This window comes from Liolophura sinensis, chromosome 6 (assembly GCF_032854445.1).
Source record: "Liolophura sinensis isolate JHLJ2023 chromosome 6, CUHK_Ljap_v2, whole genome shotgun sequence".
NCBI classification, from domain to species: domain Eukaryota; kingdom Metazoa; phylum Mollusca; class Polyplacophora; order Chitonida; family Chitonidae; genus Liolophura; species Liolophura sinensis.
Window position 1 is genome coordinate 59,311,395 of NC_088300.1, and position 134,506 is coordinate 59,445,900.

Consider the following 134,506-nt stretch of genomic DNA (forward strand, 5'->3'; position numbering starts at 1 on the left):
AAACTGAAAATGCGATCAGTGGCAAACGCATACTAACTTTAGAATGTATGCTCATCTATGAAGCCCTACAAGAGTTATAAACAATAAAAATCCCAAATGGCAGTGATTTTTTTTCTAAGACGGCCGAAATTTTAGGTTATTCCTTTGTTACATGAATAATAGTCCAGCAGATTACTGGAACAACATTTCACTTACTGATACAAGTAGCAAATGTGACTATTTAAGTCCTCCTTACTTGAAAAAAACGCACTGGCCACATACAAATCCAAAATGGCTGCCATTTTTCCGAGATGGCCGCCATTCAAGGTCATTCGTTTGTTCATAGGTACTACATGTATACTAGTCCAGCAGAGTAATAACCAATAGTTCATCTGGTGATACAAGCAGTAAATGTGGCTATGTAAGAAAACCTTAGATGAAAAAAATCCCGTTAGCCACATAAATATACTCCTTAGTTGAAAAACACATTGGCCACATAAAAATCCAAAATGGCTGCCATTTTTCCAAGATGGCCGTCATTTAAGGCCACTCTCTGCTGCCTTATGTGAGTGAAGTGCCCGCATGTGCGCGGTCTGGAGTGAAATAAAAAGCACATGGAATTGCATATAAGTCTGGCAGGCTGAATATACATACAGGTTATCCGTCAATCTAAGAACTTTTCCATATCGCAAATCTGGTACGCAAACAGAAGCATCAACCTTACCACTCCTATATCGCATCGATATAAACTTGTATGCATGCTGAAGACGTATTCGTTAAAAAGCACAGAAATACAGTGAGGACCTGAGCGTGTAAGTCCTTGGATACGTATGGTAGTTGAAGTTTCCAAGGAGGAGATGGCGGAATTCATTCCTTCACAGTAAACACCCCATACTGAGAACTGCAAAATATCCTGAGCACGAACACTGAAAGGTTGTGACTTATTGTGAGGATTATAGAAAGAGTCATAAGAAAATGGTGAAAACACCAGCTGAATTATGTGGAGAGTTTTTTAATTTCATCCCAAACTTTGCTCCATAAGCATAATGGGACACATTAAGGAAATCGAAACCCCTGTGATGTTATCAGCTTTGATCAGTAAGACGCGAGTAATCTGGGGATATTTCGGAAAACTAGGGATACGTCACGCGATCCCTGGCTTTAACCATATGCATGGGGTACAACTGACGCAACATCGTGTCTCAATTTGCTTCAACATGGCGCATCCCATGGCCTTATAAGAATTTCAGATTACTAGTATAAGTTGGCTTATTGAGTAACATGCAAGCACATCAGAAAAAAAGTATGTGGCCGCTCAAATCTGTTTCCACGTACCTACTTCCTGAAAAACTCAGGTGATATTATCTGTTATCTTTTCTGTTATAAAGTCACAAGAAATCGAGAGCTGGGATACTATCACCGAGCCGCAATCCATAAATCGCTGTTTGGGGAGCTAGCAGGGATGTGCCTCAGTGATCACAAAAATAAATCCAGAAGACAGTGTTGTAACATAACAACGACTAAGTACAATTTGTTAGTGGTAGGAACATCCAACACAACTGATTAAATGACATGAGATAGCCCTCCCTAATGTCAACCAGAAAACACTCTGGATTTGCAGTGTAGGAGTACACAAACCTACTAATAAGTGACAGTAAGTTTCTATCTGCCTTATCAAGGTAAGGTAAGGTAAGGTAAGGTAAGGCATTTTATACTAAATCAAACTTCTCATTAGAAACTGTTCACTCACTCACTTGACAAGTACCTGACACGATCTGACTTGCTAGACAGACAGGTGAATGGAAGTTAAGGGAATAGTTATCAAAACGCCTGCCGGTGTAAGCTGTGGGATTATTGAACAAGAAGTCTACTAGTCAACGCCCTGCCTGGTGCATGGCCTGGCTCATCGGCAGACTAATCAGTGGGCTGACACCCAATTACCAGATTACTGGAAGGGACATGGTAAATACAGTGTCCACATTAATTTCACCTTGGTGACAAAAGTACCCACAAACACCTCATAACATTTGGCGAGATCCACCTCTGACTGTACCAGCCGTCGATTATAATGGACGTTACAAAAAAAAAAAAAACCCAATAAGCCGGACAACTGAAAATGTGAGTCTATAGTAACTAAGAAATTAGAATGGATTAATGCAAAGAGAAACAGAAAACTGTTTTCAACGACGCCTGTCTCTGAGAAGAAGAAGAAGAAAAAGAAAGGAAGTCAACAGAAAAATTTCACAACCTATACAAACAGCATTAATAACATTATTTAAATATAAACACATCACATATACTAATTTTTTTTTCATCCATTTATATATATAAATAGTCTCATTCTAGTTTATTTCTTCGTCTGCTATGTGAACTAATGGATGTGGCCATTCTTGTCACAACGTATTACAGGGGGAAATAAAAGTGCAAGCCTCCCCGGCGGGGAATCGAACCCCGGTCTCCCGCGTGACAGGCGGGGATACTCACCACTATACTACCGAGGACTGACTGTCAACGTCAGGAAGAACATGAACCAAATAACTCGCATGTATAAAGTTTAGTATGTTTAAAGCATCCTCACTAACATTGTCTCATATATGAGATATAACATTCGAAGGTTATCGTGTACGCATGGCCAGAGGCATCGCTTGCAATATGCAGCTATATATATATATATATATATATATATATATATATATATATTGCAAAACTAACATGTTGATGTAATTTATCTACGGAGGAAAATATTTCTACTATACCTAAAAGTTTCAGGTTACTTATACATATATGTACAACTGTATGTTTTGTACGTATGTGGAAATATTTTGTAATATATATATACAAAGGAATTGGATATGTACACAGTTCGTTTGCACACAGGCTTATATATTATAAGAATGTACAAATATGGCTAGATTCATTCCAGAGACCTCCTTCCTTTTACATAACTGCAGCGAACAGAAAGCCCTTCACGCATAATGCAGTCCATGTAAGCACCGAGAGCAAGAATTATAGCTCACTTAAATAGGTTTTGTATAAAACAGTTTCCCGTATTAAACTGGCGATTACAACCACTGAATATTTCACTTTAAAAAAGAAAGGCTTTAAACTGTCATGACAAAGATGGAAATTAGAGTCTAAGATCCAACCTTAGATCAGCATTTAGGCCGTGCTAAATTTAATTGTGTCTATAACCATGAGTATAGGGCATAATTAATTACCGTGTACATAATTTAGCAAGTTCTGACCGGGGACTCCGGATCCCTCCGCTCATATAAACTGACAACCATCGTGTAATAAACAAAGAACCTAGGCTACATGATTAATTGTGTCCATGGAGTCAGTTCTCTCTTATTCCCGCATGCAAACTTTGTAGGCTATATAGGCCTTTATCAGGTGTAAACCCTTTAATATGCTTAAAAGCTGTATCAACTTTAATGGATGTGACTTCTTTATGGCAGTAATATACATTTGTTATTTAGTCACCTGTCTACATCCCGTTTCTGCAGTGTTGACCTGTGAATGGAAGATCAACCGGTCTCTGTTTATACAGGTGAAGTAACCAAACGAAAAAATGTCAAGCTCACTAAAAATCCATACATTCCTGTCAATAGTGTTATATACTGGAATGCCACGTGGTGCGAAACACGTACAAGGCTATTCAAATGCAACAGTCGCCTGGGAAATTATGAATCAATGATTGGTATATACAGATCACCGTGCCCGTGGATATGTTGGCCTCCAAACATTATGATGTTTTTATAGACTATGTTAAAAAGAGTCCCGTTCTGGGTTTAAGGTAGAGATCGAGACTGTGTGGAATTAAGCACCATAATTTGCACAAAGTGGAAGGCTATATACCGGATAGTCCTATTATAGCTTCCTATCGTATAACCCAGCAGATTACCGAAGCAATCGTTCATTTGGTCATCCAAGCATCAAATTTGGAACGAATCTGGAACTTCTTAAGCACTCCTTTGTTAAAAACAACACGGTAGCCACCTAAAAATCCAATATGGCGATCATTTTTATCAAGATGACAGCCCTAGTATGTTATTCCTATTAAACTGAAAATGCGACCAGTGGCAAGCGCATGCTAACATTAGAATGTATGCTCATCTATGAAGCCCTACAAGAGTTATAAACAATAAAAAAAATCCCAAATGGCAGTGAACCATTTATATATATATATATATATATCTATATATATATAGAAAAAGAAAGGAAGTCAACAGAAAAATTTCACAACCTATACAAACAGCATTAATAACATTATTTAAATATAAACACATCACATATACTAATTTTTTTTTCATCCATTTATATATATAAATAGTCTCATTCTAGTTTTTTTCCTAGTCTGCTATGTGAACTAATGGATGTGGCCATTCTTGTCACAACGTATTAAAAGGGGAAATAAAAGTGTAAGCCTCCCCGGCGGGGAATCGAACCCCGGTCTCCCGCGTGACAGGCGGGGATACTCACCACTATACTACCGAGGACTGGCTATCAACGTTAGGAAGAACACGAACCAAATAACTGATAGCGATTTCCTTGACATCAAGCTATCATTTCCCTGTTGCCTCCGGGCATTTTCATTTGATAGCATAATATAGACGTTCATGAAATAAATGGAAAGTTTTGCCTTCGAATTTGTTACTCCCAATATAGGAGTGACTCGTACCTTTCTCGGATGTTAAAAAAACCCTCGTACGTTGCTACAAACCACACGTGAAATATTCAACAAAAAGCATACATATGTAAATTACGACAAAAGTAAAGTTCACAGAGAGCATAATAGAACGGCAGGTTGCTGGGTCAACAAGGCTTCAACACATCATAAGTTAAACCAGCGACGTGCCCGTGGTATAGCTCGATCCACGGATTGATGCGGACACCTGATTTAACAATGTACTGACGTTAGTACATCGTTAGCCTGGCTCAACCACACGAGTACTGTTGCAGATGCGGCTGGTGATATGGAAGTATGGCGTTGCAAAACCACTGAGTTTACTTTTCTCTATGCAATAATAATATAAAACTTGATCAAATTCGGTCTGAAAAAAAACAAAAAGCAAAAACAAATGTACCTGTTTTCATCACAGGCTAAGATTGCTCCTCTGATGACATGATCACCCCAGTAGAATATTTTAGAGGCGGCATTTCTTTTTAATCCTTTGAGGTTCTACTAGCCCAGAGACTGGTTGACCCGTATCATTATAATGGATCGGGCGGTGCGGCTTAGTTGCCATCGGCAAGGCATCTCAGTGAAGCAGCACAAGGTAAAAGAGCGGTGCAAATCCGTCTTGCAACAAGGAGGCACATTACATGCACTCTAAAGATTCCTCTGTCATATGACTGAAAAATTGTTAAGTACGATGTTAAACCCCAAGCACTCACTCACTCGATGCTTCACACCATAAGCTGTTTTCAGAGGTGAAGTGCAAAGGTTTTCATCTGAAGGTGATAGTCCAGCTATACTGTGATGATTGTATTATATTTTTATTTTGTATGCCTGAATTGCAATTTTTCCCTTTAGGCAAGAAATAAAGTGCATAAATATCATGGACAGTATCATCAGCTCAAAAGGCACAGGCTTTTCCCCCTAGGAATTTGGATACGTTGTAAAATTTACCCTGGTTCAGACATCTGATAATCAGTGTCAGGAAAAACTTTTACATAATTTTCAACATGAAGGGCAGCCATGCCATTCTAAAAACAAAGCCAGAGAAGCATTGGACATTTTCCATACAAGGTTATGCAGAATTGTTAAGCCGTTTGTTTCCAGGAAGGAAACTTCCACAGTATAATCCAACAACAGAAGTCTGATGAAAACAGTGAAAGTTACAGGTATTGCAGTTCATTTTTTTGTGTGATGTCATTATGATGGTTCATTTCCAACCTTGGACCAGGAATCTCACTGTTCATGAGACCTTTCGTTGTTGACAGCAAGCAGTAAACTACACTTGATGGGCACGCCGGATGCAATCTGAAATAGTATGATCATTAGTCGACTATCACAGCGCAAAAGGGTTCAGGTGTCCCATAGGCTTCAGAAGCTTTTGGATGTTTTACAGTGTTTTTATTCTTCACATAGATCCATTGCAGTTTTATGTGCGTAATAGTCTACAGTGCACGTGTGTGCATGCATGGGCCTTCATTTTGTTGATGAAAAGTGAAACTGCGTCTGAAGCCACTACTTGTATGGCCGTTTGAGCATTTCAGTCTTTGTTGTTTTCTACTTGTCTTTCACCAGTTTGATGTGCATATCTGTAAGTCACATTGCTACTTTGGTTTCCTCTACTTGCCACAAGTCTAACTGGCAAAGGGTCAGTGGTTTACCCCAGTTTCCTTCCCCTATAAAACTGACTTCCATCATATAGGTGAACAAGAATTCAGGTGAACCCAACATATGCCCCAACCAATGCACTTGTTTGAAATGTATAAAAGAATACCAGCAGCATTGTGGTGAGTATAACCCCTGAGGGGAATCTTCATCGCAAGTAGACAAATGCGTTTACCTCAAATCCAAAGTTTATGCAGAAAACAGTTGGACAAGAAATGATTTCTATTTATGTAGTATATACAAGGAAAATGGCTATCTGTGACAATCGGTGAAAACAGACAAATGTGAGTTGTGACACATTGTCATCTGTGTATCTATGCATCCGCCAAAAATTAAAACACTGTGTGGAAAACAGAGGTGTGTGGGGGAGGGGGGGGGGGGGGAATGGCTATCTAGTTACCATGACAACTGCGAAAATGTGTCGCCACACTATCATCATCAGTGTGTCTATGTATCCACCAAAATTAAAACTCTATGTGGAAGACTGTTGGAGGCAAATTGGAAATGAACAAATGTCTGTCGCAACACACCGTCATGTGTGTATGTTTGTATCCACCAAAACTTAAAACCCTACACAGGAAACAGCTGAAGTTGCAGCTTGGACATGAAATCACATCTATAGTATATATAAGGAAAATGGCTATCTGGTTACCATGTCAAGCGGAAAAAATGCACAAGTGTGAGTTGCGACACATCGTCATCTGTGTATCTATGTATCCACCAAAAATTAAAAGTCTATGCAGAAACCTGTTGGAGTTATAGCCCAGACACGAATACGGACAGACGGACAAAATCACTGTGATATAATACATGTATATGTTCCAACTAATGGCAAGGGTGTATAAAAATCCAGCAATATAGCACTAAAGAACAATCAAATAATTGATAATGAGTTGGGACAAGACAAGACAGTTCTGCTACTGGGCATCAGCCATGCAGGTCCCAACTGTTAGCCATACTGCTGGATAATACAAACATAGGCTGATATGGTAGCACTAATGTGACAATGTGCTGCTGCCATACCCAGGTATTTGTCACATGACTCAGACATCTTGACCAATGGTTGGCTAGAAAAAGTGTGAGTATTTTTCACTCCATTGATCATGGATGGGGGTGACAACCTATACGCTGGTTGTGAAAGGAAGTTGTGCCCAATTCACTCTTTAAGCATTTGATTGGCGTAGTACTGTGAAACATATCGTCAGTCTTTGTTTTACAGGCGATTGACAGGCTGAAGAGCCAAGAAAAGCCAAAGACTACCGCTGAGGATGTCATAAACATTGCTGATACAGAATCCATAGATCCCAAACATCACGCACTTGTTCTTGTGACATTGTTACTTCTCATTCATTGTGACATCCCCATCAAGGCACACAAAATACGTGAGGACTGTCATGACGCCATGATGTCACAAAGATTCATAATTCAGCGAGTTGATGAGAGCGTTTGTAACAAGTAACTGGCACTAGATAATGCTTGAGTGACTTCTGCTAATCACAAAAGAGGTTGTGCTTGCTGTCCAGTGATAAAGTGACAAGTGATCATTACAGAGCTCCGCCTCTCGAAAACTAATGATTATGTGACCACGTTATGAATGTTACATGTACAATATACAGTGAGCATATACAATGAGCTCAGTAGATATGTGATAACTCATATACCTCTCCATCAACAAAAAAAGAAAAAACACAAACATAAAGCAAGCATTTTGGAAGTAATGCACTTTTGCAATACACATCTCCACACAGTTTGATCTGTTCGAATAATGTATTCTAATATGGTATAGCTTATACAACATATACAATTAATACTCCTTATTATGACACTGATTAACATTATCCTCTTTGTTTGAGATAATCAGTACTCTAACTCATGCACATTCACTCTGACATATCACCATGGCCTAGGCAGTGAAACACCCCATTGGGTATCTTCCCCTCATCCATGACGGCACAATAAAGTCACCAGCAGTAGTACATGTAAATGCGTACAACATCATGCCGCACTCTGACCTTGTCTGGGTTTGATGCAATACGCTAAATCAAGGGAATACTCAAAACGAGAAGACCACTCTTACACTTAATAGGAATCTCTGCACATGGCAAATTGTGAGTGTTTGAGGCAGAAATACAATATGTTCAAGGAGTGATACATAAATCATGTCACTGACCATTTTCTGTCAGCGACTGTTGTCTAAGTTCTGTGTTTATTTATTAACACGTGTATTTTTTGCTTATATGATGGTGTATTTCCACCAGTGTTGACACAAGTGTTCATGCGCATGCAAGCGTTTGACTTTGCCAATGTGAACACACAAAAGAATCAAACATGCAGCCTAACGTAACTGGGTCAATAAATAGGACAGACAGTTCAAACCTTGAGATTTTTGATCTTTAATCATCTGCACAGAGAATACACCTAACTTACACAATGACAGTAATGTTTGTTAAAAGAACATAGGCTGTCCTCAGTTTTCTCAATGTATAACCTGGAAAACTCACGATTACACCACTCACACTTTTACCATAATGATATTTTATCAGACTGAAAAATTTGTTTTCCTATGTTCCTATGTATGAAATTAAAAATTAGAAAGGCAACAAAAAAGCAATGGAAAATGAGAAGTCTCAAGGCTTACATATTTTTCAGGAGAATCTTGGTACACACAGTAGTGTCCAATAACTGTGGCATGTACATTTACTATTACCCCTGTATAAAACATAAAAGAAAAGTTGGAATACAGAAATGGAATAGTAAACTATTTAAATGACGGCAGTGTTTATGGATTAGTGGATAGAGTAAGAGAATCGCCAGTGCTGGTGTTTTCCTTGTTTTCGTCTGTACTCTCTTCTGCCTCTGTGGTAGGACACAGATTCTCTTCCAGTTTGCTGTCGCCAAGGTGACTGGACTCTGATTCGAGCTGACTCTCATCCCCTTCTTCTTCCTCCTCCTCCATGTCCATCAGAAAGAGACGCACGCGACGACGTGACGAAAACAGCTGAAAACAGCAAAACATCACCACAGCTGGACATGAAGTCAAACCACAGTTTGCAAGATTAGCAGTATCAATAACCTAATTTAACTATCAGTATGGTTTTGATAACACATCAAATGGTCTTTCTATGCAAATGATTAATATGAAAGTCTTGTAACCTTCTAAAAAGAAATCTCAAACATCTATCCAACAATTGTAGGAACTGGTCAGGCACTGTATCATTGTATCTTGCTCTTCATGGAAACATGTTTTGAAATTTTGCACATGTTTCTCCTGCTGTACTTGGGATGGTCTTTCAGCAACCTGCGGATGGTCGTGAGTTTCCCTCGGGCTTTGCCCAGTTTCCTCCTATCATAATGTTGGCCGCCATTGTATAAGTGAAATATTCTTGTGCATCGTGTAAAACACCAATCAAAGAAATCAAGTTAGTTACAAAATGGCTCAGTGGTGCAAAGCTTTGATTTCATTTGATTTCATTGGTGTTTTACGCTGCTCTCAAGAATATTTCACTTATATGACAGCACTCCGAAACCAGAGAGAGCTGGAGCGAAACTCTTAAATATCTGCAGGTTGCTGAAAGACCTTCCCACGTGCATCCAGAGAGGAAGCCAGCAAGAGCTGGGAGACACAAGAGCTTGAAATATAATGTCACATGTTTGAATTCAACTTTTTCTGGCTTTCCGCAGCACAACATATTTTATGGGTGAATTTACCGGACATTTGAATGATGACTTGTAGGTATTTAGGTAGATCATCAGACAGTGCATGAATTTCCACAGGGCCGCAAACAAAACAGCTCTGCCACAGTAACACCTTGTAAATTATTGATACGATGATCTCAACAGCCATGTTTTTACAGATCTGTTGAAGACAATACTGGACAACTGACCACACAAGCGACTTTCCGTGTTCCGCTGACTGCAAAGGACACGGCCTTCATATTTTCAAGAACCTTCCAGCTCAGTGGTTCAATCAACGGTCCCAAGTCCACAGTCTGCCTGCAAAACACAACATACAGTCTTGTTATGATGCCCCTCATCTCTCTCTACATTTGTCCACTTTCATATATTTATTTATTTGATTGGAGTTTTACTCTGTACTCAAGAATATTTCACTTATGTGATGGTGGTCTGTATTATGGTGTGAGAAAGTCCAGACGAAATCTACAACCATCCACAGGTTGCTGGGTGACCTTCCCATGTACAACCAGAATTCTCTTCTTTCAAGATCAGATTTATGCTCAGCTTATACTTTGTACTGTGGAAAAATGTCTGGATCTTAAAATTCTTGTTGACATCTGGGGTTCAAAAGAATGCATGCTGCAAATACACAACAAAACGTTTGTATGAAAGAACAGATTGATACTTTAAAGGGAGAGTACTCTGAAAAGGTCAATTGACATTATATATAGCTTGAGTTATCTCCCTTATTCCACTTTCCCCACTACCACTTCATGCAAACACGTAATATCTATAATTTAAAAAGCTGAGTGATATGACTGAAATATTTCTTGAGTGGTGTTTAGCCATAATCATTCATATGGGTACAAAAAGTTACTCACAGCTCTGGCAAAGAAGTAACGCTGACATCTGGTTGGGAGATTGGCCGAAACATATCATCTTGTAAGACGGACAAGGAGAGTTGAGCTAATACAGGCAAACTTTCCTCCGTGTCCTCTAGCAACAACAGAGAAAGCGTCTTCCCATCATACAATGCCAGGTCCAAAATCTTGTGTCTGCTACATTGTCTCCTGCAACAAAAAACACACAGATGCTACCATCAGTATCAGTATTTCTTATATTGATTTAGATAACAAGAGAAAGTGTGGAAGAAATCCATGTACAACAGTAAGGTGGCACTCCTTTGTGTGTTTAAGGCTTATGTACCTGCTATCGCACATTATTAACAGTGGTCAGTGAGCCATTCAATACTTAGGTGCTTGCCTTTAACCCAAAAACTGTCCATATTGTACTCTTTCCATGTTAGAGTATCTTTTAACATTGTGACAATTGTGCCGCAGGTATTTCATATTGCATCCTACCATTGGTAATGTGACGTCATTCTTATGGAGTCTTTTCTCTCTGTACAAATTCTTGCGCCATTCATAAAAACATTACTACAAGTTTTACTATCTTAAATTTTTGTGTCAAATTTGCATTTTTGGCAAACAAAATTTTTCTCCCTAAGTAATTTTATTGATGTTCAATGTATAATATATTGATAATACAGGCTGGTGTGGACACATTTTAGAGTGGCAAAAGTATGAATGAGCTTGATGACTTTCCTTTTCCTAGACAAGTGTTTCCTTGGTGTTTGTAATGTGCTATTTTTTAAAGTGCCACTCTCGTCAGGATACAAATTGCGTAGAAATATTACAATGATATGAAAGAAATCCTATGTAATAAGCCTAACACTATGTTTCAATAGGATTTTGATGAATAACACTTTTTAACCCATATAACTGAAGATTCCTTGCAAAACAAAATCTTCGGCTGTGTCCGTAAAATTTTCCTGATGTTTCATGATAATATTCTCTGTATGACGTCAAATCAGGCAGATGTGACGTTGAGTAAGGCATTTATGCTGGGATGACATCAAGAGCGTTTGAAAGGGCAAGGTCATTTGTGGATGTACTTCAGCGATTGATGACGTCATGTGTTCGTGGGTGACGTCACACCAGGCAAAGTGGAAGGGACAGAAATATTTTCTTTCTGTATACTCTGGTGAAACGTACAATATCGGTTTTAAATCGCTGCAATATTTTCACAATTTAGGAAAGCAATTCAGACTATCCCAGTCTCTATCAGTTCATCTTGATTTAAGACACAAATGTTTTGACACCAAAGCAGCTCTTTAAGCATTTACTTGAACAGTTAGAACAAAACCTGAGGTGAACTGTCAAGAGGCCGCATTTCACAGGTTTATGTCAAATTATCTGCCAACTGTCACTCTGGCGTCAGTGCATGGTCTGGCTGTGGCCCTAAAGATCATTGGTTCAAATCCCAACATCTGTCATAGTTTTTAAGTCATTGTTTTTACATGGCTCTTGTACACCACCTTGAATCTCTCTATCATTCACCTACAACCAAACCACAACAACTTTTTCCTAGACTTGTCCCTTGTCTCCACCCTTGCAAATTATAGTAAAAAGCCATTTTGTTATCAGAGTTACCTCCCATGTCATATGTTTGTACAGATAATCCATCTCTAAAAGATAAGGATGGAAATATAAAACTACACAGTAGTCGACTAAGTGATTCAATTATGACACAGTCCAAATCCATATAATGTCCGGCTATACCCTGACTGAACACACTGTCAGAAGGAACGCTACTCTGTTTAGTCAAAAGAACATGTATATAGAATTCCCAAACACAAAAGCAGCTCAGGCCAAACAACAAATCAAAGCTCCTGATTCTGCAAGCCACTTCCCTGCTTAAAAAAAATTTTCTTATGCATCAATGTAAAGAATTACGTTCTAGTTGACTAGGCAACTTTAATGCAATTGATAAGATAACTGGTGAACTGTTCCACCTTTATACATATGGTGTGATTATTTAAGAGACAGCATGTCCATATTACTTGGGTCTAGTAAACACCATGTAACACCTGCCTGACCTACTTGAGTTCAGGCGTTAAGGACTTCTCTGGCTGGACGCTATCTATACAGCCGTTTTTACGTATTCATACACCTACCATTATGCTTCTCAAAAAGTAGGCCTACAAATTTCATGGTATTCAGCCTAATTTATACGGACAGTTAGCATTTACTCAATGTATTTAGGCCTTCACAATTCATTTCTTTTCAGGTAGGCTGCATGATAGCTTACTTCCAGAACCGGTCCCACTTTTGTACTCTAACGCCCTCGTGTGGCAGACGGGCGAGTCTTCGTCTTTGGGGAGATGCCGGGATATAAATCAAAGAGGCAATTTTCTATAGATATACTACTGAACATCCAAGGTCAAATTCTTTGCCTTTCATCTTGTATCTGGAAAAATCTTATTACTTTTGGGCTGTTTTGTCAGGCATGTTCTGCCATTTGGTGACAGGTATTATGTTTGCCCTGTATACCTTGGGACATTCCAGCGCTGCGGTTATGCTCGCACGGGCCAGTGTGTGGAGACGACGTGCCAGCCGCTTTGTTCACAACACCTCACACGTGCTGATAAAAACTGACAGCTCCTCCACTGATCACTGACAGATAAACTATTTACAGATCTGTTCCCTAAAAAACACACCATTAGGAAGTATCATAACCATAAAGCTTTCTTCCAACTTTAAAAGTTACCAATACATAAGGTAACGTTTCCAAAAAGAGAAGCCTTACAGTTTCCAGGCAATTTATTTGGGGGGTTGGGGGTTGGGGAGTTGTGGGTTGGGGGGTTGGATCTGCTTTTCAATCTTGTTTCTCCCAACTCACAATCAATTTAGCACTACCATTTTTATAGCATATATTTTGTAAAGCAAAAAGGTACCTGCTGAAAGTCAAGCATGGCTGGGTACATACAGGACATAATTTGATATTTTTTTCAAAAAGATCGTAAACAATGTCTGCGTTAGCGGTTCAGCTTCTTTGCTGTCTGGCCAAGAAATGGATATATACGTGTGCCGGTCGTTCGATGACACGAGAGCAAAGGACGACCGTTGTTAACCTACTGCCTTGGCTAAGATAAGTAAGCAGCAGGTGCAAACTCGTTCAGGTACTAACCACAAAGACTGGATGTATTGTGAGCTCTGATAGGATGGCCTCCAGGCCAGAATAACCAGCTAGCTCTTTTTCTTTACCTACATATATGTAGGTTAACCATACAAAACTATATGTTATCTCAAATCACCAGGTGAACTTCACAGAGATTCTTTTGCAGTACCTGCAGTCACAAAAACTCTATATCCATCTGCATGAATCATTCTTTCTGAATTACCAGAGGAAAAAAAACCTTTAAGCTACCCTGCAATAGTTCATCACAAAAAGTATTCTAGCACTGGCTTTCTCTTATTGATGCATCATGTTTCTACTGTGTGCAATGCTTTTTTCATATATTATGTAAGAAAAACCTTTAAACTCAAAGTGAAAAATAATATATGTTCATCTTCAAAGAATGCATGATAAAGTTTGACATTAATGTTACGGGCTAAAATGCTGCAGATAATTTGAGTAGAAAAATGCTTTATGTGGAACACCACTTTACCCTGTCACTGTTATCAGCTACAGACTCACAACTTATCTTTTTACCTCAATTGCTTCTATCTGACCAGATAAATGTAGATAAGAGAGGGCCAACACAAGTTCATATGTCGGCAAAGTCACACAGCAAAATATAGGAATTTATTTACAGACATCTGTTTTGTATCCAAAAGTAAAAAGAAGAGAAATTAATCTTTTAATGAGTTCTGTGAAAATTTTAAGATATACTTTTTTTGAAATTTTGATAATTGCTTAGGAATCAGATCATACAATTCCATATCAACAGAAAAGTTTTGAAGTTGTGACTTCTAAAACAACATTCATTTGATGATTGCAAGTGAGGTCTTTAAGACTGTGGTTGCTAACAATGACATGAGATGACTGTTGTTGCCAAAGATGACATAATTGTGCAGTTGACATACTGTGTTATCACAAAAGCAAAACTGTGTCACTAGCCAAATGATAACATGATGCCTAGCTGTGTTGTTGCCAATGATGACATGAGACCAAACAGTGCCAATGATGACATGACACCACACTATTTTGTTGCCAATGATGACATGAGACCACACTACTTTGTTGCCAATGATGACATGAGACCAAACTGTGGTGTTGACAAAGATGGTATGAGACCACATTGTGTGGTTGCCAAAGATGGCATTGGATCAAACTGTGTTGTCACCAAAGATGACATAAGACCACACTATTTTGTTGCCAATGATGACACAAGACTAAACTAAGTGGTTGACAAAGATGGCATGAGACCAAACTGTGTCGTTGACAAATATGGTATGAGACCAAACTGTGTGGTTGCCAAAGATGACACTGAAACAAACTGTGTGGTTGACAAAGATGACGAGACCATTCCATTTTGTTGCCAATGATGACACGAGACCAAACTGTGTTGTTGACAAAGATGACACAAGACCAAACCGTGATGTTGCCAAAGATGGCATGAGACCAAACTGCATTGTTGCCAAAGATGACCTTAGATTAATCTGTGCTGTTGCCAAAGATGACACTGAATCAAACTGTGTGGTTGACAAAGATGGCATGATACCAAACTGTGTTGTTACCAAAGATGACATGAGACAAAACTAAGTGGCTGACAAAGATGGCATGAGACAAAACTGTGTTGTAACCAATGATAACATTTGATGAAACTGTGTTGTTGCCAAAGATGGAATGAGACCAAACTGTTTTGTTGACAACGATGGAATGAGACCAAACTGTGTTGCTGCCAAAGATGGCAGGAGATCAAATTATGTTGTTGCTAAAGATGACACAAGACCACACTGTGTTGTTGACAATGATGGAATGAGACCAAAATATGTTGTTGTCAAAGATACCAGGAGATCAAATTGTGTTGTTGACAAAGATGACACGAGACCAAACTGTGTTGTTGACAAAGATGGAATGAGACCAAACTATGTTGTTGTCAAAGATACCAGGAGATCAAATTGTGTTGTTGACAAAGATGACACGAGACCAAACTGTGTTGTTGACGATGATGGAATGAGACCAAACTATGTTGTTGTCAAAGATACCAGGAGATCAAATTGTGTTGTTGACAAAGATGACACGAGACCAAACTGTGTTGTTGACGATGTTGGAATGAGACCAAACTATGTTGTTGTCAAAGATACCAGGAGATCAAATTGTGTTGTTGAAAAAGATGACACGAGACCACACTGTGTTGTTGTCAAAGATGACACAAGACCACATTGTATTGCTGCCATAGATTACAGAAGGTCAAATCGTGTTGTTGCCTAAGATGGCATGAGACCCAACTGCAATATTGCCAAAAAGGACCTTAGATTAAACTGTGCTGTTGCTAAAGATGACATGAGACTAAACTGAGTGGTTGACAAAGATGGCATGAAACCAAACCATGCTGCCAAGGATGACCTTAGATTAAACTGTGCTGATGACAAAGATGACATAAGGTCAAACTGTGTTGCCACAAATTTATCTCATTTTATTTATTTGATTATTGTTTTATGCCATACTCAAGACTATTTAACATATGGGACTTGCTAAAGATGGCATAAGATCAAAATGTGTTGTTGCCAAAAATGGCACGAGACCAAAACTCTGTTGCAATCAAAGATGACAAAATGGCTATCAGCTGACAAAACTTACGAGCCATATAACCTTATGGCTGCCAAAGCTGACCAACCAGCTATCTTTGGGGTTGCCAAAAGTTACCAGCCAGATAACTTGCAGTTACCCAATCTGACCAGCCAGATTACATTGCAGTTGCCAAAATTATCAAGCCATCTAACCTTGTGGTTGCCAAAGCTGACCAGCCAGCTATCTTTGTGGTTGTCAAAACTGGTCAGGCATCAAACCTTGTGGTTTCCAGAACTGACCATCCAGCTTTCTTTGTGGTTGCAAATGCTCATAGCATAGCCAGTCTGGGCTGGTCAAAGCAGACATAACAATCAAGCTTGTGTTTGTAACAATGAAGGTTATTAAACATCCAGGTCAATAGAAATTAATAAGACTGATCTACTGGAGAAAATATTGTATTTATAACCTACGTTGTGGTGATAACCTATCACCTTCAACAGAGTAAATATTTAACCTAGGGAACAAGTTATACATACACCAGGACCCATTTTACTGGTTCCTGTCTATATAAGTTTGCATGGATATAATGTGACAACAATTGGTGCTATCACCACAACATCAGTGTTAAATATACTATTTTTCCAGTAGACAAGCCTTACAGTTTTCTATTTTACAAACTTGTGTTTATTAAAGATGGCACTTGAGGATGTTAGGCTTGTTTCTGTAAGATTTGTGTGTGAATCGCCAATAGTGAGCTAGGGATTTCCAAGTTTGTTGGTCAGAGATTCCTATTATGTGAATGATTCAATGTTACGTTAATTTAATAATTCAATAATGTATCTTTAGTGGATTATTGTTAAAGTTATCTTTAGTGGATTATTTTCAATATCTTTCAAACTCGTCCATGTGCCACAAAGCGATGATGTCACAAGAAAAAACAATGTCACCATGTCATACTACTGAAAATCAAAATTCTCATACTGCTGCAAAATGACAATGAAAAATCGACGTTGATGAAGACTAAACCCTACATTATGTAAAGCGTGAATTTACTGAAGTCTTAAGACAGCACCAACATTAAATTTATTATTTTGTAGAAGCAGATACATCATCATAGTCCCCATTTATGTGCCGGAAAACTGCTGAATTCGCAACATTTCAACCATTGCCTACTACCGATACTCGAACTGAGTAGAAGACAAAATGTTACATGTACAAACTTTACACTTTGTTGCACTGAGACCCAATTTCCACTTTAGAGTATAGGTGTTTGAGTACTTAATCTCCATGGCAATTTTGAATTTACTGAACTTCCTAAGCCATATTTCTCAAAAATTTTCAGGGAAAAGACGTCTTGATTGTAGTGTAATAAGGCGATGAGATCGATGAGAAGTTATGAAAAATGGATTGTTTTACAAAAGTGGGCCCTGACTGTCATTAATTTGAAAAGGTGGGTGTTCGTGATAGGGATGAATGCTGAATATTCATATTATGGGGGCAGGGGCAGGGGGAAGGGAGGGGGATTAACGCTCCGCACACTTTAACAGCCCGCGCATAAAGCAGGGTTTTTTTTAACCTGTAAACATATACTCATTAATCACTGAGTCAGAAAAATGTGAGGACAAACATTGAGGTAGTTGGGCACAAAGCCACTGATTACAAGAGAGGGAACCCCTGATGGCCAGGTATTTGCTGATCCCCACGTGCCGGCCCGGAGCGAGCCACACGCCATTGTGAGGCGGTGGGTGTGACAAGACTGAAGGCAGAGTTGGCAGTCTGCCAGGCGGATGTCAGGAGAAGTCACTTGGTGCTGTACAAATAAAACATATACTCTTAAACTAACCTACACTACTTGTATCAGGTAAACAATCTAGTTTTCATATCGGCTTATCTGGGCCAAGGCTGATCGGCCCACTTCCAGGACTTGATCTTTGATGGACATCAGGGCTTGTGATTGTAAAAGGACAAGAGAGATAAATAGTGATTATAAAAGTGACTGTTATATTAAGATGCACCTGTAGTCTTAACTCTCCTGTACTACATGTATTAAACATAAAATTGTAGTACACAAGAACAAACAATACCTAATTATTTTCAACCACCTCTGACAGCCATGGGGTGCAGAGAAATGATTCGCGCACGTTTACCTGGCATCTTTGTTGACACAAACAACTCATTTTAGTATCTTTTTCCTAATAATTGCATGCAAACATTTCACTAAAAACAACTGCTGTAGATGTCGAAAAGGTTTACAGTAAATGGAGAATTCAGCGAAGGATTGAAGACTTCTGAAAGTACCTCTATGCCTACCTGGTGGAATTTGCACTTTATTTCCACACTCGACACAACATGAATGAATATCTGAGTATATGTACACATTGGTATTGTACTGGTGTTAAGGTCTTTACAAGTTAGCGTAAGGTTTACCATGGCTTTCATGAAAATGTCACATGTCATCTATTTCAGTTTTCCAACTCTAGTATCTCATTATGGCAGGCCAATCTCAATGCAGACATATATAGAGTGCTGCTGCCTGCTGCACTAAAACACTATAAAAACCAAGCAAAGAAGTTCCAAAAACAAGTTTCAAAATCTGAGGCAAAACCAAACCGAGTATTGAACCACTTTACTGCGATTTTGTCACGGTCTTATTGTATTACTAGTAACATTCAACAACCCAGATATTTATTTCACCATGGGGCGAGACTTGTGTTCCATAAATGCCTACGTTAATTAAGTTAAATCTTTGATTGAATTAGTTCATGCTGGCTTCCTCCGGCCATACGTGGGAAGGTCTGCCAACAACCTGCAGATGGTTGTGGGTTTCCCTTGGGTTCTGCCCAGTGACCTCCCACCATAATGCTGGTCGCCGTTACATCAATGAAATATTCTTACACCGTAAAACACCTATCAAATAAATAAATAAATTACGCACTAGTTCCGTAACTTCCAGCTCATAATCACCTTGAATGACATGTAAGGGGAGGTGACTGTTTAAATGTTGCTCACTGACATTAATTACTGTACAATGACATTTGAGTTTCGTGCACGAGCTGGGCAGATAACTGACAACACCTATGGTATACAAACCACTGTCTTTGTCTTCAGTTCTTGAACAATAGATGCCACTGCTGACCTTTTAAAAAGGCCATCAGTGGTAGAACTCTCCAGTCAAATGCACCGACCAACAGGTGTGCCTGTAAAAAGCAGGTGCCCTTTGTAAGCAATCCAGCCAAGAGAAAGTTGGCCAGTCTAGCAGAAGTGGACATCAGTCTAGACTGATTTGTTCAAGTTCTGATGTCTTCAATGCTGTTCAAGTTTCAGCATTCACCTTAATATTATATACTTGGGCAAACAACGGACTCTCACTCAGCTCCTGGTGTGTGATACCTTTCTTGTCAATTTCATTCATTGGTAGTTTTCCTCATATTTAAGATAATTCATACACTGCAGACAACAGTATGTTATATATACGTAAAAATATGTATGCCTAGATAATACCACGTATACAATTAAAAGATATATAGAAGAGTTTAGTGTTTTATTTCCTAATATGCATTTAAAATGGCCTTACAGTTTTCCTAGCCATGAAATGGTCAGTTTAAAACTTAAATAGTCAGCAGTCGTAACGTCAACTGTTACAGCTATCAAAACAATACTGTGGAGGAAAGTGATGATTAGAGGGTGCTAATCTGGTCCCTAGTCCACTGATGAAGCATTTCTGAAAATTTGATAAAAAATATTTATAAAATGAAGAAATATAAAATTTGTCTCAAAAATAAACATTCTATATTTTTTTGTCATATATGTTTGGCACAGCTTTATTTCCCCTGAAATCATAGTCTTCATTTTTGAGTCTCTTTCATCTATCCTTTTAACTATTTGGCAACACAAATTTTTACCATTCTCAAGATACAATCTCCTAGATGCTTTCTCCAGTAATTCTGTAGTCTGTGTTTAGCATTCATTATCAGATAGCAGATCAAATAACAGCCCGGTTTTGAGAATACATTGTTCTTTTTTCAGATTTCACTGCTCAGACTGCAATATGAGCCAGCTTTTCCATAAAAGCATGGACTTATACCATGTTTACACATGAAGAAGTTTGACATCTGGTCAACCATGATATTCCTTGGCCGATTGACTGGATAATTTGTCAAGGAATATTCTGAGTGACATATTAGAGGGCCTCGGCACCCGCCATTTGTTTCTTACACAGTGTGGCAGCTGGCTGGAAGAATAGACTTACTTATTACCTACAGCGGTGATTTACCTACAACATTAGCTATTGTTAAAAGCACCTGCCCCAAAAGCTGAGCTTGGGGCATACTGTTGGGGAGGGGGGGTCAACCCCTGCACCCTGATCTCAATGTCAGCCAAGCTTATTCAATGCTTCAGTAAGACTTCATATCCTGTAACCTTAGGGCAGTTTTACCTAGCAGCTGCAGGGCAGGTCACAGTAACCTTCAACAACAGACACGTGCTCCTCCAAACTGATTAAATAAGCCGCGATAAACTCCAGTCTATTTCAGGAATTAATCATACTTGTACCATGTCAGCTGCCCACTACCGACACTTACACGGCTTTTTCTATCGAACAAAGGTGTAAAACAATGCTCCGTGAGGTAGATAAAAGGGTTCTTTTGCCCTCACCTGGCTGCTTCTCACTGGTCAAATCTATATCATATATATATGCCATTGTAGCCAGAAAAATTTATAAGTTATTCCTCCATGCTGTCTTAGCAAATAACGTCAAAGGAAACTCAGTAACAACAAACTACAAATGTTCTATCAGTTATCCTTCTCTCTGCATCACTTAAACTGGTCTAACAAGCAGCTGAAAACATAGGACTTGCAGGCTGTGAAAAACTATGGAAACATCATTCCCTTGATTAAAAAACGAACATGGGAGGATCAGGTACAGAAAAAATAAAAACAGAAACAGGTTCTAATACACAACTTTAAATTCATTTTTATTGCAGACTGTCACGCCACTGCTAGACAGTTTCAAATCATAGTGTAGTCGGTGCAGTCAGTCAGTGCAAGATTCCAGATCAGATTTTATAAGATTTATATATGACACTGATTCATAAATAACACATGGTTACAAAGCAATAAAGAGCAGCAAGAAGACAGAGGTCAAAGAAACTGTCACGATAAGTTCCTACATGCTTTCATGAAAGTATTTAATTATTTATTTCCATGATTGATATTGAAGCCATGTCTGTGTCTGACTTACCATATGTAAATATAGTTGTCATGCAAAGAAGTATACCAGAATGAAAAAAAAAACATCAGAAAAAGGCTCCCTTTGACAGGGAAGGTGAGTTATATGTTTAAAACTTTTAATACAAACATTTTAATGCTTTTCAGCAGCCTGAACCAAGGTGCAATTAAAAAGGAGGATGTGATTTTTGGGGTATTAGGAAAATGCAGCACTGTTCACAGATGTTACAGATATAATAAATATGAACAAAAATAAGCAGCATTCAAGGCCGAAAAATTAAGACCTGATTGACTTTTAGTCACACCTGAGCTAATAACATTTCCTGTAATTCAATACCAATGCATTTCCTCCCAACATAATCCTGGCCACTGTTGCATAAGAGAAATATTCTTAAAACCCCTGTGAAATAGATGAATAAAGAAATAAATGTCAATGCTACCTTTTCCACCATGTGTATTTATATCAAGACCTCTGTCACATGAGAACTCCTGGAGAACATCAAACTATGAGAACCAAATGCACCAATGTTAGATCTGAGCTGAAATGTTGTCAAAATCAACAAAACGGCCAAAGCACAATAGTTCACGATCAGTTCACAGTAGAATGTTGAAAAGAATGATCAAAAATTCCACTCCAAAAACAATGCCTATACTGCACAAAATGCGACAGTTTTCAATTTTCTTACGAGAAAAAGAATCAAATTCGTGTTCAGAGTGTCTAATGACATACTGCCTGTGCTCAAGATAAAAACTTGTTACAGTATACTTAAGTAGTTGATCCTAATTAAAGTCCAGGTGTCTACTGTAATAGACGTATTGACTACAAAAAAAAAAAACCTCTAGCACCATAGCCCTCTCCCCTAAGGCACGTGGCTTCGCGCTAGAGGACCACATTATTCATCCACGGCACATCCGACAGGTATTTTGGCCTGTCTACCTGGCGTGTGTTTTTTATCCCAACGGTTTGTTTTTAATACAGTAGTGGACATCCCTCTGATTCTCCACCTGTATGCAAATACCACTGATAATATCACGGCAACACAAAATGATGTGCATCAACTTTAATTAGAGTTGGAATAATAAATAGCTGTTATAAATGTGATCTGTGGTTAAATGTATTTGGGTCAGTAAAGTGGCACGCGTCCGCTCTTGATTACACACCATTAGTTTTTGTATTTATCTTTAATTAAAACAGGATCACAAGTCCACCTATACTCACTGAAGGGATGACCTGATCAAATGCCGAGATAATGCTAAAAAAATGTCACTGTTCCGTTTTATCTCAAATATCTCAAAGCTAAAAAAATTACATCAATGGAATGTAGTAACGTAATTAATTTGCTGTTCCAAAAGGTGCTTACTGGCCTAGTTTATAGAACAAGGGAGACATTTGAAAATAATGAAACAAATCTCTTATATCAAAAGCCATCTGCCATGCTAAACCCTATATTTTAGTGAGCGAGTGCTTGAGGTTTAACGTTGTACTTAACAATTTTTTGGTCATATGATGACAAATGAATCCTTAGAGTGCATGGGATGTGCTTCCTTGTTGCAGGATGGATTCCCACTGCTCTTTTATCTAGTCCCGCTTCACTGAGATTGCTTACCAAAGGCAAGTAAGCCACGTGTTCGAGCCATTATAGTGATACGGGTCAACCAGTCGTTGCATTATCCCCTTCATGCTGAACACCAAGTGAGGAAGTCACAACTTCCTCTTTAAAGGTCTTAGGTGTGACTTGACCCAGGATTGATCCTGGATCTACCACTCCCGAAGCAGATGCTCTACCAATTGTGCTATGTGGGCCGTTCCATATTTTTTAAGGCTGTAAAGTACCAAGGATAAGTATATAATGGATACATGCTTTTTTTTCTATATCCATGCATCTAATGTTTATAAACCATGATAAGAATCAGGGTAAGCTAAACTTGAATCTACACCTCGCATACATAATAAAAATTAAGTTAAAAACTATTTGTTCAGTACATTGGTGTTTTATGATGTGCACAAGAGTATTTCACTTTATTATGGCCATGACAATCTACAGGCTGCTGGCAGACCTTCCCACATACGACCTGAGATGAAACCATCTTAAAAAAAAATATAAATGCCTGTATGATTTCAGCTTTTTAAAAGTACACATACCTTCACTTTGTACTTAAGCACAAGTCTCTGACAGTAGTTCTTATATATATACATATAAATATATTCCCGCCACTATTTATCGGATTTAAATACTTCCTTTACTGAATCATTTATAGATAAAGTTGCCCAAGGGATAATTTGATGTTTGCTCAGAAAGAAGACAGAATGAGTTTTCTTAAAACTCAAACACGAAAATTATGCCCAAAAGTGAATCATGGCCCTTACAGACATGAGATGTTCAGTGCGAGGTATAGATGAGGTGTATATGAGGTATATGCCTCATGTACACCTTTAGTGTGGGGTATAGATGAGGTGCACACCGTATCTCTATTATCTGAGGTGTAACGTATCTCAAGTACACCCAAGCCATATACCTATACCTCAGGAAAAAATCAACACTTAGAAGATGTACCTCATATACACCCTGGGAAAACAACCCAATTATGCACTGATTGATGCTTCCTGGGACAGAATTTGGAACATGTTTAGGTACATGAACAGTTTTAAAAGGTACTAAATTTTGATCATGCAGCTAGAAAAGCGTCATGGAAATGTATATCACTGTTGTTGTAAGTCAGTTGAAAGAACAGCATGCACTTATAAACTTGCTTAAATTCATCTATAATTTATACAGCCAATATTTCAGTGTTGTGAGCTTGTTTTCTGTCAAAAAAAAGAAAAAAAGAAAGAAGTGAAAACAGTACACATCCACCTTGCCTATAAACATGTACCAATTGTACACCTCAGATGTACCTCAAGTATGCCTCTAGTACACCTTATAAGGGTAAGGGGGAGTTCAAAATTGGATGTTAGACACCCAAAACAGCATGGATAAAATAGTTCTGCTGTGCAAGATTCTTTCTCAGTGTTCTACATCTGACTTACACAGATGACCAGCTCTTTTCAGGCTTTAAACATCGGTTCACTGCTAACGAATTACTAGTTATCAAATTACAACTTATACATTGCCTTTAAACGGGCTTTTACCAGACAGATACGTCTTAAAGTGTACACCTTTAACTAGTTCATTTACATGGCACAGGATGTCTGACAATTCATTTTAATAAATTCCAAATTTATTGTCATTAAATTATGTGGTGTTCCACAGGCATCAAAACTGACATTCTTTATTTTTTTTCTGTTTCTAAATGATCTTGTTCTGATCATTTTTAATGATTACATCTGGCAATACAATATGCTGATGACACAACTCTTCCACTCTTACTTAGATATACTCCTGATACAGAACAAAAGCTAAGCACTGATCGCAAGGGGACTGAACAATAAACAGTAATTCTATGCTTGAATACAAAGAGCGACTAGCTGTGAGCCTATTTCATCCTTAAATACTGATGGACAAGTAACAGAAAGAATGTGTGATACCAAACTACCATTGGTAGTTGTCAATGAATAATAAATAACAATCTTAAATGACATTGTCACATCCATTGACATTGAGCACCATGCGGCAATGCAACCGCAGCGAACTCGACTGATACAATGATGCCAATCAGAAAAGTGTATTGATAATCTCTATGTATTTCACATGTTTCTGGATGAAAATGTACAGCCACATAACTACTTAATGCACATCATACATGTGCATGAGCGTACAGTATTGTCATTAAACTTTCTGATCATTTTGCTGTTGATAAGTTTGATAAAGCGATTCACTGCTGCTGTACTTATTACACACATTTTAAACCGCCTATAGCTTGGTGTTGATCACTACATGTTGATCTACTATATTACAGGTAGTTTAGCCAAACCACTGTCCCTACTTAAGACATCTGACCGGATTCTTCAGTCTCTCCATAAACAAATGCCTTAGCAACTACGATCTCACAACTTTTTACTCCGCTGAATCCCAAAGAATCTATGTAGCTAGTGACATTAACACAAGCGTCCTGAATGAGAGCAGTTCCACTAACAGTAACCTCCACATACTCAGGATAAGATGTTTGAACAGGTGGAATCTGGTTCATGAAGTATGTAGTAAAGAGCTAGCCCCATCCTGTTAAAATTGTCACCTGCAGGAACTTCCTATCCCAAACATCACAGCTTAATAATGTGCATAAGCAAATAATAATACTGTCAACATTTCTACAATACTTCCTTATTTAGAAATCTCTAATGTTATGTGTGTCCTAAAAACTGTGCTCTCTTCCCACCCCCACCCCCACTCCAAACATACAAACTATAGTTGTGAGACAAACCACAGCTGAGCAGTCAGTCATACACTCCAGCTACAGGTACAAGTGCATGAAGAAACCTGACAATGATGCCTTCGTTTTATGTGAAGTTACAATAAATAGAGTGAAGCAGGAATGAAACGAAAGTAAGGATATCAAATAGACTACCAAAAAAAAAATCTTTCTGTTGTCAATCTCAGTCAAAGAATACTATACTGTTGTTATGTGATAGTGGGCCTTGGGGACATAAACAGTTAATGTAGAGGGCAGGTGCATTTATGGGCTGACCAATGAGCTTGTGGGAGCCAAGTGGCAGAGATTTGACTGCTCAGGTACTGGCTCATGGTCCATGAACAAGTTACTCAGACATGCAGCTATAGTTTCAAATCAATTGGGGCAAAGCACTTCTCCCTGCAGAACACCACAGGGCTTATATAGGCAGATGTTCTTGTTTTGGCAGGAAAAGTTTTACTTATCTATCACCCAGTGTGATTTTTATCTCTAGCTCTTGCATATATCATTCCCACCTTTTCAAATGGCAGGTGAGAATATATCAGGTAAATCTAAAGTCTGTACCACACAGGCCATAAAACAGAGGTATGCCTTCCTGGAGCCATTACAACAGGAGGTAGGAATCTGCCAAAAGCATTCGAGTGGAAAACAAGGGTTAAAAATGCACCACTAAACCATGCCACCTCTGCCTTTTATTTAGAAAGGTTGACACCAACGGTTACACATACAGTCAGTGTCAGTTCATAAAGATCTTGCAGATGGATAAAAGATGTGTCATAGATTTAATATATGCAAAAGTGGTGCAGAATGCAGAATGCTGACTTTTTGACATATTAAGCTTCAAACAAAATGACCGTTTGTGAGATCTGAATCTTCATTCATTTATGATGCAATTCACTTTCATGAATGTACTTGTATTATGTATTCACCTTTAGAAAAGGTGTCATTACATCAGCTTTTAGACAGGAACATAAAGTACATCATTATCGACATGTTTTAAATGTTGACTCAGGCAACAATGATGCATGACAGCTTCAGTCACGCACATCTGGTACTGTGTTTATCAACAGGAAGGTTCCTCTCTGGTCATACATGGGAAGGTCTGCCAGCAAACTGGCAGATGGTTTTGAATTAACATTGGACTCTGTCCAGTTTCTTCCCACCATAACATACTGGCTGCCTTCATTTAAAAGAAACATTTTTGAGCACTGTGTAAAACACCAATCAAATAAATTAATAAATAACAGCATGTCTTCTTTCACTAATATCCAACCTGGAAAATTAGTAGAAGGCATTTACTTGTAAGTAGCAGGATTTTTGCCATTTTTCCACAGGTTTTCAAACTATCCACTGTTCACACACTGTGCACTAATTATGGCATAGTGTATTTAAAAAAGGTGTGCTGGAAACAATAAAAGTTCAAAAAAGATAACAAACATTACAGAGGAACAAATGGAAGGAAATACTGTTATGTATCAAATGGGTAAAAACTCTGACCAGGTGAAGCAGGTGAAATCTGATAGAGGTTCTTGTACTGATGAAAGCACGTGGAAACTTGTTAATCATGAAACTGTTCAATACGATAAAACAAACATAAAAAAGTATCTAGTAAACAACTACAAATAAAAAGGCACACTGAAATAAATGAGAAAATGAAAAAAATGAATGAGGGTTAAGTTGACATTGGATGGAAAAATCCACAAAAAGAAAGAATTAAGAGGGAAATGTAATTAAGTTAGAGTCTGGATTTGTCTAGTTTCTTGTGAGTCAAATGAAGCCAGAGCCTAAGATGCTTTTATCTCAAATTAACCATCCCTTTTTGTGCCGACACTTAAGGACAAAAAAAAACCTGACAAAAAAAAAAAAGAGAGATAAAAGTGGCTTAACAAAGGCTGGCAGATGAGAGAGTGGACTGAATGTGAGGAGTAGATTGATGACACTGCAGTGTTAGAGCGTTTGGCAGAATATCTGAGGCTGCTGATCGGCTCCCAATGGGCACTTTAAGCTGTGAATTAGAGTGAGACCAGCATTCCTCCATCACACAGACCTGCTAGGTTACATTGTCCGCTTGCTTCACCTGGGCAAGACAAATACAAATGGATGGAAGTCCCAGACAATACAGGCTCACAGCTCCTTTTTTACAATCTTAGAGAATAATAGGGGTGGGGGAGTAAGATCTGACAAAACCCCTGGAGAGACAGCACAATCAAACAATACACCACAGGTGAGGGGGGTGTATGCCAATCAGCGAGAACGGAGATTAAGAGTGGGCAAAAAAAGCTTTAGCCCCCTCCCGAATTAAGTGTGCCGGAAATGTGAGGTATTTAGTTCATATCTTCATAAAAGAGGTGCTACTTTTGAAACGTGCCTTTTTATTTAAAAACAAGTTTGTGAAAATGAGGCAGAGAAAAAAACGCTGGAGATTAGAGTTTGAGTGAACCTTGGTTCAGGGTTGGGATACAGGCAGGCTGAGGTGTGGTTAGGCGGGGACAGTCAGAGATGGGTAGATAACACCTGAATACACCTGTCTGACTGAACCTGCTTGGCAATCTAGACTTTTACCTGCTCAATTGGCTCCAGAAGATTACCTGCTTAAGTGCTTCAGTCTATCAAGTAATTAAGGTGTTGCAATAATGGCAGTTAAATGACCACATCAAAGTAGACATGTAACTTGAGAACAGGTAAAGCTGGATCAACAGAAAGGTGCTAACAGGAGTTTTAATGCCTGTGCAAGTCATTGCACCCATCTGCTGTCACCATTAGATAACAATTGTGTCAGATTAGAGGTACTTGTCTGACCCAGTCAATGTCCCCACCACCTGGTATAACTCTCCAAAATCTTCGGCTCAATGACTGAACAACAGAAACTTTCAGAGACGTGTCAAATTTTGACATGTTTAAATGTAATGGCTTCTGAAACCCTTGTCTTTTTACACAAGAAAATGTTACATGGACATTACACCTCTTAATATACATTAACACACTTGTGACAATGTTGCCAACTGTTTCCTAACATGTCTAACAAGATTTGACAAGAGCTGTACATCTTCTAAAAAGTCACACAAAAAATGTATGTTTAGGAGCCAAAATATACATCAACGTTAAGCAGAAGACTATACTTTTTGTGCTACACGACTTGGTACAGTAAGGCAGAGTATATGCCCCAGAAAGATAAGATAAGAAAGTGCAAATTTTCAAATCCCAGCACAGTTCTGTAAATTTGCAAATCAAAAGTATAAAACTTAGTCAAATCACCCATAAAAGTTATATGGCAATAAAAGAGAGTGATTGCTCAGGGTTTAATGTTTAATTCTTCAGTCATTTGATGACAAAGGAATCCTTAGACTGCATGTAATATGCCTCCTTGTTGCAGGATGGACTTCCACTGCTGTTTTATCTAGTGCACTTCACTGAGACGCTTTTACCAAAGGCAAGTAAGCTGCCCTGCCCAGGCCATTATACTGATACAGGTCAACCAGTCGATGCACTACATCGTTCCAACTACCTCTTTTATGGTCTTAGGTGTGACCCGACCCAGGGTTGACCCTCGATCTCCTACTCCTGAAGCAGACGCTCTACCAACTGAGCTATCCAGGTCAGTTTTAAAAGATATGATTACTCAGTAATATCCATCCCAAAATGCACTCTCTATCAAAAACACCAATTTTTCGTTCAAACGAGGCACTGTGTCTTTAATTTACAGTATGATGATCAACATTAAGCAGAAGACTATCTTTACTGAAGCTTTCAAGGGTGTGTATTTCAACTTGTTGTCAAATTTCGTTCTGGTTAACGTGGGTCTTCATATGTTCAAAAATAAACTTTATAATGTGATCAGATTTGTCATGGTTTGACATATTAAAATTTGTACTTCAGTCATAGTCTTTCATGCATCCTTCATAGTACAGTTGAACTAACGAAGTCACTGTGGAGAAGAGATTGCACCTCAAGAAAGAGTTCGAATCTCTGTGGTTCTTTCTTTTTTTCTTTGGCAACAAAGTTTTTGTGCAAGTAAAGGTATACGCTTTCCCCTCTCTACAGTGTCTGATGCAAAAAGAAAGATATTTCAATGTGACTAGAGCAGTCTACCATTTATTTTTTTTGATTTTATAACCTATACATTGCTCCAGTGTACGTTTGGAACAATATATGATTGCCATATAACAGGAACAAAAAAGTAAAACAGAACTGAGAAAGAAGTAGCCTTAAGAGTGTGTCATCAGCGGTCACTCACAGCTATAGTCAGTTTCGCTTCTTGAGGTCAATAAAACTCAAAAACAAGCACACTATGTATCTTTAACAGTCAAGGGCAAAATGTATGATCAAACAGAAAAGTGAATATAAAAAGTTTATACCTTTACTTGCAATGGTTCATGCAATAATGAAATTTATTGAAATTTTTCGTTGTTGAAAAGGTGATATTTTCTCGTAGTAGAGGTATGTACAAATTATGTCCCTAAAACAATATTAATGTGAGTTTTATGCATTGGTTTATAAATTGTTTAATGGAAAGATGCTAGTGGAGTATGTGATCATGCCCAGTATGTTACAGATTGTCATCATGCCCAGCTTGTTACAGATTGTCATCATGCCCAGCTTGTTACAGATTGCATCATGTAAATGTATATCTAAACAAACACAGGTGGGCAGTATATCCTCACATTTAGTGTAAAAGTTAATACAGCATCAACCGTAATCAATAAATCTATGATCAGATAGTGCAGTTTTTTGAAATGATGAAACTAAGACATGCTCTGTTCTGCTGAATTAGAGGAATGTGACTGAAGTCAAATTGCAGTTCACAGGTTCATGGTTCATGAAAATCATAAGAAATGTATTTTGTACTTACATTTAGTTTTATTTTCTGGATTGCTGTTGTGTAGTACAATGTGTGTGCCAAGTAGCTATAACGTTACTAATTATCTTAGATCACTGGGTGGCAATGAATGATCTTACATCACTCAATGGCAATCAATGTCACTGAGTGACAATGGGCATAGTGTGTACAAATAGTGTAGGTAAGAGAGGATTAAGTCTTACCGGGACATTGTTGGTTGATAAATAGCTGCAGAGATTTGGGGTGTGGCTGACAGAACGGGTAATAAAGTAATAAAGTGAATGACCAAGTTCAGTCAATACCCAACATAATACCTACCTGTCCTGAGGTAGAAATTGCAATTAAGGGGGCGGAAATAGCAGCAATAATAATACACCTTAAATTTGACAGTTTATGACACTTCGGTCAGCTAATTGAAATCATCTCCCGTTTTCACATAAATCTGCAAATCCTATATCAGGTAATTTCCTAGCTTTACCACATGATTTCAGGCAGGGTAAACCAGGTAGTTAATCTGATTCTACACAGTGTGTATATCTCTAGTATTCACAATCCCTGACATGTCAGCAGGTTTTCATGAAGGTTAAAGGAGTCATATAATCACGTTTTTTCACCGTTTTGAACTTTCTCTCTCTTATTCACTATGAAGGGATAAAGAATATAGCAATGTGAGGTGTAGTTCAAAATATAGCTTATAACAGCAGCAGGCCTACTGTATGAAGTGTTGCTTTCTAACTTTTGGGAGAAGAGAAATTCTTCAAGCCATGTTAGGTGAAAAAAACGTGAAATGTTAACAGTGCTTTTTTATACTACACATCAGGCAGATAGCACGGACTGGTGAAGATGACCCACACAATGTTGTCTCATGCTCACTAAATCTTCAGTCATATTCAAATATTCCAAACCCCAAGGAAATATTAATTCCAGAGTCCACTATTATGCAGGATAAAACATTTGACTTTTCAATTTTGTCTCATTTATGCTCGTGCCTAGGGCTTACCTGGCTGACTGCCCCAGGTAACTTAACAAGTTATAGGGCAAGTTGAAAAAAATTCTGTGCACGCTTACAAATGTATTCTGCTAACACCTGCCGCTACCCTAGCCACGCGCCCGATTTGTACGTAAACACACACCCCTGACAACAAACCTCTTTGTTCACATCAAGTTTGCATGCCACTCTCCCTCACAATATTATACGCAGGTATTGCGGTTGACTAGACTTGTAAGGCTTCCAAATATACTACTTTGAAAGGAGAAATATAAGGAACAAAAAGCACAAACTGATTCACTGGGATTGGCCAACTTTTTCATCTTCAGAAAAAAAACTGTATGACAGGACGAAAAGTATGAACGTGAAAATCAGCTTTCTTACTGCCCAAAGAGGACTGCATACATGTCACTAAACACACTCTTTCTCTGGATGGAAATATTTCTTGAAGAGCTAATCCATTTCCAAAGATGTTTTAAAAAAAAACATTAAATGATAGAGACCATGGTAATCTGGATTGTCTCCCTAAATTATAACCAATTAGCACAGTATCAGTACCTGTTTCGCATGTTTTGCATGATGGAGAGGAAATACACTTTCCTGTTGTTTGTACTTTTTATAGCTGGGGATGAACTTGTCACACTACGCACATTTGATGGGGATAGTATCTCATGAGTATACAACTATTTCTTTCAGGTACCACTCAAGTCATCAATACAGTGCACCACTTGAACTGATTTTATGTTGGGTTTACCCAAACGGAAAAATTGAATTCCACAATATAAAGTTAGGAAATATAATGCAAAAATACCAGTGAAGCTGGCTATTATTTGCTATTAACAAGGGCTTCATGAGGCAATACTAAATATCTATTTACTTATTCATTTGACTGGTGTTTTACGCTGTACTCACTTATATGACAGTGGCCATTATTATGGTGAGAGGAAACCAGGCAGAGCACGGGGAAAAGCCACGATCTAGTGCTGGCAGATATTCCCACGTACGGCTGAAGAGGAAGCCAGCATGAGCTGAACCTGAACTCACAGCCACCACATTGGTGGGGAACTCCTGGCTCATTGCGCCGCCTCGGCACAGCCAAGAGCTGATTTATTTATTTGACTGGTGTTTTACGCCACACTCAATAATATTCACTTATACGCCGGTGGCCAGAATTATGGTGGGTGGAAATCGGGCACAGCCCGGGGGAAACCCACAACCATCTGCAGGTTGCTAGCAGACCTTCCCAAGTACGGCCGGAGAGGAAACCAAGAGCTGGCGAAAAATTCCAGGTGATTAAAGGTGATTTTAATACTGTATATTTAAATCCTTGTTAACTTTCCAACAATGCACCCACTGTATCTGTCTGACAAGATCAGGTGAGTACTTCTCATCAGATGTCTGCAACCGTAGTTATTATGAGTAATCAAGGTGTTAACAAGGTCATTTAATCAGGCACAGGTGTCAATCCTCTCAGATATATCACAATCAATGAAGACATAATCATGGCCTGGAGGAAAAATACAAACCCTTTACTATATTGTCTCAAAATCAACATGAAGAGCAGGTAAAGGTTACTGCTAAACTAAATCAGATTTTTTTAAGATCACGTTCGATCGAATTATAATCAAACTTCTATTTAAGACTTTTTAATATCAGAAAGAAAAGATATTATTAGGATTCAGTACATCATCTTGTGCCAGAATGGTACACTGGCAAAATGGCCTACCTGTCCCTCTGACATAATTAAGGTACAGTTCCATGAAATTGTTCTTAATCGCCACAATATGGCTGAAATATTGCGAATGTGGTGTTAAGTCATAATCATTCATTCACCGTACTGATACTGATCGTAACTGTGAACCCTGCTGGCACAGCGAGCTAATGTGTTCTTGCTGGAGTTGTCATCAACCAGTGTTTAAACAAAATTTGCATCAGGAAGTGTGTGCAGCACATGAACTTGGCCAGATTGGTTGTAACCACAAGACTCTCTAGTATAAGTGAAATATTTAAAAAAAAAAGCTCAACAAACACAATGAAAAAGAAATAAATTAAATAAAACTTTGATGTATGCTAACACTAGCTTTGGTTCAACTGATGCTAAATTTAATTGGGTAATGCACGCTTCATTCTTCATTGACACTATATAGGAATGATCTGCTTATAAACATTATTGATTTACTTCTTTGACAGGGTTAATTTATTCATTCGATCTAGTATAAGTGAAATATTTAAAAAAAAAAGCTCAACAAACATAATGAAAAAGAAATAAATTAAATAAAACTTTGATGCTAAATTTAATTGGGTAATGCACTCTAAAAATCTTCATTGACACTAAAAAGAAATGATCCTCCTATAAACACTATTGATTTATTTCTTTGACTGGTGTTTTATGCCATATGGAAAAATAACCTACATGTATACACATCATATGTCACCACTTCATGATCATACAAGCTTGTTTTCCCTGAATGTTTCTGAAATCTTGCTCTGGTACAATCAGCTTCTGCAGCTCCTTTAATACTTCAATATCACAGATCAAACAAATAAAGCACAATAGTAGACAGAGATTCTGGCAATGTTCACTTTTAAGGTTTTCATCAGTGAGGTCAAAGTTGATGACCTTGGTGCCCAGAGGGTGACAATAGGATTGGACAAGATAGAGAACCTTTGTGAAGCCTCATTATCCTGGGTACCATCTTCACAACCTTTCCCGAAGGTCTTATTGAAAAGTGGAGGTAACCCTGAGAGATCAGTCAGCGGGAACCCTGGTCACAAGCGCAAGTGCAGACCCAGGGTAATCAGCGCCTGACCCCTAACAGGCTAGAGAGGTCAACGTGGGTCAAACTCAACAGATTGATACCTTGGAGATGTATGGGGATGAGAGGCTACCTATCAAAATGGTTTCATTTTTAATTTAAAAATAACACTTAGAACAAGATTTCCTCTTACACATTATTAGAAGACATTTTACTTTTGTGGCAATATTATAAAGAACGAATTAAGTATCACAGGAAGCAATCTGAGATGTCATATACTGGTTATGCACTTGTTGAGGTCTTCCACACAGGAAAAGGTTCCCAACATACAAATGAAAGATTCCATTTAAAATTAAAAATGTCCAACTTCATAAATTTTCAGAGCTTTATTACCAACTTTGAATGGTAAGGTGCACAGTCAAGGCTGATAGTTTGCAAAAGGATAAATTACTTGGGGTTTTCTACACTAATGGTGAAAATGGATTGCATGTGCGCTGATCATTTTTTTACTAAAAAATCTCCTGAACAGCCCCTGGAAGTTCAAGTAATTGTGTGGCATACCAGAAATATAACATCTTCTACATTTCAAAATACATTTAGTCTGTACAAGAAGGGTTCAATCAGCTGGAACTGTATCAAGTTTGATGGACAGGTGAGCAAGACCACATGTACAACAAGATGAGACGTACAACAAAATGAACAATCAGACCACATGAACTACCAAACCTGATGAACAACCAGAAAAAATGAACAACCAGACCAGATGAACAACCAAACCAAGTATACTATCAGACCACACAAACAACCAGATCCAACAAACAAACAGACCAGATGAACAACCAAACTAAACCTACAACCAATCCAGACAAATGACCAGAACACACCTAGAACCAGACCAAATAAACAACCACACCAGATGAACAACCAAACGAAATATACCATCAGATCATATGAACAACCAGACCACATGAACAACCAGACCACATGTACATCTGTATTTACAAAATAATGATCGCCGTTCCTTCACTAGGTACATGTCCATGACAAATCTTAATGCTTAAAACCAAAGCAATGATGGCTAGCTGGATTTGAACCGAATAATTTCACAAGTCAAGGGTCAATCAGCAACTGAGTTAAAATAACACTCAACCTGGCCAGCAAGTCTACCAGAAATAGTACTGAATACGCATTCAGTAAACAATGTCTATTTGACAAAGATAATGATGCCCCCTTATTCAGGTGGGACATCTCCATATGAGAAATATCAGACAGTACAAGGCAGTGAGTTTTCTTTGGACATGAACAGTTTTAGATAGACGGTATAACCATTACATGCTGACAAACAATATAACTGCTACAAAATGGTGGCATGCTTCTCTAAACTTAAACAAGATGCGTCAGTTTTATTAGTACTAGTCTTATACATACATATGAGGCATTGATAGAGTATGTTTTGTTTTCTGTGCATGACATCTTTTTATTTTGCTTTGACTATTTTGTACTTGATGGCCATATTGCTTAACCCTGATATAACATGCTGCCTCACTGAAAAACCATGCAAAATCACATCAAACAATATGGCCTTCTTCACAGATTCGCCCCAAGTATTGCCAAGTGAAGAAGCTGCAGTGGCGTGCAGTTCATTAACTTTTTTACTCTAAAAGTCCTCACCAAATTCAATCACAGACATAGTGCATGCAGAAATGTAACCTTCTCTTGAGGGTTATTTCATAAGCTCATAAATGAATCTTGAAGTTATGTTTTTCTAGGTTATGGCATTTTTCTCCACTTCACGCCAATACCCATGAACCCAACAGGTTGCAAGACTAACCTCTGTAAGCTACAGTGTTCTTTTATTTGTGTTATGAAACCAAATAAACCTTCAAATCTGCCACACAACTGTATACGTACACAGTCGATCAGCACAGGCACCTCTTGACGCGGTTTGACTGGTGTTTTGACCCTGTAATTGAGAATATTTGACCTGTTACAGATGTGCTAAATATAAGGCTGAGGAATGAATGAATGAATGAATGAATGTATGAATATGGCTTAACACCACATCGGCAATATTTCAGCCATATCATGTGAAACAAGGTCTGGGAAAACGTGCACAAAAGGAAGCAGCACTGAACATGTGCAGAGGCGCTGAACTTGTGCAGTGATGAAATAGATACTGGTATGAAAAACATGAATGTACCATATGCATCTCATTATTTTGTCAGATTTAGCCATTTGGATAAACCCAACTTATTTTTCTCAAAACGAAATGTTAAGAAAAAGAGTGACTGGATTGGTCAAGAGATAGTGGTTTTAACAGAGGCTTAACTTGACATTTTTTTTCCTGATAGTGTTCCAGGCAATACTCATTGTTAGTTAAACACAGACCATGGAGGATTAGATACACAACGAAAATTAAAAGCTTTGTCAAATCTCAAAGCCAATAGATCAGGAGTATCTGAGAGTGCATAGGGCACAAAGGTGATGATTTTCAGCCATCAATATTCCAGCTTGTTTTCAAGATATGCAGAGGCACAAGCATTCATATCCGCTTTCTTAAGATGCTGTCAAGGAAACCTGATACCTATAGCTTTGTGTTTGCAAACAACCCTAGTAGGCGAAGTGTTGGCGACACAAGGGAAATCATGGGTGCAGCCGTGCTTGGACTGTGTGAGGCTGATCGCTTGTGGTCTCGTGGCCACCTTAGGGTGCACGAGTCAGGTATCTCATTAGACAGGTAATCTGTCCATTGAGATGACTCACGTTACAGGTAAGGCTGGTACAGTTGAAGACGGCCAGCACTTTAATGAGGGATCAAGCAAGACAGGTGTAGAATTAAACTGGAGAATTAACAGTGCACTGACGACTGTACGGTTACAGCAGTCTGACGGGAACCAGGCTGGCATAAGGTTACTAACCACACATAGGTGTCTGTCTCTTATGCTAATAGGAGACTCTAACTACACCCCCATTCCAGTAAAGTTCAATAAAGAAACCATGATGGATTCCCATTAGTAAACACACAGATTAAACATGTCTGAAAGTTGCAAGAACTGTCTGGTTATACCAGACAAATTAGTGCTCACTGACATCCGGCAGGTGAAATGAGTAAAAACAAAAGTAATCTTTTCTTCTAGTTGTAAATCCAACAAAACTGAAGATACTGTATTTGAAGTTCTTCTACATTTTATAATATGCATATTTATCACATTTCTAGACCTAGGGCAAATCCTATTGAAACACTTTACCCTTTTCAAAATACTTTATTTTCATACATGATGCACTTGCTTCCATTATTTAAAATTTATTTGTTTGTTTAATATATAAAATGCAACCATATTATTAGTTTTCAATTTTAAATTTAATTCTTTTGCGCAATATTATGAAAGAATTTAAACTATGTAGAGGATTTCCCTCAAGATACCTATCCTCTGAAACAGTAAAACAAAATGCTAATCAGATTTGTGAACCGGTGTTATTCCCTATGCCTGAGAGTTGGTTGACATGGAGGGCCGATCTGGAGTTAAAACCTGGTGGTTGAGTCACAAATTAGCCGGCTAAGTGTGACTGAAATCAGTTTGAACACCTCAGAAATCCTCCTTGTCACCTGAAAGGCCCTGGGGTGAGGGGATGTGGGTTATGTAAAAGTGAGATGACTGTGATAAGTCTGCTTCAATACTGAGTAATGGCCATTGTCAGCCTGTACAAGAGAGCTGGAGTGAGCCCGCTGGATTCCAGAGGCAAGGTTAGACAAGAGGACAAGGGGAGGTGTCAGCCAAGTGGCTGGGCCTTTGTCAGGTGTCATAATCAGCTACCTGACCACTGTATACAACTCTTCACTGCCTCAGGTGTGCCCTTTGTCCTCACCCAGCAGACAGTAAAGATCCTCTGACATAATCCCTTAATCACAATGCCTGCCCACAAGCCATCCCCTAGTACAGGAAGGCCACAAGACCTGCTAAAGAACCCCATTCACTGTTTTCTTAGCAATCCATTAAAAGGTTTCCTGCCCCTTTCAGGGATTGCTCCATGGAGTATACTGGGTAATGGGCAGTTTTCTTGAAGATCCCATTGATAAAGCTTGATAATGCTAATCTAACTACCTGTAATTGTGCTGCAAGCCTGAACTAAAGTGGGCCAAGTTAGACTGATGGCCACAAAGTGTGCCATAATGTAACCAGTACTATAGGACACAAAGGCAGGGAGCTTCTCACCTGCTTGATACATGGGGACCCACTCAGATAAATCTTACCTGCGACTAATCAGCCATCTTCAAAGGAGATCTGATGGGTTAACAGGACAGGTGATATAAAGCCTCCATTTGGTCACCTTGGAACAGGATTATTCCATCACAGTTTGTTATTCGCCTTAATCCTTAATCCTTAACACAACGACAATCTTAGACTGTAGTCTGATTTCTGGTCTAGTCCAATTTTCTGATCTAGTCCAATTTCTGATCTAGTCCAATTTTCTGATTGAGTCCAATTTCTGATCTAGTCCAATTTTCTGATCGAGAACAATTTGTAAATTCAAAGAACTTTTAAGTTTAAATGAAGAATGAAATCGAACAAAAAATTATGTAGTGTAGTATCAGTATATCACCATAGTACAGATATTTGTAAAAACAAGAAACAGTTTTAAAAACTCACAAGGTCCTTTGGATTATATGGTGATTTTTTTGTCATCATTTACAAAAACCTTTTTATTTACATGTACTTGAATTACAGGTGCATAAAGTTCAATATATTTTGATATTATTTGTTCTAAAGATCAGAAATCCATTAGAATGGTTTGAGCCATCAACATACAACTGACTACCAGTACAAAAACAAGATCAAAAGGATTAAGATCCTGTGTGGTCTATTTTAGCTGTTTCTTTCACCTGTTGTAAATCTGGCTGTATTATGTCACCGGCAGTGACAAATTCTTACTTGGGGATGATAAATCACCCACCTTGATGCACACCGCACAAAGCAAATCATGATGGAGCTGAAAACAAGTGGATAAACTGACAACAGGAAATCCTGTCAGAAAGAAACAGTAAATAATGCAAACCCCTGAAACCTTCTGACGCCATATGTTCTCTAGTTGTAACAAATCAACATACCTCTTGCAAAGTGGGTTACTTCATAACAGATGGGTCACACATGTTTTCTTTACACAGCTTGACAATGCTGTTTGTATTTCTTTTTAACCCTTTTTTTAAAATAATCCTTGTGATTTTGTTCCAGCCCTGCATCAAGATTAAGAATTAGTGCAATTTTACCGTCAAATCCAAATCCAGATGGTGATTTCGCCCGTTCTAAGTTCTATAGTTTAGTGAACAAATGTTACAATTTATTTAAAACTTAACTCCTGAGTGCACATAAGGCATTGTCTGGAAATAAAGGATTATGACGTAAAAGACCCAATTATTGCAATGTTTAATCAGATAAATTCACTAAGCACCAGAAAATTGTGTGGCCTATTCAATCAAATCATAGATTACCATTATCCTGTGCATTTTTTAAAATAAATATCTGTTTGTTGGGGGGGGGGGGAAGGGGTGACTCAATCAATCCTAAAAAAAAGGCTTTGCCTTAAAGGCTTTTGATGGAATTTTTTATTTTTATTTTCATATTAATTTCTTTGAAATCCAAAACTCTTTGATCACCCAGAGTAAAAAAAAATCCCTACTGACCTACCATATTTTTTCTGATGAGGTTCAGTTTCTCCAAACAAAACTTTTTGTAAGTATGGCCTTATATAATCGTGCTATTTTATGTTTCACTGAGAAAAAATGTGTAAATCTGCTCTGAACACATATGACCTTCTGTAAGAAATGTTTTTCCTCTGCCTTCCTGACTCACTGAGGGACATTATCACAGGTGCTGGGTGGGGTAGATTATTACTACAGCTCTTTCTAATTGCAATTCCCATTGTTGATTAAAACTTTTTTTTAATCATTTATACAATAAGACAGACATCACCCACGTGTCTTGTAACAGGAGAATATGTAGCTACATCCCATGGAACACAAAATTTCTCCAAGGTTTCTTATTATGATGAATATTATAAAAAGTGAATAACCTCTGCCAAAGCGGGTCATGTAAATCTGGATGTTTTTTAATAACCAGGCATGTCATATCTGCAGGGTAAAATCAAGATGTGGGCTAATATTTATCACCTGCGTTTATGTACAGTGTTCACAAGAATAATCATAGTACACCTCCCAGCATTCAACAGCTGAGCTGAGAAAATGGCGGGACATCCTGCCTACAGCAGTCATCTAGACCCTCTATTGTACTGCCAAAAAGATCCGTTGAATTGTCACATAAATAGCCTGAAGAGTAGAATCGCTAGTACCGGTCGGCACGTGGACTCAATTAATGGCCTAATCAGCCGTAAGGATTTGGGACCTTTGAAGTTCACAAGAAAATTACATCCCTGGTGATTCTGTGGCACCTTGAAAAGCCTGATGTACAATAGAGGGAGGGGGAACTAAAGTTTTCAATGGAAAGCTGAAGGGATGAACAGTAATCTCCTCTTCCCACCTGCAGAGTTATGCAATACTGTAGCGGTATTCCAGACCACAAGCTTCCAGTCACTGGCGACACCACCAACCCAGACCCAAGCTCTAGCATGCCATCACACAGATGCAGTAATGGTGATAGATTCATATTTCTTAAAGGACATGACAAAAAAAGCAAATTTCACCTCTAGATACTGTAATTCTTCAATGTTTTTGAATGTTTGCACGGGGTGTGTGAAAATAATTATGAAAATAATTCATTTAGATTATGTCTGAGAAGACAACAAAACACTGATTAACATTTAAAAATATGAAAGAGGACACTTTACAAGACGATATCCTCATTTGAGCCTTAGTTCCTTCTGTGGATGTTAATGGCCATAAATTATACTTTTTCCATGGTCCAGGACACAAAACTAATGATCCATTGTGACATAAGCTCAGAGTGTAAAAATTCTCCCAAACACTATGACACTGAAAAAGATCAAACCGGTTATACATATTTGTAGTTGTCTGTGATTCCCTTGGTCATAATGTAAATTATTATACCCGAAAATTGAATGTGCTTATATCAATGATTTTTTTTTACTTTATTTTCATCATTCGTGGGTCAAATGACAATTTTTTTTACGTATTATTGTTTGTATTATGGGCTATGACTTGGCCAGGGCCACTGATGAAAATGCTTCACCTCAGACAAAGCTCTTGATAAAACTAAACGGTCAGTAAATTGCTGCTCATGCAATCTCAGAGCGGCTTTCCCATGGAAATGCTATTTCATGTGCATATTCTGCTGGTATAACGTTTTAAACGTTGCCAAAATAGCGGGTAGTGGAAAATGAGCCATCTGTATTCAAAGATAGCTACCACTCATCAGTTAGAATGAGGTGGATTCTGATCCTTGAACCGGGAAGTGAAGGGCAAGAGAACAGTCATAAATGAGTTTACTCCACCATAAATGATTGAAGATTCTAATGAGCCAATAAAATGTCCATCAATCACACAAAACATGGGAAGTGCCAGATTTAACATGACAAGTCAACCAACCACAAAATTCAATCCTACATCACGCTTCAGATATTTTGGTGGCAAAAATGGATTAACCTCCTGTCTGTAAATAATGACACAATGAATTTACACGCCCAGTTTTTCAGGAACTTAATAATGTAAAAAACAGCCATTAACAACCGCTTTAGAAAGTACCATTAAAATCTGTTTAAAATGATCTATCTTCAAATTATAAATTTCTTTCCGTGCCAAGGGGAGACAACTAAAGGAAATACATGCATGTGTTTAAGACTGTAAACATCTACTTCATTTAGTGCACAAAAATGCTAGATGACAGCAATAAAAGTAATGCTAAGCTGCATGCAAATGGTCAGTTAATTGATCACTTCAGTCTAATCATCAAAACTCCAAGAAATTGCCATATAAATTCAACAAAAGTAATAGATATATATCCTGTGATCAGTAAGACTCAGTGCAGTTGATAAGATGTTGTATCAACAAAAATAATGCACTGAAACCCCTAAATACACTGAAGGTAAAAACCAGCTTGATAGGTTACAAACTATATAAGCAGCTTTCTATATGCTTTTATTGTATTATAAGTGGTACGGTATTTATTATGCAAGTGTGATGGCATATCACACTAATTAAACAGCTGATTTTCCTCATAAATGTCTCTGATCGGTGACAGATAAATTTAATTGGAGAAGTGCACGAATGTGTAGACTCTTGCATGGGACGAGCTTCAATACCACTTGTCTTGTCAGAATAATTTAAAAGAAAAAATAGCCCAGCGCAAATTAACAATAGCTGCAACAGCCATCAAAATGTCAATGTGGCCTTGCTCTCATCATTATAAGAATAAGCCCTTGTTTAAGACAGAATGTCAAAAATTTTACCGATTGACCAACAAAGCTTGTTGCATCTCCAGACTGAACAGAAAAAATGGAATACACATTTTTTAATCTTTTTAATACACAAAGCTGAGGGAATACATCTACATTATTTTATACTTGTCCATCTTTTAATCTTTTTACCCTTGAATAAATAACTTTTGATGCCAATGTGATGTTCAACTACAATGTGATTTTCAATTTATAGTACTCAACTCAGAATCTTCGTCTGCTTTCTTTGTCAACAGCAAAAACTACAAGAGTAGTGACACAAAGTAAGAAGAAAAATCTGCCATTTTTTTTTTCAGAATTGTCACTGTACAGAAAGAATCACATTCAGAGAGAGTTCAAACGACTTAGGTACAGATTAGAGCTGTAAGTAATAGGCGGTGGGTTTTGTCAGGTAGGTGTTATCTACTGGTGATCTAAGGTGAGAGGGTGGGTCAGTCCACAGATGGGAGGAACATTCTCTGTGGCTAATGCCAATTAAAGCCTCCAAGACCCCACCATATTACATCAGGCTACCATTAAGCAGATCTAATCAGTGTTTACTTATAGGAAACAACTATCCTGAACAAAGTTCTTTTTGGTATACTGCTCATAATAGCTTAACCTTTACAAGGTTACATAATCCAAAATCAGTGTAAACAGCCATTAACATCCACGGGTACATCTGTGTTATTTGGATAGTACTCTTTCTGTAAATAAACCAAAGTTAACCACATACCAAAACTACAAAAATGCCTGAACACATATGTATCCGTCGTATATGACGACACAAATTTGGCTCGTAAATTTTGTCTTTTTAAAATTTGTCAACTTTACTGATCTACAAATACTAAATCATTCACAAAATAACATGTTCATACACACCTGATTAATTGTTCTACCCGGATATATGACATGATTTTGTTAAATTTTTCCAAAATAATTATTGCAGGCAAGTTTACTTATCATACATAAACTATCCTTTACAGTGTTTCTGCTGTAACTTTAAGTATGTCAAAGGTTTGTCAGGTAAAGGTTTGTGGTTTACTCTGGGCACTCCAGCTTCTTCCACCCATAAACCTGACTGTAGACATATAAGTGAAAAATTCTTAACCATATTCAATCAATCCTTTAAAAGAAACTATCTTTGACCACAACACTCCTGCAGTGGGCAACATACCATAATATAGCATGTGCAATCTGGCCTTAAATCCAATGTGATTCAACTGAAGGTCCTCAAGTATTAAAATGTCAGGTTCTTTTTAACTTTGAGGGGGACACCAGGTGAGATGATACCTGAGGATCAAAAGTCTCTGGGCTGAGCTCTCACACCTACGGGTGAGCTGATCTGTGGGATTAGATTACCTGGTCACTTATCAGGGACCCCATTTGGTGATTGCTATTGAGCAGGAGTTTTCATCTGTAAAAGTCACTTTTATGGAACAAAACAGTGAAGTTTCACCCTGTGGCTGGCCACTGGTTACTTGTTTTACAAATATTACATAAGTTATCTTGCTATTCACTCCAATCACCATACCCCCACCCCCTTCACCCCCAACAGGTAAGTGCCAGGTACGAAGGAGTCACATTACTACCTGACTGGTGCTAATGTCACCTTTCCTGAGGCTTGGTCAAGCCTAATGTCTGTTCTGCTGATCAAGAAGGTTTATCTGCATCAAGTCAAGATTGGAGGTCTATGATACAAAGGATGGCTTCCCATGAGTAGATCTATTGTAGGTATAGCTGTTTTCCCCTACGTTAACAGTATGTTAATTTCTTGCAAGGCAAAAATATAAATCTTTTCCTTTAGACACCTTGCCCGTGAGAAATCTTACCTCTGGTTTCAAGAAAGTCAAATGTATATCTGCTTCAACGGACAATTAGCCCAACCTCAATTGACTGACTTCCAGAGTATTTCACGTGAAAATCTGTGATTTTATTAGGAAAGTTCCTTAATATATTAAGGCAAATTCTGTAAATACTTAAACCGTAAAGTTATTACTGGTCCAACTGACAACTGGACCAATAAACATCAATTTAATAGGCACAAAGTAATACATCCTTCATAAAGCTTTGGCATGCCTCAAATTCCATCATTGCACCCATTAACTATACATTGTGTCTTCTTTAGTTTACTGCAAGTATTTTGTACTAGAAAACCTGGATGCACAAATCAAACTATTTTTTTTAGGTGAGTTATATCTACTTTTCTATTTGTTTGTGAAAATAAAGATATGTTGTTGAGATTGTTCAGATTATCACATGGGGCTAATAACATCAGCAAAATAATCACTTCAGCACAAAAAGCAACTTTGTTTTGGTAAAAGATGTGTTAAATTTAGAAGGGAATACATGAATACTGAATAACAGTGGTATTAATACCGAGAGGAGCTAAGAGAGACCTGTGTTTGTAAGGGCAACTGGACTGTCAACTGAATCCCAAGTTCCAGACAAGTGATTAGTGGCAAGATATTTTTAGAAAGATCAAACATGAGCCTTAACCTAAAATAACTATCTTGAATTCATCAGTGACGAATGACCTTCATTCCTTCTCACCTGACTAGAACTGACAATACCTGATCATGTTCCACTCATTAGGTCTAGACAACTTTCTACAATTTTTTTGACTGTTGTCTTCCAGGTCATGTTGAAAGCTTTTAGTACAATTTGAATACCGAATGCACAAAATTCTACTATCGATATCACTCTGATGCTTCAGGAAAAATTCATTTCTGACCAGACACTAATCTGTACATCATGTTCAGGAATATGTGTTTAAAAAAAACACAAGCTTGCTCATACGAACACAGAAACAATTGTAGAGTACAAGGATAGCAGATGTATAGTCATGGATTACTTCATTAAACAATATATCTTTGTTCATATTACTGTAATTATTACTGTCCTCATTACCGACATTATCACACTACACGGTGGTGTATAATTAAGACAAGCACCTGATTAAGAAAAGTAAGAATTCGCATAATCTCACCAGATTAGCTATAGGTGATAGCATCAGTAAATCTAAAGCCCTGCCACTAGAGGCGATTTTGTCATGTGACACGTAAACTATGACGAGGCAAGAAGCACTTCAGTAAAGCAGCAGATATATGTTAAGTAACATGGTTAAGTAATATGCACTTTCTTGGGGTCAAAAAGTACTACATCTACTGATTTAATTTGAAAACTCAGGACCTCCATTATTTAATGAATCAATGTCATCGAGTGTAATCATTTCAATCATTTGCTTGAATGATGGAGCTTTAAATTTCGTTCCCTAAAATGGATGATAAAAATCTTTGCTTATTTCCAGGAGTTCTACATTGGCAACATTTCCCTCTCCTTGACTTGAACTCTTCCCTCTTGCAACATTACCCAGCTTTATGGAACTTTTACGTCCTCATTACCTTCCATAGTATTAGATCTGTATAACTCAAAGCTATTATCCATTGCAACATTTCTTTCTAGAAAAGTACATGTAAACATAAAATACCTGTTATGTAGATCTACTCCTCACATAAACATGTAATTTTTTTACTTCATTTAATTGTGATAATTATAAAACAAAACTAAACAAAATATTAAATGGAATCCATTTATCTTGCATGTTATCTAAATGCAGAAATCAACTCTAACAGCCCATAAAGAGTCAAAAGCCTAATTGGCTTAATACATTTTCTAACCAACAGTGTCAATTCGCACAGATTACACAAATGATTACTACATCGTAATTTCTTCTAAACCACATCGTCTCTCAGCTCTGACAACCTCCGTTATCTGTGTGTCCCAAAGGCAACAATAAAGGACATTAAAATAATTTACATAAAAGTTGCACTCATTAACCAATTAAACCTTAGAAAACTGCTGGAGGGAAGTGGCATCTTTTATGCAAAAACTTCTTAATTTCCTTAAAGATGTGGTGCATCAAGTTCTAACATTTCAATTTATTCATTCTGCGAAGCATGCACACAATACAGTCAACAAAAACATTGTCTGATAGCATCTTCATGAATCATCCATGAGAAGATTTAGTAACTTCAGTTTTGGGCTCGTACTCCCAAAACGCAGACGTTTGCGCCTTGCATTTAAGAACGTGCAGAATTTGTTAACACATAACAAATTAGAATTGCAAATTACAAGCACATATTGTTGGAAATGTAGGCAAACCTCCTGGGTGGGATAAGAGACAAGGGAATAGATATTTTAGCTGTTAAACGATAGTATGATACAAAACAGAAAAAAACTTTAAAGACTCTTAATTAGGGATGTCACAATGACATAAAATATCATAAATATCTCAACATGCAAATTACTTCACTCTGGTGACCTTTACTAGTTTCTGTACATATCTTGGTGGATTATGCAAGTATTAATCATATTCACTACTGCTTGTAATGTTATAAATTTGTCAAATGCTTATTCTCAGTTAACACAAATTCAGCTCATTAACAATTTATATTAACAGTTTTGCTGCGAAAGAATTTTAAATATTCAAATATTAGAATCTCCTGCCAAGATTGTTTTGATAAGAGTTCTAATATACTGCATATAGGTAACTTCTTCAAATTTAGACATCCTGTTAAAATAATTCATCTCTGCAGACAATGATATCTCCATGTAAGCTTTATCAAAATTTCTGAGATTCCCACCAACTACAAACATGCTATGTAACATTAGGTGATCGGAGACCCACAAATATGCAAGGTATGACAAGCACAAAAAAAAATGCTCTATTCATTTCCTAGGTTTTTAATGTTTTTCAATAGTTTTGCAATGTATACTGATAAAATGTACAAGATACTCATGGCTGCTAACTACCCTGCTGGGGACAGGCACACTTTACTCTTATGCCTGGCAAATCTGAATAATAACCATTAGGCTTTAAATAGTTTCCTACAGGGTCTGAGAAAATGGGACTCTTCCTAAACGGGAGCCCACACAGGGCTTCTTATTCAGATAATGGTACCCTCAGTGACCCGTAACTTTACATGTCAGTGGTTTTAGTGGGATCAGCGTGTGCTAGTTTTTTGTACCGCTCACTACTAACAATTGATCGAATGATGGGCAGCTGATACAAACTCTGCCGCCTCAACACCAGAACAAAAGGCAGACAGTCCTTTTGCTACCAGTCAACCAATTTGTTCTTTTATTCCTCCAAAAAATGGACTCAGGCAGATGTGAGGGATGCCTCAATCAGTATTTTAACCTCTTTGGTTAGAGGTCTTGCTGGCTAGAGCATCAGAGATTCCGTAAACCATGGACCATCCTTCAGCTTCCCATTCACTCATTATCTGGCTTGCCCTTCTGGTGATTCAATGTCAAAGGCTAGAGGCTCAAGGGCACAGGACTATGGACAACAAAAAAACAGTCACTGACCCCTGTACTGTGTCACAATTTTCCATTTCTATGACTTTTTTTCACGGACAGTTTCCCAAAAATGGTCCTGACCTTTACTGACATCAGTACCACCTGTCTAAGACTAACTAGTGTGAGAACTGGGAAGGCGGAAAGTAAATGTTTTTTTGCAAAAGAAAGATATTGCTATTTAATGTACATTGTCAAGGCTTCTCAGAAAAAAAAAAAAAACCAACATTCTCGAGGTTTAAAGATGTAATTCCCTAAATCAACAAGTAAGAAAGTTAACATTTTGTCTGATTTGCACCTTCACAGTATTTTTAGCACTTTCACTACAATGTTGCATATTCAGTCATTTTTAAAAATGAAATTTTCAATCCACAATGATGAAAATGATGAAAATTTGTACAACTACTTATTACAACAAATACTAAATTAAACTTTGTATTCCGAACTGTTATAAATCTTTCCAGGGTGTATAAATCTTAAAAGGCGCAACTGACTTCGTTGTAGCCCTCTATATCTGATATAATTTCTACTGTGTGGTCAGCATTATATATGACAACTCTAAACTTAAAAATGGTATAAATCACCAATATTTCAAGAGACTTCTGTACTGAGTTATATCGTCTATCAGACTCTCTTTTAACCATTAACACACCACTTGACACAAAACAAATCAGGCAATAGACAACTCAAAAATCACATAAACACATAAAACAAATCTTATCAGGAAAATGTCACACAGATATGACACAGGGTGTAAATAAAACCTGTTTTCCGTTTCAACAAACGGAAGTAACCTGTAGGCCTTGATGAGATGACACTTAATAAATAGTTTAATTAACTTTTGTTCACTTCATTAATTTGTTCTTCAAGGGGGGGGGGGGGGGGGCTCAAAAATTTTTCCTCATTAGGTCAATTCTTTAGCTTACAGCTTCTTATACAGCTCAATCTATCAGTCATCCCAAACTAAATCGTTAGACTCGGTTATCTATTCCATGTATAACGTACAACAACATATCTATTTCACAACAATTCTAATGAGCAATAGATCAATCTAAGGACCTAAGCACATAGAAGAAATTCATTTACAAACATGTATATGTAATGTTATTTTTACACACATTCTGCACTATAAATTAGAAGACGCATGGACACTCTGGCCATCTGTAAGCCATCTGCACTTTGGTCTTACAACTTGGTCTTACAGCTGCCAATCAGTATCTAATGCAGAGACCACTGACAATGAAGGTTAGTTTAAACTCAATCTAATAAAAATCTCAGATTTACATCACCAAAACATTTAAGGAAACAATCCTTAATATATCCCCTCATTGTGCCGACTCCCAGAATCATAAGATCACTCATTCTAAAATGTCAGCTTGCCTTTCTTTGAGAACGCGATATACCTTACCTTACAGAAACAACAACGCAATCTGTAATTTGGACACTATTCGCTAACCACACATGTCTACCAGACAAAAAGTTTTTGAAATCCCTTTCTTTTAAAGGCATATTTGCCAGGGGTGTATTTTTTGTATTACCTTTTTTTTTAAAAATAAATACTGAACACCCAATCTTCTATACACTGTACCATCCTTCCACAAAGCATGCTGGTTCAACTGCTGAAAATATCCTAATTTTCAATATGGCAATAAACAAAGGTGAAATAAAAGCAGTGAAATGTATGTTAGTATTATTAATGTATATTACATTACTCATGTTCTGAACAACTGACAAATTAAGTCTTATTAAGTTCTATCAGTTTGATACAATCGGTATCTGTTGACGATATTCTTGCATGATACGGCTTGGAGACATAAAACAGTCACATTTTAACTATAACCCCCAAAAATCATTAAGTCCAAACTGGGAGAATACAAGAGATTTGTATCTTTTTACAGTTTTACTTTCTTTTAAAAAGATATCATAATTGAAAGTTCATAATGACATTCTTAAGCAATAACCAACCCACAATATCTTCACTTGGGAAAACAAGTTTTATTATTTCTTGCTAAAAGGACTGAATAACATGGATGTCCTCTGGCCCATTTGGTCTGGCACAATATATAAAATATTAACTATGAGCAGTGAGCTTAATCTGAATGTCATTAACCCATGAATTACAAGCCATATGGTAAGGCCTCAATCAAGCTGAGAAAGTTTGGCTCACATTATTTGATAAGATGTCTAAATTTTCACAGTTGAAGCGTAGATTCTTTGCAAATTAATTGTCTTGGGTAATATGGAATTTAAATGGCATACCTATGAAATCACCCCACCCCCCTCCCCCACCCTGGTGAGGGAAACATGGTGGGGTGGAGGGCATAGTTAAGCTATAAATCTGTAACTGTAGGGACTATCACTGTTGAGTTTGATAGGGGAACAGCAGGGAAGAAGGGATATATCAAGCATCAGGGTAGCACATCAAAGGTGCAGTGTTTGGTGATAAAACCCCCGGAGACTGAGGTTAAGTCTCCGGGAGGTTTAACCATCTGTGATAAATTAGATTCCTGTTCACAGAAAATCACATGGCTTGTATGCCTTAATGGATTACAGTTTACCAATTAATTGATATCAGTCTGACCCCCTCCCCTCCCCACCCATGGCCTATTATCTATATATATTCCACACACTTCCAGTTTACAAATATTTCTACTCCTTCTTCACGTTCTCCTAATTGCACAGGAATACTGGTAATCAACTTCAGGTGAACTAACTGGGCCTAAAGACTTGAACACAAAGTCTGTAAGTATTAATACATCTATTAAGTAGTACTTTATTATTTCAAAATGAAACTGGATGTACAAATCATCTGTCCAAGACCTAACAGAAAAATCTCCATTTCAGTTCTGATGAAGTAAACACATTCCTGTTGTGATTATTTATTTATTTAGTTGATTGTTGTTTAATGCTACACTCAAGAATTCTTGTGATAATTCTCAAGTAATATTATCAAATTAATAGCACCTAAATTGTGAAGAAAGAAAATAATAAAGTAGAATCCACAGTGACTTAGAAAGTCAAAATAAATATTTGTTTGATCTTTGCATGGTTAGGAAACACTTTAGTGTGATAGTGCTTTATATTCTCCAGCTGCTTTTTTTTTGGTTCACCTGCCAAAGCATACAGCTGCCTAAGTTAGAATTTTATTAGAGAACAACCTGACTACATACAGCATTAGTCTCTTCCCCAAAACAAGCAGCTGCAGTTTTATAGATCTTTATCTTTTCCCTCTGAAAATGTGATCAATTGGACTATAGAAAAATGGACAGGGATCTATTTTTCTTCACAAGGCTGTTGTTTTTCTGTGATCAAGGAAGTCCTCTTACCTGACACACTTTTAACTCCGCCCCTTACAACCAGCCTCAACCTGATAGGTCCAAAGTCAGCTTGATTGGCAAGCACCCTCTGAACCAGATCTGAGTCAACTCAAAATGCAAAGGGGGAGTCAGAATACTTTAGATTTCTCACAACGTATTACATTATGATCCAACAAAAATGATACAAATAAACTCATAGATAAGACTATAATTCCAACTTCTGCGATAAGCTTTAATACATTTTAACAGCTTTAATAAGTTTACACTTTTAGACTTCAATGCTTGTTCCATATTCACCCCCTTGACTCTACAATGGATCAGCCCAAAAGACAGTTATACCCCCATTCAGTGAGCTATTGACAGGCTGCTGAGTGTGCCAATATTAAAGTTTTGTTGGGCAATGTGATTTAGAGCTCAGGCTGACCTGTGTGCACAACACTTACTGTGCAAGTTTTACCTGTGTCAAAAACAGCTAGTGTGTGAAGCTGTTCTGGTGAATAGTTTGGAGGAAAATCAGTCATCCCAAGTTGTTAGGAGATGTAGGTAGTGTAATGATCAGCTAGTAGTATAAGTAAGGTGTGAGACAGTGGCTAGGTAAGGAGTGCAGAGCATGCGACACACTCTGCGCAAGCAGTGAGGCGCGCCCCAGGTAAACCACTGTAACCGGGCCTTCTCTCTCCCTCTTACAGCGGACTGACAGGCAGACAATAGAAAGGGGCAGGACTTGTGCTAGATGTGCCAAGGTTTGGCGGGCTTCACTTCCCATTCAGTACAAGGGAGGCTGCTATTACAGTAGACCCTATCAGAGAGATATCACAGAGTGCCACTGACCGGCAGAGTGGGCAGACTACCTGAGTGACCAGTCACTGGACATTACACAGCACACCTGTACTACCACACCTGAGACTTGGGGAGTTGTACCTGCTGATTACAAGTTAGCCCTGTGTGCTTGGGAGTGAATGGGGGACATGTATGTGGCTTGTACTAGACTGTGGTGATCGTACATGTGCTATCTACCATCAATCCAGCTAGTCTGCGCATTTGACATTGTGTAATTCCTTTGGGGGACACATATATACCCTAAAGATGAAGTTGGAGATACCAATTTGCAGACTGACCACACTGGTGCTGACCATTACCAGTCTGGCACAAGCTATGGTAAGTATCTGGGGATGTTATCAGTATTACTCACCTGTATCTACCTTAATTAACCATGCTGAATCACGTCGTATCTGATCATTACATATTGATCATCAAAACCCATGATCTATATTATTATGTTACATACTGATATCAGCGTGTCAAACTACCACAGTTACTGTATATGTGTATAGTTTGCTGAGTTTCAATAGCTTACCCAATGCTATAATAAATACTTGGGTATATATGCACCTGACTAAGTTTTATGCACTGGTGAATATTTTTCTATAAAACTTCTTAACTCAAGAAATATATTTGTTCTTCTCCATTGGCAACTTCATAGCTTAATGCACCAACATGAAATAGTTGCTGAATATGGGGATAGAAGAAAACAAATCCCCTTTCTTTGGCGCTACAGGGACACTTTCAAATGACCACTTCCAACTGTTTACATAACAAACCTTCCAAAGATAAAGCTGTTGAAAGTATGAACTTACCAAACATATTCCACATTTTTTTTATTTTTACCTGATCTTTTTTTCTTGCTCGGCTGCTTCATCTATACAATTAAAACACATTCAAACGGGCTTCATCATTACATAAACCACAACAAAAATTTCTTGTGAAAACTATGTTTATGCTCTTTTCTTGTTAAATACATACCAGGTTATTTATAGTAGGTGTAACACCTGAGGCTTAATTGGTCCTTCAGGTAATTCTTGATTAACTTCAGCCCAGAAGTAATTACATACAGGTAAGCACTTGAGCACCTGTACTATCAAACACAAGCCAATAGAGAATATCACACTGTTGTGATCATTTAGTCTGTGATGGCTTTCAACATGAACATGCTCAGTCTATTTAAAAAAATTGGCATAATTTGGGTTTTCCTTCTATGATTGGTAGTTTATATATTGCTGTTTTAAATGTATGACTAGCATATTCATGTCCAAATATTCAATATTTATCATGTGGTGTTCCTGTAATCTCATCTGCTATATCTTCTTGGGCACTTGAACTTCTCTTAGACGATTAATTCCAGTTAATCTCATTGTAAGTTAACTCATCACTACCAGCCACGGGACTTACAACAAGAGTGAAGCATGACTTGACATACATTATGTACAGATCCTATATCTTAATGTACGCAGGTTAATAAGTTAATCATACATCATAATTTATAACTCTCCACTTCGAGGATAATAATCAGTCCTGAAGAATGCATGAGCTTAATACCTCTCAAGTCGTGCCTGAGATGCCGTCATAAAATACGTGTATGGAAAATTTCCCGTGGAACATTAAAAAAATGCCTTTCAAGGTGGTAACCCTTATTGAGCATAAAAAAATCTTAAGGTGGATTTCACAGAAGTTAACAAAGTAGCATGTAAAAAGTACCATACATTTATGAAGTCCTTTTCCTTGAGGCATGCAAAAGTCCTGCTGTGAATCAGTTTATAAGTAGGATTCTTATATTTGTAGTACAAGAAGTTGTAAACTGTAAGTATATCTACGCGTAAAATGAAGCGCATGTACCTGTAATGAGGGGTTATTTGTATGGCTGGCTGGCCCTTAAACTTAAAGTGGAGTCTTGTTCAAATGTAGGTAGAGTTAGAACATCTAGCACAAGGTGTATGTTTACCCCAAGCCCCAAAGGTATACAAAATAAACAGGAGTATAGGTGCACACTCCCGCGGGGGCCCTTTAACGGCTGACCCACATAATATAGTCAAATACTATGGCACGAGCCGCCAGAAGCAGAAGACTGAATGTCTTTCAAAGTCTCTCCCATTGCCAGCATGTCCTATTAAAACACTCTCATTAGAGTTATCCTTTGAGAAGCTTGTATAGAGATCGTCTTCTGTCGGCACGCAAGAGCATATTTGTGAAGAATATATCGTTACAGTTTGGAAAGGAGGAAAGCAGGTAATAAAGCAGCCAAAAAAGAGAGAAGTCAGTAGAAGGGTAAACCAGTACAACATTAGGAAGGTAAAAAATGTCCTGTTAAGCGCAAGAGCCAGAAAGGTGCCTGAGGCATGTCCTGTCAAACAGTTATACAGTTCTGATCATCAGACATTATACACATGAACAACAGGCCTTCACAAAGCCACACAAGTTCAGAAATCTAAAACTTTCAGTTATCTGGAACAGACCGTAAACCACTGATTCTCACCGAATCAATGCTTTCTATAAGAAAGCTAATTACAATATTTCAAATTTAGGCCTTGATCATTTTGATAGATAGACCCTACTTTACCAAAGCTATACAGGTGTCTGCTAAATCTGACTAAATACTGATCTTGCCCCAAATGATATCAAAGTGATCAGCATTTACAGGACCCTGTACACAAGTGAACACAATTGGCACACTCAAGGTGAAGATGTGATCACTGGTGCATGTTCAGTTTACCAATGGATGGTCAGTGGTCTGTGACCTGTCCTTTAACTGCCCGCTACTTTCCAGGATTAATCTCCGTTACTAATACTGTCCAGTCCGTGTGCCTCAAGGCTTCACAGTCTGGCGATATTTTATGGAGCAAGGTTGTATTTTTGACACCACAATAAAGAGCCAGACTCATTGTGATAAGATCTTTGTCAGAGAAATGTACTTTCTACAGATTGTCTTGAGTACAACACTGTGATTTTTAATCTTCTTACTGTCAGGGCATACTCAGGTTTTAATACAGTCATAATAACAATGATGATGATAATGACAGAGCCAGCTGAACACTGTTTCAGGTTAGGTCAATGTATCTTCCTAAACGCTGACCTTGTTGCCATAGCTATGTTGATAAGTGCCTGGCTTTATTTAAAGGTAAATAAATTTGATGACTGATAAAATGCAAGACAAACTCCATCCTCCATACTGTGGTATTTCCTTCCTGTCTGAATCATACCATGCTTTGATATAAGTACAGTCTGGAAGGGAGTGTTGGAAGGGAAAGATTTACACATAACCTGTGGCATTAGACTGGGTTGGCTGTTAGTCCGTATCTTGTACACATTACCTTCTAAATGGTACACTTAATCACAGGCCCTGACATAGCTATTCAACTCAAGCAAATCTGCTGACCCCAAACCACAATACTTTCAGAGAGATTACCTTGTGAAGCTCCAATCGAAGAGACGGGTGACCCACACACGAGCCACAGAATTTCCTGTTTAACTTTGTACTTTGCCTACGCCTATCGCAATTCGACAAAGGCAAGCCTATTCGGTCTGTAACAAACTGGATATCAGATAATCTTCCATCTTATACTAGGTACATGTAAACACATTGTGTTTACACAACTGCGAAGTTTTTACTTTAGTATTAAATAACAATTGAACACAAAGCAACGGAAATTCTTTGAGAATGAGCCAAAGTTTGAGTGAAGGATGGACATTACTTCCAGCTCTGACCGGCCTAGATGAAATACGACTATAGTGTTCACTCCCCAAGGCCTATTTAAAACAAGAAGAGGGCTGGGGAACAGTTAGTGCAGAAACTCTTGAAGTTTGGGCAATGCCACTGTTTTCCACTATGTGGTTAAACAATGCTTCTGTGTGGATGGGCATAATGTTTGATTCTTGACATCAGCTTATAGTTCAGGTTTGGTAAACTTCAAAATAAAAGATTTCATTCTTCTAATCATAATCCTTCAACAAGCACAGTCACTGTTTGAAGTCGGCCGCACAGACAGGTAAACATCTGACGCAATAACTGTCTGTATTTGATGCCCCCAGCATATTTGGAACACTTGGAATAGAGCCTTTGGTATCCTAGTGCATGTACTCACTAAGGTTAGATAAGGAAGGTTGCATCCTTGTTCATATAACCCAGATGATAAGGAATCTCCATTATATAAGACCGATAAAAACAAACAGGTCGAACAGGTACAGAGAGTTAGGCAGGAAAATCACAGGCTACGTAAAGTTCACCTGGTGGTTAATTATCAAATCTGCAATCTACACAATTTCATTTGAAGCAAATTTCTTCCCTTGCAACAGTCATCTCCAAGTCATTCCTTCATAGACATGCTCACCTTACTGATTACACAGATGTAAGTTATGATCAAGAAATTGAATTCAGAAATCTCCCCTGCAAGGTTTCAAATATTTTCCCCTTTGATCCATTTCACTGTAAGCAGACCACTTCCATATGTAGCTTGATAAGAGTTGACATTTGTAAATAGGCAGCTCGTCAAAGTTGAGATAAAATTTAAAGCGAGTTATCTTATCTTTATATACACGTGGCAAGTAAACTGATATAAGCTCCTGAACCAATAATGGACTTGTCTGAATTGACCTGACGCGATAGTTATAATCTACTTGACGTCTGGAAAATGAACCATCACAGATAACATTTACTGATCCTGGTTTGTGATGAAAAATTTTGTAACACACAATCAAATTCTCCACGTATTGCATTATTATAGAAAAAATATCGAACCTTTCTTTATTTCTATTCGGGGACAAAGGCAGATTTTCAGAGAGCTTTTTTTATAGGGTGCATGTTTTTCCTTCTTCTGCTTTTTCTGGCCATTGAACATTACCAATTCAGGCATAGCCTTCCCATATGGTGTATGTTCTAGCTCATTAGCTGGGTGACAATCACAGGTAATTATTGTTGTTCTGGATGCAAGCAGTAACAAAGACACCTCTCGGGCCTACTGCCCGACTCTATTACGCTTACGCGTATAATCTGAATATGAAAGGTGCCAGAGGCAGTTATACAGCCTGCTGCCCTAATCAATCTGTACCGATCGGAAACTTCGGTAGTCTGCAAACAAATTGCACACTCTCACATAAGTGCAGGGCTTGCCAGTAATAGTTACAAATGTATATGGATACATGTTTACACATCAGCTGATATATGATTCAATAGGGAATTAAAGAGCCAAAGTTTTACTCTATTCAAATATGACAATATGTATAATTTTTTTCTAAGCGGTCAAACAAGCAGATACAGAAGGTTTTCATTGTTCATGTGTGTATACCTTGTGCATGACTTTCCCAACATATCTTAGTTGACGGGGTATTTCTTTCAAAACGGATTTTAAAAAGCAATTATTTGTCTAGGATTAGCATGTTCATTTCACATGAAGTTTGATATGTTGAACCTTTTCCTTGTCTCACTGGTTATAAAGAGAGATGGGCGACTGAGTGCAAATCTTGTGAAAGCGTTCAGTGATGGGACAGGAGGGAAGAAGCTGTCTGCATTTGTGTAGGGACTAGATGCTGGCGACCAGAACACTGAGACCACCTCGTAACATTTGACACATTGCATTGCTCGAATTACATGCCTTATTTGAGAGAGCTTACTTCTAAAGCCAGCCGCGGATTAAATAAAGGTTGATACATGCAAGGGAAGATGGGAAACTGCGTAAAACTGGACACATAACCGAGAACTGTTGACATTATGGACAGAGGCCGTTGCTTTGACAGCCAGCTATGTCCACGAGTGCCAGGCCGTTTACCTGTGACAACACGGGAGACAATGGCTAGTCAGGGGCCTTTCAAAACCGTCTCTGTCTGTCGTTTGCTCACATTATCAAAGTCACATAGCTGTGAACTGTTGCCAGACAAAACCTTCCCAAGCAGTACAGCAAAGTCAAATCAGCTTCCAAAAAGGAAATTTATTTTTTACGAACGGTTTTTATACCGATATTTCTGAGAATGTTTTGTGGCAGTGTGTGGGAGGTACTTTGGAAGAGTTTTATTGAAGAGCAGCTTGAGAAATTACCATGACAATTTGGTCAAATCTCCGGCCAGTTTTATGTACATACACATCTGTGGCTACTTTGTGCCTTACTCCCAGGCAGGATCTATACAAATGTGGTGGCTTTGTGCTCTGCGCTGAAACAGTACACAAATAAACCACAAAAAGGAACAAACCTAAGCCAACTGACTGCCATAAAACACACATATCCAATTTAAATGGGTTGAAAAAAGTTTGCACAAATCATTTAGAGCTGCAGAACTTCTGGGATTTTAGCCAATTAACTGTAGAGTGTAGGTACACCACAATAAACACAGCACTGCTCTTTGTCTGCGACCAGGAAAAGTCGGGGGCATTGGGGTCGCACTAAACACTAAGGTCAAAGGTACAGAAACATATCTAAGCTTTTGCAAGACATGTCAAATGATGCATGTTTTTAAGCATAAAATAAAGCAGATCTAGAATGTGGCTACGCTGTCTGAAAGAACTTAATTTTGAAGTGGGAGCAACAGCTGGTATTTTTCGCCTCGTAGTTTCACACCAGCCACATCTGTACTTCTCGAGAAAACATGTTTAATTTCCCAGTTCTTCAGCACATTGTCCACACAAACAAGCTGGCATTGTCTGTCACAAACGTTCAACAAATTGTTTACTACAGCTACATGCGATGCATTCTATACCTGCTGGCTGACACTTTGCCCCACGTCTTGAACACAGATTGGGCAGGGTTGGGGGTATGAGCAGTACAACAGTCATTGTCTCTTAGCACTGCAGACAGCAGATGTATCCACATACATGTACACCTGATGCGCAGTACAAATTTCCAGGTAAAACAGGGACTTCCTTATTAGATAGGGAGACAAGTAAATCACCTTCACACTACACCTGTGCATCGTTAACGTACACCTGAGAAAACTAGAGTCTTTACAGTTTTCCCATGGGCCAGTTAAAGTTTGCCATTGACATAATCCAATTTAATTTGCATGCCATTAACTTTTTTACAAAAAGGTTTTGCCCAAAAGTCTACACCCTGAAGTCTTGCATGTACGTCATGTAATAATGTTTGGTGAGAGTTTTTACCAGGGTTTACAGTCACAGGTACAATGATCTATGTTGTCACACATACTCCACATACAATTCACACAACACCTGTAATCACACGGACACATCTCTGCCGTAAGCTAGCTACACATTTAGCTCTTCATTACTCCACACTGGGTAAGCAGTCATCCGCACACCACAACTTCAGAGACTAGATCCAGATAAATGTAAGTGTGCAGAAGGGTATTTTTCAGCAATATCAATATATTTGTGGCACTGTTGCTTGATTTGCATATGCAATTTTGGGGGAATATAGGTACTTGACACTGCACTTCCATGGGCCACCCACAGCTAGTATACTCTGCAAGTGTGACCTCCATTGGTTAAATGGCTGTGGAGAAAATCAGATGTTCCTTCTTTTATACTTAGATACTCAAACCCACATGTATTCCTTGCACAGGGCAAGCTTACTTGTATAGGTTTATTCTGAAGTTTCTTACTACCTACTGAGTAGTATAATTGTCTTGTATTTCTGTAATGGGGGTGGTCACTAGACAGTTGTGATCTACATGATAAAGTTAAGAGTCTAAACTATAGCACACTGTTCATTTGGTCACCTCACACCCCTGTAGTCACGGGAAAAATGGAGGAAACCACCTTAATCGTATTAATATTTATCATTGATATCCACCTATCACTGGTGCAAATTTTAACCACCATCTGTCACAAACAGTAAACAACCATAAAGGCAGGGGCTTTACGGCTGTAAATTTGTCACTGTGTAGTAAAGACCCTTGGAGCACTGCACTGCAGTTTTACTACTACCCACATCCTGACCTGCAGAGCATGCCTGCGTCATGAAGGTCTCCTGTTTTACACCCCTGTACTCTAGGCAGGACAATAGCAGGGCTGTTTCTCGCTGGTTTGTTTAACTTCTTTGATCTTTTCTGCTGAGCTAGCCATTAGAGTCGCTAACACGAGTTTCCACACAGTCAATATGGGTTAATGGAGTGCTATGGGTGCCCATTTCAACCTTCATTTCCAATCTAACTAGAGTTTCTTCACTCCTTCTATCACTTACACCCTGCTCTCTGCAGAGGACTGAATTTATTCCGATTTGGCCTCATTTCAAACTTATTTAATGTGTTGGATGCCACGGCCTGTTTCCCTAGAAGCACCACCCCAGGGGGACTTCTTTAACCTGTGGGGAGAGAAAGATATATATCGGTTTGAGGGGAATTAGGGGGGGGGGTCTATGAATTAGAAATGCTTTACTCTTGGCAGGCCTGGAGAAGTTGTGGAAGTGGGTGTCATGAATGACGGGGAACCTGTTGGTAGCAATACCTCCACTGATAGCCCTCAGGTGTTGCGGTCACAGTTGACAGGGTGACTAGTTGTGTGAATCTAGCCTAGCCTCCCCAGAAAGCTCACTCACATAACCCATGCTTGGTGTACTACAATGTGTCTTTGGCTTCATGTATTACTTTCTACATTATATTAGCATCGACGTAAAGGCAACTCCAAACAGAAACACCAAGCACACTCCTAGCTAGTACTTAGCCGACGAAAAATTAAAATTGCTACTCTAGACTTGGATTGGGAGAAAACTTTTGATGACTTTGGTCAGACATTTATTGGAACTGTTAGCTATGATGAGGCATGTGTTTTTTTTGTTTTGGTTTTTTTAATGTTTAAGAAACTGTACTGCCTACCTTGTAAGACTGAGCATGGCTACACACGCCCAGTCATCTCCATGATATGTGACCTGAATGATAATGATAGGCTGCCCTACCTATACAGTTAGGCTTTAATGTAAATAGTCTGGCTCAAAGGCACTTGTGTCCTCGAATTGCCTGATCATGACACGCTTCCGACAGGGGCTGTCAAAGACTGCGGCTCCAATTGGTACCGCAGATTAACAGTAAACAATATCTCCAGCCCAAACCCACACTTATGCAAGGCCTTGGCATGCGTCTAGCCTAAGGTTTTCTGTCCTGATCTTGATCATTCGCCAATTCTCTTGTCATTTTCATGACACTGGGAGGGAAATACTTTCTTGTCAGCCAAACGTGAATGACAGTTTTGACAATAAGGACGAATTTAATATCTGACAAAGTTAACAATCTCTTCCAACACACTTGTTCCTGTCTACCTGGGTGGCCTGTTGGTCATTGCGATGTAATATTACCGGTAAACAATTCAGGTTTCTTTCACAGCTTATTAAAACTACATGTTCATGACTTGAAGCTTTATGCTGCTCCTGTTGGTTCACAACCTCATATTTAGTGAGTTAATCTGTTAATTCGTAATCAGTCTGTAGTCTGAACCTGAGAGTGCTGACCCATCTTTTGAGATTTTAACCAAATGACTGTATTAAAGAGAGCTTCAAAAGGAGCCATGTGAAATATGGCTGCCAGTCAGCTTGTGGGCCAAATCATAAATTTGTTTCTCCCATAGCCCTGGCTTTCTCTTCCCAACAATATTGATCCGCTTATGTTTGCCAATGTTGCGGGAGTTCACTTGCTTTCTCACACCCCCATCCACAGTTTTTGTCATGACCTCTGACCAAGAACACAGGTGTACAGTTGCTGCTTTTGCAGAGATCTTGATAAGAAATATGGTGTGATTTTATGTCAAAACTATTAAAATTTGACTCCATTTTTTTTTCACACTGCCTAAATTTGGATGTTCTGTCTGTCTGTTTGCTGTCTGAGTTGATAAGTTGCTGGCAGCTAGCCATCTGATTGCGGTGTGTAATAAGACCCAATCATGTGCATGGTGATGAGCCTGGGAACGGGAGATGTTCAGTATTCTCTCCCAGGTTAGATAGAGAGCAGCCACTGATCAATAACTATTGTTCTCAGCACTTGACCAGCTTCTGAAAAACTTCCCACACCCAGGGGCCTATTGTGCCCGCCACTTCACTACCTGTAGTCCGTCTTAGGGGTTGCTGAGGATTAGTGGGATGGAGGCAAAGAACACTCGGCAGCAACCCCTTTCTGCATCACCCCCACCCCCCTTAAATCTTTTGTGAACTTTTAACAATTACATGGTAAAAATTCTAGGTTAAGGACTTTCTCACTGTCTTTATCACCACCATCATCATCATCATCTCACAGCTCATGACTGCATGCACCTGTGACAAGCCTTATGAATGGGTAATTATGTTCACATGCACTTGTACATGTAGCAGTGTCCTGTCAAGACAAGACAATCTCACGTGAATTGTATAACTGGACAGCAGAGCACTGCCACCTGTCTGTCTAAGGTGTATTAATTGTTAGATATAAACAGTTAGTCTCTCATGAAGTAAAACATGTCAGGCCATAACTGACTGTAACAACATCCCTGATAAATATTTACATATTAACATACTGGATGTGTATACTTAGCACAGGTAATGATACTGATCAATATCCGGGCAAAAATAACTCTTTGGTAGCTCAGATATGTTGTCACGTTTGACAAAAAAAATGTATGGAATGCATAGTACCTGAGAATTATGCTGACAATAGGGGATGTCATAAGCTGTATTGATGAGTAAATCAAGGCTTAATAAATGTTAATGTGATGAAGAACACATGCAACATTCCCGGGGCTAAATACATACAGAGATAACCCATCTTTTTATACAGTATATTTTGATTATTAGACTATGAAATCAACTCCAGCTCACGAATTTAATGCTCTCCTTTTATTCATTTGTAGATTCCTTTGCCACCATTTAAGAAGCTCAAGGAAAACTACCCCGGTTACAGACATCATGGAGGTTATTATAGCAACAAGAAATTCCTGCGGCTGATTAAAGTGAAATCAGAAGATTTGCTCCATGACACAAGCGCTTTAAGACTGTCCTATGCATTTAATAAAGTTGGCGGAGAGCACTCCCTTGGGAAGCAGTTGATTCGACTTTCCAAATATGGGCAAGACAGTGTCCAAGGGAAACAGGGCATGCAGTTCATATTCCATCCCATTGCTTATGGACCATATATGGCTGATAAATATGGCTATCCCAGTGTGTCAAAGGTACATGAAACTGACCCTCTTGACACAATGAAAAGTTTCTATGGGAAACAAGGTATCCTTCGTGTGCTGACCTACACAAAACGAGGAAACATTCCCAATGGGCATGTGGCATTATGGGATTGCACTCATTTCCACCAAACAAAAGACTGGATTACCAAGCACACCTTGATTAGCGTGGAATTCTGGGAATCTCCAGGTAAGGCAATACCATCAATATCTGGTTCAGTTTTTTCAGTGTTAAAAACACACATATTTACAAAAATATGAATAAAATTTAAAACCTATCGTTTTGTTTTTGCAAAATGTTTTAATGTGTATTTTTTTTACCAGTGTACCTTACAAACATTTTGGGTCTGGAATTTAAATTTAAATTATTTGCTTTGTAATGTCTGTATTTTTACATATTTTTTTCACCTTTAGCTTAATTTCCTCTTTATTTTGAATAAATAACAACTCTGTCTGTGAAACTCAAAATAAAATCATGAAAAAACGAAACAAAAACAAAAAACAGGCCTTATTTAGATGTTTTCTTATGGATAATGGATCAGTGTAGATCTATTTAAGTTGTATGCTCCAAAAAAACCCCCTACCCATTCATAAGTTTAAAATGCAGAATATGATTAGGGACAGCAATTAGTATTACTTTCATAGGTCGTACCTAAAGATTCTTGTCAGTCAAACCATTATCCTGAAAACTATTCAGTCAAACGGTCGATAGATTTAAATTAATCACGTATTAATTGATTTTGGGTTTGTCACGCGGCTCAGATGTCTGTAAGCATTAACCGCAAGAGCACAAGACCTATCAGGATACAGCTGATTAATTCATTAGATGTGTGTGCCAATAATAATGAAGTTATTTTAACAAAGAATTTGTCCTTTGTGTCTTTTCAGATTCGAACTGCGCTCATGCAATGGCACAGCCTCAGGATAGCAGCAAAACTATACCAACGACAACACCACCTACAATACAGTGGAAAGAACATTCGGAAATCACCAATGAAAGAAATTTAGCGAAAAAACTTCACATGAGTGCTTATATGAAAAAACTTTATCGGACTTACTACAAGCACAAGTCAACAAGGCAACTTCATCGTCATGGTCACCTAAAGCGACACAAGCAGTCAACGATGACAACGTAGCAGTTTTAATGACAGCTACTAAAGACGTTTCTGACTGAGTTCAGCTGTTCTGGTGCACAAAATGCCAGACCAGATCTGTATATTAACTTATTGCTTGTGATCACTGAATTCTGCATAAGATTTATTTTGTTATTGCATTTTTTGTGTGTTGCATTTGCCACGTGTAAAGACTGTTTGAAAACAGAGGTGCTTAGGACATCAAATGTGACTACTGTGGACCACAGGCTCTGTGGGCATTTATTTTCCACCGCCAAATCTTTCGCAAGAGGATTGTGGGTAATGTGGATGTGCATATGGGATGCAAAATGGATGTATGGTGCTGTCTTTGTTTTAGAGAAAAAAAAACCACAGAAAAGATAAAAAAAAAGTTTTTGAATGACTGATTTTTGAAATAATGTGTATATTTAGGTTAAGATGTGTTGTTGAACATTTCAAAATGTTCTGCCTTGATTTCTGGACCAGTTGGTTGTGAAATGTGTTTGTTCATTAATTTTGTGTTGAAAATTTAAAGTAAATCAGCTGCTGATGGCTTCTTTACATTTCTGGGGTCAGTTCATAGGTTATGCCTAAAATCTAGTCATAAATTCACATACTTCAATAGTTCATAATTCAAAACTTCCAAAAGAATTTATTTAGCAATAAATTTAGAAACAAATTCTTCATTCGTCTGTCAGACTGACAACTGAGTTTAAATTCAAACTTTTTTTCTGGAGTAGACGGCATCAATCTTCATGTTAGTATACATGTATATAGATGGTAGTCAATGGCCAATTATGCAAATTTATGTATGACATAAAATATTTAATAATTCATTCATTTTCATATGTAAATATCGAACCATTAATTCAAGTCCTACTTTATTATGAGCTCATTAAATTGTCATGTAAGTGCGTGTACATAGTGGAAATGTTGTAATTCATCAGTGTGCATGGAAACGTGAGTGCATGTGACTAGTGTCTAAAACTGAGGAGCCCTAATTTACATAAAGCATAACACGGATATGAGATCGAGACATTTTTAAAATGTTCTATGAGAGGAAGAAAAATGCTTACTGTATATCTGTGCATGATTCTTTATGTCTCTCTCAGTCTTCATGATAAATGTATGTTATTCTCTCTTGTCTTTGTAAGCACATATGATGTGCCTGTCAATGTATTTCACACTGCCACAGCATTAGGGGGATGTTTCATTTGTACAATATTTTTCTACACTTTGGATTTACAAATCTGTGAACGATGAGCTACCACTAATGTCATCACACTATATACACCATGTTAAATGTAAATGTGCTACTTGATTAATCCTGCCTATAATGAAAGAAAACAAAAATGTTACTGAAATTGACGTAAAAGTTTGCAAGAATTTTATGCTACATAAAATTTGAACCATACATATGTTTTGTCTTGTTGTTCTTCCTCACATTTAATGTGTTATATATACAAAATATCTCTCAGCTGGGATAATATCCTATTTGAGAGACTCCAGGAATAACATTCCCTTATTATCCTCTACAAAATCAAATGTACTCTATATGGCAAATGTTTAGGGCAAATATAGCAACTGAGCAGGAAGTTCACACATGACCTGACTGGTAGATATACACTGTTGTGTAACTGGACTTGATTAGTTAAATTTCACAGGTAATAAGGATCTTAATTCGCATAGCGGGACAGAAAATTGTCCAGGGAAATCACGCTGAAGTGTAATAATGCATTAATATTGTCCCTGTTGACTTATTTACCTGGGTGATGTATACATAGCCATGAGGCAATTTCCACACATTGCTATTAAGGGAGAGTGCATTCTCTGCTTCTCTCTAATGATGAAGCCTCATTAAGACCAGAAGTCAGATCCTGGAGATAGAGGTTGACAGACAGACATGAAGACACCATCAACCACTGGCAGCCAGCATTACCGGGCCATCAGACAGGCAGTCATAAGTCTAGCTTACTTTAACACTTGACAAGAACCTATGAATGCTATTCACATGATATTTATGGCAAACTTAATAATCACTAAGTTTTGTGTTTTTTTTTTTTTTTTGTTTGTTTATCACTTGATTTATTACCTAACATCAAAAAGTGATGTCTTTACAAAGAAAGGAGGTTTTTTTTGGAAATCACAGCCATTGATATATATCTTGTTGACAGTATTTTTACTGTTACTTTCTGCTATGCATGATATGAACCTCCTTACACATTTTCTTAAACAATTCTGATCACATACTGATGTCAATGTTATATCCAGGCAAAAATAATGCAGTTTAGTAAAAATGGACATAATGTATCAATAGCGAATTCTCAATGGATGCCCTCGTGAATGAGAAATGGCATGTTTTAAGTCCATCTTAACAACAGATTTTTTCTGGGGAATTTCTGTTAAAAGTTTTCAATGCTGTTAAAAAGTTAAAACGTTCATTGAGGACTATAAAAGAAATCCAAAGGACACCTAATACATCACACTGGGACAGTTTACCTGTCTCGATGTTTTAAAGGTTGCTGCGTGGCAGGACATCTTTAATTAGCCTGAAATACCTGGCTAGGCAGAGGCGGTCTATTGAGACATAAGAACACGGAAATCTAATTATAGGGGATTATGAGGCACTTGTCTTGATCGCTTCTGTATGGGCTGATGTGTTGCAGGTGAGGAGAGAGATGATTGGACAGATCGGCTGCACAGGTAACAGAGCGTGGAGTTAAGCAAGGGGGACCTGATGCGGGCATACACTAGACCTGTGATCTCTAGCAGCCAGACTGACAGATCAATACTGACCCCCAGACAACAACACGCAGACAGACAACTTGATAAAAATCTTGCCAAGAAACTTCACAATGTCGCCAGATGATTCAAAATTTCCGCAAAAGTTCAAAGGGTTTTTTTGGCCCTGTAGTTACATACACTGAGAACATGCCAATACTGCGGCAGCTTTGAAGCTCCTGGGATGTCATACCCTCCCGACCAGCAAACTCGCTGGCCTACTGCAGACAAGAATACAGTGAACTTCTCAGTATATAGACTTCTCAGCAAACACACAAATCAATTATCTATTATATTTAAACATACATGATACTTTCCTGTTCTCCAAAGAAAAACACATTTCTCAAACAACGTACACACACATTGGCAATGTTAACGAACAAAGAGAAGTGACAAGCTTTTCATTGTTCCACAGTCATAAGCTGTGGTAAAGCAAATTTTCTCTCTGACTGTGTTATTAATATTGTCTAATATGCTAATAATAGAGATTTTATGTGTGATAGACAAACCGTTTACAAGCTACAAAACAGCTACTGGGGCAATATCCTCTAATGAAACTGTGTACACATGTATGCCGTACAACATTTTCAGAAACATCAGTATATTGAGCTTTCCCATGTGTGTAATACAGACAGCTAATAACCTACCAAAAAAAAAAAAAAGAAAACTTGAATACAATGCCCCATATACCTGCCCTGGTGATCCTAGCTAAGGGGGAGTGCCAGAGTAAGTTTAGGGCGAGGGGGAAACAAAGCACTGACAAAACATAACATGCAAATTAGTTGAGCCAGAAATACACTGGGCAGAAAAACAAAAACGGGGCGTTCAAATTAACGTTACGTCATGCAGCTGATTAAGTAAATTTGATCGATGTGGTAAGAAAACTCGCAGTTCAGCCTGCCAGCCGACAAAGACTGTTGGCTTTACGAGACTCGCTCTGAATTGTGCGATACATCCAACAGCCAGGGTTGTACACTTGTGTAGATTTGCCAGAGTGCCAGTCAATATGTACTTGAGCACTTTTTTACAAACTTTATCTGCATCCATCTTAGACATGACCAGCTCAGGCAGTAAACAAATATGCAACTTCTAAACAATATCTGACCACAAAATTTATGACGCTTCCTCTTTTTTTTTTTTTTTTAAATCATAGTGCCGTCTTAACTTTAGGACTTTTGTAAAAATTTACTTTTGTACCAGTAAATGCATTAATCCGGGTCACATGGATGGTATCATAGTGTCATTTAAAGACTCAATACTTGTCGACACACATATGTCAAAACATTTCAATTCAAGGATACAAACGATGCAGTAAGAAAAACGTAAACACACACCATAGCAGCGATGAATAGGCATCATTGTTAGGTTATAAATAGAGCAATGTCGGGATTATATCATGCCACTTGCTCATACACGCAAGTCAGGTTGCTAACACTTAAGGCTGCCTCATGCATGCAGACATCTGCCTTATCAATCATACCTTAATATCTGGGTATTCACATAATGATCGGACAAAAACTTGACCAAATTAATGGGAAGAAACTGGAAATCCAACTTTGGCAACTATTAAGTACATGTTCAAAAGAAAAATACCTGGCATGAGTTTCGTAATTGCGCGTAACACGGTATTATATTGGTCCCAGCACCTATTTACACACCTCTAACGAGGCAGTATTGTACCAGGCAGTGAACATCCTTCTGTTGCAGTTCATTGATCCATCATGTAATTCTATAGCATTGTTGTATGCAGCCATCTACCAAGCAAAAAAGGTAATCAGACTAATCAAAACAAAGAGAAAACTTGGGCAAAGTGGAAAACCCTGGACCCATTTCCCCTGGTGATGGCTAGCTGTAAAAGTTTATCGAGGAAGATATAGGAATGTTGAACTTTCACATGACAACAAAACAGACATTACAGATCATAGTTTAACTGGTTTTTCAAGGAAACGGGAAAGAAAACCAATTTGGATCCCACATTTTTTGACGACTTCAAGTTATCAAATTTTTTCCAACACATCCAAAAAAAACAAAAATAACAAACACGAATAAGGCAGGGTACAATGAATTACATCAAAGCAAAAATCAGTGAACAACTGAAATTAAAGTCAATGGGAAGACAGTGGGAATATGGGAAGTAACAGCAAATAGCAGGAAATATTCCATTAACACAAAATTAAGAGTTTAAATTAAATTCAAATGAGTGAGCAAACTAGACATATTAGCAGAACGAGCATTCTGAAAGCCCTGTGACAGCAATACATGTGTCATGAGTAAAAAAAACTGCCAAAATTTGGTCAAAAATGGACATAAAATCCTGAAATATGAAAGTGATCCATGTAAGCATGTACCTTGTTTTAATACAATTGACAATTTAAAAAACAAAACAAAACAAAAAAAACAGGACAAACCTGCCGTATATTTTTTAGTTAAAAATGAGAGAAATGGCCCCTATCTCAACTTCATCATTAACTCATTATGGTAAATCCATGGGCAAAGATTTAATTCAATATCAAGAATCATTATCCTGAAAACTGTTCTGTGACATGTGACAGACTCACTGATAGACAAGTGGATAACCTATACTTTAGGTTTAATTAGTTCAACTGTTCGTTGAATTTTAAAGGTTCAGTTAAATTTTATAGTAATTAAGTGATATCACCTACTAGACAAAATGTCCTACAAGTTAACACTTGCATGTGCAGTGTGAAAAAACATAATGGAGAGAGGCACAAGTGAGGGTATACAAAAAACATGGCCCCAGGCTCACGAAGTAGTCTCAGACTTCAGTCAGTCAGACTTCTGGTGTAATTCCTGATCTTTTTAAACTCGGTGGTAAGTGCTAATTTTCAATTTTGTCATGAAAGATTAAAGGACAACTCTAAGGATTAAAATAAAAATTCCTAAGATAAGTAACAATTTTAGAGCAGTACACTGTCTTAAAGTTAAGACTACACTCGTGTCTGACTTGAGTTCAAGTCCTAAAGCCATCAGCCAGTGGACTCCCTTTACGTTATATCATGTCATCAGAGGTGGAAAGCTAGTTAGTGAAAAACAAGCCATCCTCAGGAGAGTTTCATACGGTGATGAAATAATGCAGTCAATAAGCTTGTCTATCCACAGCACATCTGCTGAAAAACACATTGTTAATCTGAATATGGGTCAACGTGCCCTGAGTTTACTGCCGGCAATATTGACACATAATTTGACCAAATATTAGTGTAGTAAAGATCATAATTACAACTGTTGATGGGTGCTGATGACAAATGCCTAGGGCGGTGTAAGTTGTGGAGGGTTCCCAGGACTGTAATGAGCTTGTTAGTATAGTCATCATTACAGAGGTATCAACATGACTGTAGAGTGAAAACGTGCGAGCTGTTAAAACAGGTTGGGTCTGTACATGTACATATATGTACATCTCTCCTACATCTCATATAATAAACTTGATTAGGAATGCCATGCTAAAGAACTGTTCACTGATGCTATAGCTGCCAATGTATTTTGGGCGGATAAAACCAGAGCGCATAAAGTAACAACCAACCTTTAGATGGTGGTTAGTAGTGATGAACTTTTTCCACTTAGACATACAGCATGTCATACAAGGGGGAGGCAAGCCATGTTCAGTAAACTGCATGCAAGACTCCAGTGAACTTTATGTTAGACGACATGAGAGAGCATCATCAAACACTAACTTGTGAGAAAAAATTTCCTCCCAGAGAATATTAGCGTACTAGACTATACTATATAGCTCAAGTTGGTTTAGTTCACAGTAGGTGTTAAAAGGTGGGTCTCAGTTTCAAAGATTGTCCAGGCCCAACTAGATGAACCCGCATTTCTAAGGCATATTTTGACTTGGAAATGACACTTTGTATTTCTAAGTTTCAAAAGGTTTTCAAATTCCTGTACGAGCCCAGTTTCCAGAGTCAAAAAAAAAAAAAATTCTGTAAAAGTTGAAATCTGGGGCTGGTTATTCAAAAGTATATTAAAAGTTAAGCAGGCTTAAATCTTAATAACAGTCCCGACCTTATACAAAACTAATGGCACTTAAGTGCAGGCTAAAGTTAATACCAATCTTAACACACCTTTCCCAACTGTCAGTCAAGAACACGCAACTGACCAATCATAAGCAGTATTGTTACAAACAGGTCAACAGGATGTCCCACACATTGGTTACAAATGTTCAATCCCTTCTGTGACGCCATGAGGTCACAATTGCTTTCCGGGAAAGGAATGTAAAGTACCGCTGTCACAGTAAGGAGTGGTTGGACATGGGATATGTTGGGTCCATCCATTGACAATACGTTACTGAACCACTGGGTCCTCATACATAAAAAGCTGGTAAAATATACATACATCTATTTCATTTGTCTTTTTTACATGTTGTAAAAAATATTTTATTTGAAATTCTCAGAGAAACAATGTAAATTTTCTGTAATCTCATGTGTATGTAGATGTGTAAGAAATACCTGTAGGAGGATAATTTAATGAAGAAAGGTTTCATCTGATGTGTCACCTGAGACCACACTCACACTACACAAACATTTAAAATTATGTGTTCAGAACTAAAATCATAAAATACAAATCATCTGTCTTTTGTACTCAAAAATGACAGAAAAATGTCTTCAACTGGGAAATGAAAGTGATTAAGTCACATATACTTTTAAGCTATTAAATCTTAAATTACTATCCCTAGCTCTGTGACACAAATACGTCTGAGAGGTTAATACAGTATGTATGCCCTTGACACCCTAGCTGTAACGGGGACATAAGGTGACAAAACCCAGTCATGTCAAACAAAAACCAGGAAATACAGATAAGCTCACATCTAGAGAGCCTGCAGTGATCTCCTCCTTACAGCATTCATGGAAGTTCACATATCAATCTCATATTCATAAAATAGCAACAAGGTAATAGCACTGCGAGTCCATGGGAATAGTGGTATTAAGACATCTGTATTGTACCAGCTATCTGACCGACAAAATTAATATGTGAATAACGCTACATTTAAGCTGGAATGCTGATAACAGATGGGAAAATTTAGATACCTAGGCCCAAAGGATAAAATGACTGCTCATTACTAGACCTGAATAAACATTTATAGGTCAAAATAATCGAGAACGTTGATGGAGAATAATAGAACTACAGTAATCTATTTTATAATCCATAGGTTCGTGGTCATTTCAGGACCATTTACAGAGCACAGAACATGCATGCTTAATAAAGAAAATTTTATCATGTTTACATGTAGAATGAGGTTTTGTCAAGTAACACGCATTTTACAGTGCACATGGAGATATACACATGTACAGGAGTTAAAATGTTGGGTCATTCATTCATTTTTATTTATCTGATTTACTTATTTGACTGGCATTTTACACCTTATTCAAGAATATTTCAAATATAACACAGCTGCCAGCATTATGTTGGAAGGAAGCTGTGCAGAGCCTGGCAAAAATGTGACCATCCTTAGGTTGTATATATGGCCAGAGAGGAAGACAGCGTAAGCTGAATTTGAACTCACAGCGACCACACTGGTGAGATGCTCCTTGGTCATTGTTCCCCTCTGACATGCTAACCACCTTAGTCCCCCAGTCAAGGTCATCACTGTGAAGAGCTTAAAATATCAAATATTTTGTCCCCTGATGTGCATGCCCATGTAAATTTATGTTCTATCCAGACTGCTGACAAAGACTTACATGTCAATTCCTCAAATTTTCAAAACACAAAGGGCATCTATTGATCTAATTTACACAAGAAAAAAAATTGGTTTTTAACTTTGATCTATTTATACACTGGGATGTGACATCATTGTTATGTTGCTTGGTTACGAGTGGCCTAAAATTTTGTCCAAGATTAACTGTATTCTGAGAAAGCCTATGATGCTAGAAAAGTGCTTTAAGGCTGGTTTGGAAAGTGTTATGATATCCTGCTGGAAAAATGAATGTTTCAGCCCCCAAAATGACATTTTATGGCCTTTATTTGCCTCTAAAAATGCATTTTGTGGCTGAAAATTGGGGTCAATTAGCGTAATTCGGAAAGGGAACTTTTATATTCCCTGCTCCAGTTGTTCTTGGTGCCTTGGTGGCAATAAACATTTGAGTGCACTCATATTGCACTGCCCCATGATTAGGTGGTCTTACATGAAGTCAGCTGGCCAACGCTTGCCTTTCACATGTGTGACGCACTCAATGGGTATCAAACTGTGAGAAAGATTGTCAACTACAGTGGAAAGTGAAACAAGTTGGAGTATGGCATTACCCACCATTCACTCATTCAGCAGAGACGTTTAGAGATGTTATAAGTGGTAACTTCTTCTGACCAAATTTGAATTAGTTTACTTATTCGAGTTTGAAGTTACGAGTTACAAGTTGAACTTTTAACTTCTAACTAAAGATCTCTAATCAATAATCAATATATCTATGTATACTCACAAGATTAACCAGCTTAAGGCTTAAGGGATTTTATGGTTGAAAAAGGTTTTTGTAAAATCTGCCTATACACACAAAGCAGAGATGCAAGACAGTACTGGGTGAAATGAAAAGCATGGATGAACTGACTTACCTGTGGTCTGTAGAGGAATTTGGGTCTGGTTCTGGCTGACGCAGCTGACCTACAGACAGACAGACAGCCTCAGCAACATAGCCCTCCCTGAGGAAAGACAATACACACAGACATTAGAGTACAGAATACATGTACATATACAGAATGACAGACAGACAGCCTCAGTAACATAGCCCTCCCTGAGGAAAGACAATACACACAGACATGAGAGTACAGAATACATGTACATATACAGAATGACAAACAGACAGCATCAGTAACATAGCCCTCCATGAAGAAAGGTAATACACAGACATGAGAGTACAGAATACATGTACATATACAGAATGACAGACAGACAGCCTGAGTAACATAGCCCTCCATGAAGAAAGATAATACACACAGACATGAGAGTACAGAATACATGTACATATACAGAATGACAGACAGACAGCCTCAGTAACATAGCCCTCCATGAAGAAAGGTAATACACATAGACATGAGAGTACAGAATATATGTACATATACAGAATGACAGACAGACAGACAGCCTCAGTAACATAGCCCTCCATGAAGAAAGATAATACACACAGACATGAGAGTACAGAATACATGTACATATACAGAATGACAGACAGACAGACAGCCTCTGTAACATAGCCCTCCATGAAGAAAGATAATACACACAGACATGAGAGTACAGAATACATGTACATATACAGAATGACAGACAGACAGACAGCCTCTGTAACATAGCCCTCCATGAAGAAAGATAATACACACAGACATGAGAGTACAGAATACATGTACATATACAGAATGACAGACAGACAGACAGCCTCAGTAACATAGCCCTCCATGAAGAAAGATAATACACACAGACATGAGAGTACAGAATACAGAGAATACATATACAGAATGACAAACAGACAGCATCAGTAACATAGCCCTCCATGAAGAAAGGTAATACACACAGACATGAGAGTACAGAATACATGTACAGAATGACAGACAGACAGCCTGAGTAACATAGCCCTCCAACAAGAAAGACAACATACACAGAAGGGGGTATAAAATACATGCACATACACTGAGTTACAGGAAGACAGACAGTCACAATAACATTGCCCTGTACAAGGCCGATGGAGTATGAACTGTTGTTGCATATATGTGACCACAAAAACTGTGTTCCACATTTGCATCATTAGAGTTCAGTTATCCTGATCCTGTTTTTGTATGTAGACAATCAAACAAATACCATACTCTTGGTGCTTAACTCATCACAATTTTTTTTATCTATGAAATGATATCATATTTAAATTCACCTTTCATGCAATCAACTACAAAGAAAACTGCCAAACATATGCTTTAGCTTAACAAATCTAAAAATGCAAGAGAGTATGAAAGAATTGCTTATAGTTTGATGTCTTAATCCTTCTGGCTGACATCTGATTTTGACATGAAACCAGCATCTGTCAGGTGTAACCAGTAACATTTGATGAGGTGCCCAGATAACGAGCTCCTCAATTTGACCTTTCACCTCAGTAACAACAGGATATCAGTCAAACTTTTTACCTTTTGATCGCTTTTTTACATGTACATTCAACTTTGATGTCTAATATTAGTCACCTGATTGACGTAACAACACATGAAGTTCATGAGCTAGTTTTTTTTTTTCTTGCTTTCTTGATAACGACATATTATACCAGCATTTTTGGTTTTCAAGGGAGCCAAGAATGTTGTGTGACGAGTCTACAGGTAAACTAGGGCAGCTTCACGCTTCTGATCAAACAGCAATCAACAAGCTGTCCTCAGGTACAAAATTATCACCTGTCCTAATTCATACAATAAACAGAGTATGGCTGAAAGATCTAAAATGAACAGAAATTTAGGAGATATCCCTGTGCTATATACCAGACCACTAAACAATGCAAGAAAACATTTAAATGCAGAAATCAGGAAGGTTTTAAACAGCAGTAGTTATGAAATTTCTAGGACAATCAAATATATATGAAAGAAACACATTGTACAGGATTCAAGACGTTAGGGTGTAACTACAACTCACTAAATAAACTTTCATGAAGTAATCTGCATAAAAAAGTCTTTGGTTCTCCATTTCATTTAAAGTTCAAGGAGCATCTGTTATTTTTACAAACCAAACTCAGTATTACTTTATTTGACAGACTGGTTTTAGAGTGTAACTAAGTAAGTTTTAAAATGGCTGTGATGTTGATAGGGGAAAAAACTTTGCAGAGATCATGAGAAAACACCTCACCTTGTCAGGTGAATGATGTATCTTCTGAGCTAAAACAACTGCCTAGTTTGGAATGGTTGGATTCAAGCGACCACATAGGTCAACATTTAGATTTAATTTGATTTGAATGATTGCTTAGAGAAGGTTTAACAGTCTGTGCAAATGGCCACATGAATATTGCTATCAACAGTGGAGTCAAGACATAGAGACCCTATGCCAGACATTCTACACTGCTCAACATGGAAGCATGGAGAGAAGCAGGTTTTCAAACATTATTCTAGTAGTCAAAATTAATGTTAGCTGTCTTCTTCTTAGACATCCGGGCAGAATTATTGATACTTTGCATCAGTGATTAAACTTCAAGTGTTTCATTTAATATTTCATATATACACTTTTCCTAATTTCAGGCAAGGTCTTATATGTATTGTTTCAATGTCTGTGTATGTTAAGAAATACTAATCAATTCATCTACAATGTTGCTTGGACAATGAACTTATCGTGTAACACAGAATATTTGAAAACACAGGCACCACTAATAAACAGTTATGGGATACTGTTGTAGGTGAGTATGCCACAGCATTACCCACACAAAATATTCTGACTACATGTTTGATAATTATCATGAAATGCATCAAGACATAATTATTATAATTCCCTATTTTTCAAAAAACTCAATGAGCAATGATTTAATGGCTGTAGCTGTCATGGTATCATTTCATTTGGCAACCCACAGCATGGGAATAACCATGTTATATAACTGTACTGATTCTATCACATTATATAAATTAAGAATCAGCTGGGAATAGCATAATGAACATTTGGCATATTTTTATGTAAACCATAACATCAAATGTTAGAATGTTAGCCAATTAGCATCACAATATGCTGAGTTATTCCATGCAGAGTTGTTCAAATTTAGCTGAAACGGTGATATGCAAAGTGTTATAGCAAAAAACTCATAAAACTATCAACCTATGATATATGCATCTGTTATAGCCTACAACAAAGTGATTAAACATGGCTGAATAGTTTAAACTGTTACCACAACAATTCCTATTTTGAAAAATAAATATGTACAGAGCTGCAAGTTCCATATTTGGTATGTGGCCATAATGGAATGTGCAATACTGTCAAACAATTTCACACCTCTGGACAATACAACTGCAATGCACACCAAATGGTAGAGCTCAGTTGCTTTCACATGCAACAGGGAAACTTTCACATACCAAATATTTAGAGAGCAGAGTAAAAACTTACACTGTAAGTAGTCATGAGATGCAAGGGGTTGATTTAATGAAGCTTAATTAAACATTCATATAATTAAGACAATAATAGAAAACAGACGCATCGGCTGTCTGGTGAAAGTTTGAAAGAGAGCCCACAGGATTTGAAATGGGTCTCTTGCTCTTCTTCTAACTTCTAACAGTAAGAAAAAACTTTGTGTAAGGAAGAGAACAAAAAAACCTCAAAACAACAAAGGCTGATTATAAATGAACAACATTACACAGCAAAAGACTAGATGCGAAAGCTTTTTAGCATAGGCTTACATAAAAATAATTACCACTTCGTGTGCAACACCACTTTCATTAGGGGAGCTGATCCCTACAGAAGATTCAAAAGAGAAACTGCCCCCCCACCCCCCCACCCCCAAAAATGTTTACCAGAAATTAAATTCAACCATCATTTTAATATTATGACAATATTAATCATCAGAATCCTAAACCTAAAGTTGTGTAGTTGTGAAAAGGGACGTGAAACATCACATTATAAATAGCGGTCCTCCACAGGATAACTGGCTTCAAACTAAAAGAAAAAACATCAGAGTCTATCATCTTGAAACTTAATTCCGAAACATGCATCGCTCTCACCTGTAAAGGGAAGGAAGACAGTAGAGTCTCGGTTTTTAAAAGAAATTGTCATCTGCCAGCATGGTAACTTGTTTAATGGCATCAAACTTGAAGTACAGAGCTGTTAGTGAAAAACGTAATTAGTGCATGTCATCTCGACTTCGAGGGCCATGCGCCAGCTCCAACACTATGGCCACACTAAAGAGATCGGCAACTGAACCAACTGAACAGCATACTTGTGAGATCAAACAATTACATGAAAGTCCCACAGCGACTGGCCAACGCTGTGGACACCAAAGGCTTGAGCAATGGAAGAATAAGTAGAAAAAAAAAACAAAAAACACACACACACTCACAACTAGCTGCTCTGTTCAACTTTTTGTGATATCAACTATTTGTCAGAGACCCAAGGAGTCCAGGTCAAAGGGCATATCAGCTGTCTGATAACTTCCACATTACCGGTATTCTGCTGCTATTTGCACCGTTTTAATGACTACCTAAGCGCTCGATAGTTGCAAGGTAGGCTTAAATACCATTACGAGCTGTTAAATACATGCATGTCAGCTACTTTACAAGATGTAACTCTTTTAGTACGTATGCTACCACAAGCAATCATTCAAGGTACCGACTGGTATGTGACATTTACTGCTACGACCCACAAAAAAGCGCCTGAGAATCTGATAACCTTTTGCGATGTAAAATTAAAAGGATAATAAATGGAAGCACGACTCCAAACATAATTACAATTTTCATTCAATGCGTAATCATTTCATATAAATCCCAACAAAAAAAATGAAAAAAACATCACGAAAGGAAGCTAATATTTGACCATAACAGACCCTCTATTTTGCTAAACGCACTTACACAGCGTTCTTGGGTGAAACTACTTCCCAGTATACGGCAATTTCTTCACATATTTTCATGCCTTTATAATGGGCTTCTTGAGATTCTCTCCGACAGACCCAAAAAAAGAAATGTTTGTTTCCTTGGATATGCTGTTTTTACACCTGAACTCATCAATTAAAATGCATGATCATACATTTCAAATTCAACATTTTGACGTAACCCTGTAAATGGCACAAATTATGTGGGTAAACAAAATGACCAAGTAAAATGTTTGGAAAGCTGCATTAATCAACCAAAAAAAACTCCCAAGGGACATAACTGAGAAAATCTATCCAGAAAAGAAACATGTCTTATTACTCCCCTTTTGTATTAACAAAGTAGATTTATGTTATAAGTTTATAATAAAGCATACCAAAATAAGTATTGGCCTAATTAAATGAAACCACTAAGCAAGAGCACAACAAATTAGAAAGTGTTGGAGACAGGGAGAGAATACCATAAACAGAAGATGCAAAGTTTCTTCCCAGACTCACTTTTGGCTGTCTGTTGGATGCCTTAGGACAAAAAATGTCGAGGCGGGTTTTGGATCAAATGTGAACACTGTGTACATCTGATGAGATTCACAGACAGTAAACCTGAAAAACAAAGTGAATGTCAACACTTTCCTCTAATGGATAGAAAATGCCCAAAGGCAAATACCTTTACACGGTTATATAATTATGAAGATTTTATTGTATTTTTTCATCCGCTTTAAACAAACAAAATTTTTTTTTTAGGATGGAATGCATTGGTGCTAACTGGTGGTCTATCATAATTCTATATAACACTGAAAGAAAATGTCTTATAAGTTAAATTTTCACATCAAATATATTACTATGACGACAAAGATGATTTCATGGGATTCTGCAAATTTGTATCCAGTGAGTGTTACAAATTAAAAACCAATCTGAATTTACCAACCATTCTAACCAAAAATTCAGGAATATTTATAATTCATGTACTTACTGGCTTATTGCGAAGGCCAAAGGTTGCTTCTGCTCATCTCTAAAACACAATCATTACAAAAAAGTTTAAACAATAAATATTGTCAGGGCAGTTATTTAACCAAAAAAAGAGAGTGTGATGAGTGGAACAACTGGTTTAGGAAATGTTCCATTTAGAATCACCATATAAGAAAGAGAGAATTAAAACAACATTAAATAGGAATGTGATGTGAATTCATTAACTAAACTAAGATAATTTAAGATTGAAAGTCTCTAAAAAGTTTGCTTTGCAGACTGTTTTAATATATCATTAAGAACTTTTTTCTATCAGACACACAAAACAAACTTCAGGGTTTCTTTTGACACAGATCTGCTAATAATCGTATTTCTCCTTAATTAGGTAATAAGTAAACCCGCTTAACCAGACACCTAATTCTGATGTATGTATAAGAAATTTACATCATGCACAGTTCTAATTAAAATGAAATTTTCTCAATTGCTCAGACAAAGTTCAGTGTCTCATATGTTCTTTGTGAATCACAGATCTTGCATCAGAGGCATAACATGCTCACCTTTTCACCCCAGAAAACAAGCGAAATTTGTGAGAACACATCAAGAATTTTCCGATCACACTCTGTTAAGAAACAGAAAGCAACGATTACAGATACATTATAGAGACATTTCAAGTAAATAGCAACAATTCAACTATGAGATACATGTATATCATCGTAATTAATGTGTACTGCTACTTTCTCCGCATGTTCAGCGCTTTTATTTCACATCTTTTACATTTATATATTTTCTTGAATAGGCATATAGAAGCTAACAGAGTAACATCACAAAATTTCCATATGGACAACAATTTCTGATTTATTTTAACCAACGTTTCCATGCACATTCTAACGTCACTATCAAGCATGTGCTTAGAATATACACCGCAATGTTGGTAAGAAGAATTTGTTATCCATCGAGATACTTTGTGATGTTTATTTACGCATTTTTTGGACAATTAAGATCAGTGTAACTGATGGCCAGAAACAATACATGAGTTGAACTGCATTTCTTACACATTATGCAAGATTCTTCTAGATCACTGAATAATGGACATCTCTACATTAATCTCTTTTTTATTTAATATATTGAAGTGCTCTTAATACAAATTGTGACATACTGCAGGATGGGTTAAGGCAGAATCTATACAGGTTTCCAACTTCTCCCTGAGCTGAATTAAAGATTTCTCTGTCTCCACTTGGTACAACAATGGACTATCTACAAAAAAATGATCCAAAATTTCATTAGCAAAACAGGAAGACAATAATGTATCATAAAGTGTTTTTTACAGACAAAGAACCTTCTATGAACTGATAGATTACGGTTAAAAAATCCATTTATTTTACATACATAATTCATTAGGAAAAATCAGGTTAGGTGAAAGAACCAATCAAACATGACCTGCTAACCTCGTACAAGAGTGGTTAGAGCTTTGCCTCAAAACTCACGGTGGATTACCTTTCAAATGTGTGCTGGTTTTGACACACTGATTCCAAGGATTACTGGAGGTATCAGGAGGATAGTGCAGGTTTTCATTCTTCAGATACTGAAAAACAAATATCAGTCAGAGTTTTGGTCTGTGCCGCTTTGTGCCTGTACAATATTATACATGTGTATTTCAACTATAATGTTACAGACCGAGCCAACATATTCATTTATTTATTTGATTGGTGCTTTATGCCGTACTCAAGAATATTTCACTTATACGATGGCTGCCAGCATTACAGTGGGTGGAAACCGGGCAGCGCCTAAGGAAACCAACAGCCATTGGCAGGTTGCTGGCAAACCTTCCCACGTACGGCCGGAGAGGGAGCCAGCATGAGCTGGACTTGAACTCACAGCGATCGCATTGGTGAGAGGCTTCTGGGTCATCACACTGCGCTAGCGCGCAAACCAACAGAGCCACGGAAATCCCCCCAAGCCAACATAAACATAGAGTATAGTCATTCATTAACTCTGTCAAACCTCACAATCTAATCAATCATTTACTGTAACTGGCTTTTCACATTCATGTTTTTCTTTTACCCAGGGCCAAATAGGACAGGTGATACTCAATGCTTTTTGAATGCAAAACCATAAATATTAAACTCTGATACCAGAATGCTATTGATTTTGGTAGAAATGACTACAAAAGACCGAAAAGGACAGCAAATGATTGATAATGGGTTAGTATCTCCTTTCCTGTTGTAAATGTCAATATCAAGGGAAAAAAAAGACATAAATTTATTTATGTATTTATCTGATTGGTGTTTTACGCCGTACTCAAGAATATTTCACTTATACGACGGTGACCAACATTATGGTGGGAGGAACACAGGTAGAAGTCAGGGAAAGCCCTCGACCATCTGAAGGTTGCTGGCTATATTTTTTAAATCAAAACTTTAATATAGTTCTTTTCAAACATTATTACCTGGCCAACCTTCTCTAATTTAATTTGGGGCTTATTGGCTTCAGCATCCTCAGATGTTGACATCTTGTCAAGAATATCTTTGTCTTCATCTTCATCTTCCTGTTGTTAAATAATCGTTTTTATTTGAAATCAGAAATATTTCTTCAATTTAAACAAGAAACAAAGATAATCCACCACTCCACTTTTATTGTACCTGTGCGAAACATGATCACATAAGTAATATGTGCTAATTAGATTCCATTAATTGTTGCTTAATGTTCTACTCAAGACTTTGTCACTAATATAAAGGCTGTCAGATTTATTGGTGGAAGAAACCAGAGTGACCACAATAACCTGATGTAAACCAATGACCTTTGGCAAGTTACTGATGAGCTTGTCCATTAGTGACAGGCAAATATGCACACAGTATTAGGAAAGACAAGCAACAGATGGTAGACTGTGCAAATGGCGAACAAGCTTTGTCAACTGCTTACTGTCACTGAGGCCTTATGACCAGTGACTGAATCTTCAAATCACCTTATGTCAGGTTTGAACTCACACCTTGTGAGTCCTAGTGACTGAAAGGCAAGAGCCTTCAACCACATCCACTCCCTAGAAATTACTTATAATAAATACTAATAACTAAGTTTACTGGAAAAATATATCAAAAATGGTTAAGTTACCTCTGAGAACTGTGCGAAATTATCCTTCAGGAATTCAGCCACAAAGTTCATGTCATACTGCGTCATCTGGGAAAACAAAAGCTACTACATATACATGTATAACTAAAACCGTGCATCTTTGTGATAAGCCTGGATGATATTCTGGTACTATGTCAGTCAAAAAATGGTATAAAGTCCAGAAACCTCTTAGACAAATACATGTACTCATATTATGTTTATAGTATTCATATATCTATCTTGCTTCATTATGCTACCAACAGGATTTTAAGATGACCCTTAAATTACTTACTGGAATAAACCCAGCAACCCAAGGGAGTTATATATGACTTAACTTTACCTTGCTCAACGCTGGTGTGAGAATATCTCCAGAGAGCCGCACAATCACTAGAGAAATAAACAAGGCAAAGAGATTACAGGTAAACAAACTACAAGAAGGATCCTTGAGCCAAAATACATGTCTTTACCCTCCAAAAAATCCAACAGTTTATTATTGCCATCAGACAAATGGCCAAAGAGACACACTCTTAAGTGGAGATCAAATCAGTCCAATACAGTCAAGCTTCAATCCAATATGTCTATTTTTAATTAACTCCCTTGTTACATGACAATGACATAACACGAGATTAGTTTTTGAGGCGTGAAACTCCGTAAAGTGGCACCTCGCATGTAGGCATGCAGTATGTAGGTTATGTCACAACAATAACATATATTTTCTATGCAACAATGCAATAAAAGTAAAACATGATATCAGAGAGAGAGAGAGCTTTGTAAATGAAGTCGATGATTTCAGTTCAAGAATTCGCTGAAGCTGCCTGTTCATTTTAATTAAAGCCAGGATTTTAAAATTACACCCAAATGTATAAAAAATACATAATGTTTATTCTGGGCTTTCTAAATAAGTTTACAAAATTAAAATCTGCCTTATAGCTAGGTCATTAAATAGCTTATGCTGCTTTAACTCAGAAACTTGCGACTAGCCATTTTCTGAGGTCTCACCTAACCACAGCTGGAGAGTGACCTCAAGGGAGGTTAAATAATGACCCAGCCCTATTGTTGACTAAATTTGGCCCATTATTTTTGGAGAGTCCACACGGACATGCTTATAACAGCCTGTTATACTGTCCAAAAAAGTGACAAACAGACAAGTAGTTGAGTAGTCCTTTAGCCACATACACTAACAGTAGGAAGTACCAAGTTTAGATTACAATCTACTTACACATGGACTTGATGAAAAAAGAAAACATTCACTACCTGAATAAAGCCACCGGATAAAAGCTGAGAAGTTTTTCATGCTCGCATCAATGACCCTAAAAGTGAAAACAGATGTGATAGATAAAGTAGCAAAGAGATCAACATTTCTTTTGTATCTTAGAGCATGCCCGAAACAGGGCCCACATTAGTTTCTTCAACTTCAGCGCCATGAACACTTGCCATAGCCAATCAGTCCCTGATCAATGGGCTTGCACACTTGTATCCACCTTTGAATGAGCCAGCAGCAGCTTTTAGTGAGGAAGTTTGTCAGGAACCTGACAAAAGGTGGTGATTTCCCTGACCACAGTCACATACACAATATATTTTTGATTAATTTATTTATTTATCTGATTGGTATTTTACGCCGTACACCAGAATATTTCACTTATATGATGGGAGCCAACATTATGGTGGGAGGAAACCGGACAGAGCCAAAGAGAAACCTCCGACCATCTGCAGGTTGCTGACAGACCTTTCCACATACAACAGGAGAGGAAGCCAGCATGAGCTGGACTTGAATTCACAGGGACCAGATTGGGGAGTTGGTCCAGTTACTGATCTCTGCTCGCCAGCTAACCACTCAGCCACAGAGGCCCCGCATATATTTCTGAGTATAACATAACATCGCAATGACAAACAGTCAAGTACCATGAAAAAAAAAAAAGTCGCCATCATTTTAGGTATGTAACATTTGCCAGGTAAAATTAATTTTTAAAACGGTTAGCTAAATAGCACTGGTTACATTATAGAGTGATTATTTAAGACTTAACTTGGAGATTTATTGCATCACAAAGAGTTCAGCCACAATCTACTACTCACTGTTGTAATTCACTTATTTTGAGTACGAATGAGCCTGCAGACAAGATGGCCTCCTGAAGAAGGTTTGTGTCGAGTCCAAGAACACCAAACTTGTCGTACCAAAGAGAGAGGCCGCGTAGCTCACTGAGGTGGTACAGCAGCGACTGACTGACACTACAACGAAGTGTGATACTGATGACACTGGACGAGTTATCTTCAACAAGGAATTATGTTGACAATTACCCAAAGTGTTCCAAACAAACAAATGTACATATTGTATCCTATCTGATAAGGTCATAAATATGAATCTATATGGAGATGGTCTTTTCTGGTTACATTTAATTTCAATCAACATCAAGAAAATCAAAGCACAAGTAAAACACTATGTTAACAGGCTCTCATCAATTGCTGACTGTATTAATGCATGCTTAGTGCGTGTTGGCTGTTCTGCAAATGTGCACAGATTCATAGAAGTCCAAATTCTACAAACCGAAACTCAAAAATGACACTTTTTTATTTCTGAATGAGTTCCTGAACGAGTTAAAAACACATTACCAATTAATTTGAGGTCCGTATTGAGCTAAAATATATTTTACAAACCAAGCTAAATCTTATGTCATGCTGAGCCATTACCTATATATTTCTGACAACATCCCTTTTACAGCTTCAAATGTAGTACATATAATTTAGTAAACACAATAAATAAAACAAGCAGTTTTGGAAAAAAATAATGTGTCTTTATTTTCTCTGATTCATATACCGACAAACAGCATGCAAATAATATTTGTGTTTTACATGTTTTCTTTTCATCTTTACGTTTTACTTACTTCTGTAGATGTGTAACCACCAGCTTTTGGATATTACGGTAGGAGGAATCAATGGATCGATCCAGCTTTTTAAGACCCTATAAAGAATATAAACCAAACTATACAGATTTGCTGTAAGATCTTATATCTACCTTTAACTGTTTTTATAAATCTCGACAACCATTCTTTTCAAATATACATGATCAAACCTACACACACCAATATACTTAAGCAAACAAATTCACCATCAACAGAAATAATTTTATAAACTGTTTGTGTTAAAAACTCAACAACACAAATATTACACATAAATTCAGAATACCTTAGTACTTATTCATATAAGTTCCATAATGTTACCTTTTCTGTTAATCCATGTAACAGGAAGGCCTGGAGTTCAGGACTGACAAAAGAAGTCAAACCAACAAATCAAAGATAAGGGCTAGATAACATTTGTTTATAGTGCAGGTATGTTCCAAAATGGTCTGTACTAAATTCCACTACCACACCTAACCAAGTCTTTACAAAGCAAGAATTCTAAACTGTAATTCCCCTATGTAAAACAGTAAAATATTCTGCAAAGAAAGAAGAATCAGTTCACTAATTACAAAATATTTACAAAAATTAGAACCAAACAGCATCAAAATTTTTCTGAAAGATGCACTGTTTTAACAACACCAATTTAACCTGGATTTATCATGTATTTCTCAGAATTCACATCTAACAGCTCTGTACTATTCTGGTAAGTGTAAGGAGCATCAAGATCAACAGTGTCAGAAAGACTGTTGACTGTGCCGATTTTGAAGAAAGAAGCCTACCTTCCTGAATCACCTGAGTTCACCTTAAGAGAACAAGTTCACCTGAGCGTACCTAAGAGAGGCTCACCTTGGTGTACCAAAGAGACGAAGCTCATCTTGGTATACCAAAAAGAAGCTCACCTTGGTCACCCAAAGAGAAGCTCCCCTTGTTGTACCAAAGAGAAGCTCACCTAGATGTACCAAAGAGAATTACCTCACCTTGGTGTACCAAGGAGAATAAGCTCACCTTGGTGTACCAAAGAAAATAAGCCCACGTTGGTGTACCAAAGAGAATAAGTTCACCCTGTTCTACCAAAGGGAAGAAGCCCACCTTGGTGTACCAAAGAGAAGAAGCTCACCTTGGTCACCCACAGAGAAGATGCTCACCTTGGTTACCCAAAGAAAAGCTCACCTTGTTGTACCAAAGAGAAAAAGATCACCTTGTTGTACCAAAGAGAAAAAGCTCACCTTGGTGTACCAAAGAGAAGGAGTTCCATGAAGTCATTGCTCACTGTCCCAGTCCCTAATGTCTGTGAAAGAAAATAAAACTAAACTCACATACTTATTTGATTGGTGTTGGTACATCATGCAACTTCCCACATATGAAGCAAATCATTTTGCCTGCAGAGAGTACTCAATGTGCAGGAAAGTGGAGGGCAGTGATCTTCAAGTGGTTAGGTGTATGGGTGGGAAAAGACAATTTCTGCAGTTCGCAAAATCTTGGAGGGCCAGAACTGAAAACAACTGTGACAACTGTGACTTTTTTTACATTCTTTGGTCACTGGTCAAAAACTGCACTTCACAAAGTCACTACCTTCTTTTCCTCAGCAAACTTGAGAAGTTTTGAATCCATCTCCATGAGAATGTCTCCCCATGCCTCAGACATCTGTTGTATAGTGGCCTTCATGCACTGAAGAGACAAAGTAGACATACCTGGTTATCAAAACCCTGATGTTCCACAGAACAAAATCAAAGTATAAATTCAGATTTATCGTTTCACCATTTCAACACCTTGATAAGATGTAAAAATTATCCCAATGCTTGAAGAGGGAAATCTGCTTGAAGAACAAGACACAAGAATAAATTATTTCATCATGACCATACCAGTTATTATGCATTCTTTGATCTCGTTTTTGCATGAAAACCTCCTGAACCAGATGTGATTAAACATAAGGAGGTTTTAAAGTTACAAACAACAAACACCTACACAAGAGTGCATTGATGTAAACAGCAGTTGTATTTTACGGTTGTACTTACTGATATGAGAGAATACACTTGGCCATACTTTAAGGCCAGCAGGCGGACTTCCTTGTGTCGCGAGGCTATCAAAGCCATGTCATACTGCCACAAACAAAGCATAAAATTGCAACCAATGCATACAATATTCCCTATGTTCAGCACTAAGAAGAGAAAATTACACCTAACATTTATGTTTTTGGTTAATTTTCAGGCATAGAATTCAGCATTGAAAGTGTTTTCAGAATTTAATTCATATCTCCATGAACTATAAGCAGATAAATAATGGAGACACAGCAAATCTGCCTAGAACAGATATAACAATAGACAGAAAGGAAACTTTCTGATATTCCACACATGGTGAAACATATCTGATCTTACATGTATACCTCAATTAATTAATTTAACACAAAATTTGTATGGTTTTCAATGATAAAAATCTGTATGGTTTTCAATAATAAAAATTTGTATGGTTTTCATGACAAAAATCTGTATGCTTTTCAGTAACAAAAATTTGTATGGGTTTCAATGACAAAAATTTGTATGGTTTTCATTGACAAAAATCTGTATGGTTTTCAGTGACAAAAATTTGTATGGGTTTCAATGACAAAAATTTGTATGGTTTTCATTGACAAAAATCTGTATGGTTTTCAATGGCATAAATTTTAAGGCAAAAAGATTAAAAAGCCTGTAACTAGATATAAAAAAAACCTAGTCTAAATAGTGTAGAAGAATTGTTCACAACTCACTGATTGTAGATAGAAGTCAGACTTGCCAGTCTCCTCACTCTGGACCTCTGTGACAATGGATAATGTTAACAGATCCTGGGAGACTGTAGCTGAGATTACCGTACTAGGCTGAGAACAAAAGTGGTCAAATCATTGTTATAACAAAGAATTGGAAATATGGCTTTCCACATGCATGAAGTGTAACTATACTATCACAAACCAGAAGAAAAAAGAGAATAGCCTGGGCACAACTGATGGATGAAGTTGACTGAGTTGACTAAAATTTCTCACAAGCTTAATTTCACTGGTGTGTAATCCCATAGTAGGTTTCCCCCGGGCTTTGCACGGTTTCCTCTCACCATAATGTTGGCAGCTGTTATATATGTGAAATATTCTTGAGTATGACAGAAAACATCAATCAATAAATAAATTCCACAGTACACAAAAAAAAAACAATAAAAATAAAAATAAAAATACAGTGTACAGGCACTACACCTTCCCTTAAAATGCAATATATTAATTAACCTCAATATTCTTTTGACTCTTCTCGCATACTACATGGTGACAGTAGAGTAAGCCTTACTTTTGTGCCCGTCTGTAACCCAAGCTGAATATAGGCCAGGGGACACACACCATACGCATACAAATGCACCAGGTCAGAATCGGAGCCAATCACCAGCAAGTTTAACCTTTAACACAACAATGGTGAAAATACAGGTAAGATGCATTCTATCAGGTTAATTGTTATGCATGCACAAAAATTTGGTTTTATTCGGATGTATTATGTCATCTATTTTATATCCAAACTAACTTTAGTAATCTGTCTCAGAAAAGTATCATCATATTAAACACAAGTCAAAATGTCATTCAACTGTTTTAGGAGCTCAAAATAAAACCCATGATCTCACAACATTACAAAGACCATAATTCCAAACACATAAATGACTTTTTGATGTATTTTGTCCATCTCCATGCTGTTTTAATGTCTATACATGGAATTCAATTAATTTCACACATTTAAACCATTCTGGATGATCTCAATTTCTGTCACGGTCACTACTCTAAGGAGCTTGAAATATCAAACATTTTCATCCCTGTCAAAGTCCTTACTCTGACATAAAAACACATCATGAACAGGCCTTAAAATAAGGTTTGGTTGTGGTAACCTATGTACAGGTTACATCTATCTAGTAGTTGCTAACCCATTTACAAAAATAGGTTACTAGGCATTGTCTGCACGCCCAAATAAGAAAACAATAGTTTATTTCCAATACATGATCACAACTAAAGACCTGTACATGTTAGTTTGTATCCAGTATCATACTTCACCACTGTTGTTTACATATTCAAATCCATGCTTCCTGGAAATTTTGAAACTTCTGCCTTTGCAGAATGTTTCTGTTTTTTATTTTGCTAACATACATGACTTGATCTTCACTAAATAAAACACATGATGTTTGTTGTTTTCTTCTGGGTGAGTTATTGTTTGTCCAAAACAAACTAAAAGTGTTCACTTGTTTATAATGATATTTATACATTATTTCACACAGATATTATTTTTAAGGAATTATTTAAGAGCATACATATTTATATATTTTACCCAAGACAAGCCCAGAGAAAAAAATAAAAGTAAAACATTGTGTCAGCTTTGTTGTGTCTGTCTGTTCACGCGTAGCTTGTGCGTGTCCAACACTGAATTTCACCCAGTCATGTAGCAAGCCTTGAATATAATTCAGGCCATTCACGTAATTCAAGTGAGTGTAGTGGTTGTCCCGAAATTCCTCTAAGGTTTGTTTCTCAGTGAATGTCGGAAATAAGTTCTGAGCACAAATAAAGTCACCGTGGAAATCCCATGGTTTGATGTTTTCAATGTGACTGTTTTGCCACGTGTTGACATTGTTGGTAATATCTGTTAGTTTCATATTAGAGTCATTTAGCAGTCTTTTTGTCACACTGATCTTACTCATCGTGACAACTAGAATGTGAACGTTGCCCTGGTAACTCTTCTGTCTTTGGAGGTTTTAATCAGTGCCAAAACAGAACAATGCTAAAAGAATGCGCGAAATTCCTATAGATGCCGTATTCTAACAGATGTTTTTCAATATATTTATTTTTATGGGGGAACGGGGAATCGTTCTCGACATTTAACATGTCTGCGAATTATGTCCCCTGCTTATTTTAAGGTGTGATGTACCGAGGTCATAAAAACAAAGTGTATGTACTTCAGCCATTCAGATTTTCACCATGGGTGTTGTATTCACTATTCTTGACTACCATATGTATAAAGTGTACTTCTACTCACAGTGTCTGACTCTTCAGATGCTTAGCGTCCTCAGCACATTCTTCGCTGCAAGCAAAATTATTCTGTTATTAGCTTTTTGCCTTCACCAATTTACACAACTAAGGATATTACATAATACTTACTAAATGATTTATTTAGTGATTTATTTGGTGGCAGTTTTATGCCATACTAAAGAATATTTCACTTTTATAAGGGTAGAAGCATAATGCTAGGCACAAACTTTACTAAATTATACAAATTTGAATTGTTCACATGTTATCCTTCAAGATATTAGCATACTGAACCGAAAATGCATTCAGGCTAATGGCAATCAGCAAAAAGACGGGACATACCTGTGTTCTTTTGCTAGAGTGCCATAACTGAAGAAAAAAAAGAGCAGAAACATCACTGATCAAGAAAAAATTCACTCATGAAAAAATTCAACTTCTCACAAAGTGTTCCAAACTAATTTCTTTCCACCCAACAATTATTTTTGTGATGTTTGACTGCACCTTGGGGCATAGGTTTATCTAGCGAGTTTCTGTCTTTGAGACAACTTATTCTGATTAAACTAACATTTGAGAAGATTGGCTAAAATGAGAGAAAAAGTACAAATGAGAAACCTTGATTTCAAAGTCTGGAAAAATCTATGTTCTGGAATAGACAAAACGAACCTTAATCCATTTTCTCATAGCTTGTATAAATTACTTTGTCTTGGAAAGAAAACATGTTTTTGTTTTAATAAACTGGGTCTAATAAAGCAGGTAAAAAGCTATGCCCTGTTAGTACATTACAGGTACAAAAGTTAGTGAGGAACATTTCAAGACTTGTAATACCAATATCATGAAAGACTTCATCACAAACCTTTTGTTGAGCGGTTGTAGTTTGGGGAGAAATGTCTCAGAAGTGTCCTCTGGGTAAGGTTTACTAGACCAGGCCTCTCCATCCTCTGGTAGATTGTGAGAAATCCAGCTCATGTGAGTTATCTGCCCTTGAATCACCGTGCTATGAAGGACATCTGAGTTTTCTACGTCACACAGGATCAATTTACCGCTGGTGTAACCCACAGCAACAACTACCAGAAATGCAGAACATTCATAATTGTGATCCTAATAGACACAGCAGAATTAGGAGTAGCTGATACCATACAATTTAAAAACTACTTAAATGTGAGAGGCCTTGAACAATTTCAGAAACCATGACCAAGCTTTGATCACAATTCAAATGAATAAAAGTAAGTCATACTGAAGTTAAGCTATATGTATTGTACAGTTTGAGAGATACCAGACAAATTCTGACATGTACATGCTCTGTACATTCTCATTTGACAGATTATATACAGAATACTTAACGAAACTAATATTACCACGCTTGGGAGCTGAGAAGTATTCATCCACAGAGAAACAATCATTATAAAGTCCAACTTCCCAATTATACACTCATCGATGAAAATGATTTTTTTTTATTTATTATTTATTTGATTGGTGTTTTACGCTGTACTCAAGAATATTTCACTTATACGACAGTGGCCAGCATTATGGTGGGAAGGAAACCAGGCAGAGCCCCGCGGAAACCCATGACCATCCGTAGGTTGCTGCCAGACCTTCCACGTACAGCCGGAGAGGAAGCCAGCACGAAATGGACCTGAACTCACAATGACTGCATTGGTGAGAGCCCCGTGGGGCTCCATGAAAATGAAGTAGTACAGTAATACAAATAGTGCAATAACGTGTAAACACTAACCTTTGCCATCAGGTCGCCATGCCAACGCTGACACAGTTACGCCCTCGGCCGGTGGGGGTAGGGACCAGACTTTCTGCCAGGACAATCGGTATAATATCACCTACAGCAGAAGACATTACACCTCTGACAACTCACATCTCTATCCCCACAATTTCCATGGTAAAAGTCTACTTGATTGCTATGATGTGACAATGCATCTTTCCATGGATAAAGTAATATTACTGTTGTGTTTAAAATGATTTAAAATTAGGGTTAAACTTAAAAATATAGTTGTGTCTTTTTACATTGTCAATGCTGCCACATGGTAATAAAAACAAAGAAGGATGAGAACAATGTCATCAACCATTTCCTAAATGTTACAGTTTTTATACAATAATTAATTTCTGAGGAGAATTCACAATGGAATTACAACTGCCCCTGTGATGCTGTTAACTTTCTGCACACAAGGCATTCCTTTCAAGATCAGGTGAACAATGTCTCAAGACTTACCTCCCCTTGTTCATTAGCCAGGGAGATGAGGTCCATCTTTGGGGACCATATCATGTGCTTCACCTTTGCAGACACATGCTTCTCATCTACCTGTTTAAAGCAGCTCTGCTCTGGCATCTTGTCTGATTGAGTTACCACCTGTCAAAAGTAGTGGATAATACATTATTTTAACTTCCGTTACAGAACATGTACATGTTTTCGGTAATTTTTGGCTTTTAAAACATTTGCTGTTCATCAATTAATTCTGCAGGCTAAGAAAGCACCTCCTGGCTGCAGCCCACGACAGTTTCACGCTTGTCTAGCAAAAGACAATAAATATTTACCACTGGTATGTCTATTCATGTCACATTATCCACCTCAGTGAGTTAACTGCCCTAATCAGTGGGAACTATGAAAACATGAATGCCTTGCTTCACAAGTTATACTTTTTGTCAAATTAAAGGTGATTACAATTCACGTTTGGTTTTCATATTTTAAAAGTGAGAAGAATGATAAGAAAACGGAAATCAAAATGCGAAATTTCATGCCTGCAGGTTCTATAATCTTCAACTGGCGCTTTACATTTTAGCTGTTACTCACACACCTCAGGCTTTGACAGTTAGGTTTCGATTTAATGTGTGACAAGGATCTTTGAGGCCAGTAAGCTGCTAAAGAACAAAGCTGAAGCCACCAAAATTATAGCGCACATATTTGTGGAAGTGTGTACTTTTTCAGAAGATAGGGAATAAGAACTTGAGGTGCAAGGTGCAGATCTCCAGCACTACTATGAGAAAAGTATAAGCTTGTATGTCTCCACTGCACTGCAGTGAAATCTCAATATTGGAGAGAAGGTGGAATCAAGTAGGACTCGGGTCTATCCCTCCAACATACCAGTACACTAGCTTCTTCAACAGCGATCAACAAAACATCAAGACACTGGATGACGTCTTTCACAACTTTTCCGTTCCTGACTTCCGTGGAAGACTAGTTCTCTTTTATAAAACATATGTACATGTACTAGTAAAGTGAAGTCGGGAGGCCCAGGGACCAAACCCGGGTGGGGTCATACACAGACTTTAAAAATGGTAATTGCTGCTGCCTCGCTTGGCGCTCAGCACTCAGAGGTTAGAGCAAGGAAACATGACTGTTTCGCGTGGTGTCAGTATATTATAGGTGGGTGTCATGTCTGTGTCTTCAGCAAGATACTTCAATGACGGCAACACTTTGGCAGCATGGACTCGCCCTGCCACAACAAGACACAATATATGTACACACACCTAATGACTCCAGATCGTCATATGACTGAAAAATTATTAAGTAAGCCGTTAAACCCCAAGCATACATACAACTATACATGTATACATGTAAACTACATGTAGTAAAAGCTGTCAGACTCCCTTAGCGTACGCCTACAGTCAAGAAAGGCTTCTAAAACATTCAATCAGTCTTAGCAATAACAGACCATCGGCTAAAGTGTTACTTGTTTAGCGGATTAATTCTCTTCATAAGACAAACCTATTTATTTGACAACAGAAGTGAGTTTCCTAGAAGAGACAGCCCGTCACACGAGCACTGCTGTTGCCGCCATGCTGCTGTCTGTTTATTACCTACAAGTTGCAGAGTGAAAGAACCAATCGTAAGGTTCGATACAAAAAAAGCAGCCAATGAAAACCTGTTTTTAAATATGAAAACTTGAGCGCGGCCATTTTGAACGTAAGAATTTAGATTACAGGGCATAAAGTTAAAAACTTGCTGTGGAGAAGTATAGTTAAACTAAACAGACTCAAACCAGTAACCACCAGTCAGGTAAAGTATCTCAATGAGTAATTCTCCGCTGTGTGATTTTTTATATGCGGAAGAAATCTGTACGATTGCCAAACGCACGTATTTTTGGGTAATCGATACAACAACAACACGTTAAGCGTGCTGCATGACACTGGCAACACTGTCACAAAACATCTGTTCAGGAACTTTCCTACGCATTTTAGTTTATGCTAGCGTATCATAGGCCGGATATGGCTTCGAAAAAAAAAACAAAACATTTCGTTTAGTCCGAAATTGCTCTCACTGAGACGACAGATATAACAAAATTTGTTTGGCCAGTGATCCTATGTCAGAGCGCACTCCATTTAAAAATCTGGGCCCAGTTTCACAAAGATGTCGTACATGTATGATAATCTCACTTGTACGACATTGGTACGGTAATAGTGACGTACAAAATATCGTACGACAAATGTACAATAAAAAGATGTCCTAATACAGTTGCCGTAACAGTTTGTCACAGTGCTTGAGACAAGAATTACCGAACTGAGATTGATCTCCGATGTGTGGGAAATTCGTTTACTCAGTTAATACTGCTTCAATTCTGACATTTTATACACCACTGAGTAGAAAATCATTAGCAGTCGATCTCTAGTGGTTTTGAGTGGATACTCAACAACGCCCAGACTGGATCTCAGACTAGCAGAGCATCACTCAGACCAGCTTTTAGCCTGAGCCCTCTGATGTTAGGTTTAGCAAAATTTATTTTGGCCAGTGAGCACATCAGAGACAAAAACAGACAAAACTTACTGGACAAATTGGTTTGAAAATTCTGTCTACAGATGGTTTACATTTACTCATGTGCACAGACTGATGTTAATATTAAAAGTTTAAAGCTGATTTCTTGACTACTGCCAAGTCTCTTCATGGGCCTATTTTGGAAGTCGCACATTTTCTTGGCCTTTCGGTCTGACCATTTATTGCAAGCAGAGAACTTATTAGTTATTTCAGTCTGCTATTTTATTGGGGAATGGGGGGGGGGGCAGTTTGTTCAAAGATGTCTTTGACAAAAATAATGATCTTGACTAAATGAATTAGCCATTCAAAAGTAATGGATTTTGAGAAAACGAGCATTTTTTGTTATGTTTTCACAATCACATTTTTGAGACTTCTCTCTTAAATGATTTAAATGCAGGGAACTATGACTAGAACATACCAATCTGTCAAATGGTACCTTAGTATTGCAGGTTTTCATGTCTCTAATTACAAAACTTGTGGTGGTAATTTCTAATACTTCAAGTGACAATTCACTGGTGATGTACTAAATGACCATAAAATTTAGTTTGCAGCTTATCAAAGCGGGGATTTATTTATTTGGTGTTTTACGCCGTACTCAAGAATACTTCACTTATATACCACGGCGGCCAGCATTATGGTGGGTGGAAACCGGGCACAGCCCAGGGGAAACCCACGACCAACCATAGGCTGCTGGCAGACCTTCCCACTTACGGCAGGAGAGGAAGCCAGCATGAGCTGAACTTGAACTCACAGCGACCGCATTGGTAAGAGGCTCCTGGGTCATTACGCTGCGCTAGCGCGCTAACCGACTGAGCCACGGAGGCCCCCAGAGCATGAGAGAATTCCAACCCATCTGAAATAACACACTAGCACTTTTTGGGAATCAGTTAATTGACTAAGTGCATAGTTATTACCTTTACTGATCATAGTTATAAAGTAGTTCTGTACAAAGCCTACAATATTAAATCTTTTGTTGTTCCAGAAACCTAATGAACAGTTCCTAAAATTGACTTTTACTGACTGAGCAGCTGGCATGTCGACGTCTACGCTGCGACGACGACAGACTGAGGCTGAGAAGAATGTTGTTCGTCTGCAGAACATCATGCCGGACAGGTTCATCTCTATTTGCCGTATGCACCTGTCCTTTATCCTTGATCTGGATGGTGATGGGCTGGAGGAATTACTGAGTGATTCTTACAAGGACAAGAAAAAGCCCTTTACACCATTCTCTAAAAAGAAAGGTACAAATGTATGTTTTTTCTCATATTTTAGTTATTTATTTCTTTGATTGGCCTGGAACTATTTCGGAAACCATGTCCAAGATTTGATCACAGGCCATATTACAGTTCAGCTACACGTGTGGAACATTTTGTTTACTTATTCAATTGGTGTTTTACGCTCTACTCAAGAATATTTTACTTATACGACGGCCGCTAGCATTATGGTGGGAGGAAACTGAGCAGAGCCCATGAGAAACCCACAACCATCTGCAGGCTGATGGAAGATGTGGTTTTTTTTGCTTTTGAGCTGCATTTCAGTCCAAAGATTTTATTTATCTATTTTTTTCTTTTTGATGTTCTGACAAGAAAGAAATAATTGATTGGAGCACAAAAAATGTTGCCAGCCAGTATTTATATGTTGATGTGTGAACTGACTTGTACTTTGTAGGACCAGAGAAGTGTGTGTTGTTTGGATCCCCTTTAACACAGGACAATATGGCTCAGATTTATCAGCTGATCGAGTTTCTTGGAAGAGCAACAAGTATGTATATCAATCAATTTGTCTTTCATAGTTAGTGAAATTTTCAGATTACCTTTATATGTACCAAAACAATCAGATTGAACACATTCAGTTTGTTGAAATCATTAATGAAATTACAATTTACTGAAAACCACTGTAATCGTGTCAAACAAAAGCTCTTGAATCAGTGAATGAAGGATATGACTTGAACTTTAAGGTTTGGAGACAGAAGGCCTGTTCAGGAAGTCAGGTAATATTGGTCGTCAGAAAGTATTGAAAGAAAGGCTGAACAACTGTGAAGACCTGGAATTGGACAGTGGAGACTTTTCTCCTCACGACTGTGCCACTGTTCTCAAGACATACCTGGGGGAATTACCAGAGCCTCTTGTCACAGACAAACACTACCTGGCTCACTGTCAGGTCACAGGTAATACTCACTTTCAATTTCATATCATTCGTTTCAGATATGAATTTATCATTCTGAAATTTACTATGTAGCCTACGTTAACTTGTGGGGTTCTATGGCTGGTGCAAGCAAACTCGAAAGTCAGAGCTTAGTTATTATATAATAGCGAAGTCATAGCCTGAAATCCATTCTCTTTTGGCTGAAAACTTAATTTAATTAATTTATATCACATAATTAGCTGTATTGATTTGGTAAACAAACATGTTTATCTGCTTATATTAAAACAGGTAAGAAGGTGCCTTATCTATTCAGTCAGTATTATACAAGGTTAGGCCTGTCTAACACTGTTTCAAAAATTGTTGACCAGTGAGGTTCTGAAGGGTCATTACAGGCAAATGCACCAACCCACAAACAGGAGTAAATTAGACCATCAGTGTACAGTTAGAATAGAAATCATCTTCAGTTGGGTGTCTGTGTCAGTAAAATAATACATTATATTAGAGGTTCTTCCGTAACTGGGTTTTCAGAATTGGTGAGAGAAAACATGACTAGCCGTGAAACGTCACGAGCCAAGAAGAAACAGCTCAAGGCTCTTCAGTTGTTAGTATTGCTTCTGCCCAGAGAGAATGCGTTGTTGTTGGAATGCCTGTTGGACCTACTACATAAGGTGTCTGTTGTGGAGAAGAATATGATGAACCCCAAGTCTCTGGGGACGGTGTTTGCACCTCACCTTATCTGCCCGAGAAAGGTAACAGTTTCAGCTGAATGGAACCAGAGTATTTCAATTTGAGGACAATTTACACATTTATTATGCTGTCAGTATAAAGGTACAGCTGTATGTCAGATGAGAATACAAAACTGATATGATAGCCAGCTTTTATTTTACATAGTGGTTTGCATTGGAGACAACAGGCACTTGACCATTGAGTTGGTGTGCCTGAATCCAACCTATGCTTCCTCTGCTTCAGCTGTAGCAGAGGCTTGTCAGGTACAGATATCTGGCAAAGGAGGGTTGTTTTTTGCCCAGCAGACAGCCAGATTTCCTTCTGTATTAGATTTCAACACCAATCAAACCAAATGACTGAGACAAATTTTTTTAGGATGTCTGAAGTATCTGTTGTTATGTTGGTGTAATCTCTTTAACTCATTTTCATCCTCCAGTTGTCACCAGTAGAACTCCATGCTGTGTCCTCCTTGACAGCAGATTGTGTGTCATTCATGATTCAACATGCTCATGAGCTATTCAAGGTAAGCTCTGAAAAGATTATACTTCTTTATCCTGCTCAAAAGCTTAAAAGTAATGCAGTTAATTACATGTACTGTACATGGTCATCTCTGATTTGTTTTAAGTCTTTTACATGTCTGAAAACATTACGTTAGTGTTAGACCATGTGTTTATTTCTTTTACCCTTTAGCCAATGTATACATATAGCTGACAAGTTTCGTCACAGGAATGCACATTTGTATATCTGTATGTTGTTTATGTTAGTTGCAAACCAAGACAACATAAAAGATTGAAATATTGTACCATGGCATTGTTACAAGTACCATTATTGTTGTCAAAGGCTGCACTCACCGTTTGTGGAGCCTTGGTGACTATAAGCGGGCTATAGCACTCATGAGGCTTTTTGCTCAGTCTTGAATTCCGTGAAAACCACTTGTGTTTCACCAATATAGAGTCAAAGTGTGTACATTTGTCACGTGGCAAAGTTCAGCAGCAACTTATGGGTGGTATGTCCAAGGCACTCAGGTTTCTTCGACCTTTAAAAGCAGACCGTCATGAGAGAATGGCAAAATATGTTGATTATAATGTTAAACAACAATCAGTCCAGTATTATCAAAGGTCCTTTTTGACATATTAACTTTGTTTGCTTTACCAAGGTTTTAACAGGGTTTATGTGTGTATTTAGATCCCGCGGGAGGTGGCCATGGACGTGGGGAACTTCTGGAAGGAGATGGAGGATCCGAACAGGAGAGCTATGTGTCAGCTGGAGGACTTGTCTGTCCTGATGAGTGCTTCTAAAAGGGTGAGGAGAGCACTATACACAGCATGTAGCACAAGGATCGTGGCATGCTCAGCATTATCAAGTAAACTTGAAATACCCAATGCATGTGAATCTAGTTATTTACACACAGGTAATTTTAAGTTTCAGTTCCAGTGGATTGGCAACAGTTTAGAATCAGGAAGTGTGTCAGGTACATGATAGGGTTTTTTTCTCCAAGTTCTAGTACTAATAAACCAGATTCCTTTAAATGATATATTCTCCATGAAAGCATGAAATCAGAAACAAATAAATGAATATACATTATGGTTGATGGGACTTTCCATTTACATGTGGTATTTTTATGTCTTCATATGACCTCTTATTTCTCTTAAATTTTCTGTGTTACACCTCATGATTTTGTAATGTGGATATCTTTCTGTTAGCAGAAGATGGAGACAAGTTGTATTAAAAGGGACTCTAATGAGGTGATAAACACCATTGTGAGTTTTGCGGATCGTGAGAAGACACAGGAGGCGGAATCATCGATGGACACCCAGGTCGCACTGGCTCAGCTCTATGCTCATGTACAGTCCATGCCTGAGTCAGCCAGGAAACGAAAACTTCTTAAACAGGTTAGTTTCATTGTGATTAAAGTGTAATCAGGCGGTCAAAAATTGTAACCTTTCTTTATCTTACTTGTATAGTAATAGTTATAGAAGTGAAAATGTGACTACAAACTTTGATGAATTTTGGATGGCTTTCTTTAGTACTTAGTAGCTTATGGAAGTGTTCGCACAACCAAATGCACAATAAGAAGCTTGAAAGTAATCAACATCCATGCTATAAATGATCATCACACATAATTGAGAGGTTTACATGAATAGTGGTTGTCAAGTGTTCAATGAGCAGTACTTAACACAGACTGTTTCTCACTGTTTCAGTTCAACCGGGCAAACAGGGTTGGTCTTCCATCAGGAAAACATAACCGCAGTAAATCATTTGGAGATGCCTTAAAGGTTTGTTTGTATTGTATTCTTTTTTTTTCTTTTTTTTCATTTTAACAGTGTCCACCAGATACATTTATACATGCATATATATGTATTTCATTGAGCAGGCCAATATCTAGTCCTTAGGAGGTAGATTTTTTGGGATCAGTGTATGTACTGCAGCTCTTTCTCAAGATTTGCCTACTTCGGATATGGGAGATAAATGGTTTTGCAAATGTGAATAGCATATTATTAAAGTCAGGTTCGTTTGTCTTTTTGTATGGCTCCTTGCAGAAGCATCTTCCTGGTATGTCAAAACACAAGAGGGGGAACTCAAACCATGACACAGTCTTTTCTGGCTCAACAGAGTGGTACTCTACAGAGGTAAGTAATAATAAGTGCTAGATCTAGAAAAAGGCACTACCTAGTAGTCAAATGAATGCTTTCATGTTATGCAGCACCCAAGTGGGGCCTCCATGGCCGAGGTGACAGGCACGCCAGCTCAACACAATGACCCAGGAGTCTCTCACCAATGCGGTTTTTGTCCTGCTGATGTTGGCTTCCTCTGTGTCCCTACGTGGGAAGATCTTTCACCAATCTGCGGATGGTGGTGGGTTTCCCCTCCTGGGCTTTGCGCGGTTTCCTGCCACGATAATGCTGGATGTCATTGTATAAGTGAAATATTCTTGAGTACAGTGTAAAACATCAATCAAATAAATAAATAGATATGCAGCACTGAAAAACTTTAGAAAAGGAGATTGTATTTTTCTATAGATATGCTTTTTTCTATCCATACAGGGTATAAACGTAGATGCTCTGGACAGTGCGGATGAGTCTCTATTTGGTACTCCAGTAGTACGACAGAGGACCTTCTCTGATAGTGAAACGTCACAGTCTTCCCCACACATCCCTTCCCCTGTCACAAGGCTACGCTTTGAGAGTAATGGCAGGCCCAAATCTGTGAGTATTCCATTGCACATGTATTTTTCCTTCGCCATAAGATATGATTGAATTTTCGAAAATGGAAAATATCTATTTTGTTTGTTTCTCTCATCCTCAAATTCTCACCATAACTAGTGGTACAGAGGAAAGTGCTCTGCTGGAAACAGCTTATGTATAATCAGATATCACTAGTCTCTTGTGATGCTACAGTATTTCTGATATTGGCAACTACTATTGACAAAATGGTTGACTTATGACAGAATTTTCCTTCTCAGTGTGCAGTTCTAACAGGAGTTTATAACAGTAAAGAGTATATAAATTTCAGAGAAATTAAACCAGAGTGATAACTGTTTGCCAGTTTCATTATTGAATGGAGTTATGATTGAATGTAATGTAATGCAAACCAAACTGATCATTTGAGAGAGCAATGGGCCAATGGCTTTCTATTTGTATTGACATTAGAAGTGAGAATCTGGCTCAGCCGACTGCCTTTAATAACTTCTTGTGCAGAATACTCTTTTGTGCACCAGGCTTTTATATGCTGCACAACACATTAACAGCCTAGAGGGCCATGGGCTGTGCAAGTGTCATTCACTTTTGCTATCATACCTCAGACTTAAAACTGGCAGCGTGGGTACTTCGACACATGCTGCTTATCATGTTGGGAATAGACCAACATCTGGCCTAATGTTATAGGTTTAGCCGGAGGGGTGTTTCAGTGTTTTTGAGACACCCTATTAGGACAAAATTAACATGGGAGGCATAGGGAAAGTAGGTGAAAATTGGAAATGAGACCTGATTTCAAATTTTGGCTAAATTCATGAATGTTATTAATGTTATGGATCAGTGGGTCACAGTATATAGTGTCTTTGTCATGATGTTCCAGTGAGGCTGAATGTTGAATATGTCAACGCAGGAACTAGCCAGTTATAAGAGGACACCAACGTCATAGGACTGAAAAATCATTGAGAGCAACATTAAATCTCAAGTAAAAACGCCCCAGTGATAATTTGTTTGGAAAGTGGTTCTTGAACACTTGGATTTTGCAATTCATAGGCCACACTGACAACCTTTACATATATCCTCTTGCCACGTTCTTTTTATCTGCCATGCAAACCCCACTTGCAGCACCAGTTGTAACAAGCAACCCACTTGGAGTTTAACCTGTGACCTTTGTAACCGTAACCTGTAAAAGATAGGCCTTTTTTGATCCAAGAACTCAATACACAATAATGCTGTAACACCAAAACTTAAAGCACACTGATAAAGAATAAACTGTAACCATTTATTTTGCTATACATGTAGATATGATTGTTCTAGTTTGATAAGGACTGCTTCCCTGTTTCAGCCAAGGACCCCTGCAACTCCGCGGGTTCACATTGTTGACATGAGCCTCACCCCCTATAACAGGTCGATGCGGAAACGCAGGAGCAGTGAATCTCTAGACGAAGAGATAATTCTGCCTTCAAAAGAAAAGAGAACTCCAAACACGCTGGGGACCCCTAAAACTCCCAATACTCCTGCTCAGAACACACCTAAAGCTCAGAACCGAGGGACGAGCACGCCAGAACAGCTGCCCTCATCAGAGAACGAGATCAACTATATCAGTCAACAGGCTCCGAGTAAACGCACCCTCCCCACCACCCCGAATTACTCCATCAAGGGGCGACCTGTGGCATTGGTCTCCCCCATCACCAAGTCTGTCATCAAGGCCTCCAGGAGCACCAGGGTGAGTTACTAGCATAGCTTCACTGTTTCATTACCCTGATTCTCTTTAATTTTAAGACACTGTGGATTAATTTTTGACGACAAAAATGTGTTTAGGAGAAAAAGATTCATATTCATTTCGTGGACAAAAGCTATGTGGAATATAATTATGCACATCAGATTTTAAAATTGTTTTGAGTCTCACACATGTTCTCAGCATGCAACAGATGTACTCATGCGTGCAGTGGGTCGTGAGTTGAGTTGCTAATAACATCGTCAAGAATGGCTTTACCTCATTTTGAATGTTTGTGTTTATTTATTTTTTTTTAACTTTTATTCAGTAACTTAAAATGCAACCATGCTTCAGATTTGCACTTTAACAAACAGTTAGGCATGCATAGTTTTACATTTTATGTTTTTCTTAAAGCAACTTGCTAGTGAGTCCTGGAGTGAGAAATACATTTGACAAATAGAAGCAGAAATATGATTACACACAGTTTCATTTAGACTTCAAGACATAAGTTTCTAAGTTTGCCTGCCTTCTGGTTTAATAGAGAGCACCTGGTGTGAGACTTGCCAAACGTCACATGATCTGATTCAGCAATCAGTCCTTGTTTCCCCACAGGTTAGGCTTTTTAGTTTGGGTTATTTGGTTGGCAACGTTTGGTTTTGTTTGCTTCTTTATTGCATATTGCTTGTTTTTGTTTACTTTGGAAGGCATTAAAATAATGTATTTCAAGATTTTTTTTTAACAAAGCAATAACAGACTTATTATCTACAATTTATTCAAAATTTGTGCATGAGATAATTGACCACCCTTCTATATTTGATGACACAATTTGTTACATCACCTGTATTCATTTGCGTATGAGTACAGAGGATATTTATTCCCATCTCAGGCAGCAAAGCTACACTGAGTGACATATTCACACTTAACCAATGATGTCTACATGCATGATTGAATTACTAACTTCGGATGAAACATTACATGTATTTTTGTGGAGTAGAGGCAGTATATGTTGACGCTGAATAGAGCATAAATTTCCATCTTTACTGTGTGTTCAACAGAGCCATCATGCAAAGTTTAGTTGGAGAGCAAGGCTCTTTATTGCCTTTGCCAGGTGTCTTATAATGATATCTTGTCTGGTCACAAAATAACCATGAGAGATGATACATGTACTTAAATCTAGAGCAAATCTAAAACAAGAATGTACTCATGACAGATAGTAACTGACTGCAAAACAGTGAAACTACTGGTACTAGGATAATTTACATACATACAGGATGATCCAACTTGTGACTGAGATTCAACCATCAAACAATATAACATTTATTTTACCTGATTGGCAAAAATTTGAATTCTGTGCAATTTGCGTGCTTGCAACCTTAGTAAGTTTCTCTCTCTGACTTTGTCTTTACTAACATCTTTTTATGATAGCTTTTATCAGCTGTCATTTGTCTTGATCATTATATAGTAGATAGTAATGAACACTTGTATTTATAAAGATATTTCAAGCAAAATAAATCTCACTATATCTTGTTCTTGATTGGTTCTCGACACATACTGAAACAGATGCATACTCTTCAGATAATTCTCACCAGGATATGGCTGAAATATTGCCAGTGCTATCTTAAACCTCCAGTTACTCATTCAGATAGTTCTGGTTAGATGTTGTGAAGCTGCAGGTGTGATGTAAGTATACCCCACATTTCATGTTATCACTTTTATGTGCTTTTTACTTTCAGAGAGCTGCAATGACTCCACGTTCCAGAGCTCCCATGGCTTTACTGCAATACTCACCAATAACACTAGAGAGCTCCATCTGAGCTGTTTTCTCCCTCGTGAAGTATAAGCTCTAACAATGAACTGTTGGCAATACGGTACATGTATATTAAAACAAGTATGTATTTATTATAACTTGATTTCTCACCTTAAGCACATCTAAATTATGTTCTTCTGTTTTGTTTCAGCAGATGATGCTAATAGTATCAGTAACGTCAGAACTGAAGTCGAACATTTCAGTTACTTGTACACTGTAGACTGGTTAATGACATTTGTAAGGCTCATCTGACCACTCAAGTCAAGATTTGGAAATTAAATTTAATTAAATTGAAAATTACAGAATGTGATTTATACACACACAACACAACAAAAAAATGCCACTTGAAGAAACCTCTCGTTTTATCTGTGGACCACCTTTTGTATGGAGGTTGGTCTGCTTTGTTACCTACTAGATTACCTCTGTTAACAGGTCATTGTGTGGTTTTAATTTTTATTTCTTTATGTTCACAGTGTAGTTCACTTGGCATTTATGTATGGATTTGAATCCAGTACATTACATTTACATTGTAAATTGGAAATTGTGTATGTACATTTAGAAGGAATGTCATATATTTCACCTGTTTTTCAAGTACATACATGTACAAGTACTATGTAGGGATTTTATGATTGTATTTACTTAGTCTTTAGTAGCTATTTTACACTGAGTATTATTCAAATAAATATCACAAAATTTTATCACCATCAGAGGAAGTTCGCCATTTGTCTGGTAACAGTTGAGTCTGGCTATATTTTATGTTAAATGCATGTACTGTTGGTATCATAATGTTATTTTAGAGAGCTCCATTTGGGCTGTCTATTTTATCTCTGCATGAATACATTTTTAGAACTGCATGTATATAGTATTACATTTTCTCCAATATTTTTTGTAAATATAGCTATTGTAAATACTACTAAGGTTCCTTTCTGCGCTACTTTGGGGTGCCCCTCGCCAGAAAGTCAGTGGTCCGGAAAAAAAAGGGAAGAACTTTTACAAGGTAATACCTACAGTTAAGGCATCTTTTTTGTTTATTTCCTTTATGTTTTATATACAGCTTGTAAAACTTTACACTAGTTTGTCAAGTGTGTGACAAAATCTGGTGAAATGGGGTGGATCTCTGCAGGCTTTGCCTGTATTACCCTTAACAAAAAAAAAGAGACAAATTAGACTGTTTTGTGGAAGGGGCCCTAGTTTGACACTCTATTGACTGACAGTAAGGTCTTGTCCTTTATGCAGGGAAACTAAGGGAAACCTGAGATAATCATAATGAAGTTTCTTCCCCAGGTGCAGGAATGTATTGAACTGATAACAGTATTCAGATGCCAAATCTTATACTCAGATAACTGTTTCTCTCTGAGGAAGCCATTTTGACCCTAACCACGTAATTGTAGGCAGAATAGAAATTAGAGTTAGTTACTCCATCTTCACTCAAAAGATATCTGGTTCTGGTTGTCAGCAGGAACAAAATGTCCTGTTTCCAAGTATTTAGTATATATTAGGCTTTAGCATATGTCTGAAGCATGAAGCGTGTAGTTTTGAAAGGCCTGTGACTACTAGTACCCACAAGTGTTGGTTGTCATGGAATTGGTGTATGCTGCCGACAGGCTTGTACATGTATGTAAAAATATCCTCCTGTGCCACCTTTAATTTTGTAAGTTAATCCAATGCCCTTAAAGGAATGCACTTCTGATTAGGCTAGGCCTAATTACACAGCCAAACATTTTCCACAATAATGAATAGTGCCTTTAGTGCTGAACACCTTAGCATACTGATCTCTTCTACGTTTTTGTCTTGTAAGCACTCCCATATTGTGCGTGCGATCATATAGTTGGATATAATGAGCTTGTAATGAATCGGTTTTCATTATTTTCTCAGCAGGATAGATGGCATGTACTTAGGATCAACTTCATTCAGCCAAACATATGTGAACTTTTGATGGTCTTGTACTGCAAGTGTGGCTTGAACATCCATGTATTTTTCAGCATGTTGCTTCAGGGCACAGCCTCATGTTGACATGCAGATTTTATTTATAACCTGTCCAATGCAATGAATTGATCCCAGTGATGGAAAAACTGTAACCATGTGACATGTACATTGCTGAGTATGTATCATACAATGACACTTTCTACTTGCTTAAGCCCGATTATCTGAATAATGGATATATGTAATATTTACAAGAAGTGACACCAACTCTACCAACAGGGATAGCTGAGACTGGGACCAGAATAAATGTATTATCTTTCGTCAGAAAAGTTGACCAAAGCCATTCTGTGTATTCAGTTTATAGTATTTTGCCCTGTACCAGGGTTTTACACTTTGGTTCTCAACTTAGTACAGGAATATGCATTCCATTTACAGTTTATTTATCAAAATATTTTATCGGTTTTTCCCAGTGTCGTTTATGTCGACATTATTGCCAGTTGTACAGATTATTTCTTTCTCATTCCTTTCCTCTATCAGTCTTGAAAGTTTGCTTTCATCTACACACCTGTAAATTAGCCTTCTGTTAGAATAGCATGTGAATGTTGCATGTATTGTTACTTTTATGTATAATAAAGTCTTTTATGTAATTGATTACAGCTTCTTGTTTACTTTCACACAAAGTAAGTGTTAGAATTTGGTATGTAGTTCTCTGCTATAAATGAGTGTAAAAAATGGGTGTCTGTGAGGGTTAAAGACCATTAACTTTGTTACCATATATTTACTTGATAGGGGCTTAACTACATGCTCAAAAGGGTAAAGTCATTAGCACAATATAGTACCTACAAATTTTTCACGGATTACAGTGACAGGTTTATACATGTACCTGGTGTAAAATAAACCTTGGCCAAACTGCAGCGTCTCATTGGGTATAGCTTTCGCCCATGGATGTAAACCACCCACACAGGTCAGGGAAGACCCATAAGACTGCTTTACAATTAAGGCACCAAGTCGTATTCAAATTCTCATATATGGTGTCAGTTTTTTTTCCAATTAAATGTTTGACCTTCACTTTAATTGGCAAGTGACACCATGCTCATTATCACAATTTGTAGAAAAATCCTACACACTGTAGATCTACATGTATACACATTAACTGTGGTATATTATATCAGAAATCCAGAAGCAGAAACGAGACTGGCATGTCCAATCCAATGGCCAAATACTGTCCACGTGGCCATCATACCATTTTATTTATATATTTCTACTACATATATATTGTGATAGGTTAAACACTCATATAAAACTTCTGTCACTGCAATGCAGTACCTGAGAAAGAGTGAATGAATGATCATGGCTCATAATCCAGGTGACAGCATGAGACAGTTGATGCCTAGACAGGTCTTAAAAAGGGTAATCAGTATAACAAAGAAACAGATCTCAAAGTGAAAGTCCATCCATTTTCATGAACACTGTAAAGATCTTTATTTAAAGAATCTGTACACTGCTTAAATACTGAAAAAATTTACATAAATAAATACATCAAGAGCTATAATAAGAGTCAGGAACTGTAGACTTGGGACAGAAGTCTTATTTTACAAAACTGTTCATATACTATCACCTATGGCTTTACAAGAGTGACAGCTAGTTTATTTTCACTGTGCGTAATGCCTTCAGTACATTGTGAAACAGACCAGGGCCACAAAACATTTGTAATGTTACATGCCCAGCCCATTTAACAGCTACAACTGTATCCATCACAGATGTCACGTTAGCTAAAATAGTCATACAGCAGTGAGCATTTAGTTATTAACCACATTTTACTTGTGGACATAGCACTTGTGCTAAACATACAGCTTGAGCACTTCTTTAATAATGCTAATTCGCTTTGTTCATACACGTAGATTTGAACGGAACACCTGTTTGCATACACTTTGGCACTTTGAGACATTAATGATAACTGTTCACTCAGAATTGCGAGTGAACAATAAATATTATCACAGAGAATTTACAGATTATCACTGCACATAAGCTGTGAGTGTTATCAAGAGACTGTGTTTTCTTCATAGAAAGTTGCTGACAACAACATGGCACCCACGCCACGAATATGCCTTGAGCTATCTACCTGCTTCACCAGCAAATAAACAGTACAAAAAGTACTGAAAAATAGAAAATGAGAACTGAACCTACATATAATTCAAAATTCCATAAGTTGCTTTGTCTAAGCACCACAACTGCGCCAATCTCTGACATCAATGCATTCCTCTGTCCCGTCTTGAGACTGATCACATTGCCTGAATTTTCTGGCTTTAAGTAGTGGAGCCTGTGACAAATCTTTCTATTACATCTGCAACCAATTTTATCACATTTATCTTGTGTGATATGGACTTGATGTCGAGAACATTATTCTTGATTAATCCCCAATAGTTTGGAAACACAGATGCAACTATCACTTGTCTTTGCGTTAAGTATGTGCAATGTTGCTAAATAATTTAAATAAGCACAAAAGCCAGATCATTATCAATAAGTACAAAAAGCTTACTTTCACTGAATTCCTTTTCACTGAAATTAAAAGTCTCGCTGAGGGTTTTAGTCACTTTTCTTTACAACGGTATTCTGATTCCTCATAACAGAATTTTCATTACAAGAGAATTTGTAACGTCGAAAACAAAATCCCTAGGGATTTTACAGTCATGTTAAATAACGTACTCTTAACACTGAAATATTCAACATAGCCTTCAGCACTTTAAGAGCACAACATGTCTTGTGTTCATTTATATTCCAACTGCATGAAGCTTTGAAGAGGCCACATTGTTTAGACATACATCGGCCAGCCAACGAATGATTAGGACGGTTGTGGCTTCAAGACTGAGTTTTGTTTCTTCGAGGTTCTGTGGTTTACTTTACCATGCATTAATGTATGCTTCGGGTTTTACGTTGTCCTTTAAAATTTTTCAGTCACTGTACATGTGTGTGGTGCAATACTAAAAAAAAACCTGATGATCCGAAATAATTTGAAAACACCCTTAAAGAGACAAAGGAATATGCAAACTGAACTTTCCTCAGAGAGAGCAAGGGTGGCGGAGAGGGGAGGAGTGACGCCTTGAAACAGTCTGATGACTACATCTGCTCGCTCCCTTCTCTGGAAACAGCAGTCAACGTTTTGTAGTCAGAACACAACCTTATTATATGTGAACTATTATTCAGAGGAGATCCTCACAATTTTATTTATTTCTCGGCCATCCTACTGTATGAAATATTTCAGTCATAAACACGTGTCACCAATAGAACAAGATAGAATAATATAAAAAAATATTTAAAAACCAAAATGAAAAAAAAACTTAGCCACTAAAATTACCATTAATGTAACAGGAGGTACAAAAGCACTTTGGCAATCTCTGAAATATGTTCACCCATCCAAGACTGAAAAAAGCTGCCATAAACACAATAAAGCATCAAAACACCAAAATGTCTGACCACATTATTGACTGTACACACAGCGACATATATGTACAACTGGGTTTTTATGAAACACTATTCCAAATTGATCATGAATGCTCACTCTCTCTCCCTCCACAGACCTAAAGTTAATGGCTAGAGACTTCAGAAGAAGTCAGTTTTACTGCTGGCTTTAGGCCAATGTTCACAGTATCATTAGTACTGTCTGAAGCCCCATCTCCTCCACTGCTTGTCTTTTTTGTGGCTAAACTATTCAAGTTAGTGGGTGGGTCAGCGGATGAACCTGCATTACCACCAGACACCGGGGTGATAGCAGACTTAGCAGCTGCTGCTCGCTCAGCCTGAACCTGAGCTCGAGTACGTGTCCTCTTTGTTGAGACTGCTACCTTTTGGACAGGATTAGCACTATCCTGAGAAACAAGGGCAGGCTGCATGCCACTAGTTTTAGCTTCAGCTTGTCCAGAGTTCTTCCCCTTGGCACAAACCACATCACTGGCTGAAGCATTTCCACTGTTTACTGGGCTGTCATTAGACTTTGACCTGTTTAGTGCTCTGGACCGTGTCCTCTGGACAGGTTTACACCGCAGTTTGTCATTGCGGTCAATTGTGGAAGGGTCATTTTTATCGGCTAAGCTGGAGTTCAGGTCATTAGACGTCACATCCACAACAGTTTTATCATCGCCAACATCAAAAGTTCTTGGAGGCTTAGGGGGAGCTGTGTTTGAATGGCTACTCAACTTGCTGTCATCAAAGCTCCTGGCTTTTTTACCATTGTCAGAAAGTTTGACAGAAGCTGTTCGTGATGGTGTTGAGGACTTTGCCTCTTTAAGCACAGAGTCAATAAAACTAAAATGATCAGCTGGCTGACCAGACTTGACTCCACTCTGTTTATTTGGTAAAGAGCTTGTCCTCACCATAACGGGGTGAACAACATCAGAGTTATCTTCCTGGGAATCATTTAATTCCCTTTCTGTGTCATCTTTGGATTTAAGAAAAATATCACCAGCTTCTGTGACACCCGGCAATGCATCTGGTACTGCAAAGTACAATAAGACATGCACTATAAATTCATAATATTCACTCCTCTCAGAGATCAGACACTGTCATGGTAAGGTTTGGTGTTTGGAAATACTAAGTTTCAAACAAGGAAAATGTACATTTCCAATATAAACAAGTTATGTAAATAAACACACTTGCGGTTGCAAATGACCTAAAGTAAATTGCAGTAAGTCTGTGACTGCCCTATCATTTATCTTTGAAAACGCTTATTTTCACTTTGGCTGTGTGGTTTAACTTTTTAACAAAAATCAACACACAAAAAGCTTCATCAAGAGAATGTACCTTTGTCTGGCTTCAAGATTTCCCCTGTTAATACTGCTCCCTGATGAGTAACTGGCGGCAGACTTATTCCCCCTGAATCCTCCTCCGGAATAAACAGAGACTGCACATGCACACTTGGTTTTTGCTCCCTGTTGGGGTAAGGAGGGGGGCCTGCTGTATCCATGTCCACAGGTAGAAAGGACTCTGGCGTTTCAATAGGGGAAGGAGGCAATGGTTGCTTCAGACGCTCCTTTTCCTTCTTATTGTCAAGTCTGCTCTTAATACCTGCTAATTCTGACTCCAAGCCTTGAAGCTGTTTTTCACTGTCATTCACTACACTGCACAGTAACTAAATGTAGAATAAGAAAATCACAGGTTTGGTACAAGGAAAAACATTTACAGATATAAGAGTTAGTAAAGTTAGTAAATTATGAATTATGACCATGGTGGAACATTTATGAAGACAACTAGAGACAAAAACAAAAATCAAACACACAGTCTGATTTACTGGGCTCAGATTCACAAAACTTTTTAAGTTCAGTAAATTACTCAAGTCCAAGTTTTATGCTAAGGTCCAATATGGAGATTATGTGGTTTAAGCAAAAAATAAAAATAAAAAAATTAAAACGTTTGGTGAAACTGGGCCTTGATGCTGCTTTGATTCTGCAGAAAAGTTAATCATAATTACACTTTTATTCAGAAACAGTATTCAAATTTTTTTCAATCTACGTATGCAATTTAACACCTGAGACAAACCAACACATCGCAGAGTCAGTAAAATTAGGCCTCTCAAATTATGACCGCAATGTTGACGTATGCTCCTATCTAATATCATACTAAGTGCTGGAGAAAACCAGGTTCCAAAATACTTACATTTTGCCAGGCTCTTCACTAACATTGTCATAATCCAGAAGTTCCAATGATTAGATATCAAGCACACTTTACTTCTCCAGTGCAACCACAACTTCCCTTTATCTAGTATACCCTGAGGAAGTCGGTATACTATGTTAAACAAAGATTTTATTTCCTAGCCAAACTTTTACCACTCAATGACAAACTTAAGTTCAGGTACCTGAAGCTGTGACTGTAGTTTTTCTGCTAAAAGATGCATTTTGTTCACTTCATGGACTTGGCCATTTTCATCTGTAAATTCTGGACTGAAAATAGAAAAAAAGACATTTTTTGGTTAAGATATGAAGACAAAGAAAGGAGCACCGTTCACCAACATAAACAACTGCTTATTAATATTATAAAAAATAAACAATATACTATCCTCATCAAGGGTGCAAAACAAAGTGCTACATAAAATCTGGAATTCCTCCACCACTTTGCATTTTTTACAAAAGAATATTTCACTTATATCACTTATGAGAGGAAACCAAGGAGAGCATAGGGGAAACCCACGACCATCCATAAGTTTCTGGAAGACCTTCCCACCTATGGCCGGAGCGGAAGCCAACACAGCGACCAGACTGGTGAGAGGCTACTGGGTCAATGCATTTTACATTTTAACAAGGTGCTTACTTTTCCACAGCATATTACAAGGTATCATATCATTGTTACATACTTGTTTTGGGGGAAAAAGTAAAAAATTGTCTTTTCTTTTCTCTTTGTGTCTCATCAGTATTTCACTAAAGTTCAAGTTTATACTGATGGGAACACAAAAGAACCAGTGAATTTCCACCTTATAAGCTTTAATAATATAGCTCCTACACGTATCTTTAAAATCTACATTAAAACTAATAAACATGATCACTCACATGAATTTGGAGACAAGAGAGCTATATACTCCAGCTGTTGGGTTCACTGTCAGGTTATTCCTTTGTTTGTACTCATTCTGGATACTGTCTCCCAAGTTACTGATGGACAAGGACACTGGGTTGAACACCCTTCAAAATAAACATTCATATGACTGAATAATTGAAATGGTAAATCTTATACCCTCTGAGATTCTACAAATATTTATTTTCTTCTGTTTTTTTGTCTGTTTTTTTTTTAACATTTTTTTTATCAGATAACAAAAAACGCCACTAAAAGTATGATTAGACGTTGTGAGTCACACAGCACGACCATATCTGGTCATGATGTAACAACATGAATAATGACCTGGACTGGCAAGCGGATATCTACATCATAGTACAGGAAATGACTTACCCTCTAACATAAACCTGGAAGCTGTGGTCAAAAGCATGGGTAGAGCAGTTCGTAGTGGTTGAGGCAGTGCACAGGCAAAACAGGAAGTGCTCATGTTGGCCAGGGGACATAAACTTCAGCAGTTTCCGGTGTAAGGAGTGTTCTTTCAGTGACACACGTGGACTACTGTTTCTTCGGAATTTGTACCAGCCTACAAGCTCCTGAAAGAAAAGAGAACATCTGTAAAGCTTGACATTAGTTGGTGAATTCACCAATTATCAACCATAATTAAAACATCACAGGAGTAACATATAAAAACATTCTATTTACATGAATCTAGTGTTTTTTTTTGTTTTTTTTTTTTCATTTACAGAGGGGTTGTAAGGTCTACAGGAGGAGAAAGTAGAGGGCCAGCAGCAAACCATCACGCTTAATGCTTTCATGACCAATATAAATTGTAATAGTATTATGTACACCATATATAACAACTGTTACATTTAATTTAATTGGAATGGCGTTTAACTTTGTTCTAAAGAATATTACACTTATACTAAGTAGTCTCTTTTTCTAAGCTTACAGGAACCTGGGACCATTGGATTATGACAACCACAGCCCCTTGTCTGGTACCTGGGCAAACAACTTGACAGAAAGCCACAGAAAAATCGATGAGAGCTACATTCAAGCATTTGAACTAATTGGTTAAGAGCTTATATGCTGCCTTCAGGCTAACACTTTGGCCAAATGAGCCAGGGTAACAGATATCATATTACAACAGGAACAACCATTTAAATTTCCTTATACAAATTGTTCACTGTTGTGAACACTGACACACAGTTGCTTGTTTTGCTAGTCGACAGTTAATTTTATCATCATTTCTCCACATATACTGGCAGGGCAAAACCATGCCCCTAAAGTGCTGCCGCCACTGAAATATCACGCTAAAGACACCAGAGATAACACCCACACAGTCACATTATACTGACACCAGGCCAACCAGTCCTGTTTCCCTGCTCTAACCTCTCAGAGCTAAGCACCAAGCAAGGCAGCAACAAGTACCATTTTTAAAGTCTTTGGTATGACTCGCCTCAAGTCTGATCCCAAGTCTCCTGACTTCAAGGTACCGATGGTTTCCATACTGGGATGTTTTAAGTTACGCCTTATTAGAATGCCATGATGAAAGTCACCCCATTTTTCATGATGTTGGCCATAAAGGAAGTACTCAGCTGATATCTCACCTGACACCTGATTGAGACAGATGCTGTAACCACTTAACCAATGTCCAATGACCAAGTTGTCCATAACATAAAAGTAACTATTAGAAAATTGGAGCAAAAAATGAGAAGTAAAAGGAACCTTTGTTCTCCCTTGCAACAGGGCATCCAACTTTGGTCTCAGAATTTCTCCATGTCTATCATAGAATGTGGCACTGTACGGACAAGGGATGAAGGAATAAATATCTGCAATACGCATAAAACACATAAATTAGATATTGCAACAACAATGTCAGTGTAAGCATGACATAGGTTGTAAATACCCTGTAGAACAAGATCAGATATACATCTATCTAAGCATGTAATGTGAACATAAGTATTATCAAGTGAAAATTTACTAAATTATATCCAATGACTTCACAATTTAATTCCTTACTTCCAGCATAATTATCTAATTTAGAAAATGTCCCTAGTAAAAGTGATACTGAATAGGTCTATTCACTATTTAACCAAATATGTCAGATCAGATATATTAAAAGAAAGCAGTTGAAAAGCAGGGCTGCTTAAAGTACATGTAGATTATGAAAAAGTGTGATGCATAAATATCACCATTTGGTGTTGTCTACAATAAATTCCTAAAAAAATGCACTGCAGGATTTGTGATGGACTCACTAGTGACTGTCTCTACTTTACATCCACTGATTTGCGAATCTGTAATAGTATCCTTCACATGGCTGACTATCTGGCCCAGTAAAAATCCTTCCTGAAATAATCAACAAAATAAACATATTTTTATAATAAACTAATTATTTAATATAAAATATTATAGCAAATGAGAACAAGTAACAAAACATTAATTATTCACATTTCAGTGAACTTCAGATTTATTAAATGCACCTTTTGTGAACTTTTGGACATTGTCCAGGACATAAAGGTCAAGTCTTCACATCATCAACGATAAATGTCACTACAGTACATGTACAAGTACATCACTACCCATCAGATCTTATAACATTCAGGCCCTCATGTCATGTCTGGCTTGTGACCTACAGGCCCTCAGGATAGGGCTCAAACATACATGTACTAGTTACTTCCTGGTTACAAGCTCTCATGTAGCTGGCACAGTCAACCATCACTGATGATCACACACACACAAGATATTAAACTATGAAGTAATATTTGGCCTAAAAAAGTATAGTGGTGAATAAATGTTAAAAAATATTACTTTTGATGCTTAACCTCATACTTTACATAGTCGAAAGCTGATAAATTTTCATATAATAGTAATGAATATTTATTGTACAGGATAACAATCTCACCAATGTCTACCTACATGAAAGACATATTTTATGAGATAATCCTACTACTAAATCAACTTTATTTTCAGCATACATGTAAATTTCTCTCCACTGACCATGGCATGATGACATGATTAACAATCTCTTACTAAAGGGTCTCGGGCTCTCAGCTTAACGGGTTGTTGGAAATGGAACATGAAGATGAAAGCAGCTTATCCTCAGCCAATTCTCCTATCAGACAGAAGCAATGCTGTTTCAAGCTGGTATTTTGTTTGTCCTGATGTTCTCGGGGCCATGTCTACGATGCGTGTGACATAAGCAGTTCATGCATACACAGTTGCGGCTATTCCAATAAGGGTGAAAGACTGAATGAAGAAGAGGGGTGGGAGACTTTGTTCATCAAAATATCCTTGACAAAGACTGTAGACAAGGAGAGAAGGACTATACGTGCTCTAGACCTGAAAGACTCCAACTCCTTTTCTAATATTACTGGCCTATAGCATCATTGAAGTCTCGATGCTAACAGTATTAATTTCGTATTCAGTGAAGATCCAGGCCGATTCTCTTTGATATTGAACATGCGAACAAAAGACGCCAACCTAAAGATCTGTTTTCAGCACACATTGCACCGTGTCCATACTCACTTTAGAGTAGATTTTTTGTAGCCATGAAGGCTTCCATGGTACATGCTCCTCAGCCATGGCTGCCATGTTGAGCAGCTACATGTAGGCCAAGGCGCCTGTCCTGCTTCATACTGGAACAGTAGGAAGATGACGGCTACAACCGATGAGCATGTGCCGTGGAAGCCTTCATGGCCATAATAAATCTATTCTAAAGGGAGTAGGGACATATGGTGGTGGTGTCGTGGGTGCGGAAAGCAGGTCTTTAGGTTGGTGTCCTTTATTTGCACAAGACTTGCTCGAAAACAGAGAAATGGCCTGGGCATTCACTGAGTACAAAATTAATACCGATAGCGTCAAGATTTCAATGAAGCTAAGCCAATACAAGAAAAGGAGTTGGAGTCTTTCAGGCCTATACATGCTTGAATGTAGCTAAAACAAGATAAGGTGGGTAATTTAGCGTCAGCAACATTCTTTGGACACTTTTTTTTTTTTAAATGGATCGACTTATGACTATAACAGCAGCATTTCGTCAGGCCTTTCACAACATCTGCTGCAAGTTGTAGTCAGAATCCTCAGACTGATGTGAGATATGATTGTGTCAAGTTAAAACTATAAAACACAGTCTGTCATATCACAATGGACTAAGTCGCCACCCAACTAGCCAAGTATTTTTTTTCTTTTGGCAATTCTGTTATAAACAGTGTTCTTTATCCCGAATTAAAAATTATACTCCTCGGTTGACTGTCTGAAAATTAACAAAAGAAGCTAAACAGCGAAAATGTCAAATATGGATTTGTGTTGGGACTACTGGATGATGAGTCAGACGTGATAGCACTGCACAACAACTGACACTCTGACAGGCTTTCGTTATTGTGCCAAACAAATTTTTCCGCAACGGCACACAATTGACGACCTGAGAAACAAGGTTTCGCATTTGTCGTCACTCATTGGGTTTGCCTGATAATTGTGGTGTTATGTGATAGGGCTAACAAAATATACATCACCTGATCTCCTGCGGAATTGGAGTGTTCGTGAAATAAGGAGGATAACACCGACCCGCTCACACTCGCCGCCATCACGAATCGTCTACGAGCGACTTCCGGTTTAGAACATAGTGACAGTTCTCACTTTGTACATCAAAATGCTTCTTAAATTTCACTTGCCTTCAGTTGAAACTACATACTGACAGTGCATTCTACGTAAAAAATAAAAGAATAAACGCTTAGGGATCAAAATATGGCATCTGTTAACATGTTACAGCAGAAAACCCCTTGCCGTCTGCTAGTCTCGCATCATACCGCGAGAATAACGTATATCTCGCGGGAAGCATAGGTCATCCAGTACTAACATCATGTTGAAGAGAAGCTCTGAGTTTGATAATCACAGTCCAAAACAACCTACAGTGAATCTAGTTGACACAAAGGGGGTAAGTATTGTATTGTTATTAATGATCCATCCTAAGTTTATGGTCACCATGACCTTAAATTGGAATACTAGGCCTGAGATGACAACATCAACAACACCGGATGCACATGGCCATGTTATTTTTAGGTACCGGCCCTGCCGTTATTCATTGCGTATAATTTCGACAACCAAGAGGTTAACTTGTTGTGTTCTTTATCAGTTTGCGTGTTCCCTAAAAATTTCGTTTTAATTATCCTCCTGTCATGAAACTATCGAAACATGTTCGATTTGTTCATGGAGAAAAGTCTTATGTGGCCAGACAGTGCGTACAAAAGTTTGATTTTGAATGATACTGTCTTTATTAGGAATTAGACACCCTTACCGCGTATCATCGAAAGTCTGAACATATTAATTGAAAAGCAGCATCTCAGCGCACTTGTCATTTGCGCAATGGCCGCCATATGCATGACCTGCATGTGCCAACAGGCAGTTGGATATGAAACTATCCCTCTCTTCTAAAGCTTTTTGTCATGTCCTTTTGTTGTTGTATCATCACGTGATGGCTGGTTTTAGTCCGCTTAACATTAAATGTACAAATCGCACGCCAGGGAACCAAACTAGAGCATGTGCTGTTGTTTTGACATGTGTAACCTCCACAAGTGAGGGCAGTATGGGTCAGCCGTTTCGCATCGTTTTTAAAATTCTTCCCATTGGGGCGAAGGGAACCAAGCCATGACTACGTGAGCATCAGTACAAATATAAAACAGGGTGGCGTAGTTATCCAGGCTGCTTAGGGCAGCGTTCCCTAGTTCAACAGCCATGGAAGTCAATGTGTGTGTAGTGTTTCTGGATGAGCTATTGAGTTTATGGACCATACACAGACTACATGACATGTCTCAGCAAAGGAAGAAAAGGTAGGAATTAAATCTAGGCACCAGGAGGAGGATTTAATTATTTCTCTGTATTGCCTGCCTTTAGCTTGTTAGCCTGAAAATCCAGGCTACAAGATCACCGAAATAAAATATTAAACCAGAATTTTGTGTATCTTATAGTGTGGCAAGCTCTTAGGTTTAAGCCTTCAATCTTCTTGAAAATCACACTTTTTGCCGACTTCAGGGTGATGACTGACGTTTTGTCATGTTCTCTCCCAAAACCATATTACAGACTTAAACTTAATATATATAGTTTTTATTAAACCTACAATTTCTTAATTTCTTATTTGATTAGTCCATAACAGCCTTTCCAAAAAACATGGCACAGATTTCAAACTCCCATCTCCTTTCTACTCATGTAAATCCAACTGAACTCCTCTGCTCATTTCTATGTAGTTTTCTGGTGGAGACTTGAATACTCTCAGTCTTGTGTTACTTTATTATCTTCACTGAAGAAACTAATTAACCTGCTGAGTGGCAGCCTTAAAGTGTCAGGTGACCTACCTATGGAAATGTGACTGAGTTTTGGAAATGTAACTGAGTTTTGGCATTGAAATCTTCCAGAAAACTATCATATTTGCATTGCCATCTGTCAGCACAACTTCAGTCTTCTTAATTCATCCTAGAAAGGCATAAACAAGAACTTGTATTCTTAGTGCAGGTAAGTTTGTGTGCCGTCATCACCAACCTCATGGAGATCGGTTCTATGTAGTTGAAGGTCAGAAATCGCGTTGATTTTTTTAGTTTGTAAAGTAAGGAGAGGTATTATGGGGGTGGGGGGAGGGGGGGGAGTGTCATTGTTGGTGTTTAATGGGCTGTCATAATTGGGTTGAAGGTTAAGCCTTTTTTAGCACCCTTGTCAAAGGTATAATAGTGTGTAAATGTACACACTTGGAAGGTTAAACTTTTTTTTTAGCCCCTATATAATGGCCACTCATTTGTGAATTGAAGGTTAAGCTTTTTTTTATCTTACAATTGGTAGATTTATATAATTTTTCCTCATGTGTAGGGGTATAAGGTGTGTACATCTGCATAGGGCCTACTGGTGGAAGGTTGAACTTTTTTAATTGGTTTTAGTTTTATTGGCTTTATGAATGTTTTTTGGTCACTTTGATTGATAGACTTTCAGTATAAAAAACTTATTGATCTGTGTTGCTTTAGGTCATAAACATGTGAGCAATGAGATAGTGTTTACATGTTCTGTTTGAATATACAGTTACCAGTTGCAGCCAAGTCTGGGATTTGATGAGGTGTAGTGATCTTGTCAGGTGGGTGTTCCTCGTTTTTAAGTGTATATCAAGGTGATGTAATCTTCCCTGTACAGCATGAAGCACAAATCCAATAATCTTTTAATTTTATTTTCCTACTTTCCTTAAAACCTTGTACGAGAATGTGCTGCTTGCACTTCTCTTCCAGCTGTTGACTTCAGACACAGTACCACCCCTGCAATAAACCAAGCAAGACAATACATGAGTACCTATCTGGATATTTATACAATAATATTAGTTGACACCTCATACACACTCTTGACATAATTGTTAGGTTCCATTTCTAGCTGAAAAAATTATTTTTCATTCAAGAGAATTTCAAACCTCAGAGCAAAAACCCAACACAGGTAGATGTACTTTTAGCTTGTCCTCCCCATCCTTATCAAACCTGTAGCTTATGCATAAATTAAGAGTTATCCAACTATTAAAAGTGTCAACAGTGTTACTTATTATTTATAAAGGTACATTAACTGTTCACAACAAATGAAATGTATGGTGTTATGATTTTTAATTTATTGGTAGACTGCAATGCTTTTATTAAGTTATGAAAACAAGAAAAGAATTTGTTGTGCTCTTTCGTATGATCTTCACATTGAAGGATGCAAGGAAGACGACAGCATACATCATGGATACTTGAGGGAACAAAAAAGTAATGTTATAACTTACAGTAGCAAATATTTCATCATGTTTGATTTCATCTTATTGACGTCTATTCTTTTCATTTTGGTTTCTGGTTTGTCTTGACCCAAGACACTTCTGCTTGGCTTCCTTGGAAAATAGTTCAAATAGACGACGGTTTTATTACTACGTGTTAGTGAAAATGCTGATATTAGCTCCACCTGACCCATTGGATGACAGCGTCAGAGAGAGGTTCATTTACTCAGTTCACGCTGGTATTAAATTGTCAGAAGAGTTATCCATGATTTACGCTCAGCATCTTCATTCAGATATCCAATAGGTTTGTCCAGTTTTATAAATAGAAGTATTCTTGGGCTGACTGAGGGTTTTTGTCCAATCAAAATAGAGTATTTTGCCTCCCACACATGCTCTTGTTTACCCTGGGGTGAATGAACTGTAGGATGATGTTACCTATCATCCACTGAATACAACTTAAGGTCCCTGAATAACTTTTATAAAATGACTACAGTCTTGGCATTATAGCTTTAGTACAGGTCTGACATTCTTATTACATTGTATACATGTACAGCGCAGAAGTGGCATTCTTTATTTTCAATACCATTCTGATATAATACATGTACATGTATTTAGGTTACGGTTGCTGGGTTTCTGCTTGCCATTTCACTCAAGTATAAAGAACTTCATATGCAGTCCTACAATTAACAGATGAGTCCCTCTTTATTTTCTTCTTTTTGATTCCTGTATTTTGTGTGTGTGTCTGACGTAGGCTGGATTGCATGGGTATAGGCTTGGGGGCTGTGATAAAGGGAGTCCCAGTGATATACTCACTGCTGTATAATGGCTTGTATTGATCGATTCCTCTGGCATAGTCGAAGCTGTCTGGTTGAATTCTTCCGTTGTACATGTAGGCCCAGCCTCCATCCCAATTCACATGTGACTCGGGGTAGCGGCGGCAGCCAGCACTTGCATACAATTACCGAGCCGGTGTATCTTACTGCTTGCTAAGCCAGATACATACCCAGTGCTGCTCATAATACTTGAGGTTCCATCCTATACCTGAGGCTATTTGGGAAACTAGGCTTGGCCAATTATGTTCGTGTTCAAGAAAAAACGAGAACACAAGGTATGTTGTGATGAACATGTAGTTATTGCTGGTGATGTGAACATCAGTAGGTCAGTCTCTTCAAGGTGACCTCTGCTTATTTAACACCTGTCTGTTTCTATTACACTCTTTTGGTGATAAAGCTAGATTCAGCTTATAATGTCTTATGTATTTAAGTGATGCTCCAAAAGGCAGCCATGTCAGTTCAGAGACTAAAGAAATTGCACTGCATTGAATGTGTTCACTAAGTTCAGACATGTGTTCAAATGCACATGTCTGAACTTAGTCTGGCTTGCTTGGGATACACATGTGCTGGTGATACTGTACATGTAAAGCCGGCCACATGAAGATGTTCCTTTGATGTGTTATGTATATGAAACATGATTGAATGAGATTAAATATATATCATAAATGTGACATATTCCCATGCGAGAAATTGTTGACCAGAAAATCCAGCGGTTGTGTTGATAATTGGTGCATGATAACATGAGGTAGGTTGCCAGAGTAACGCAGATTGCCTAGAGCTAATCAAGGCTGTGGAAATTTTTTTCTGTTATCAAATGATTATACAGTACAGATTAATGCTGTGGAAGAAGCAGTTATTGGTACATACTCATTTCCCGTCATTTTAAGATTGAATTGTCATGTTGGAGAAGCTTGTTGTCTCTTCCTTCGGATCAATCAAATCATGTAAAAGTACATTTCAGCATCCAATCTTATAGATATCACACATCATCCAGGTAGCTGTAATATCAATTTTGCTTATGAGTTTAGTATTTTCAGTTGAAATTTTGTAATGGTTAACCAATGACCCAAGAAACGATTCCCTTTTGTTTGAATGGTAGAGTTTATTCTGTGCATAGATGATGAGTGAAAGTCACATTTTTTGTATGACTGGTGTGACAGCTCAGTTTGCGAGTGATTAATGCGACAACTCGGCTTGCAAGAGACTGGTGTGACAACTCATTTTGTAGTGACTGGTGTGATAACTCATTTTGTAGTGACTGGTGTGACAACTCTGCTTGCAAGAGACTACAGTGACAACTCTGCTTGCGAGTGACTGGTGTGACAACTCATTTTGTAGTGACTGGTGTGACAACTCCGCTTGCCAGTGACTGATGTGACAACTTAGCTTGCCAGTGACTGGTGTGACAACTCCGCTTGCCAGTGACTGGTGTGACAACTCCGCTTGCCAGTGACTGATGTGACAACTCAGCTTGCCAGTGACTGGTGTGACAACTCTGCTTGCGAGTGACTGGTGTGACAACTCAGTTTGCAAGTGATTAATGCGACAGCTCAGCTTACCAGTGACTGATGAGACAACTTAGCTGGCAAGTGACTGATGTGACAACTCAGTTTGTGAGTGACTGGTGTGACAACTCAGCTTGCCAGTGACTGGTGTGACAACTATGCTTGCCAGTGACTGGTGTGACAACTCAGGTTGCGAGTGATTAATGCGACAACTCAGCATGTGAGTGACTGATGAGGCAGCTTACCTGGTAAGTGACTGATGTGACAACTCAATTTGTGGTGACTCATGTGACAACCCAGTTTGCAAGTGATGATGTGACAACTCTGCTTGCGAGTGATTGATGGAACAAATCTAACCACTAGTTGTAATATATAAACTCAGTTTGTTTGTGACTTCTTTGACGACTCAATTTGTATGTTACTGATTTCACGACTTGTGGATGACTGATGTCATTTTGTGGGTGGCTGATGTAACAACTCATTTTGTGGGTGACTCTCACAACCTACTATGCTTGATGTAGATAAAAGACTTGACAACTAAAGCTCATTTTGTGGGTGACTCTCACAACCTGTTATGCTTGATGTAGATAAAAGACGTGACAACTAAAGCTCATTTTGTGGGTGACTCTCACAATCTATTATGCTTGATGTAGATAAAAGACGTGACAACTAAATGTATGGCCGACAGACACATGTATGTCTCGGATGGTGTTGATATCTGCTATGTCACAACTAAATGTGTGAGTGACCATCAGGAGTAAATGTGTAGGAGACAATAATGGCAATTTATGGATGAGAAATATGATAAGATGACAACTGCATGTAAATCTGTTAATGTCTCTGAGCCGAACTAATAGTGTGAATGAGTAATACCATGACTAAATGTGTGAATCACTGATGAACTTGGTGGAAATCACCACCATAACAGTGTCTACCCTATTGATGATCAAAGGTGACCTTGACTGCTGACCTAATGGTCCATTGGCTCGGGTTATGTTGGGTCGCTGGGAATCTAGTATTGATTTGTGGATCAGGCTGGGATGTGTGTGCAGCTGTAGGCAGACGGCTGTGCACGGTCATTGTATATGAAAGTCATATCATACCCCATGTGCATGTACACATGACGACATTGTTTCAGTTTTAACTTTTGAAAGGAATTCCCCTGCTCTCAATGTTTAAGGGGCCTCAGTGATAAAAGGTTGGCAATGCTCGTTTGATCTTTTGCACTGTTTAACATTTGTCGGAGACCAGTTGTTTTTCTTCAGCATGGTGTATACATGCATGAATCTCTATGTCACATGTACGAAAGTTTGCTAGGAACTTGCCCAGAGCTCTCTGGTATTCTCTGCACATAAAACTGACTGCTAACGTATAAGTGAAAATTCTTGAGTTTGGCTCAGTTTAATTAATAACAAAAATAAATACTTATTATTATTAATTACAAGCATGCATGAAGACTAATATTATTTAAAAAAACAATAGTCACCATTATAAGACTCCTTCATAACAAAGTACCGTGTACATATTGTATTGGTTGTACTCCATGACTCACTTGTTTAAAGTGTCACTCACTCTGCATCTGGTCATTCGTTGATGTAAATAGTACACATTTCATCATTGGAAATCCACGTATTGACACGCGACTCTTTTTTTCACCACCGATTTTTTTTTATGTCAGTCACTACGCCACTGGCAGCCATCTAGTCTTGACTGTGGCAAGTCTTGTAGATGTATATACATGTACTATAGGAGTGACCTTGAATGCATACCTTTAGTTTCCTCAACTAGATATCGAGGCCTGGTTGTATTTCCACATATTTTGTGAGAATGCTTTATTCTCTTTTATCTCATTGGTTTGACTCCTCATTGTTCTGCCTGTGAGATTCTTTAGTGATTAAGTTGTTGCTATTTCATTCATTACATAAACAGGCATGTGTTTTGTGTAGGTATAAATACTGTTTATACGGTGGATAGATTTTCAAATGTGTGGTGTGAAGGTTGATAATTTCAAGGGAGGTAATCAGTTATTGAGTCTAGGAATTGTAAATTAACTCCCATTTTATGTCAAGTTGTTGCAGAGGAGAGGGAAAGGTTACAAAATCTGATGACTAACATCATCAGACTGTTCATAAGTGTTATTAACACTGTGTGCTAAAGACAAGTATCAGCATTAGCTGAAGCCATACTATATTATAACAAGGGGTCTCCGTGGCTCTCTTAGCCTGCTAGCGCAGCGTAATGACCCAGATGCCTCTCACCAATGCGGTCGCTGTGAGTTCAAGTCCAGCTCATGCTGGCTTCGTCTCCGGCCATAAGTGGCAAGGTCTGCCAGCAACATGTTGATGGTCGTGGGTTTTACCCGGGCTGTGCCTGGTTTCCTCCCACCATAATGCTGGCTGCTGTTGTATAAGGGAAGTATTCTTAAGTACGGCGTAAAACACCTATCAAGTAAGTAAATAAATATATTATAACATTGATGAATTAGTAAGGAGTGGAAATGACGAGTTGGTAATAGTACCTTTTCTAGTGACAAATATACACACTTATCTGGCAGTAGGCCATCAGCTTTGTTATAGCATGGACTGTCCCCATTAAGGTTAAAACTTGTTTACAAACATAGACACATAATACAGATAATTAATAATAAGGTACATGTACTTGTACAATATACTTGTATCAGGTGCATTTTTGTGACATTGTAATGTACATTGAAGTGGATAACATGGTTAACATGTACACATACTGTACATACATTCTGCCTCAAGTGGCAGCATTACTCACCATTTACCAGTGTATGATATTAAACTTATCTATATCAGACATCCATGCTGTTAACTTTTAAACGTTTATGATTCTTTCCTGAAGGTATGAGAATTTCTGGGCTGTAGCAAAATTGTGAAAACATAAAGCAATGTGGCTGGAAAACTGCATGCTGTTCGAGGGAAAATCTGCGTTTGCATTAAAAATGTTTCAGAATTCTCCATTTCAGAGAGTTTTGTCTGCTGATTTTTTAAATACTTTTTCCTAAATGAGCATATATATGTTGTGTGTGGGGATTTTTTTTGACATGATTTGTTACATCCTTGTGAGTTCAGGATGTGTTTTGTCCTGATGAAGGTTGGCACGTCCTAGTAGGAAGGACACAACACAATGTAGCTTTTCTTCCCAGATGTCTCCATATGCCTGATTCACAGACACCTGCTGTAATCTGAAATTAAAGGATGTCTGTTGGGAAGTACACAAGCACCAAACGAGATAGATTGAATGTATTAACACCATATCTTGTCCTTACTTTATTCATGCATAATTACATGTAATTCAAAACATAATTCTCTGTGATGTGAAATCTTACTTCTAACTAACATGTATAAGCATTTTAAAGTTTGCAGTATTGAAAATGTATATAGATGTACATGTATGTGTGTTTGTGGGTGTGTAAGTTTATGCTTATATAGACGTTTGATGTCACCAAAGTGACTGTTGTGCTTAATTTTCGTCATTCTGCATACCAGTAATCCAGTATTGAGCAAGGATATTGTCAGCCATCTAGAGTTCCTAGATGGAAGTGGCCATCATACCTTTTTCTTTAAGAGGTTGGCACATGGTGGGAATGGAAATTTGTCCCATAATGTCACAACGGTTAGAGATCTATGAGCTACCATGCTTGTTTTGTTTGGTTTTTACAAGCATGTTTTACCTTCTATTCAAATGTACATGTATTATAAACATAAATTTCTCAGATAGGATACAGGTACATTTCAATACTGGTATGTAGTACTAGAGTTTATCCATTCAGAGGTAAATTGTCTGGGTCAAAGTACCTTTACAAGCGCATGTAGTGCACTTTAGTGTCTAGTCTTTCAGATTCACATACATGTGTGTAACGTGGCTGTTTTGGAATACTTAGCTCACTAGGTTAGTAGGTAAAAATACTGTAGTCAGTAGAATGGCACAAACTTAGCCTTCATCATATGACTGTATTAGTATTGCTTATGTCTGTGCTAACTCCAGCCTGTTCTTAGACTGTGCATACAGTAAACAGGAGTGGCCAATTCTCAAAAGAAGCTGTAGTTGGAGAGACGCCAAGTTGGGCCAAGTCGATGGCCTATCTGATTGTATTAGACTTTTACATCTCGGTGTCTGTCTAACCTGCTCCTAACAGCCACTTTGTTTGTATTGACATCTGCTATTTTGACAGGATGCCAAGAGTTGGCTTACTCACAGTATTGTCTAGAATGATATGTGTAAATATTTTATGGTTTAGATTATTCTTGGGCATTCTGTGTCTTCTGGCATTTGCATGTATAGATGAGAAGTTTTTTGTTGTGTTTGCGTCAGATGGCCATATAAACTGATTGGTCGACAATAATGAGTTGGTTGGCCTGTTTATTACACTTTGTAAGACCTCCTGTAAGGAATGCCTGTGCCAAGAACTGGTACCTGTGCTTAGAGGGGGTCTCCCTAAGCTAACGACAGCAAATACTGATTATAAAATGTTTGTCAGCCCTAGTTTGACTCATAATCATTTTGTACCTAATTTATTTTGTTTATTGCATGTATACTGAGCATTATGTAGGTTATTATGTTTAGTATGTTGTATTTTAGAAAAAGCTTTGTTGCTTTTACTTGTAATCTAAACGTAGAAACTTCGAGAAATATGCTCAAAACATTTAAGAGAAAGTAGTGTCAGTCACATGATATTTGTGAAAAAAAGGATGTTTAACATCACCCATATTCACATATTAATAACGATGGCTGAATGTACATGTATCTTTGCAATGTGAATCCCAGAACAATTTTAGCAAAGTCCCCTTTTTGATTCAAGGGGACATCAGCACAATACATGTATTAATAGTACACAATAGGTAGACAAATCCTTGACCTTTTCATGAAAGGGCAACATTCAGTACAATTTATGTAGTAGAGTTAATTTATCAGCAAAACAAAATTGGTGGGCAGTATATGCAACTGCATAACTGAGAAATGAAAGTGGATCTGAGTAGAGACAGTAATGATCTCAAAACATGTAAAAAAAAATTCAGTAAAAAATAACTGCATCAAGGTAATGGTCTGTGTTGACATCCGACTCTGTGTTGTGTGTGTGTGACTTTGTGCACGTACACATCCAGTTGATTTAACATATGATTAAATCAATGAAGGACTTGCAGAGATTGTATATGTAAGCTTGTACAGTTAGCTTTCTGAAAGCATTTCCAGGAAGAGCAGATTGCTGGCACGTAGGCAGTTAGATCATGTTCCTACTGGCTTGCTGTTTGAATTGTATGTGAGACACTACCGCATCATATTACATGTTCATGTACATCATTATGCAGGATTGTGGTCTAACCCTGTGGTTTATTTGTACACACATGGTATGTTTACATGTAGCTTTGGTTTTGTTTTTATTCTTCAGAAGGAAAAATAACAATTCATATGCAAGCCCCATTAGTACCCACTGGAATACCAGTTCTCTTTTTTCTTATTAAGATAGACATACATTTAAATTCTATGTTTGGCTTTTTGAACCAATTTAATGGTGTCGGTGACATCGCTAAGAATAAAATTTGCTCAAAAGAAATAAACCTGTGCCAACGTAAATATTCCTCCTTGTTAATGGGTCAGCTTTTTAAATTGATTCCAGGAATGTGATGTACATGGAAGTACTGCATTGCACCAGATTATACTGCCAGGTGGTGTATGCCCTGTTGGGTTTCTTGAAACACTTCAGAAGCTCTTCAAAGTACATTAATATTCAGTATCAGTATTTGATCTGGACTGTTGGTACATGTATGTGAATTAAGGTTTGGCAATAGGAACACAGGACAGGATCTATACCCTCCCTTTTGATAATAGGACAGTGACCGGAAATCCTGGCACAGCCAAAGTGCACATTCCATAGTGCATAGGCCGTGCTGTCTGAGTCATTCTGAGGCCACCCAGTGTTTAACAGGATACCCCAGGTTAATTTTCACTCTCTATATATAGATCCAGCAGTGCAGTGTTAAAGATAGTGTGTTTTGTACTCATCAGAGTTAAGTGAAGCATTACCTAGAACAAGTAGGGTTGTTTCAGAAACTAAGGAAGTTGAAGTCACAGTCAGCAGTAAAGAGTTTAGATGTAATCAGTTGGAGTTTTTATACTGTAAAAGTAAAAGCCCTGTGTGTTTTGGCTTGCTGCCAGCAGTTTTAAAGAGAGTCACCCCTTGGAAATTTTCCACTTAAGGAGGCTAGCCAAAGGTGCAAGACATTTAAGTTTGTGTCAATTGTTTACCTTCCTCTGTTGCACTGTATGGTGTGAGGTTCATAGGCTATTCCCTCTGACCCTCAGCTGACCAGTACCAGTGGTGATAAGTTAACCCCTGTGGCACTGACCTACAATCCTACAGGGGAGCACACACTTTCAGGTAGTAACCAGCATAGACATTTCGCTGGATTGATTATCACAGTTTCAGACTACAGCCAACAGTAGCAGCTGTCTTCTACCACACAGTACAGTAGTATATACCCCTGTCTCAGTGTAAACAGAGCTCTGGTGAAATGGACAATTCTACCAGCATCAATGTCAATGAGATAGGCCATTTGAAGAACCTGGAGAAGATGACACAATTTGTGGACAACTGGAAAAAGGTAAACACTTGTTTGTTTGTGTAAATTGCACCAGCTATATATGTGTTACGATATGAAGATATGTTACTTTACCTGTACTATGGGAATTATATGTATCAAACACCATGTGAGTGTAAGTTCGTGAATCTTGCTAGGAATTCATAGAATACGACTGTTCGCAGTATATTTATTTATTTATTTATTTATTCGATGTTTTGGTTTATTCGGTATTTTGCACCATACTCAAGAATATTTCACTTAAACGACGGTGGCCAGCATTATGGTGGGAGAAAACCCATAGCCATCCGCAGGTTGCTGGCATACCTTTCCATGTATGGCCGGAGAGGAAGCCAGCATGTTGTTTGCAGTATAAATAATTCAGATACTGACTGATGTACACGTATACATGATTATACATGTACATCTAATGTACAGTGCATGTGTCCTCCAGCTCAACTGTTTATTTCAAAGGTTTGTTCTGGTTCATGTATGTAGAACAACTTCTTGGAAAGAACGTAATGTCCGGATGTATCTTGATAAATATGGTACCAGCTGGCTGAAAATCTTAGGTGTAGGCCATTTCTCTGTAGACATCATCACTAGCCTCCTACATTCACTGTCTGTGTTTTATATGAACTGTTCTGTAGAGTAGGGGTATCAGCTTTGTGTATTTGCCGACTATATCCATGTGTCATTAAACCTCATCCAGAGTAGCAGTGAACTATGAATTTATCTACAGAGGCTTTGCCACTGTTTTCCACTTGAGCTGAATGGCTGTGTTATAGCCTAACAACATTGATATTTAGGACATTTCAGTAGTCTAATTTTACCCTACTCTTTCATCACTTTTCCACTCTTCTGCCAGTAACTGTAGGTCATTACCTAATCAAGATGTGCAGTTAAAAAAAGTTATATATATATGTATATAATAGCATACATGTACATGTAAATGTATACTATTGCTTTAAATTATAAGGTTCTGTACTTTACAGTATCTCATAGAATGTATCATGAATATATAAACACTATAGTGAACCTGAGCAAATACAGTAGGTCAAAGAACACTTTAACACTTACTATATAGTATTTTTGCTATGCAAGCGTGTTAAAAGTGCCACTTGGGACTGAACTTCTGCAGTGAAAATGACTATGATGGTGTCTGAATTCATACAAATAACAAAGCATTTTTCAGTGCATATGTATGCGGGGAAATTCCAGACTATGTACAGTGATACAAGCTTACATATTTGTACTACATGAATGGCCTCATTTCTTGGTCAGTGGGTACGCTTAGGTATTGTGTTGTTATGAATCAGTGTTGTGATGAGCCACTTATGACAGGAGTGTATGGAGATAGTGGAGTTGGTGTTTCATTGGTTATGGGACACTCACAAGGACATCCTGGTTAGGCCTACATCATGCACTAGTGTGTCCTGCTGGCCCACTGTTGATTGACATACTGTGTGTGGTGTTATGGTCTGTCCTGGATGAAATGCCAGGATGGGAATGTGCCTGTCATCCAGTGCATTCATGTATACAAGTTTGTACAGAATGCACGGAACTCCGAGTATGGGTAGCTTCCTGTTTCAACATTCATATATGTCATCACTCGAACAACTTAAAATATCATGTCATTATGATAATAATACCTGTATTTGGAATTGGAGAGCATTTTTCAATTTTACATGTAATCTACTTATACATATGTATGCATGTTTGAGGTTTTACATCATACTTAACAATTTTGCACTCATATGACGATGAGGAGTAAATAAGTGTCTTTTGGTGTCAGGGCGAGTCCATGCCACCAAAGTGCTGCCACCACTGATGTAAAATGCCGAAGACACCACTCATTATACCCTACTCAGTCATATTAAACTGACATCAGGCCAACCTGACCTGTTTCCTTGCTCTAACCTCTCAGTGCTGAGCGCCATATTTAAACTCTTTGGTATGACCCTACCTGGGTCTCCTGACCTCGAGGCAGACACTGAAACCATAAGGCCCACGGAAACCGTTAATTTTACATCTACTTTCAGCTGTGCAAAATAGTACAGAAATATTTACATTACATACATACATGTTGAGCCGGTTACAGATAGCTAGGTTTACATGTAAATTTGATGATTGTATTATATATCCTTGTTATATAAAATATCAATTCACATATTGTCCATGAGAAGGAAACACACTTTTCATATAAATTGAATACGGTATTTGGGACAAATCTATACTTTGCCATTGATCAAACTGAAAAAGAAAATGTGTACTGGGTAGCTCATGTGACTGAAGGGGTTTCCGGGATATTACCAGCAGAGTCTGATGTATCACAAAGCTTAATATGTGGACCACTATTGTTTTATGCTGTGAACTAAAAACTTGCCATACTAAATAGTCTGACCCCTGATACTGGCACATCTAACCTCTAGGTTCTGTTTGGCTGTTCCGCTCTACATATATTTGAAGAACAAACTGAAGGTCATTAGCCATGACCTACATGTATCATAACACTTCATGCATCAGATCATTCAGAGTACTCTGTGTGAACCTAATGTTAATGTATGCTGATCACCAGAGAGATTTCCGTAATTCATAGCAGATGTCATCGTGGTGTTGGGATGCAGCATAGCATTTAATAGATGGTTATCAATCTGGGTAATGCTTTTGTCAGCATCAGTAATTTCGTCAAGGTTATTGATATGCTGAAAGTACGGCATACAGAACTATTGATTGAAACTATGGCTGTTTTTGGTTTTGATAATTTTATGAACTATTGTTTTTTTTCAAGTCTGCTCTGTTGCTCTTGGTCCATCATCATGTCTAGGTTTACCATCATCATGTCTGGGTTTACCGTCATCATGTCTGGGTTTACCGTCATCATGTCTGGGTTCATCCTCATGTCTGGGTTCATCATCATGTCTGAGTTCATCATCATGTCTGGGTTCATCATCATGTCTGGGTTGTTCACAATCATGCCTGGGTTCATCCTCATGTCTGGGTTTATCAGCATGGTGTTCCACTGAGACAGCAATATATTTCCATGTATGTTTTATACATGTCGATATATGACTGAAATACTGTTGAAAAGTGATCTCACCCAGGCAAACGGTTAAACAAGAAGAAACATCAGTTACAGAAAAGGCTGTATCCGTGTTTCTAATAGGAGCTTTATAATGTTACCTAGCTTAACCTGTGGCAAGATTGTGCATTTATGAGTTGCTTGGGAGCATTTACATGTACATTTGCACATCTGTATATAGTGGTAACTGTAATCCGTTGTTGCTACATCTACATTGTTCATTCAAGTCTCAAACTTTAAAGTTAGCACTGTTTAAATACATGAAATGACAAGGTGTTACATATATACATGTATGATGTGGCCTTAGCTAAGCAGTGAACCGTATCCAGAAACACCTCCAGTTAATTGTGAAAATTCTAATAACTGCTTTGTTCATTTATCATAGGCATCTTATCGTATATGAATGGAATTTTAGGACGCGTTAATTATTTTTTTCACTTTCATAATTTCAGAATCTCACATTATATGTTGAAAGCAGCCAGTTATTCATGTTAGTCAGGTTCTTGTGTAAGATAGGTGCATCGGAACATAAACAACATACCTGTTTGTATATGATTACCCCAGTACACTTCTGTTTTGGCAAAGCGCCAATGATTTTTACATCACGTTACATGTTGACAGGTGATGTGCGCTAAGTTTTCATGAATGTAGAACTGTGTAGTAGTGCATGGCTGGATGTAGCACTGAAAATCCTGCATAGACAAACAAAGCACAATCCTCTCTATGTGGATAAAATGACAGGAAATAACAGATGTTGAACTGAGAAGACTCACATCAGTGTCAAACTGTACCTTCCCTCCCCCACCA

General features: G+C 37.8%; 5 protein-coding genes and 2 non-coding genes across 10 annotated transcripts; 2 read left to right on the forward strand and 5 right to left on the reverse strand.

Annotated features, from left to right (window-relative positions):
- Window positions 1-2,408: 2,408 nt before the first annotated feature.
- Window positions 2,409-2,480, reverse strand: Trnad-guc (transfer RNA aspartic acid (anticodon GUC)). Its single transcript has one exon. It is a non-coding gene; the product is annotated as a tRNA-Asp (tRNA).
- Window positions 2,481-4,406: 1,926 nt separating this feature from the next.
- Trnad-guc (transfer RNA aspartic acid (anticodon GUC)) lies at window positions 4,407-4,478 on the reverse strand. Its single transcript has one exon. It is a non-coding gene; the product is annotated as a tRNA-Asp (tRNA).
- Window positions 4,479-8,704: 4,226 nt separating this feature from the next.
- On the reverse strand, window positions 8,705-91,124 carry LOC135466284 (anaphase-promoting complex subunit 4-like). Its single transcript, XM_064743699.1, has 21 exons — window positions 91,121-91,124; window positions 88,840-88,947; window positions 88,112-88,195; window positions 87,669-87,764; window positions 87,323-87,384; window positions 86,418-86,460; window positions 86,082-86,158; window positions 85,276-85,428; window positions 84,457-84,512; window positions 83,543-83,589; window positions 83,206-83,271; window positions 82,544-82,642; window positions 81,592-81,679; window positions 81,254-81,351; window positions 80,655-80,716; window positions 80,105-80,143; window positions 79,633-79,734; window positions 74,174-74,260; window positions 10,879-11,067; window positions 10,207-10,315; window positions 8,705-9,320 (listed from the first exon to the last, which is right to left on the reverse strand). The coding sequence occupies exons 3-21, from the start codon at window positions 88,187-88,189 to the stop codon at window positions 9,102-9,104; spliced, it is 1,770 nt and encodes a 589-aa protein (XP_064599769.1). The 5' UTR covers window positions 88,190-88,195; window positions 88,840-88,947; window positions 91,121-91,124; the 3' UTR covers window positions 8,705-9,101.
- Window positions 52,170-66,243, forward strand: LOC135466285 (uncharacterized). The gene is made up of 3 exons (XM_064743701.1): window positions 52,170-52,969; window positions 63,399-63,912; window positions 64,611-66,243. The coding sequence occupies exons 1-3, from the start codon at window positions 52,898-52,900 to the stop codon at window positions 64,856-64,858; spliced, it is 834 nt and encodes a 277-aa protein (XP_064599771.1). The 5' UTR covers window positions 52,170-52,897; the 3' UTR covers window positions 64,859-66,243.
- A 306-nt stretch (window positions 91,125-91,430) lies between the features above and the next one.
- Window positions 91,431-94,898, reverse strand: LOC135467397 (anaphase-promoting complex subunit 4-like). Its single transcript, XM_064745171.1, has 5 exons — window positions 94,826-94,898; window positions 93,332-93,469; window positions 92,843-92,942; window positions 91,964-92,174; window positions 91,431-91,479 (listed from the first exon to the last, which is right to left on the reverse strand). Exons 2-5 carry the CDS (start codon window positions 93,446-93,448, stop codon window positions 91,431-91,433), a joined length of 477 nt encoding a protein of 158 aa, XP_064601241.1. The 5' UTR covers window positions 93,449-93,469; window positions 94,826-94,898.
- Window positions 94,899-95,024: 126 nt separating this feature from the next.
- Window positions 95,025-108,029, forward strand: LOC135467860 (rho GTPase-activating protein 19-like). Of its 3 annotated transcripts, XM_064745760.1 has the most exons (14): window positions 95,025-95,116; window positions 96,852-97,110; window positions 97,538-97,630; window positions 97,827-98,036; window positions 98,543-98,763; window positions 99,177-99,263; window positions 99,926-100,042; window positions 100,444-100,632; window positions 100,942-101,016; window positions 101,281-101,370; window positions 101,785-101,946; window positions 103,277-103,657; window positions 104,190-104,260; window positions 105,382-108,029. In XM_064745760.1, the coding sequence occupies exons 2-13, from the start codon at window positions 96,903-96,905 to the stop codon at window positions 104,229-104,231; spliced, it is 1,875 nt and encodes a 624-aa protein (XP_064601830.1). In that variant the 5' UTR covers window positions 95,025-95,116; window positions 96,852-96,902; the 3' UTR covers window positions 104,232-104,260; window positions 105,382-108,029. The 3 variants fall into 3 exon arrangements, with proteins under 3 accessions (XP_064601830.1, XP_064601828.1, XP_064601829.1); XM_064745758.1 differs by lacking the exon at window positions 104,190-104,260; XM_064745759.1 differs by lacking the exon at window positions 104,190-104,260 and having other exon boundaries at window positions 100,447-100,632.
- A 707-nt stretch (window positions 108,030-108,736) lies between these two features.
- Window positions 108,737-118,802, reverse strand: LOC135469386 (BRISC complex subunit Abraxas 2-like). Of its 2 annotated transcripts, none has more exons than XM_064748021.1 (8): window positions 118,424-118,802; window positions 116,171-116,261; window positions 115,641-115,744; window positions 114,309-114,508; window positions 113,915-114,043; window positions 113,227-113,311; window positions 112,176-112,503; window positions 108,737-111,870 (listed from the first exon to the last, which is right to left on the reverse strand). In XM_064748021.1, the coding sequence occupies exons 1-8, from the start codon at window positions 118,493-118,495 to the stop codon at window positions 110,963-110,965; spliced, it is 1,917 nt and encodes a 638-aa protein (XP_064604091.1). In that variant the 5' UTR covers window positions 118,496-118,802; the 3' UTR covers window positions 108,737-110,962. The 2 variants fall into 2 exon arrangements, with proteins under 2 accessions (XP_064604091.1, XP_064604092.1); XM_064748022.1 differs by lacking the exon at window positions 118,424-118,802 and adding an exon at window positions 116,946-117,368.
- Between the last annotated feature and the right edge of the window lie 15,704 nt (window positions 118,803-134,506).

Coding starts and splice junctions, on each gene's coding strand:
- LOC135466284 (XM_064743699.1), bottom strand. CDS start 88,189: ATGGCTTTGATAGCCTCGCGACACAAGGAAGTCCGCCTGCTGGCCTTA. Junction 84,513..85,275: donor AAAATAAGTGAATTACAACA/GTGAGTAGTAGA, acceptor TTTCACTTTTAG/GGTCATTGATGCGAGCATGA. Junction 83,590..84,456: donor TATCCGGTGGCTTTATTCAG/GTAGTGAATGTT, acceptor TTATTTCTCTAG/TGATTGTGCGGCTCTCTGGA.
- LOC135469386 (XM_064748021.1), bottom strand. CDS start 118,495: ATGGCGGCGAGTGTGAGCGGGTCGGTGTTATCCTCCTTATTTCACGAA. Junction 115,745..116,170: donor TAAAGTAGAGACAGTCACTA/GTGAGTCCATCA, acceptor TGCGTATTGCAG/ATATTTATTCCTTCATCCCT. Junction 114,044..114,308: donor TTCCAGGTTTATGTTAGAGG/GTAAGTCATTTC, acceptor TTTATTTTGAAG/GGTGTTCAACCCAGTGTCCT.
- LOC135467860 (XM_064745758.1), top strand. CDS start 96,903: ATGTCGACGTCTACGCTGCGACGACGACAGACTGAGGCTGAGAAGAAT. Junction 98,764..99,176: donor ACCTTATCTGCCCGAGAAAG/GTAACAGTTTCA, acceptor TTCATCCTCCAG/TTGTCACCAGTAGAACTCCA. Junction 100,633..100,941: donor AACGAAAACTTCTTAAACAG/GTTAGTTTCATT, acceptor TCACTGTTTCAG/TTCAACCGGGCAAACAGGGT.
- LOC135467397 (XM_064745171.1), bottom strand. CDS start 93,448: ATGCCAGAGCAGAGCTGCTTTAAACAGGTAGATGAGAAGCATGTGTCT. Junction 92,943..93,331: donor TGGCTAATGAACAAGGGGAG/GTAAGTCTTGAG, acceptor CTTCTGCTGTAG/GTGATATTATACCGATTGTC. Junction 92,175..92,842: donor ATGGCGACCTGATGGCAAAG/GTTAGTGTTTAC, acceptor CATTTCTGGTAG/TTGTTGCTGTGGGTTACACC.
- LOC135466285 (XM_064743701.1), top strand. CDS start 52,898: ATGAAGTTGGAGATACCAATTTGCAGACTGACCACACTGGTGCTGACC. Junction 52,970..63,398: donor CCAGTCTGGCACAAGCTATG/GTAAGTATCTGG, acceptor ATTCATTTGTAG/ATTCCTTTGCCACCATTTAA. Junction 63,913..64,610: donor GGAATTCTGGGAATCTCCAG/GTAAGGCAATAC, acceptor GTGTCTTTTCAG/ATTCGAACTGCGCTCATGCA.